Raw genomic sequence first — 144,179 nt, 5'->3', positions numbered from 1 at the left:
CCCTGGAACCTTTTTTATAAATGGGTATTACGTTGGCCATTCTCTGGTACTGAGGCTGATCTAAGGGACATGTTACATATCATTGTTAGGAGTTCAGCAATTTCCCATTTGAGTCCTTGAAGAACTCCAGGGTGAATACCGTCTGGCCTCTCCCTCGCCCAGCGTCCAGTCTGCAGAAGTCAAGTCTCCGGTCCAGCAAAGTGCTGCTAAGGGGAAAGGGGGCAGATCTCCAACAAGTAACAGAAAACAGATCTGGGGAGTTTTTTTCTTTTCATAATTGCAAAGTCAGAGGAGGATTGTTGATTTAAACACACAGGCACCGACTGAAAGCCTAACACTAAGCAGGGAACGTAGAGAACAGACCCTGTTACGTGTACCCACACCCTACCAATCCAAAATATACTTTTGCCAGGTATGGAGGTTTCATTTGGAATACTCAGTACCCTGCTCCCTGGCTCCTGGAAGCAAGCCCCTCTCCTCTGGCTTCTGGGATTTACTCAGTCTTGCTTTAAATCCTAAGGGCAGGACACTTGCTTATTTACTAAGTAAAACAGTAAAAATACCCTGAAGACACCATGCCAAAAAACAAACTATGCAAATCTGCATAAGTACAAGTTGTAGAATCCTGCTTTTCATGATACAGAATCCCAATTCTTTAAATAGCATCTTGTATACAGTCTATTTAATGTTCCAATTTTAGGTCACATGTCTTGTATGAAACTGAAGCAAAAATGAGCTTAAAAAAAAGTGTGAAGAGTTAGTGATCAGCATCAGCCAGTTTGCCCAAAATCCCCTTTGACATAGCTACCAAGTGGAGTTTGCTGTCAAATGAAGCCACTGCTGAATGTTTTATTAATGCCTTCAGCTTGGGTCTCTCAGCCAATTTACTTCTTTTCCCTCTTTGGGTATGGCTGTGAAGGTCAGTATCTTTATCAGCTGGGCTCTGGGTCAAAAAAAGAGATCTGACTTTGATTTAAAGAATTGCTTCACTGGCTATTTGCTTCAATGGCTATTGCACAGACTGATCAATTAAATGTACATAAATCTCATCTGCACACCACCTTGTACAAATTTTCTTCCTATTTGATGCAACTGTACTATGAAAGCCAGAATGCAAGCTTTAATTTGCTGCTGACACCCGAGTTCTGCACTGCACCCGCCCAGTCCAATTTGTCATTTTTAATAGACTTTTCCAGACCAGGCCCATCCAAGAGCCTCCAGCTTAGCAGGGCCTCCCCATAAGCCCGACAGAGTGACTGCTGAATCACCACAACAATTAATCACCTTGGCCTTTAGTCAACTCCTAGTTAATGCCTGCAGTGCCGGTGATAAAATGTGTAATGAAAGGAAACTGGTCAGCACTAGAATGTGTTGGGCTCAGTAAGAGGGGGGAAATGAAGGTGTTCTTGTGTGAATGAACGCTTGTCAGTTCTGTCTCTGTGTGTGCAAAGTGCTGTCAAGTTGCAGCTGGCTTATGGTGACCCTGTAGGGTTTTCAATGCAAGAGACTAAAGGCCATTGCTTGCCTCTGTGTAGCAACCCTGGAATTCCTTGGTGGTTTCCCATCCAAGTACTAAGCAGGGTAGACCCTGCTTAGTTTCCAAGATCTATCGAGTCTCATGCCCAGCCTACATTGCTGGAAGTCTGCAGCCAGTAGACCTGGAAACTCACCAAGGGTCTGCGATGCTAGGAAAGGCTGCCCCCTGCAGCCAGCAAGTGAGAAAAACCAGGCCCACAACCACTTTTGCCTGCAGCACTGGGCTTCTTTCACCTTGCCAGGACTTCCCTCCTGCAGTGGCCATGCAGCCACACCTGTGGCAACCAAATGGCCACTGTTTCTTCCTGTGAGAGGGGTGCTGTAATGCGGCTCTCTCCATGTTCCCCCTATGCTGACCATAGAGTGTGGAAAATACCACTTTTGCAAAAGGCCCTCTGCACATTTCCAAGACGAAGGAAAACAGGTAGATCTGCTGTGGCTTCTACCAAAGAATTCTGGGAATGGCAGCTTTGAGAGCCAGCACGGTGCGGTGGTTAAAGAACGGTGGACTCTAATCTGGAGAACAGGGTTTGATTCCCCACTCCTCCACATGCAGCCTGCTGGGTGACCTGGGGCCAGTCACAGTTCTCTTCAAATTCTCTCAGCCCCACCTGCCTAACAAGGTGTTTGTTGTGGGTGGGGGGAACGGAAGGCGATTGTAAGCCGCTCTGAGACTCCTTGCAGTAGAGAAAAGCAGGGTAGAAAAACCAACTCTTCTTCTTCTTTGCACGGAGATTGAGAATTCCTCTCCGACAACCCCCAGCCCCTTTACACCCCCCCAAAGTTCTCATCTGGACGGCCATGGAAGGTACAGGTTTAAAACTGGTTTAAATGTGGAGCCCTAGTAACTGTTTCTGCCCAAGAGGACATCAGTCATCCTTCCCCCCCTGCCCACCCCATACATTACTTGCCATTTTTGAGCACTGATGTTTGGAGATGTATCTTCATTTATTAACAACAACAACTTGGGACGTCGCCCAGTGAAAATTAAGTACCGAAGCCACATTAATTCCAATGAGAAAGATAAGGCCCTCTGCACATTCAGCTGACACAGATAAAACTTATGGCTGGATGGAGCATTTTGCATTTATACAGCACTTCTGGGAGCTCCACGGACTCCTCACAACAGCTCAGCAAAGAAGACTCGTATTCCTGTCCTCCTACTGTAGAAGTGAGTTCAGGACTGACAGAATACACCTAATAAGAGTGTGGCTGGGTACCAGTATGATAAACACACACACCTTATTGCTGGAAGACCAGGATTCAGAAGCCAGGAGAATTATGGCAGGCCCTCTGGGAGGCCCTTGCACCGGGGGGAGACTTGAAACAGGGCGGGCCCCACACACACCTTACCCTCTTGCCAACTGCCACTTGGGTCCACAGCTCTCTCTGCTGCCTCTTATGTCTGCGTCCCCTGGCCAGCTTTCCTCACAGCCTACCATTTTGGAAGATCAGCATTCAGGACCCCAGAAGCACGAGAGGTAAAAACAGAGTTTCACTTACCTGTAACTGTTGTTCATCTGATGGTTCTTCTATGCAGGCACACATTGGGACTGCGCAGGCGCAGGCCAGCCACGGATAAGATTTGTTAGCTTCTAGCAAATTCTAAAGAGAGTGCTCCCCCGCCCCTTGGGGCATGCAATCACCCCACCCCTCGGTCACATGACCCAAGGGGGAGGGGGCACTCTTCCCTCCAGTTCTCCAACCGGCCGCCACGGAACCAACCACCTAGACTAGCGGAACGGTCCCACAGCAGGGAAGGAGGGAGGGAATGTGTTACTGCATAGAAGTTCCATCAGATGAACAACAATTACAGGTAAGTGAAACTCTGTTTTTCATCTGAATGGCTTCTATGCAGTCCCACATTGGGAGAGTAGCGAGCTCGGTTACCAGGACGTTGGGTGTGGGACAATCACCCAAAAATGACCGTAATTCGGCATGTCCCACTACTGCCTCTCTAGATGAATCCACGTCGACCGCATAGTTCTTAATGAAAGTAGAAGGGGTCGATGACGACAGCACTGAGCAGATGTCTCAGAGGTCAATATTAGACAAAAAGACGACGGAGGCAGCGTAAGCTCTTGTGGAGTGCACCAATATCATGTCCAGGCCATCCATGCATGCTCTCCCATAAGACAGTTAAATGGTTGAGGTAATTCACCTGGACAGGGTCTACTGGGAGGCTCAGTGACCCTTACGGTGGTCGTTATAGCAATAACATATTAATGTTTTTCCTGCAAACAAGGTTCTTTGTGATAAGAAGGGAGGGCCCTCCATACATTAAAAGTATAGAGCCCTCTCCGCATCGGAAGAAGAGGTCGGCAATAACACTGTTAAAACGATACCTTGTGTAGAAGAAAGCTCAGGTTTCAACACCACTTAACAGCGTGAAACTTAGTAAACGGTAAGGAACGACAAAGAGCCACTAAATCTCTGACATGACTGGCCGATGTGATTGTGACCAGACAGACAGTCTCATAGGTATAGCAAAGAGAGGCCCAAAGTGGCCAAAGGCTCAACGGTGTTTTGTGAGTCGGGACAACATGAAGGGAACGCTCCACTGAGGAACAGGTGGAGATACCCTGGGATAGAGGTTGATATGTCCTTGTAAAAAAAGTTCTATGAGTCTGGGTGTGAAAAAAGAACACAGTCCAACTCAGCATGAAGGGCCGAATTGTAGTCGAGTTAGCCAAAATTGACAACAGGAAAGAAGTAGCTCTGGACAAACCATTGCCAGTAGCCCACAAAGACAAATGTCTCCGTTAGTCCTCAATAAAAAAAACGCCTCATGGACAACTTAATGGGGTGCAGAAGCACCTGAGTCACCCTATCTGACTATAGATTACATAGAATTCTCCATGCTGCCAGCTTAATTCTGGAAGGAATGTGAGAAAAATCTTGGGGAGGAACAGTACTCCCTTGAGTCAGGGGCATTAGAATCGTGGACTGGGATATCCTGAGCCAGATGGTGCTACCAGGACGTCATTTGTCTTTTCCGACCAGATCTTGATCAGAACCTCGGTCAGCAAGGGAAAAAAAGGGGGGCGGCCGAGTACTTGGAAGCATCCCCCATGGAGCGTAGGCTCACCCCCGCTCGGGAGCACCATGAGGAAACACTGAATTGTGCTGAGTCACAAGAGATACATTTGCGTGGTGCCCCAGATAAGAACTAGATAATGGAGACGAGAGTCTACAATGAGCTTGCGACAATCGTCAGGGTGATAACTTACGAAGTGTACAAGAACGTAACTCGTGCCTGTGAATGGTAATGACAGTGGAGCCGTGTGTTATGGTCAGGCCCAGACTGTAGTGGCTTCTGTGCACAGTAAAAGGACCTCATGCCACCCAGTTATTGCTGGGTGGTGCTGTTCATTGTGACCTGAACACGTCGATACTGGAGGACCCTTGTAAAGGAACAGAGAGTAAGCCTAATAGAATAAGGCTCAAGAAAGTTAATGTACAGGGTAAATTCTAGAGCAGGCCATACACCATGGGCCTTAAGAGCCTACAATAAGCTCTCCATCCTGATAAGGAGGCGTCAGGAACAACGGGCTTGTGGAGAAAGCCCTGATCCTGAAGTAATGAATTTAGTGGTCGTTTGGAACCTTTCCTAGAACAGGTTAATTGACAAATGGAGCATATTTCCTGTATTAGAAGGTAAGCTCTAGCTGTGGCCAAGTGCAGTGTTGTGGTGCACGCGAGGAGAGAGGGCTGTAAGCTGTAAGAGTAGTCTGGGGAACAGTCCAAGGTCATTCACAGTGAAGGCAGAGTCCGAGATATCAATACAGGCAAGGGAAGTCCAAGGTGTTAGTCAGAGCCAGTCCAAGAAGTCAGGATACCAGGAATCCAAAGGATAGCAAGGAAACAAGGCCAGTACAACAGGAGGTTGGTGACAAGTTGCTTGCACAACAGCCAAGCCTAACTGATGGCTTAAATCCCTTCCCCTGCTGCTGTAGCAGAGCCAGCTGATGCTGATGAGGTTGAGTTCACAGGTGGTGCATCAGCCCTGCTCTTCCTCATCACTGCTACCAGGGAGGTTCCTGTGTAAAGCCTTCAGTCTAGCATTCTGCCGTCTCTGCTGCATTGCCAGACGAACCTGTTTTCTTTTCTGCTCCAGTGGCCTTGGCGAGGCCTCTGGAGACACTGCATGTTGCAAGGTGTCAGGTCCAACTGGAGTCCTTGAGCTGGCAGGCTTCAGGCATGGTGAGTCATCTCCTGACTTTGGCTGATCCTCTATTCTGGCCTCTACTTCCTCTTCGTCAGAGGAGGTCTCTGCAGGCTGACTCTCTGCAGGCTGACTCATGACATGCAGGTGGATACCATGAATCTATGACCTTAGAAGAGGTCAACGGAGACTTTTATAGTTGACCAGGAGACCAGGTTGGTTAGGACGGAAAACCTCCGCCTGACAAGCAAAGGCAGGCTCTGAGTAACCGACTATCGACCCATCATATAGGTATGGAAAATGACACATCCCTGCAGGGTCATGTGTGTAAGTCCTACAGATAAGCACAACATGAAGGTGCGAGGTGCCGCTGCATGACCAGGGGCAAAGTGCATATCCATAGTTCCTGCCCTTGCAGAGAAAATGCGACAGAGTCCGCAGTCTTTGAGGATTGCAATGTGCAATATGCATCACGCAAGCCCAACGGCAAATGCGCTCATTTGGGAGTGGCAGGACCTTGGGTATTTAACATATAAGCAACATATGAATTTGTGGAACTTGACTGTGTCGTCCAGTCCCCAGGTCTAGAGAGGGGTACTCCCCCTCTCTTTGTTAACTAGGTAGAAACGGGAATAGTACCCATAGACTCGATCCTCAGAGGGGAACACCCGGATGGCCCTTTTCCGTGGAAGTTCCCGTGGGTAGGAGCCGGCAACATAGAGCAAGCCGGAAAGAGGTAGGGAAGCAGCATCTCAAACTCAATAAAGCATCCGTGCTTATCATTTTGAGAATCCAATTATCATCCGTGATGGACATCATATACTGTAACAATCAGACAACTGGTCTGTGAAACGCACTTGAGCGTCTAGCCACGCCTGCTTGGGCTTGAGAGATGGGCTAGGACTCTTGCTGTGTCTAGGAGTGACCCAAAAAACTCCCTATCGTGCTGGGCAGAAATGAGATTGGGGGTGGAAGGTACCCTGGTACCTGTATAGGCGAGATGTTTGAGACTAGCTGCCAAAGTGTGTTGGCTGTAAGCTGGCACAGTGGGGCAATGCCCAAGGACATAGCGGTTATCCTTCTTGAGATGATCAAGAAAGGCATCGTTTAATCGCTGAAGCGAGGTGCCCTCAAAGGGTGGGTTCCCAACACGCGACGGAGGCGCCCTCAGGGGTGAGGTGCTAGATACACAGCCAATTGTCATACGGAAGGGTGGATTGGTTAAGTCATGTTTGCTTCCAAAGGACTATGGACGAGGCCCTGACCTTGCTGGAAGGGTCTGCAACGTGACGCGCCACAACAAAGTGCTAACTGACGAGGGTCATGTTTATGCTCTGAGCAGTATATTCTGATGGGCGTTGATCCTCCGGTAGGATATTAATTTGGGATGGAATTCCATCCCAGGGGGCATATTAGTATCTGGCCATAATTGCCATGAAATAGAAATGTGAAAACCAGTGGCACTGGAAGTATAAATGTTCCTGTGTAAAGCATCCAGCCTGCGTCCCCCCCGGTTAGGGGCAAGGAATGTGAACATGATCCATATTTGTTCGACAGGGCGTTGACCGCTACAGAATTTGGGACAGGCTACTGGTACGGAAAATAACCATCCTCACAGCGGATCTTGTAAAGGCTGTCAACTCTTCTGGTGAAGAGGGAGGCAAAAATTGGCTTGGTCCAATTAGAAACGACGACCTCCAAATGCTTGTAACCATTTGAAGGGCCACCGAAACCTGCCTCTGAGGACCGCAATGTACCCATGACGGTTGTTGTACAAGACATCAGGGAGAGAATATATATATGAACCTTAGCTAGACGGATCAGTTCTACATATAATCTCACATCCCCCGAAGGGGATGAGATTTAGTATTTCCTGCAATGTCCACAGGTGAGGGTTGCAATGTGTGGACTTCCTTGTCAGAGACCTGAGTAGCCATTGCATCGGACTCAGAATGGACCATATCCTTTAATGTAGAAGGAGACCTTGGTTGGAAGAGTCCCTGGGGGAAGTCTCTGCCTCAGCAACGTACATTGCCGAGAAGGTTCTCGGCGCCGAAGGTCATCAGACTGTCGTTGGAAATGCCGATGCCAATGGTGATGGCGAGAGTCATCGCAGTGCCTAAGTCAGAGGCAGCAAGGCGGCAGTGGGACAGTGTAGAGGACGAGCTGCTACGACAGATCCCTCTACGCCGCCTGAACCCAGAGTAAGAGGTCGACAAGTGACGAACTGGATTGGTGAGAACGTAGGCTCCGAGAGCGTAAACACCGAGAGCGTAGAGGCCGAGGGCGCTGAGAAGCTGTAGGCTCCGAGAAGTCCTGTGCGGCGAGAGGCCGTGGGCGCCGAGAAGGGCGCCGAGAGGCCTTGGGCGCCGAGAAGGTCACCGAGAGACCGTGGGCGCCGTGAGCCATGGGCGCCAAGAGGCCGTCGGCTCTGAGAGGCCGTGGGCGCCGTGAGGCCTTTGGCTCCGAGGGGCTGTGAGCGCCCAGAAGGACGTAGGCGCCGAGAGACCGTGGGGGCCGAGAGCCGTGGGCTCCGAGAGGCTGTCAGCTCCGAGAGGCCGTCGGCTCCGAGAGGCCGTGGGCGCCGAGAGGCCGGCGGCGGCGTGAGGCCTTCGGCTCTGAGGGGCCGTGAGCGCCCAGAAGGACGTCGGCGCCGAGAGACCGTGGGCGCCGAGAGGCAATGGGCGGCGAGAGGCCGTCGGCTCCGAGAGGCCGTCGGCTCTGAGAGGCCGTGGGCACCGTGAGGCCTTCGGCTACGAGGGGCCGTAAGCGGCCAGTAGGCCATCGGCTCCGAGAGGCCGTGGGCGCCGAGAGGCCGTGGGCGCCGAGAGGCCGTCGGCTCCGAGAGGCAGTGAGCGCCGAGAGGCCGTCGGCTCCGAGAACGGTGAGCGCCGAGAGGCAGTCGGCTTCGAGGGGCGGTGGGTGCCGTAAGGCCTTCGGCTCCGAGGGGCCGTGGGCACCGTGAGGCCTTCGGCTCCGAGGGGCTGTAAGCGGGCAGAAGGCTGTCGGCTCCGAGAGGCCGTCGGCTCCGAGGGGTGGTGAGCGCCGAGAGGCCGTCGGCTCCGAGGGGAGGTGGGCGCCGAGAGGCCGTCGGCTCCGAGGGGCCGTGGGCGCTGAGAGGCCGTGGGCGCCGGGAGGCCGTGGGCTCCGAGGGGCCGTGAGCGCCAAGAGGCCGTCGGCTCCGAGGGGCCGTCAGCTCCGAGGGGCCGTGGGCGCCAAGAGGCCGTGGGCTCCGAGGGGCCGTGGGCTCCGAGGGGCTGTGGGGGCCAAGAGGCCGTCGGCTCTGAGAGGCCGTAGACTCCGAGAGGCCATGGGTGCCTAGAGGGTCGCCAAGAGGCCGTGGGCGCCGGAGGCTCCGAATGTCCGGAGTCAGAATAGCAACACCCTTATGCGGCTGCAAAAGGAATTGAGTGCGGAGCTGTTGCTCATCCTGGGACCCGCTCTGAACAGGAGCAGAGGGGCTAACCAGGGCATCCTGGGACCAGCTCTGAACAGGCAGAGGGGTTAACCAGGGAATCATGAGACGTATCCTCAATCTCCGTAGACGTCGTCACTCAGTATCGATGGCTAGTACGGGTAGGCGCCGAGGCGACTCCGCGTTCTGAGTGACGGGAAAAATGGGCTGATTAGCCACTTCGGCGAGTTTCGCCGCTGCAGATCGACATCGAGGAGAGGTCCATGGTGATCGGTGTCGAGAAGACACCTCTGCGGATCGACGTTGAGGAGAGGTCTGATTTTGGGCGGGAAGTTTGGCACGAAGAACCCCGGCCGTGGCCATCTTGGGACAATGGGGCAATGAACTTCGCCGGGCAGCCATCTTGGGACGACGGGGCAATGCACTTCACTGGGCTAAGTATCACCGACGAAGACTTTTGGGAGGGACCCCCCTGTTTGAATTTCTTTGACGGGGGACCCTGATCTGAATGAGTCTTACCCGCAGAAGTACTGGGTTCAGCCAATTGACCTCTTGGTCGAAGAGATTCTTTGTAGAGATGAGACAGCAGACGAGTAGATCTCACCCTCAAGGCATTCTGAGTGAACTTAGAGCAGCTCTTACAGGTTGTGGGAATATGGCCCTCTACCAAGCAAAGGAGACACTCATTCTTTGCCATTTTAGAGCCGCAAGAGATGCAGTTCTTGAATAATGGAATTTTCTTGGATTCCATGGCTAGAGCACTAGCTAACACGTTCTCTCTCCGTGGCGGCAGAAAGAGAACTGGAGGGAAGAGTGCCCCCTCCCCCTTGGGACATGTGACCAAGGGGCGGGGTGATTGCATGCCCCAAGGGGAGGGGGAGCACTCTCTTTAGAATTTGCTAGAAGCTAACAAATCTTATCCCAATGTGGGACTGCATAGAAGCCATTCAGATGAACTTGGGCTTCACTCCAGCCAGGTGCAGGTTGTGTTCTCAACAGGAAGGACAGGGGAAGTCACAGGGGAGAAAGGCCAGACTTTCCCTTCCCACTGCATCTCCACTGCCAGGCTCAGCAGAACAAGGACTGGGGGAAAGGGCATCTAGCTCAGATGCAGCTCCTGGGCACGCTTGAATGCCGGCTCCTTTTCTTCTTCTTTTCTTACAAATTAAGCCCTGGAGAAAACAAGATGGCACTTTTTCCATCCCTCCTAGGTGTCGGAGTTTGGCCTACAGACAAACCGAGACAGGAATATCCTATTAGCGCTAAAGAAACGTCAGTGCCAGATACTGAGAAAGCAGCGCATCAGCCAAAAACCAGGAAAATAATTTGGCGGCAGTTGCGCTTGCCTCTTCCCCCATCTCCTGTAATCCTACCCAGTCAATGAAGAAAGACAAGCTCAACGGGGCAGGGCTTCCAGCAGCCGTTGCTGCAAATATGGAGCCAGCAGATGGGGCAAACGGCTGTGTAAAAAAAAACGATCCTGCGTTCTACAGCCACAGGGTGTTCAAGGTGGAAGGGGGGCCTTGGAGGTCATCCCCCTGAGCTATGCAAGAATATTCAACTACAGTATCCTGGACTCTCACGGATGGCCGTCTGGCTGACGCTTAAAGTCTGACCTCCAATGAATGCAAATCCACCACCTCCTGAGGTTCTCTGTTCTACTGTTCAATAGCTCTTACTATTCACAAGTTTCTCCCAGTGGTTCTCCCAAATCTACTTTCTTATCATTTCCACCCCATAGTTCTAGTCCTGACTCCTGTCCTCTGGAGAAAAACAATTTTTTTTGCTCCACCTCCTACTTGACAGCCCTCTGAAAGATGGCAATCAGGCCCGCCCTTAGTGGAGAGAGACAGGCCCATCAACGGACCCCACTTATTGGAGACGGCATGGCCAGACCACAAGGACATAAAAACTGCTTTGCTGGATGAGGCCGAAAGGATCCAACTAGTTCAGCATTTGGTTTCCTCAAGATTCTTTCATAAACTTGTGAAGATCGTCAGCTGTAACTGCCCCAAACATTGAAGTATGACTGAGATATGTAGGGTGACAAACCTCCCCTTAGGACTGAGTTGGAGAAGTGGTTTTCCTGAAAATTTTCAGCAGTGGTAAAAAGCAATCCTCCCCCTCCCCCTTTGCAATGGCTCTGGAATAAGACAGAACCGCTCACTTATTCAGAGCGAGGGCTGCCTTTTTCTCCATTGCCTTCACGACGTCCTCCCATAGTCAAAGCTTAAAGGTTACTTGACATCACATCCCCTTCCCAGCATGATCCCTGAGTAGGAGGGCCCCTGTGACCCTGGCCTGGGAGAAGACCAACATACACGTGTTTATACTCCCCATGGTACTGAAGCAGCAGATGAGAGGGAAGCGGAGGGAGCTCTGGACCAGCAACGTGGACATCTGAGAAGCTTCCTAAATGTTTTAGCTCTCCCCATAAAGGCACAACGTTTGCTCTGACAAACAAAATGGACGGGCATCCTGCACACCTGTAACCATGAATGTGTCTGAAAGGCTCTCTGAGCTAAAGGTCACTGCCCCACCCTGTGGCTGCAAACTCCACAAGGCAATTGCCCACTGCTCAAAATAACGCTCCCTTGTAGCCATGGCCAGAATGCTCTGCTGACCTGTTTTGTTTGGTGAAGAAAAGGAGGCACATTTCTCTCTCAGTTTTGTAAACCTGTAAGCAAGCAGGCGCTGAGCAAGAGGGCCCGGCTCCATCTGCCGCCACCCAGCCCAATGCCGCCCTCCAGTGCTGCTGTGACAAGTCCTCTGCTCAAGGATTGGCAAGCTGTAACTGAAGAACCCTTTCTGCCTTTAATTATGTGCTGCACATCAGTGTGCTTCCCACCAAGTTTCTCACTACATCCTGCTGCTCTTCTTTATCCCATCTGCTGAACCACACATGGACCGTCTATCTCGCTCCACGTATGGCAGATGGAGTCCCTAGGGCGGCCGACATCCAGGTGGGGCCTGGCGCTCCAACTGCCCCCTGGACTTCAGAGATCAACCCCCCTGGAGAAAATGGCAATTTTAGAGGGTGGATTTTCTCTCCAAACCCTGCCCTCCCCAAGCTCCACCCAATTTCCCAACCTGGAGTTGGCAACCCTCTATTTAGAGGCCTTAGCAAGACAAAGGGTAGAAGGTTCAGTGGCTGAGAAATTAGGAAAGAAAAAACAGACCTACACTTAGAAATTCTCCAGATTCTGAGGCTGAATATTGTCCAGATATTCTCTAGAAAACCAAATATTTGCAGACTACTTGATACTTTTGACAGGCTTACTTGAGTTTGTAAGCTACCACTGATTCTTGCAAAGGTGGGGTCTAAATGTTTTAATAAGGAACAGACTTGATTTCGAATCCATATTTGACAGTACTGGATAGGTGATGTGTGAGGATATTTAAGGTTCTACTGCATTTGCTAATTACCTTATACATCAACTCACCATTCTGGTGTTTATGCAAAATCATATTTGATGCATGGCAAACAATTGAGATATGCCAGTTAGCATAAAGCTTTAAATTTTTCATTTAAAATGCATTTAAGGTTTGAATCCTGCAAAACCAGAGCAATAAAACTGGAAAAATCAGGAGATTTTAAAATATATTTTCAATATATGATAATATTTGTTTCTACTCTGATATAAAGATTGGTCTTTTCTCTGAAAGTCAAATGCTAGGACCTCTTCAGAAGGACTGGGAACCAAGGGTTACTCAGAGTAAAGTAAGATCTTTGTTGTTGTCAAGTCACAACCAATTGATGGTGATCCCATAGGGCTGGGGTGTCAAACTCAATTGTTACAAGGCCCGGATATGTCACAAATGCCACTTGGTCAAGCCAGCCCTGCCTCGCCAGCCTAGATCAAGAGTGGGGTGGCGGCAGCTGCCTCGGCTGGTTCACGGGTCAAATAAGAGCTCTCAAGGGGTTGGATCTGGCCTGCAGGCCTTACGTTTGACACCCCTGCTGTAGTGTTTTCAAGGCAAGAGATTTTCAGAGGTGGTTTGCCATTGCCTGCCTCTGGGTCATGACCCTGGTATTCCGTGGAGGTCTCTCATCCAAATACTTGCCAGGGCCAACCCTGCTTAGCTTCCGAGGTCTGACAAGATTGGGCTATCCGGGTCAGGGCTCATAAGATCTTGCCCAAGGTATAATCAACACACAGGCTTTACTGCCACAAGATGTGAGGATGGCAAGTAGGTCATGTGGCTTTTCAAAACATGGTTAGAGGATAAGCCACTCAATAGCTATTAACCATAATAGATAAATGGAACCTCCCTGTTGAGAGGCAATCTACCTCTGGCAATATTGTGCAGTTCTGTGATTCAGGGCGAGGTCTGTTGAAAGGGCTCCAATCAACCTGTCCCAGCAGAGCAGCTTAAATACATATTTAATTTATTTATTTACTTTGTTTATATCCCAGTTTTCTCCCTGATGGGAACCCCAAGTGGCTTATAGCATTCTCCTTTTCTCCAGTTTATCCTCACAATAACCCTGTGAGGTAGCTTAGGCTGACAGCGACTGAGTGGCCCAAAGTTACTCAGCAAACTTCCCTGGCAGGGTGGGGATTTGAACCCGAGTCTCCCAGATTCTAGCCCAGCATTCTAACCACTACCCTTTGCTGGTTTATATATACAAATGCCAGATCTCTTGGCCATGTCTCCAGCTTAACCAGATGACTCTCCAAGAATGAACGAATGCAGACTTGCCCAGCAGACCGCAGACAGGAATATGAGTTTGATGGTAACCAGGCAGCAGCTTCTGTTAATTTATTTATAACACGTCTAATGAAAAATAATATTTGCACAGATTGTCCAAGGCAATTGTGGAGCTTACTGGCTCCGATACTGAATTTAAATAATCTTTTTTTCCTCTCTGAAAGTTTAATACTAAAGCCCTCTTTGGGAACCAAGGGTTATTTAGAGTTCGTACACAACACATAACAAGATCTTACACAATGCATGATTGACTTACGACCGCAAGACTCGGGGATGGCGAGATCAGGTGGCTTTAAAAAAAAGTGGTTAGAGCAGGGGTGTCAAACATATGGCCCCGGGGCCGCATCAGGCCCGCTGAGGGCTTTTCTCCAGCCCGTGGAGCCGAGGCAGCCACCCCCGCTGCGTGCTCGCCAGCCAACAGGGCCAGATCTTGGTGGGGGCTTAGATATGCAATCGCAAGCCAGAAACTCCCCTCGCTCTTGCTTTCGATTGCTCTTTCCAGCCGCCCTCCCCTCCCTTGCTGTAGCTCGCCTTCTCTTTAGCCTGCCTTTCTTTCCCCTCTCAAAGCTGCCTTTGCACTTGCTTTCCATCTCTCCTTTCAGCCGCCCCTTTCCTCTCCCTTGCTGTAGCCCACCTGCTCTTTCTCTTGCTCAGAGGGGCTTCTCTCCCTTCGCCTTTCCTTTTCACACAGGAACACGCTGAAACAAATAGGTTGTTGCTGTAAGAGAGCCAAGGATTGGAAGGGTACCGGGAAGGAGGAGAAGTGGGTGAAGTATGAGGAGAGATGCAGGCTGGCCACCTCTGCGACTGACATGGGTTTTGCTACTGGCCCTGACTCCCCTAGCCAAGTGAGGGGGAAACATCACCCCGTCCTGCCACTTGTGCGGGTAGAAAGCTGCCACTGCTATTGTTGAGCCAACCTGCCATCTATATTTATAGGACACCCCCTCACCTATTTTTAAAAAATGAATTGCCTATAAATGCCTCATAAGGAGATGGCTTTATAAAGCAAGCTTTTGCTTGTGTATTAAAAACTTTAATACAGGTGTACAGAAAGGGAGGTATGTGCAAACAATTCACTTGAGAGAAATTGAAGTCATTGCTTTTTGGAAGTAAAAATGACTGGAATGCTGTGTGTGTGGAATGCTGAGTTAAATACACACACAAATGGGGTTTTCTAGGAGGCATGATAAATAATACATCTTACAGATGACCTTAATGGGATATGGTAGGTTGGAGCTAGTATTGATCTTTCAAAATAAGGCTTGTTTGAGGGAGGAGTTTTTCAGCTTTTTCTCCATTTTCGGTTAACCAGCCATCTGCAATAAAAATGTTTCTTCAAGTGGCAACAGCACACCAGCCTACTGGGGCAAGACTGATCCCAGCCTAGAGCCTCTCAGATAATATAAAAAGTGTAATTATTCATTAACAGTTCATGGAATTCAGCACTATTTATTCTATTGTTTAAATGAGGGTGATTATATATGTATATTATATATGTATACATAAAGAAAAAGATGTATATAACATACAGGGACATTATGTTGTACTTTTGCCCCACTTCAAAAAATATGTAGATCCATTTCTGCCAGCCAAGGCAGTTACCCTCCAGTCCAGATCAAATTTAATGCCAAGGACCAGAGATATGAACTCTATAGAAGACACAAGCAAAGCCAATTAATTATATTATTTTTTACTTTATTTTTTACTTAAAATACAAACATGCTTAAAACAATGACAAAAATATCATTAATTGACTTTCCCTGTGTCTTCTATTAAGTTCATATCTCCGGTATCTGGCATTACATTTTATGGTATTTATTTGTTTGTTTGTTTCTTTGATTTGGTACACATGGCCCAGCCTGACCAAGTGACATTTACGTCATATCTGGCCCTCATAACAAATGAGATTGACATCCCTGGGTTAGAGGAATTCATGGACAATAAGTCTCTCAATGGCTATTAACCATAATAGCCAAATGGAACCTCCCTGTTAGGAGGCAGTCTACATCTGAATATGAGGTGCTGTTGCCTTCATGGTCACTGTGGGAAAACAGATATTGGATCAGACAGGCTCCTGGTCTTATCTAGAGAGGCGCATATGTCACTCCTGCCGGACTGGGATCTTGGAGGCCTGGTTTCTATAGTCCCCGCTCTGCCATGGAAGCTGGCCAGGCGACCTTGGGGAGAAAGACACAGCATAAATGAACTAACTAAATCGGGGTGTCGAACTCATTTGTTACGACATCAATATCACTTGGTCGGGCCGGACCACCTGTACCATAAAATTAAATGCCAGGGACCAGAGATACAAACTTTATATAATACACAGGCAAAGCCAATTCATTATATTATTTTTTACTTTGTTTTTTATTTAAAACACAAACATGCTTAAAACAATAACACTCCTACAGTATTTTCTTTTATTTAACAGTCTTTGATTATTGGCTTTAACAGTCTCTGGTCACCCCTCAGGACTGGAGGGGCGGCTGCCTCGGCTCGCTCACAGGCGGGATAAAAGCTCAGAAGGGGGCAGGATTCGGTTCCCGGGCCGCTTGTTTGACACCTCTGAACTAAATATTATCTGACAGGATACCATTCTGCTAGGCAAGCTAGTAAAATACGGACTGATGGGGCAACCCTCGTCTTCTCCTTGAAAAGAAGAAAGGTAGACGGTCTGAGCTGACTGCATCTTGTTTTAATCTCTGTGCTGAAAATATATTTACTGGCTTTTTTAGAGTGGGGGGATATTAAACTCCAGCCATGGAATTTAATTCCTTTACTTTCTCCCCCAGGCAATCCAAACACTCATCTATTGCATAAGTATCAGGGAATTATTTCCATATACCAGTCATTAATCCACAACATGCATAAGCTGCCTACGCTCCTTAAAATAAAGACAGGCCTACTTGAGCTTGGGGTTTGGGGGGGTTTCTTATATTTTCTCTGCACCTCATGAGATCACCTAATCACTTCTTGAATTAATCTTAAAATCAGCTGTAGACATTTGCATTAAAAAAGAGTCAGAGAAATGTGGGGTGATCTGTTGCCGGCCTTATCAGCTGCAGAGAAGCTAGCAGAAATTGCTGCTAAAATAGGAAATCAAATCCAGAGGTGGAAATAGATACACATATTTTCTCGTTTCTTTTATTAATCCCATTTGGCCAGGCTAATGGGTACTTTGTCCTGCCTGAATATCAGCCCAACAAAATGCAAAGAACTGAGGGCGGGGAGATGCCCTGTGGGGGTGGGGGGGAACCCATCCCAAACTGGCAGAAAGTAAAGGTTTAATGAGATTCAGTGGTAATTTGCTAACATTTCTCCTGCTTGTTCCTTTTTTGCTAGGCAGTCCGCATCCAGGCAACGCAGGGAGACAGCATTTCAGCTGTCTGCTGGGGCTCTCACACAATGCAATCTGCAGGAGAGCAGGCTAAGAGAATATAAAACCTTAATTATTCAAACGAACTATACCAGGAGAGACTTACAAAAGGGAGAGAGATTGCTTTCCGGCCAGAGCAAGAACTAAAAGCAAACAAACCAACAAACCCCCTGGCACAGCAGGTTAGAAGAAAAACAAAGGGAGGGTAACACCCGAAGTGTCCACGGACCCCCTTCCCTCTGGGGCTCGAGCCCCGGTAGAACTTGGCTGGGTCAGATCCAGGTTCCATCTAGCCCAGGATTCTGTTTCTTCAATGGCCAAACAGATGCTCAACAGATGCCCACAAGCAGGGCATACAGTTCTTCTCCTGTTGTTTGTTCCCAGCACTCAGAGGTACACTGCCTCTGAATATGGAGGTTCCATTCAGCAGCCACAGTTAATAGCTGTCAAAAGACCTCTCTTCCATTAATTCGTACAATTCCTTTAAAAAGTCACAGAGCTTGTGGCCTCCTTCTTTGCATCTTGTGGTAATGGGTCCCATATTTTTTATAACTCTTTATTTTAAGTTTAGTTTATAATAATAACACAACAAATAAAAATACCTCACAAGGTGTCTGTTGTGAGGAGAGGAAGGGGAGGCGATTGTAAGCCGCTTTGAAATTCCTTAAAAGATAAAGTCGGCATATAAAAACAATCCTCCTCCTCCTCCTCCTCCTCCTCCTGGTCTAATAGGTGATTTTTACAGAAAGCATACCTTTTGTTGTATTCACTTAGCAGAACTTAACAAAAATGGGTCCCATGTTTAACCCTACACAGGTTCTGCCTTTGAGAATGAGCAAAAGTGTCATTCATTCCTCAAATTTTTTCAGAGCTTTGCTAAAAAATACACATTTCTGAGAATATGTAGATAACTTACTACTTCAAAGGATCTCTCTAGCGTTTCCAACCTCCAAGTGAGGCCTGGAGATTTCCCAGAGTTACAACTGATTTCCAGACTACAGAGATCAGTTCCCCTGGAGAAAATGACTGCTTTGGAGGGTGGACTGTATGGTATTATACCCCACTGAGGTCACTCCCTTCCCCAAACCCTCCACTCACAAATCTCCAGGGATTTCCCAGCCCGGAGCTGGCAACCCTACTGTGGACTGAACCTGGTAGCCTCCTTAGGGAGGGAGTTCCACAGGGAAATAATTTGCTCTTTCTTAATATATACTCCTGAAAAAACTTTTTTATGGTTTTGTCTCTCTTTAAAAAAAACTATCCCCAATCTCTTCTGCCCTTAAGAGCCTTTTTTTTTTTAACCGTCAAGTCACAGCTGACTTATGGCGACCCCCTAGGCCTAAGGTTTTCAAGGCAAGAGAGCTTTGGAGGTGGTTTGCCATTGCCTGCCTCTGCATCATGACCTTAGTATTCCTTGGAGGTCTCCCATCCAATACAAACTGGGAAATGTAGAAAGTAGCTTCACTTGCACAGCGGCTCTCAAACAACCATAGGAAATGTAGTTCTCCAGTAATACAGAGCCACACACCCCTGAACAGAAGCACAACTCCCCACTTCCTCGGTTAGGAGCCAGCTGCTGCACATCTGTACTACAAATTCAAGATATTGCTACAGAATAGCTGTATATAGAATGGAGATGTATTGTTGTTGGTGCTGCAATCATGCCTCAGAGCCCAAGCTGGGAAAGAAGCCATCTTAGCTGTAACCTCAAGGGACTATCAGTGCATTCCTGAGAGGAATGCCTGCGCCAGGCTTAGGAGGCAACCCAGCGGCGTTGCCTCCTAAGGAGATTTCGACACTGCCGAAACCTCTGCCCGGTGCAAAAAAACCGTGCAGCCCTCTGCAAAAAATAAGGGGCGATCCTGAGCCAAAACGGCTCAGGAGGCCGACTAACGTCGCCCCCCCCCCCTGGCTGGCACTGGTACGCCCCAGGAACGCCTCCCGGGGCACCAGAACACCTCCTGGCTTGCTGCTGTGGCCTGTGCTGGCAGCCGGAGTCCAGTTGCGGCGGTGTCAGGCCCCAGTGCTGTTGCTGGGGCCACTCATGCAGGCGTGCACCTTTTGGGCGCCGGCGTTGTGGGCCTCTGCGCCGGCAGAGGCCTTCATCAGCCTCCTAAGGGCTTTGGGTGCGCCCGCCGGCATGCCTCAGGAATGGGCTGTTAGGTAATCAGCACCCCATTTGTAGCATGCTACACTGGCCTACCTTCCACAGCAGCTGTAAAGACAACCAAGACACTTAATGTGAAATGTACGTAATATTCAAAAATCATTCTCTAAAGGCATTGTAGATGAGGTTGCCAACTCTGAGTTGGAAAATTCCAGGAGATTTTGGGGGTGGAGCCTGGAGATGATGGGGCTATAGACCTCAGAAAAGTGTAATGCCACAGAGACTTCCCTTCAATGCATCCATCTTCTCCAGGGGAACCGATCTCTGTAGCCTGGAGATGAGCTATAATTCCAGGGGAATCCCCACGTCCCACCTGGAGGCTGGCATCCCTGCTACAATGCCATGGAGTCCACCTTCCAAAGCAGCCATTTTTTCTAGGGGAACTGATCTCTGTAGTCTGGAGATCTGTTGTAATTCTGGGTGATCTTCAGGCCCCACTTGGAGGCTGGCAAGACTAATTGTAGGACTGGGGTTTTTAATCCTGCTTGCAAACCAGGTCATTCTGTTCCAGATCCATGTACGTTATACATTACCGAGCAGCTGTGGGCCAGAGGCCATCTTTCCAAGTGAAGTGCTAAGTGAGTGAGAAACAAGGCGTACCCCAACCAGAGGGACTTGCTGCTAATCGTGTTTGCAGAATCTGCTGCCTAAGAATCCATCCCCCATGGAACAGTGCTAAAATGCCTCACCACAGCACAAAATCTCTGGTAACAAACTCTGAGAAGGGTAAACCTTTCCATTAAGACCCTCGCATAGAGATAACGAGAATTCAGGATTTTGGAGTAATCACAAAATCACTCAAGGTTGGAAGAGACCACAAGGGCCATCCAGTCCAACCCCCCACCATGCAGGATCCCACAATAAAAGCGCTCCCGACAGATGGCCATCCAATCTCTGCTTAAAGACCTCCAAAGACAGGGACTCCACCCCCCACCCCGAGGCAGGGTATTCCAGGTAAATTTTATGGCGGGGGGGGGACAGGATGGACGACGACTCTGAAGCCAGCTCTCCCAGGCCTTGGTCCACCACTCTACCCACTACACCACCCTGCTTTAAAAGGTGATCAGACAAATTCATGGAAGATAAATCAAACAAGAGTTATTGGTATCAGTAACTCAATGGAAGCCCCCTATTCACAGGCAGCATAACTCCCCTCCCCCCATGCACCCCACCTGACACTATGGACACATAACAGAGGAAAACTGTTTCTTGTGAACTGAAAAGGCCCTATTCAAACCTTTCTCTCACCCCTAAATTCGCAAGTCACTTTCTCTTCCACCCCCAGTTCCCCACCCGCAACATGACGACAAAAAATGGCAAACTTCTTTTGATTGATCGTTCTGGTTTCCGGGTGCCGGAGGAGTGGATGGAGTAGGCGAGAGAGTCGGGTTTGAATTGTGGGTGGTGGTCTCCCCCCCTCGAACATTCATGTTGACTGATCCAACATGGGAGCGGAGTTGGGTCTGGGACCTGGTTTGGACCGTCAGCGTAGGGAGCACCCCTCTGTGCGCCGGGGAGAAGAGCGACTCAGTGGGGCGGTCTACCTTGGCAGGGTACTGGGGAAGTCGAGATAGGGCATCCACTAGTACATTTTGCTTACCGGGGATATGCTTAAGCACGAAACGAAATTGAGCAAAGAAGTCAGCCCAGCGTAGTTGTTTCGCAGACAGTTTACGGGTCCCAGTGAGCGCCTCTAGGTTTTGTAATCTGTCCAGACCTCAAAGGGGACCTTAAAGCCTTCAAGGAACTGCCTCCAAATAGTGAGGGCATGGTAGACAGCAGCTGCCTCCTTTTCCCAGATGGGCCAGTTTAGTTGTAAGTGCGCGAATTTTTTTGAGAAATAGGCGCAGGGGTGTAATAAACCGTCTGTACCCTGTTGCAAAAGAGCACCTCCCATGGCCACGTCGGAAGCGTCTACCTGTACTATAACGTCTTCAGGATCAGGATGCTTTAGCACAGGTTTGGAGGTGAACAGTTGCTTAAGGGTTTGGAAAGCGGTCTGGCACTGGGGAGTCCATTGGATTTTTGCTGTGGGCAACGTGGCTGAAGTTCCCTTTCCCTTAGTCTTAAGTAGATCAGTGATTGGGAGTGCTACTTGAGCGAAATTGGGAATGAACCCTCGATAGAAGTTGGCAAAACCGAGAAATTGCTGCACCTGTTTGTGGGTAGAGGGTGGATCCCAATCGATTACAGACTGTACCTTTGCAGGATCCATGGTGAGACCTTGGTGCGATATAATGTAACCCAAAAATGTCAATTGTGCTTGGTGGAACTCGCATTTGGATGCTTTAGCATAGAGGTGATTGTCTCTGAGGCGTTGTAATACCTCCCTCACTAGAGCAATATGCTCATCCTTTGATTTGGAAGAGATAAGGATATCGTCCAGATAAACCACCACGCCTCGGTATAACAAGTCATGTAGGATTTCGTTAATAAATTGCATGAAGACCCCCGGAGCCCCCTGTAATCCGAACGGCATTACAAGAAATTCAAACATACCGAAACAGCTGGAAAAGGCAGTGAGGGGCTCGTCTCCGTCACGAATTCTAACTCGACAGTACGCTTCGACTAAGTCCAGTTTAGTGAAAATACGCCCCTCCTTCAGTTGCCCTAAGATGTCCGAAATCAAAGGAATGGGGTAGGCATTGGTTTGAGTAACTGCATTGAGTTTCCGAAAATCGATGCATAGGCGTAAATCACCCGTTTTCTTGCGGACAAAGAAAGCGGGGGCTGAGTTAGGGGCAGACGACGGTCGGATGAACCCACGAGCAATGTTTTTATCTAAAAAGTCCCGCAAGACAGTACGTTCCACAGTGCTCATAGGGTAGATTTTACTCTTTGGAAGCTTACTATCCCCCACTACTTCAATGGTGCAGTCCGTTATGCGGTGGGGGGGGGGTAGCGCATCGCACTCTTTTGCATCAAACACGTCTGCAAAGTCTCGATACTCGACAGGTAGCAAGGGAGGAGGGGGGGCGTCAGAGATCAAGGCTGGGGCTGTCGGAAGGACAACCGCCGTTTCGTGACGGTGCTGGGTGCAGTTGGGGTCGGAAAACGTAATAGTATCGGCCTTCCAGTCTATAGAGGGGCTGTGCCCCTTGATCCAGTTAATTCCCAGAACGACTTCGTATTTAATAGGGGCTATGGTAAAATCGATTTGTTCCCAATGAGAGCCAATACCCATCGTGACGCCGCATGTACGGCGGTCTACTGCCCCCCCCCAAAGTTACTGCCATCCATTTGGGCGAATTGGACGGGATTGGGTAGTGTCACTGATTTGACCTTAAGTGCGTTGAAAGTGGCCTCATTGATCAGGGAGCGCCCACAACCAGAGTCTATGAGTGCCTTGACCTGTAACTGGGGGCCTCCTTTGTAATGTAACACTACGACCACATATACAGTATTTTCAACTTCCCTCACCATAACAGGAGCCTTGGGTTTCGCAGGAGAAGCTGCAGGGGTCTGCGGTGTCGCTCCGCTCACCGCAGACCCTGCCCGTTTTTTGACAGATCGAGAGGAGATTCCAGATTGAGGGCAGGGGGATTCCAGGTGTGATCGTCATCAGAAGAAGGAGAACTGTCCCCCAATGGGGCACTTGTAATCTGAGACCCCGGTGGGCACAGATTTGCTGGGAGGTTCCCCGACGTGAAGCGCAGAGGGCGCGTGTCGTCCTGGAGCTGCGCTACGGGTGGCTGCGGTGCCTCTGCATTGAGGTCGTCCACGGGTCCGGGGTGGTCCGTCCGGTCGGGAAGAGTGAGGTCCGGACGGCGAGGACAGGCAGATGCAAAGTGCCCCATATTGCCGCAAACGAGACAAGCTCCCCTCTCAAATCGGGATTCGCGGTCTTGTGCAGGCCGCGTTGGTCTCCGCGGAGCGGGGTTGAGGCTTTCGAAGGAGGTTTTGGATGATTGCCCCCCTCTCTGGTCCGGCGGCGGACCAGAGATATGAACTGGCAGCCGCTTTCCACTTCCTCAGCCAGTAAGATCCAATCTTCCAGGGTGTCGGGATCCCGTTGCATATACGCCCAGTTCAGAAAGTCAGGGTGAAGCGCTTCCCGGAAATGGTGTATTCGGGTGGCTTCAGGCCAATCCACAATTTTGCTGGCGAGTCGTTGGAACTCATCTGCAAATTACCGGACGGGAGTAGTGCCTTGCCGGAGTTGCAGGAGTTCGGCTTTAGCCCTTTCTCCCAAGAAGGGATCCTCAAATCGTCTCCGCAGAGCAAACATGAAATTGTTAAGAATGCGGATGGATCGGGCCCGAGTGTCAAACTGGAGCACCATCCAGTCGGCCGCTTTCCCTGTCAATAGAGGCAACAAAACGAACTCGGCTGTCCTCGGTGGGGAAGTACTGTCCTTGTTCCCTCATGTAACTGTCTACATGATGTAGGAAACAGGGTAGAGTTTCGATCGAGCCGTCGTAGGTGGTTTTCAACCGAGGTTGCTTCCATTGCACAGGCGGGAGAGCAGGCGGTTGCCCTGGAGGTGGCAGGAAAGGCGCTCCAGGAGCTGGCAATGCAGGTGCCCCGGGAGCCGGTAAACCGGGAGCGCCTGGGGCTGGCACCACCGGCTGAGCTGGTTGGCCCGGTTGGGCTGGTGCTGGTTGGCCGGCAGAGCTGGCGCCGGTTGACCCGGCAGGGCTGGGGCTGGCTGGCCCGGCAGGGCTGGCGCGGGTTGGACCGGGGTAGTTAGAGCTTGTTGCAAATTTTCATGAAACAATCGTTCCATTTGATCCTGTAGAAGGGCCACACGGTCATTTAAGTCCCGATTTTGGTCCCTCAAGAGGTGCAATTCATCCCCAGCTCCCCCCGTGCGTCGGGACTGACTGACCCGAAGATCAGAAGCACAATGAGATCCGTCACTGTACAGGTCTTCCTCATCAGAGTAGTCCGATCCTGGCAGGCGTTCCGCAAGGCGCCGTGCGCGTTGTGTGGTGCGAGACGGGGCAAAGGCCGAGGAAAATGTGGACCCAAACGAGAATCCAATCCTACAGTGTCTTTAGGACGTACGTCCGCGGCCACTCACGCACGATCGGCGGCCAATTGTTGCTCCTTCTCCCATTCGGCCCAAGCCTTGGCCGCCGCCGCGTCCACTGCTCGCAGCTGTTCTTCAGCCTTCTTTTGGTCGGCGAGTGCCTGGGCAGTTTCGAGCTTCAAGGCGGCGGTCGTGGTGACAATCGGGAGGGCTTCTTGCTCTAGAAGAGTGAGGAGTGGGGCAGAGTCCCCACCAAGCAGAGGTTGCACTTGCACGGCTAGTGCGGCCGCACCATCCCCGAACGTCGGGGTCAACAGTTGTGTTAGATTGGCCACCGTGGTTGTCGTCGGGGGCAGTTCCACAAATAATAATGCCGTTTGGACAGCAACCTGTCATGCCTCCGCTTGACACATAGCAGGATCAGGTACTAGCGACAGCGGGGATTCCCCCGCCGGTGTTCCCGCCATGACCCGGGGCGGATAGGGGCCGCTGTCGAGGTCTGTTGAGTCTCTTGCAAAGTCAATCTCGCCAACAAGCGAGTTAAGGTTACTAAGTCCTCCTGTGCGGCACGCACTTCATCCAATAGTCCGTCCAGGACCAAGAGTTCGTGACAGGCATCCCGATCCAAGTCCTCGAATGTCCAAGGCTTTGCGTCGGCAAGGGAGCGCCACTGAACTCGAATAAGTTCCACTAGGCGGTTGATTTCCGCATCAGTTCGTACAGCTTCGAGGAGCACATCGCGCAGCAGAGTAGGGTCGTCAGGGCAGGCCGACGTTCCCAACAGCAGGGCCCAGTGGCCCAAGTCCTCCAGGATTCCACACAAGGAACTTGAAGCTGAGACGTAGGCGAACCCTCCAGGGCTCTAGCCAGGCAGGTAAAGGAAGAGAGCCATTCCTACCTTAATGTGAGCACTTGTTCCCGATGCACCCCCACAAGCAACACTCGCAGACAGGTAATCCAAAGAAGAGTTGACTTTAATGGAGAACATACAGGTCTTCAGAGCTTGCAACAATAAAAAGGCAGGAATGGGGCAAAGGGGTCATACAGCAGACTATATGGAGAAACAGGTCATATCAGATAGCACAGGTTGGCATGGTAACCCCTCAGTCCGACGGGCAAGGCTCTCACGAGCTTCAAAGCCTGAGAGGAATGCAGTCGTTAGGAAAACAGTCCTTGAGCAAAGCAGAGCATCTGTGAGAAACCAAAACTATCCCTGAACGCAGAGAGCAGGCCTGACACATATCCTCATTGTGAACTACGGGCTGCATATCCTAAAGAACATGCAGTGAATTGTCTGTGCAGTATTGTCTATGATGACACATGTACTCTTTGAGAGACTTTGAGAATTCATTGTATTTGTCTGGTTTGTTTGTTTCACTTGTTGTAATAGTGTGTTTCACCTCTCAGTGATATTCTTACCTTGTACAGTTGTTTTGATGTTGTATAGATGTAGTAGCCTTCTAGATAAACGTTTTGCACTTTGTTAAGATTTTTTCGCTCCTGTACTGATTTTCTGAACCTCCAGGTAATAGCAGAAGATCTCCTGCTATTACAACTGATCTCCAGCCGATAGAGATCAGTTCACCTGGAGAAAATGGCTGCTTTGGCAACTGGACTCTATGGCATTGAAGTCCCTCCCCTTCCCAAACCCCACCCTCCTTAAGCTCCGCACAAAAAAAAACTCCCGTCAATGGCGAAGAGGGACCTGGCAACCCTAATGCTGTGGAAGGAAAATGCTCTCTGAGTTCAGGGCTAGGAGATGAGATTGGCACTAAATGAGCACTCGGAGCTATATCTACAAAGCTGACGCTCCCGAAGCCTCTTCCCTCCGCTCTAGAATCATGGGAGGAGGTGGGCCTTTATTTATTGATGTATTTAAAACATCTGTCAGCCGCCTTTCTCCCTTGCGGAACTCAAGGTGGCTTACAATATAAATAAAACATTATGAAAACACAATAAAACAACAATTATAAAACCCATAAAAGTCACCGTTTAAAACCTCCAATTAGGACTGCCAATAATAAAAGCCAAATAAATAAAAATGCAGTCCTGAATAAAACCATCTTCCACTGCCTCCGGAAGATTGAAAGTGAGGGGGCCAGGTGCACCTCCTTGGGGAGGTTGTTCCATAATTGTGGGGCTGCATGGTGTAGTGGTTAAGAGCAGTGGTTTGGAGAGGTGGAGTCTGATCTAGAGAACCGGGTTTGATTCCCCACTCCTCCACATGAGCGACTGGCTAATCTGGTGAACTGGATTTGTTTCCCCACTCCTACACATGAAGCCAGCTGGGTGACCTTGGGCAAGTCGCATTCTCTCAGCCTCACCTACCTCACAGGGTGTCTGTTGTGGGGAGGGGAAGGGAAGGAGATTGTAAGCTGGCTTGATTCTGCCTTAAGTGGTAGAGAAAGTCGGCATATAAAAACCAACTCTTCTTCTTCTTCTGCCATGGAAAAGGCTGTCTCTCATGCACCCACCAAACAAGCATGTTTAACTGGTGGGCCAGCTAGTTGGATTCCCAGCCCTAGTCTGATGTTCAAAGCACTGGCACACATAAACTGTTAGACACCAGAATACCAACTTCAGGGCTCCGCAATGTGGTGCCCGCTGACACCTTTCCTGGTGTCCACCAAGTATTTGTAGGAAGTAGGAGGTGGGACCAGGTGGGGCTTTTGCCCAGCAAGGCTTCTGATTGGCCTTTGAAGATTTGATTGGCTGTGTAGATTTTTAGAAATGTTTCCTTGGCAGCAGCTGCCACCACAGCACAAGGATCTGCACAGTGTGACTGGAGGTAAGCCGCAACAGCCGTTATATGGCTGGCTCCACCTCCTGCAACAGCCATTTTGTGGCAGCCTTTTTGTGGCTGTGCCCACCACACCGTGTCAGAACTCCACAGGTGCCTACAGGCGCAAAAAGGTTCTGGACCCTGACCGACTTATTATATGGTTGCCTGCTCAACCATTAGTACTACTAATGAGTAACTAAACTAGTGTTGCTGCCTTCACCAAGATCTTCCCTCCTCTCCCTCCATCGCTGCCTCCTCTATTAGTATTCAGATTGTAAACTGCATGAGGCAGGAACCTCCCTTTCTTGTTATTCTACTCTGTAAAGCGCCAGGCTTATTGATGGGACTATACAAATAACATTATTTAGCTCCATCAGAAGGTTAGTGCTGCAGAGTACAAACATCACACATCCCAGAAATGCATTTGGTACAGCCGCAGGAGATGCTCTCACCTGCCTGTAAAAAAGCAGGTGATGCTAGGAAGAAATGTTCTAGTCTAGCTGCTTCCTCACAGACTACTTTCTTATGTGGAGGGAAGGTTTTTGTTTCCTTTCTTTCTTTTTTAATGTGGAAAGGACTTCAAACATGTATTTCCCCTCTTCCACAGTGATAATCACCTGAGAGGAGCTGAGTTTTTATTGAAGGTGCAGATTGGCCCAGAATCCTTAAAGAGAGGGCTTAGGATCAGGGGGGGAGGGGGGAGAAGAGATCAGGACCTGGGACATGAGTGATGAGAACAGAGGAGGAAAGAGACGGGAGGCCACAGAAGTAGAGGGAAGCTGAGTCCAGAATAAGCAAGAATAAGTTCAGAAGACCTTCCTTGCTAGGGTACCACCAAATGTTTAAAGACACAGGTAGCCCCAATATTCTTTTTCTGGAAGTTTGCCCTGCCATTTTTAATTGACCTTCACTATGCAAATCATGCAGTGAACATGATGTTATCGTGCCACACAGCCAATGAGATGTGACTAAATGGTGCTGTCACAGAGTCATTACTCTCTGTGTAAGACAGGATTATTTTAGTGCCCTCTCATGCAAATACTGCTGAAATAGAGGCACTAATCTTTCAGAACAACCTCCCCAGGGAGGTGCGCTTGCCCCCCCCCCCCCCACTTTTGATCTTCAGAAGGAAGATCAAGAAAGTTTTATTTAGGACTGCATTTGACTAATTTAGTTTTTACTCATTGGCAGTCTTAATTAAAATTTTAAATGTTGGTGTTTTGGGGGGGTTATAGTAATTTCATTTACACTGTAAGCCACCTTGAGTTCCTCAGGGTAGAAAGGTGGCTAATAAAAGTTTTAAATAAATAAATAAATAAATAACACACACTTTCAACATAACCTTAATTCAGCTTTTAAGTCCTCAAAAGTTTCCCGACAAATTGTATTCCAGGCGTTTGGTGGCAATCCACAACTGTAGCCGTGAGTCTGCCATTGCCCAGTTTCCCTCTTTTCTACCCTTAGTCGTGAAGATGGCTTGGGCTGGCTGTGGGTGAGAACATCACCAAGGATCCTGAAGCATGAACATCACCAAGGATCCTGAAGCATGGAAATAAGCCCCTTTCCCAGGCTCCGCAGAGCTATTGTCAGCAAGTCAAATACCCCGGCTTATTCTTTCCACAGCTGCTTCTTGCTAATACCTGAGTAATGACATTTAAAAAAAAAGAAATCAGAAAAGAAAAGCTTTTTTTTCAGCTGTCAGTTATATAACTCATTCTGAAGTATTATACTCCATCCCAAAGAGCAGATCACCAGCAGGCTATAAAACCCCCGCAAATAAAAATTGTACAGCCTTTTGTTAGAACAAGAAGCCCCAAGAAAGCAGTCATTATTGCCTTCACTGGATCTTTTGTCTAACTCTGAACAGAGACACCTCAAAGCTGACTTTAATCACTGCTCAGGATGTGGCTCCATTTTTCTCCCTCCCCTTTTGCGTTTGCTATTCCAACCAAAGGGCCAACTAACTGCAAATCTCTGTGCTATTAATGTTTTAAACTTCCAGGACACATTTTTAAAAGTTCTTTCCAAACCAAATTATTCTCCTGTTGAGGCTTTGCTCCCAGCATAAATGTAAAGCCTGCCAGGAGGGGCATCAAGATCAGCCAATGAAATAGTAAGAAATGAAACTGACTTACTAAATCAAAGAAATTGAGATTTAACTTCCCCCTCCCCATTCTGATTTCCACAACCTCTTTTAAAACCACATTTAAAATTTGCTGCCATAATGTGCTGTGGAAACTGGTTAGGTGGTATTTTAAAACAATCAGATACATTCATACAGGACTCATCATGTCTATTATCCATGGTGTCTAGAAAGACCCTCAGAAGTCGGGAGAAAAAATGGGCATGGTCGTCATTCTGATACCCTGCTTGTGATGCGACACTTATCAGGTGCCGTCCTTATGCACAGCTGCCATGACACACCAACACAACTTGTGTATAGGACTGCTTGGCTGTTCTTTCCTGGTGAACATGCCAGAATTCTCCTTCTAGTGCTGCGTGAGGCAAAGGCTAAAACTGCTGGCCTGGTCCTCCAGCTTCGTTCTCATAAATGAACATACACACATTAAGCTGCTTTGTACTGAATCAGACCACTGGCCCATCAACTGTCTACTCAGAATGGCGGCAGCTCTCCGGGGTCTCACCTACTGCCTGGTCCTTTTCACTGGAGACGTTGGGGACTGAACCTGGGACCACCTGCAAGCCAAGCAGACACTCTGCCACTGAGCCATGGCCCCTCCCCTGTCTTGTACTTTATCCCCAGGTATATCCATGCTTCCCTTATTTCCCATAGAAGATTTCTTAGCCATATGAAGGTGGTTTCTAGAAGATCAATAACGTACTTGAATTTTTCGATCCCTTCAGGCAAAAAACCTGAAGAATTTCCAGGGATTTCAAATGGGTTTTCATAAGACTACTGGAACATATCCTGAAAGGAATTATTAAGCAAATTTAGGTAAAATGTCTGAAGAATTTTAAGGCACTCCAAACAAGGTGTCATTTTTTAAAAAAAAAAATTTCTCTGGGTTTTTTTTTGTGAGTGTGCATATCTGTTTAAGAGTGAAAGAAAGAAAATCCCCAACACCAAAACAGCAAGAAGTTTCCATAGATACGGCTGAAGCTATTTGGAAAGAGAGAACTCTGGTTCACCCTGTTTAGTGGCAAACAAGATACATTCTGATGATGATGATGATGATTCCCTCTTCCCAACAGAGTGAATTTGACTGAAATATTCAGGACAAAATAGAGAGAAGGCAGGGAGCAACTGTTTGGAAACACACATAAATGCCCAGCAGACCTCCATTATCTAACCAGATTTTGGGGAGGGGAGGATACAGCACTTATTGTCTAAGCAAAGTAGGAACTTTGGCTTAAATTGCCCATTTAATATTTCCTTTGTTTGCAACACAGTCTGTCACTTGAACTTGAGGTTAATGGAGGTTCTAGCAGGGGAGCGCAGTTATCATATACCCTTGACTGAAGAACGGTACACTCCTTCTATCTGGGATGGTCGTCCTCTTCCACTGAGCGCACAGCTTCGGGAGGGACGCACATGGAGTGGTGAGGGAGGTAGGGGACACCCGCCTAGCCAGCCAGATCAGCTGATCAACCCTGGCTATCAATGGGATGACAGATGTCGCAGCCAGATCACCCTCACATCCACTTGAGGTTAATGGGTTCAATCCTACCAGTTTTTCCACTATGGAGAGATTGTCAGCTTCTAACCATCATAAAGGCTGCACCAGGGACCATATGAATCAGGCGGACAAAAGCCACGGGGGATGGATGCTTTGGGATGTGGAGGGCGTCAAGAGGGTATCCATCTTGAAGGGATTTCCAGCCTGAACTAGTTTCTGCCTCTTGTAGGTGCAGAATGCACTCCCCCATAGCAGTCTCGCTCAAGGACATGTTCCCAGGCAGGCTTAACTGGAACATGTGCTTCAGTTGAAGAATTTCACTTGGGAGGGAAGCAGTTTGCTCATTCCCTGGAAGCTTCCATGAAGAAAGCCCTATGATTGGTTGAGGGCTGGTGTTAAACTAAGGATGTTAACTAGTGTTAAAAGATCAGTATATCAGGATGAAGGCGGGTGTTAAACTGAAGATATATTTTCAAAGGGGAGGGGAAGGAAAATGTAATGCCATATATGTACTGGAGATTTATATTGCACAACAGAAAATAATGAGCACATTCAGAACATGTTGTGAATGTCATGTCCACTCTCACCCTAATCAACCAGGAGGAGCAAGTAAATGTTGATAAAAAGCTGCCATTGTCTTGACTTATCAATGACTTATCAAGGGTCATCCATCCAATGCTAGAGGAAGAATAACTACACAGACTCCTCCTAACGGCCGCAATGCCTCACTGGATTTTTACACAGAACACTTTCCCACCGTGCCCAGCCTGAAGTGATCAGCAAATCGCTTTACTTATGATACAGTCTCAATGGTGCAAAAAGGAGTGGTGTAAATAGCCTCAGGAACAATTCTGACATCTGAACAAGGAAGTTGATGAAGAAATGGCAGCTGTCATCATGACCAAGTTGTTGCACTACATACAGAAGGCTGAGAGACAGGCTCTTCAGCAACACTTTTTACAAACCACTGTTGTCAGACACCAGAAAGGAATACAGTAAAGAAATAAAAGATTGAAGGAATTACCTGCACATGTACAGGGACAAAGCTACATAGATACATCTCAGTAACCTTGATCCAGGCACCTTCTGTCTACTACCTAAAATACTGGCATCCTGGGGTGCCCCATTATTTCATGCATTGACACAATCACTGTAGGAATGTCAGGCTATATGAACTCTATGCTGGGCCCTATGCCATCAACACCCCAGTTACTTTAGATGTTATTGGCTTCCTGAGGAAACTACAATCCACTGACAGTCTCCAAGGAAATACCATCTCAGCCACTATGGATGTTGAATCTCTGTATACTAACATTCCCTACAGAGACAGACTACAGTCCCACAAGAATATTATCCAGAACAATATCACAGCAGACCTGGCTACCAAGCTCTCCCACATTGTCCACACCTGCAGCAACTTAAAGATTTGGCAATTGCTCATATCTTTGCATTAATGGCACAGCCATGGGTACCCCGCTTGGCACCACAACATGCAAACATTTGCATGGCTTAGAGTTCTGCTTCCTCAGCTCCTACCCATTAACATTCCTATAACTGAGATTTACTGATATTTTCATCTTCAGGACCCATGGGAAGGAAGGAAATCTCAAGAGATTTCACCTGGACTTCAACAGGTTTCACCTCACGATCAACCTGAGCCAGAACCAGCCAATGCAACAGGAACATTTTCTTGATTCCACTATGCAACTACATGATGGGCACATCACTTTATACCAAAAACTCACCAACTGCCACATATATCTGCATGCTTCCAGCTACCACTCTGAGCACACCAAACAATCCACAGTCAAACACTACATTACAAATGCATTTGTGCCAATCCCTGAGACAGGGATTCTCACCTGAAGGGTTTACAACAGGATTATAGATACCCACCTGAAGAAGTTATAGAAATGGATCACCAGAGTCAGATTGCTGCCCAGAAACAGCCTGGTACAAGACATGTTCAATGGATATAACAACAGAACACAACCAGTTGTCACCTACAGTTCCCAGTTCAAAGCCAGCCTAAGGCATCATCAGTAGCCTGCAACCCATGATGGATAACAAGGCTAGCCCAATCTCATCAGATCTCAGAAGCTAAGCAGGGTCATCTCTGGTGATACTTGGATGGGAGACCACCAAAGAAGTCCAAAGTTGCTATGTGTCAGCGAGGGCACCCAGTCGGGCCCCGGATAAGCAAGCTCTGTGTTCTCCCGCCCCCCTGCCGGTCTCGTGGGAAAGTTCTCTTCAGTTTGGGAAGAAGGGACGAAGGCCGGAGGCAGCAACTTCCACTTCAAAGCCTTCCTATTGTAAATCAACTATCTGTTCTCAAGGTGTCAATTCTGCAAGAACCCTGGCACTTCTAGAAGCTTGAAAGAAACCTGATGTTTTGCATTTCAAAGATTACATGTAATCAATTCTAGTGTGTGTTCTCTATATAGATAGCTTGTATCCTCCCCATCGGATTTTGACCTTAAGTTGTATAGACCTACTGACCCGTTTGCTTTCTTAATAAAACTTTAAACTCTCTGCAACGTCTGGAGCGAAGTTTATTATTGCTGAGATGCAACGAGGTACTGAAGTCTGACACTATGCAAAGGCAGGCAATGGCAAACCATTTCTATTGGTCTCTTGCCTTGAGAACCTCACAGGGTGGCCATATTATAGCTGCAATTTGACAGCACTTTCTACCATCACCAACACCTGGGGATAACAAAGGCAATAGACACTCTGTGTCCAGAGCATAGAGTAAGAAACAGACATGTACAGAGACACCCGCCATGGAGGGCTCATGTTGCATTTAGGAAAATAGCAATAATTTCAGTCCTTGCCCAGCACTGTCTTTTCAAGTGCAGCTGAAATTGGGCCCAGATTCAGCCAATCACTCAGTTTCCCTCTGCACATGAATATGCAGATAAAAAAAAGCTTTGTGTTTGAGGTAAAAGTTCTGTCTAGCTGATGACAAGAAGCAAAGTTTCCAGAAATCTTGAGTCCATGGGCTCCACTCAGTTTATTTACTTCATTTATGGTCTACCTTTCACAGAGAGACTCAAGGAGAATTACAATTTTTTCCAGAAAATGAAATTTGGAGGGAATATTGAAATATATGCAATATTTTCTTACCAAGCCTGAATATATTCATTTTATTTATTTATAACCTGCCTTGGTCACTGAGAGTCAAGGTAGATTGCAACATAGAAAAAAATCCAGTTCACTCAAGATTATAAACTTGGAAAACAATGCAGATAAACATAAAGAAAATCCTGTCTAAGGTATGGTATACCATAATGCAGAAAGTGGGTTACAAGTATATTTTATTGCTTTAAAACAAAAAATGTGTTTTTCTTTGTCTATCTGCAGTGGAAGTGGCCGGAGTGGAGGTCTCCAGCACTGACCATGGGCACTACGGTGCCTGCTGACCCCTTTCCTGATACCTACCAGGTGTTTTTAGAAGGTGGGCAGGGCCAGGTGGGACTTCTGGTTGGCCTTTGAAGATTTGATTGGCTGTGCAGATTTTTTAAAATGTTGTTTCCGCAGCAGCTGCCACCACAGCAAATGGATCCTCATTGTGTGATTGAAGGTAAGCTGCGGCAGCCATTGTATGTCTGGCTCTGCTTCTTGTGGTAGCCAATTTGTAGATGCACCCACCAGGCTGTGTCAGAACTCCAAAGGTGCCTGCAGGTTCAAAAAGGGTAGGAATCTCTAGCCTAGAGACTTACTTTTTTGCAAATGAAAGCTGGGAATTCAGGGAATCTGGTAAACAAACTGATATGCTATTATATTGATGTAACGCTATTCAGTTGCAGGAGAAAGAAACGGCCACTGTGGCAGCCAGGCCTTGCGGGAGTCCAGGAGCTTGCTCACCATTTCCCAGCTGTGGAGGTGGTGCCCTCTGGTACCAGGGGCAGGGAGAAGCCCCCAGCAGGGACGGTGCTGGCACGCTAAGCCTGGGGCCAGTTTGTTGGTTTCCCTTTTTAAATTTAAAGGTCCTATGGGTAGAGGGGTCAGGTCTACATGACCCTCGGCTGTTAGTCCACACCTCTCTTCACTTTAAAGAGAAGAGAGACATGATTAACAGCTTTTTCCTGGGCTGGCTTCCTCTAAAACAGGGGTTCTCAACAAGGGGGGAATTTAGGGTTCGGGGGGGGGAATTTGGACCACTATTCAGCGAAGTGTGATGCCCTGTAGATTATGTGCAATCTGTAAAATTGTAGTGTTTTTTGTTTTGTTTTTTGAGTTAGACTATCTTGGGAAGGGGGAATTATATTCTGAACAATGGTGAAAGGGGGGAATGGAGCGAAAAAGGTTGAGAACCATTGCTCTAAAAGTTCGAAATGCTCCTGAAATTTCAGGATATAAATGTTTGTTACTATCAAAATTTCAGGAGTGTTCGCGGTTATTTTAGGTATTCTGAAGTGACCTGAAACCGTTAATTTCATTTATAATTTCAGCTCGGGTTAATCCCAATGCACACATTGTATTAAAAGCAACCCCAAACAAGCAACATTGCTTAATTTGTTCATAATGACCATTCCAGGTTGTACTCATTTCCCACCACTAGATGGCTACAATTTTTAATAGATCTGAAACAAATGTTACCAAACCACCACCACCTCTTGACCTTATGCATGGATTTTAACAGCTGGTAAAGCAAAGGCATGGTAATCTTGAAGGACTGGAGAACCCGAATCCTGCATCCACGTTTCATGTAGACATAAAAGGTCAAACCTGCGCAGGAACAGAAGGAATTAAGAGTCGTGAAGTTTCTTCCCCCATCCCATCAGGTTCCATGGAAGTACATTTACTTGTCAATTGGATTTCTCTATTCTTTCCAGCCCTCCCTCTGAATCCACGAAAACACACTCATTTTTACAGGGGGCTACTCAGACCAAAGCAGAGGGGTTATCTGTTAAGTTCTGTACTTAAGAGATTCCCAGCTCAAAATCCTCAAGGTAGCAGCAAATATCAGTCCTCTTATTCACTGACAATATGGCTCCGGTCTCCCTTACATGCATAGGCCTAAGAAGGTTGTTGCACAAACTGGGTGATGACTGTAAAGAGGCCTTAAGTATCAACTATGCCAAGACCAAAGTGATGGTTTTTAGGAAAAGGCCTAGATATCTAGGGGTAATGTTCATTTGGCAGTTACCGGAGCCACAGTCTTAAGATCCATAGGGGCTATTCTGAAATTTTATTATACAAAAGGCGGATTTGTAAGCTCTAGTCCAGCGGCAAACCCATAAACAGACATCAGCAGACGGCAAATCCATGAAAGCAGTTTTATTGGGTAGAATTGACAGGTTTCAGAAGCCATATTCAAAAGGACACTAGTAAGGGTCAAAGGCAAGGCACATAGCATATATGGGAGAGCAAAAGAAGATAACCGGTTACCGGTTACATGACCCTCGGTTACAAACCCCCCCCCTCCAACAGGCAGGAAGGAGCACTCGGCGATTCCCACAGTATGGGAATCTATGAAGACTAAACACGGGGCTTAGACTAGCCTTGGACAGAATAGCACAACAGCACCTGGAAGCAGCACAACAGCACTACCACATACCATCCTCATGGCCTGCTCCTGACATTCTGCCCCCCTAAAGACCCTTCACCCTCCCACCATGGGTTTGTGAGGGTAGGCGGCATGGAATTCTTGTACCAAGAGGGGGGCGGAGACATCACAGGCACGCACCCATTCATCCTGGGCGGGACTAAAATATTTCCAGCGGACCAGGTATTGAAGGGTACTGTAGTGAATGCGAGAATCCAGTATTTTAGCTACTTCAAAATGTTCCTCCCCCCCACCACCACCATTTCAGGCACTTCGGGTTGTGGCTCAGGATGCCATTTTTGGGAAGGAATGTACGGTTTTAAAAAACTGACATGGAACACAGGAGGAATTCTCCGTAGAGACTTGGGCAAGGAGAGTTCTACAGTCACTGGATTAATAATCCGGGAAATGGGGAACGGACCCACGTACTTGGCACTGAGTTTATCGCACGGGCGGGTGGATCGTAGGTTCTTAGTGGACAGATAGACGAGATCCCCCACTTTGCATTCCTTACCGGGGGAGCCTGAGCCTTGTAATTTCGTTTGACTCGCTCCAGATTTTTGACCAGCCATGGCCAGGTTGTTTGAATTGAACATACCCACCTGGACACATCGGCTCCCCCCTCCTCCCCAGAAACATCAACATGTCCAGCAGGGCCAAACTCTTTACCATGGACAACCTGGAAAGGGCTGAACCCTGTGGATTGGTGGACCGCATTATTGTAAGCATATTCGGCAAAAGGCAACAGGTCTACCCAATCATCTTGATGGTAATTAACGTAACAGCGTAAATAACATTCTAACACCACATTCACCCATTCAGTTTGACCATCCGTTTGGGGATGGAAGGCACTAGATAGTCCTTGTTCCACTCCAACCAATTTGAGAAAATCCTTCCAGAATTTGGCCACAAAATTTGAACCCGTCTGTAACTATTTTGCACGGAAAGGAATGAAGACAGAAGACATGTGACACAAAGAGGCGGGCCAATTTCAGGGCAGAAGGGATACCTGCGCAGGGTACAAGATGCACCTGTTTCGAAAGATCAGTAATCACCCAAAGAACTCTTTCCCCCACTAGGGGGTAGGTCCGTCATGAAGTCCATTGCAATTACTTCCCAAGGTTTAGAGGGGGTCTCTAACGGTTGTAAAAGTCCGGGTGGTTTGCCCTGGGATAGTTTGGCCGCTGCACATATGGGGCAGCTGCAGATGAAGGAGTCCACATCGAACCACATGCCCGCCCACCAAAACTGTCTCCTTAGCAAATGCAATGTCTTGAGAAATCCGAAATGTCCGGCGGTCTTGGCGCCATGAACCAAACCCAAAACCTCCCCCCGCAACACTTCCGGAACATATAATTTAGAATCCTTGTACCAAAACTCCCCACATTTAATTAGAGTAGCTGGAAGGGTCTGCGAGGAAAGTTCTGCTTGGTAACTGTGTAGAAGAGTCTCCCTAAAGGAATCAGTCAGTCCTTCCACCCCTTCTGGAGTTGTGCCAACAGGCAGCTTGACCGGGGACGGAGTCGACACAGGTGCAGGGGGCGGCTGAACGGGGCGCTCGGGTCCCCGCACCTCAGGAACCGTGGCTGCAAGACACTCAGGAGGAGGAGGAGGGCGGTACTGCTGGCTCAGCTGGGTGTGGGGCTTCCCCTCCCTCCGGAAGCGACGGCGGTGGGGGTCGGGTCTGAGAACTGGTTTGTACAGCCAAAGTGGGCAATAGACCTAGTTGGGCAGGGGTGAAGAGCGACTCTGTGGGCCGATTAACCTTGGTGGGATATTGGAAAAGTCTAGATAAAGCGTCAGCCAGTAGATTTCGCTTCCCTGGTACATGTTTCAGGACGAATCGAAACTGGGCAAAGAAGTCTGCCCAACGCACTTGTTTCACGAACACTTTGAGAGTCCCCGTTAGGGTACAAAAGGTACAAAAGGCACCTTAGAACCTTCTAAAAACTGCCTCCACACTGTCAGGGCATGCTTTACAGCGGCGGCTTCCTTTTCCCAAATAGCCCAATTGAGTTCGGACTGAGTGTACTTTTTAGAAAAATAAGCACATGGACGCAGGTGCCCATCCTCCCCCCGCTGCAGGAGCACACCCCCCATCGCTACGTCAGAAGCATCTATGTGCACTATGAATGGCTGATTGCAGTCTGGGTGCTGCAAGACAGGCTCGGATGTAAACAGCTGCTTAAGACTATCGAAGGCGGCTTGACACTGGGGGGTCCACTCCACCCGGGCGTTGGGTAAGGTGGCCGTATTCCCCTCTCCCTTAGTCTTAAGGAGGTTCGTGATGGGCAGCGCAATCTGAGCGAAATGTGGGAGGAACGCCCTGTAAAAATTTGCGAACCAGAGAAATCTTTGGACTTGTTTACGAGTAGAGGGCGGTTCCCAACCAAGCACCACTTGCACTTTTTCAGGATCCATAGTCAGTCCCTGGTGCGAGATAATATATCCTAGGAAAGTCAATTGCTTTTTATGGAACTCGCATTTAGACACTTTAGCATACAGCTGATTGTCTCTGAGACGTTGCAACACCTCTCGAACCAAGGCAACATGCTCATCCATGGTTTTAGAGTAAATGAGAATATCATCTAAATAGACCACCACTCCTTTGAACAGTAGATCATGGAGGATCTCATTAATGAGTTGCATGAAGACCCCCGGGGCCCCTTTTAATCCAAAAGGCATCACCATAAATTCAAACATCCCAAAGCAACTGGAAAAGGCTGTCAAAGATTCATCCCCCTCCCGGATTCTGACTCTGTAATAAGCCTTGACTAAGTCCAATTTGGTGAAAATGTATCCCTCCTTCAATTGTCCCAAGAGATCAGAAATGAGGGGGATGGGATAGGCATTCGTTTGAGTAACAGCATTGAGTTTTCGAAAGTCAGTACACAAACGCAAATCTCCTGTTTTCTTACGCACAAAGAAAGCCGGTGCCAAACAGGGCGCGGTGGAGGGTCGGATGAAACCGCGAGCCAAGTTCTTGTCTAAGAACTTGCGGAGCACCGTCCGTTCCGTAGGGTTCATTGGGTAGATCTTACTCTTTGGCAGATTTCCATCCCCCACCACCTCAATAGCACAGTTCGTCCGGCGGTGGGGGGGGGGGGGTAACACATCACACTCCTGCACATTAAATGCATCCACAAAGTCCTGATAGTCGGGTGGCAATTGGGTCGGACTGGAGGTGTCCGAGGCCAGGGCAGGAGTTGGTTTGATTACGGTTTTAACGGCCACTTCATATTGGTGTATCTCACATAGCGGGCTATTGAACGTTCAAGTCTCAGCTTCCCAGTCTATGATGGGACTGTGTCCTTTGAGCCAATTTGCTCCTAACACCACAGCATATCGAACATTGGGCACAATAGTAAAGTTGATTTGTTCCCAATGGTGGCCAATTCCCATTGCCACTCCATCAGTGCAACAGTCTACTGCCCCCCCCCCTGAGATCACTGCCATCCATTTGGGCGAATTGAACAGGTGCCGGCAAAGGGACTGACTTCACTTGAAGCGCCTTAAAGGTGGTTTCTTTAATTAACGAGCGGGCACATCCAGAGCCTATTAAAGCTTTAACTTGTAATTGAGGACCTTTTCTATAATGTTGTAATATTACATCTACATACACAGTCTCTTCTACTTCATTCACCATGAAGGGAGCCTCAGGTTTCGCAGGAACTCCTGCGGAGGTCTGCGGTATTGCTCCCTCTACCACAGTCCAAGTCCGTTTTTTGGCTGTTCGAGGGGAGACTCCAAATAAAGGGCTGGGGAGTTCCAGTGGTCACCCTCCTCGGAGGAAGCGGAGCTGATCTCCCCAGGAGTAGTAACTGTAATCCTGGACCCTGACGGGTCCGCTGGCGAAGGGTCCGTCGTCACTTCTCCGGTGTGCAGATTTGGGGGCGCTTTTGGTCTTGGAGCGATGCTTCACTCGACTGCGGTGCCTCTCACTCGAGCGCGTCCTCTCCCGCGAGGAGTCCCCTCTGGCTGGGGAGTGGGACTCGGCAGTCCCTGACGTGATGGGTAGGTGGCTGCAAAGTGACCTATGGCACCGCAAACGAGGCAGGCTCCCCTTTGAAACCACAACGCTCGGTCTTGCAGAGGTAGAGCCGGCCTCCGCGGGGCCTGAGGAGAGGCAGGTTTGGGAGGGTTTCTCTGGCTTCCCCCCTCCCTGGCCTGCCGTTGGGCAAGAGAAATAAACTGGCGGCGGCTTTCCACTTCCTCCGCCAGTAAAATCCACTCTTCCAAGGTGGCTGGGTCCCGCTGCATGTATGCCCAGTTTAGAATCTCAGGATGCAACGCTGCTTGGAAGTAATGCACCCGGGTAGCTTCAGTCCAATCAACTATTTTATTAGAGAGCCTTTGGAACTCATCCGCAAACTGTCTGACTGAGGAGGATCCTTGACGGAGTTGTAGGAGGGCTGCTCTGGCCTTCTCCCCTTGAAATGGATCCTCGAAACATCTCCTTAACACTCACATGAATTCATTAAGCGACCGTATGGAGCGGGCCCGGGTATCAAACTGGAGGACCATCCATTCTGCAGCCTTTCCAGCCAAAAGTGAGGAAACGAATTTTACTCGGCTGTCTTCTGTGGGAAAGGTATGCCCTTTTTCTCTCATGTAACTGTCCACTTGGTGTAGAAAATAGAGCAACGCGTCCGCGGAGCCATTAAAAGTCACTCGCAAACAGGGTTGCTTCCACTGCACAACCGGGACCACAGGCTGGACCGGTCCCACTGGTGGTGGTGCCGGTGGTTGTACCAGGGCCAGCTGCCCCGGAGGCGGTTGCATCGGAGGCTGTTGGCCGGGGGGGGTTGTTGGCCTGGGTCCAGTGCCGGCGCAGGCACCACTTGAGCTCACTGTAGGCAACCGTACTCACACATCAACACGTCCATTTGGTCCTGCATACGGGCCATACGATCCAACAACTCTCGGTTTTGAAACCTCAAGGCATGGATCTCCTTCTCAGTCCACCAGTCCGTCGGGCTTGGCTGACTCGGTAGTTCGTATTCTAGTCGCTCTCCTCTGCATACAAGTACTCCTCCTCCGAATATTCTTGCACATCAGGAGCAAAGGTGAGCCGTTGCCTGCACGCTACTTCCTGGGGCAGGCCAGGTTCAGGGGAGCCCAAAGAAAACGAGGGGAAACACTAGTCCAGTCCCCCGCTAACTTTCGACCGTGCTCCAGTTCCTGCCGTCGCCTGTGCCCGAGTGGCGGTCGCATCCACCAACAGTTGCTCCTCCACCCGCCTCCGGTCAGTGAGCGCTCGGTCCGCCTCGAGTTTGGCGGCGGCGGTAGCCGTCACAATTGGTTCGGCCACTTGCTCCAAGAGCATTTGGATTTCCTTGTGCTGGCCCAACAGTGGTTGGATCTGTTGAGCCAGATCCACAGAGGAAGGACTGAATTCAGGAGTCAGTACCTTCCCGCTGTCGGCCGCTGTCGCTGTGAAGTCCATAAGAACCAGGACTGTCCTGCCGGCAGCGTTCTGTGCTTCCCGGCGGCATAGGGTGGGATCCGGAACAGTTTGCGTAATGTCTCCCCCGAGCCCCCGCCATTGGGAAACGGAACTCGGGCCCCTGGATTGGGGCCGCTGACTCCTGTTGAATACCGCAGAGCGCAAGCTCAGCCAATAACCGAGTTAGGAGAGCAGAGTCCTCTTGCGCCAACCGGGCCTCCTCCAGCAAAGTATCCAGTCCCAAAAGGTCGTTGTGGACACGTAGATCAGCGTCCTGAGTCCTCCAGGGCCGCATACGGCCCCCAGGCCTGAGGTTCCCCATCCCTGCCTTAGAACATGACAAGATCCTACAGAGAACTGCCTTGGGCCACACACTACTGAATGATCCCCCATACAAAGATCCACTGCATTTAGAAAACTAGGAGGAACAGAACACCCTGCCCCGACATACAGATTTATTTTACACATAATTTTATATGGAAGGGCAATAAAATTGTGTGAGCATCCACCTGCCATCCGAACTAAAGCAGCCAAGAGACAGGTATACTACCTCTGTGAAAACTAAACCACAATATTAACCACTTTTTCAGAAATGGAAGGTTCAAAGAGGGAGTTTAACAGGTTGCCACTTTGAATGCCCAATTAGTGCCCATTCATTCTCTTCTCCAGAGATGCTTCTGTTTGTCCAGGGGAGACCACAGAAGGGTATATTTCAGTTAAGGAAAGGAGCATCGCCTCTCATGGGCGAATTCGCCTACATCACCTGGGGAGGCCCTGCTTCATGCACCTCCTGCTGGATGGCTAGAGCTGCTAGGATCCAGGGCAAAGCCACACTGGGGTACCACAGCCCCAGGGAGACCGTTCTGTCAATTACCTTTTGCTATCTGGTCGAAAAGCTTCTCTTTATCTTTCCTGGATTTATTGTCACTTATTGTGATGCATGATGTGGAGATTAAATTTATTACTCTTTAGAAAGTGCCACAGGACTTGCTTGTCAGTAATAAATATGTAACATGTGATAAATGTGTAAACAAACATGCCACAGATTCTGCTTCACTCCATATAAAGGCTCCAGCAAGCAGTCTTCACCAGCCATGGTCTTTATTTAGGGGAGGGGCCATGGCTCAGTGGTAGAGCATCTGCTTGGCATGCAGAAGGTCCCAGGTTCAATCCTTGGCATCTCCAGTTAAAGGGACTAGGCAAGTAGGGGATGTGAAAGACCTCTGCCTGAGACCCTGGAGAGCCACTGCTGGTCTGAGTAGACAATACTGACTCTGATGGACCAAGGGTCTGGTTCTGTATAAGGCAGCTTCATGTGTTCATGTGAAATTCACCCAATCCGAAGACAAGCCAATGGATCTGGATTTTGGAAAGCAAAAACTGGAGAAGCACAAAAATGTGTTTGGGAATGAGACCTCAGCAAGAGAGAGCCTGGAAATCGAAGCAAATTCAACTGCTGTCTGAAGTAAAACAAGGACCCAGAACAGACAACTGTTTCTGAGTCCGTCTGGGGAGAGAGAACATGTTGTCAACTCAGCCTCCATCAGCCAAAAAAAGAGCTCAACAGTCCTAAAATTTAAAAAAAGCAGATGGTGGAGTGTGAAATTAACACATTTAGGAAATAGCAAGTGTTTGGGGCCAAATCCTCTACTTGGTAACTCCCCCAGCAGCTGCCAGACATCAACAGAAATTTTCACATCCCACAATTTCATAGCAGCAATAAAGCTAAGAATATCCCACTGCTTTTGTTTCACTTTCACTGAGATGAGAAACAAGGGTCAGCTTGGACTGATGAGGTCTGGGTTCAAATCCCCAACAGCTATCAGCAAGGCAATTCCACGCAACCTCTCTTACCTACCATGATGGAGGTAGAGAGGAGACAAATGGGATCATTTCTCTTCTCATAGAAATGGCAGCAAAAGGCAAAAAAGGGGAAAGATTTAACCCCCTCCCCCCGGACTGATAATAGGCAGCTGCATCCATCAACACAGCCATCAGCAGCTTAAAGATGGTGACTTTGTCGGCTGGGCCACCTACCTGAGATTAACTAAGATAGACTCATTACCTCGGATCTCACTGAAACTCCAATGCAACTACTCCACTGGTTAGTGTGAAAAGGACCGCAGCCCATTCATGTAGCACCAGTTTAATCCTGGCTACATTTGACAACCCAGAAGTCACCTCAGGTGTCTCTGGTTTGCTATTTTATTTTTTGGCTTTAACTGAAAATGTTTTTAATTCTTATTGTAAGTCATCTTGAACCACAAGGAAAGGTGGGACATAAAAATGTTTTAATTGAAAAATATAAATAAATAAAGGGTCTTCATTGGTTGTTTTCTGGCTCTTTCTGGCATAGGAGACACTTGCTTTCATTCCATTTTAAGCCTGTTGCCTTTATAATTGCTAGGACTTTGTCTAGTCTTTCATCATGTTCTTCCTCAGTACAGCCATATATCAAAATGTCATCCATAAACACAGATGCACCTTCAGAGTGTTGCAACAATCCCATCATTTCCCCTTTTGCAACAACTCTGGGGTACTAGAAATCCCATTAAGGTAACCTGCAGGGGGGGAATCTCCCCAATGGTGTGGCGAATGTGGTTAATTTGGCACTAGTGGCATCCAGCAGTGAAAACACAAGAGCATCTGCTAGACGTGGGAGAAGATCATCCGCAGTGGGAAGTATGTATTTCTCTCTTTTTACTACTTTATTCAGCTGTTTCAAGTCTACACATATATATATAGACAGTACCATCCTTTTTACCATACTGGCACCATTGGGGCACATCAGTCTGTAGGTTCTGTATGACACCACATTTGACCATCCTATCCAGTTCTAGTTTTCCTCTTGGAAGTAAAGGGGTTGATATTGCTCTGGCTGTGCAGATGGAACAGGGTACAGCTTCTTCTTTGGGCCTCATCTGCATTGGTTCAGTCTTAGAGGGTCCAATCCTGTTATGAGACTCCACAGACAGTTCTTCTAGGCACCAAGACCATCGCAATGGCAGTATCACGGCCCAGTAAATTTTTAGTCTAGGCATGAAGCACGTGCACTCTAAACTCATAATCTTTTTCTTTGTATTGGATATGAGCCTGGAAGCACCCTGCGAAGTTTAAATTCCGTTTTCCAGGGTTGGTGAGGATTGCAGATGTCCTTCGGAGACTGAGGAGTTACTGAAATATCCATAGACAGATTCTGGGATTATGTTCACATTGGCTGGCTCCAGTGTCAATTTTGAATTTCACTGAACGTAAGAGCATAAGAAGAGTTCTGCTGGATCAGATCAGTGGTCCCTCTAGTCCAGCATCTTGTCTCACACAGTGGCCAACTAGTTCCACTGGAGGTCCAACAAACAGGGCATAGAGGCCAAGGTCTTCCCTGAAGTTGCCTCCTGGCACTAGAATTGAGGCTGACTGCCTCTGAACATGGAGGTTCCCTTCAGTCATCATGGCTAGTAGCCACTGATAGATGTATCCTCCATGATTCTGTCTAATCCCCTTTTAAAGATGGCCTGTGGCCATCACTACATCCTCTTTCAGCAAATTCTACATTTTAATCATTTGCTGTATAAAGAAGAATTTCCTTTTGTCCACCCCCAAAATCTTCAGGTATTCCCCAATCTGGAGCTGGCAACCCTAGTCAGTAGGACTGTTGAAACATCTAACTGGTACCAGAAAGAACTGGTCATTGGCATTATCTTGTTTTACCACCTCTTGCACCCTTTGAGTGCAGAAGACTATTGCTAACTACCTTTTACCTTCTTACATTTGGGGCACACAGCAGTCTTTGCTGGACATTCTCCCCCCCCTGCGTGCCCTTTTCCACAGCGCATATATCTAGGGCCCTGCTTTTGGGTGTTGAAGTTGGTGGAGGTGTCTCTGGGTGGGCGGTGGCCATCTCCTCATCCCTTGGGAAGGTTTGGATAACAGCGGCTTCTTTTTTTTTGCTACTTCCTGGAGCCCTTTTAAGCCCCCAGTCATGGTCTTGGGCTTTTAAATTAATTCAGATTTTCCTACCGTTTGTATTGCCACTTCTAGAGCAAGCTTTCCACCTGCAATTCCTGTGATAACTCTTTTGTCTAAAATGCCCGCTATGAGACTGTCTCTAACAGTGTCATTCTCGTGGCCTCCAAACTTGCTTTCATCTGCTTTCTCATGCAGCCATCTTATGTGTGCCTCTGCAGATTCCCCTGGTTTCCACTTTCATGGGTGAAAGTGGGCCCTTTCATGGATGAGATTCTTCTGAGGCACAAAATAGTCATCAAGTTTCCCCAGAACTAAGAGACGCAGATGTAACCCATGCCAATATCGTGGACTTCAGGGCCCAGGGAGCTCACTGAGCCTGAGCAGTTAGGTCCTGTTACTAGCCGCAAGGGCCCCACCCTTCAGCCAGCTGGGCCGGCAGGGAAGAGGGAAGCCCCGGGGGTCAACCGTTTCCCCTTTACAGGTCAGACTGGGGAGAGAGAAGGCCTGCAGGAGCCTCGGCAGCAGCAGCAGGATTTATCAAAAACAAAGGGAAGAAACAGCCCTGCATTTTGAATTGCAGTTGTGGACTTTTCTTTGTTTCCCTTTTTATTATTGGGAACCGGCTCAGGTCAGGTTTCATGATCCTAGGCCTCGAGGGCAGCCTACAGGCCCTAGGTAAAGGAAAAGGTCCCCTGTGCAAGCACCGGGTCGTTCCTGACCCATGGGATGACGTCACATCCCGACGTTTCCTAGGCAGGCTTTGTTTATGGGGTGGTTTGCCATTGCCTTCCCCGGTCATCTTCCCTTTACCCCCAGCAAGCTGGGTACTCATTTCACCGACCTCGGAAGGATGGAAGGCTGAGTCGACCTTGAGCCGGCTGCCTGATAGTTTTGTGATAATTCACATTTGTTCATTTTATTGAATTTAGAAAAAAACAACCTTATCCTCTAATAGGGATTTGTGTCACTAGGATTGTGCCGGGTTGCACATACTCTTGCAGACAGACTTAACTGTCCGCTCTGCTTGTGGGCCCATGGCGTAACCTAGGGAGCAGAGCTGAATGCCTTCCGCTTTCAAGTTCAGCTTTGTAGCAACCCTGCACCTGGAGGTGTGTTGTTTCCAGCCAGGCCATCCTGAAGGCCTACTAAAGGCAAAGGCCTCTGAGTTCGGGCTGCCGGCCTCCAGGTGGGGCCTGGGGATCTCCTGTTATTACCATTGATCTCCAGGCGACAGAGATCAGCTCCCCTGGGAAAAGGGCTGCTTCGGAGGGCGGACTCTACGGTATTACACCCCGCTGCGGGCCCTCCCCTCCCCAAACCCTGCCCTCCGCACGGTCTTCTCCACAAATCTCCAGTAATTTCCCAGCCTGGAGTTGGCAGAGAAAACTGGTAGAGAAAACGTTGCCATGCTAGGCCGCCCTAGCCCCCTTTCTTCTGTGTTCTTTGATACAGTAGCGCAAGGGGGCCTCCCTAGGGTCTCTGGGGAGTGGGTCTGACTTCTGACACCACGTCAAATTAACACCAGAGACTCCGTGACTCCTCAGTAACTTTTTATAGCAAACATAAAAGCAGAGCTGCTTTCCTCACCGTGAGATCCTCTCCTGTGTAGCCTCTGCTTCCCCCCCCCCCCACACACACACCCCTTAAGTCTTCTGGGGCCCAGCAGAGGCTCACATTTCACTACAGAAGGGGGAGGTTAGGTTTAGGGAACACATGGCTCATAGTGCCTGCCCCCACCCCCACCCCCCAATTTCTCTCTCCAAGATATGTCAGACTTCTAGGAGCCCGATCAGGCCAATTCCCCTGCCTCACTCCCACCCACCCCAACATTCAGCCTCTGTCTTCAAGTCATTTCAGGGTTTTTTAAATTTTAATTGACATGTTTTTCTATTCCCTGGGAACTCTCCCAAGTATTGTAGGAATCCCCTTTTGTTTGAGGGTGGCCCAGCTTAACTGCTTTGGTGATTTAACACACCAATCTGTGCATTTTCCCTTCAGATGCAATAACATGCCCTGGACCCTCAAGGAATCATATGGCAATTCTCCCCCCCCCACCCCCCACACACATATCAAAAATCCTTCTTCCAGTACCTTATGAGTTCCCAGGTATTTCACCAGGCGAAATTCTCCTCTGACTTTTCTTCCCTATACTCTGAACTACTCTCAACCCTCAGTATTTCAACTCAGTCCTCATCAGTCTATTTTGTTTTGAAAATCTTTTCCTCTCAGGTGTATTATGAAGCCACCTTTTCCTGCACGCCCCTGCACCTTAGCTCATCTGCACACCCCTGCACCTTAGCTTATCATGCGCAAACATAGAGGGACTAGCCACTTCACTATTATGAGGCGTTCACACATCAGTTTAATGCCATCCATGTGCAGAACTTCTTAGAAAAACACCAGAAAGAAAATATTGCTTATCCTCAATGAGTTTACAGGCTACACATCATTCTCACCAAAATCACAACACTATGCATCTAATTGGAAGCTGTCCAATGTATTGAAGAAAGTGAGACTCAAGCATACTGTCATCCATCCAAAACCCCATACCCAAGCAGGGAAACGTTTTCTAACAAATCATCAAACAGTCAGTCCTTGAGCATTTAGAAAAGATGGATTTGATTACTAAGAGCCAGCACGGGTTTCTCAAAAACAAGTCATGTCAGACTAATCTTATCTCCTTTTTTGAGGAAGTTACTACATTGCTGGATCAAGGGAATGCTGTAGACATAGTTTATCTAGATTTCAGTAAAGCTTTTGATAAGGTTCCCCATAATATTCTTGTTGACAAATTGGGAAGATGTAGTTTAGATCCTGTTACTGTTAGGGGGATTTGTAATTGGTCAACAGATAGCACCCAAAGAGTGCTAGTTAATGGTTCCTCATCCACTTGGAGAGGAGTGACTAGTGGAGTGCCTCAGGGATCTGTCCTGGGCCCTGTGTTGTTCAATATCTTTATAAATGATTTGGATGAAGGAATAGAGGTGATACTTATTAAATTTGGAGATGATACTAAATTGGGAGGGGTAGCAAATACAGTAGAAGACAGAGCCAGGATATAGGATGATCTTGACAGGCTGGAGAATTGGGCTAAAACAATAAAATGCATTTCAACAGAGATAAATGTAAAGTTCTGCATTTAGGTAGAAAAAAATCAAATGCATAATTATAGGATGGGGGAGACTTGTCTCAGCAGTAGTGTGTGTGAAAAGGATCTTGGGGTCTTAGTAGACCAAACACTGAACATGAGTCAGCAGTGTGATGCGGTAGCTAACAAGGCAAATGTGATCTTGGGCTGCATCAACAGAAGTATAGTGTCCAGATCACGTGAAGTGATGGTATCACTTTGCTCTGGTTAGACCTCACCTAGAGTATTGTGTTCAGTTTTGGGCACAATTTCAGAAAGATGTAGACAAGCTGGAACGTGTCCAGAGGAGAGCAACAAAGATGGTGAGGGGTCTGGAGACCAAGTCCTATGAGGAAAGGTTGAAGGAGCTGGGTATGTTTAGCCTGCAGAGAAGTCTGAGAGGGGAATTGATAACCATCTTCAGGTACTTGAAGGGCTGTCATATAGAGGAAGGGGCCGAGTAGTTTTCTGTTGTTCCAGAAGGTCGGACCAGAAACAATGGGTTGAAATTAAATCAAAAGAGTTTCCATCTAGACATTAGGAAGAAATTTCTAACAGTTACAGCGGTTCCACAATGGAACAGGCTTCCTCGGGAGGTGGTGAGCGCTCCTTCTCTGGAGGTTTTCAAGCAGAGACTAGATGGCCATTTGTCAGCAATGCTGATTCTATGACCTTAGGCAGTTCATGAGAGGCAGTTCATGAGAGGGAGGGCATCTTGGCCATCTTCTGGGCATGGAGTAGGGGTCCCTGGGTGTGTGTGGGGGAGGTAGTCGTGAAATTCCTGCATTGAGCAGGGGGTTGGACTAGATGACCCTGATGGTCCCTTCCAACTCTGATTCTAGGAAGGAAGGGAACAGCCTGAAGGAGCAGCACTTTTGGTAGGAACGGGTCGGCTCACGCTGTTTTTTCCCATGGTCAGTAGCCTCAGCCTGACAAATCAGACATGGACAAGGCCAATCTGGAGAAGACTTACGTACATCATTATTTTGCATTTACATTTATGAATTTCCTTGCATCTTCAAGGCAGGATATGTAGAGCCCCCCCCCATAACAGAACCTTGTAAGTCAGCACAGGTGGTACTGATAAACCTCTTCAGTGATTTAAGTGCTTTCATGTTTGCAATAAATTCTCAAAATGTTGAGACTTACTGTTCACCAGATGTTCTTGGAACATTTCAATTACCAAAAGTTCAATGTGATATCTAACTATACAGGATTTCAAAATTTGATAGGTGACATGCAACAAGATTTTAATATTTGAATGTGTCTGCTAACTGGCTTGCAATGGTATTTCATATTTGACTGTGTTTCTGGCTTACCATGCAACCGCTGCTTCTCCTTTTACAAAAACATTTTATTTGGGGATTCAGGGCCCCCTCCAAACCAACAATAAACCAGAAAATTATCCTGGTATAAGATGTAAGTATTGAGTGAGAGTTCCATAACAAAACTGCATATTTAACAGCCATTTAACTTATTCACAAATATACAATAGAAACATTTTATTTATGCCCCATTTTTTCACCCAATGGGGACTTAAAATGGCTTACAGCATCACTCTCCTCTCGATTTTATTCTCACAACAACCCTGTGAAGTAGGTTAGGCTGAGACAGAGCATTGGCCCAAGGTCACCCAGCACACTTCAACGGCAGCATATCAAGCAGCAAGCACTATCCCACCAGCAAAAGAAAAAAGGGAACTGCCTCCCCAGTGTCCCTCCCCAAGAGCAGACAACCCCATGTTTTCCTACATGAGAACAGGACAGGGATACTTGTGTGGGGGGGGGGGGCGGGGAATGAATGGCTTAACCCTTTCCATGCAACTGATTCTACCCTATAACAGCACCCAAACCATTCTGAATCCCTCCCCTATCAGCGGACTCCAAAGCTGGAAGTGAGGCTGCCTGAATGACAAAAGGGACCACGGGAAGTACCTGCACGGAAGACACAATGGGTGTGTGTGGGGGGGGGGTATACATTTGCAGTTTTCGCTCTCCACCAGTGCGCCTCCACTCACAGTACCTTAGGAAACATGCATTTGCTGACATGGTATATAGATCTGCCCTAAATTGTATGTATGTAAAGTGAAGAAAGCTGATACGAAGAAAATAGATGCCTTTGAAATGTGGTGTTGGAGGAGAGTGTTACGGATTCTGTGGACTGCCAAAAAAACAAATCAGTGGGTTATAGATCACATCAAGCCTGAACTGACCCTAGAAGCTAAAATGACTAAACTGAGGCTATCGTATTTTGGTCACGTCATGAGACAGTCATGCTACGAAAAGTTGAGGGCAGAAGGAAAAGAGGAAGACCCAACAAGAGGTGGATTGACTCGCTAAAGGAAGCCACAGCCTTCAATTTGCAAGATCTGAGCAAGACTGTCAAAGTTAGGACATTTTGGAGGACTTTCATTCATAGGGTCGCCATGAGTTGATGGCACTTGACACACACAAAGTTCTCTCAGGTGACAGCCAACTTATGGCGACCCCAGCAAAGGGGTTTCAAGACAAGGGAAAAGCAGAGATGGGGTTTGCCATGGCCTTCCTCTGCAGAGTCTTCCTTGGTGGTCTCTTATCCAATTACCGACCCTACTTAGCTTCTGAGATCTGACGAGATCGGGCTATATCATGCCGCCTTCTCTCCTGCCCCAAGTTACATACCTAGTAAAGTTAACATTGATGAATATTTCCATGGAACAAGATATAGCTTCCTGGGTGCGCCAAGATCATCACGGAATGGCAAACAAGTCATTAGGAAGTCCACAGAACTTGTTTCGGTTGCTGCAAATTCTCAGTTTTTTAAAAAGAGTTTTCAAAAAATTATTAATAGCCACAGGATTTTGTTAGCCCTTTTTGTTTTATATTGTAATGGTGTCTTTTTCCAACTACAAACCAACCCAGGGAGGTACACTTGGCCCCCTAACTTATGATCTTTAGGAGGTTTTATTTAGGATTGCATTTGATAAAGCAGTACTAAATTATGATTTTAAATTTTGGTTTTATGTATTTTTATGAACCCTATTTTACATATTTTATTTATATTATAAGCTGCCTTGAGCTCCGTGAGGAAGGAAGGCAGCTAATAAATGTTTTACGCCCCCCAAAGAGCGCTATGTTCAGCTAGACACAACTTACTGGTGGTCCCTGGCCCAAGAAGTATGCAGCTGTCCTTGACCAGAGCCAGAGCCTTCTCGGCCCTGGCCTGCTGGAACTCTCTATATCAAGTGAGACCCGGGCCCTGCTGGACTTGATGCAAATCTGCAGGGCCTGTAAGACCAAGATGTTCTTCCAGGCCTACAGTTGAGGACAGTGACGGTTTCCATCTTAGCTGGCCTCCCTCCCGCCTTCCCTTCCCTTATTTATTATTTTACTCATTGTTATTCCCATCCCTTCCCTTATTTTGGGTATTCTGTTGTTGTCCCTTCCCTTATTCTTTCCCCTCTGATTGGGTCCTGTTATTACTTTAAAGGAGCCTTTAATTTTACACAGACATTGCTGAGTTTTAAATTGAAATGGATGTGTTTTAGTATGCTGTTGGAACTGAGGTAAGCCGCCCAGAGCCTGACTGGGTTGGGAAAGGGCAGCATAGAAATCAAAGGAATAAATAGGTGAATAAATAAAACTATTATATCTATTATTATTATTATTTTATAAACCATTTAACATCTTTTTCTGTGTCATCTCTTAGCCACAAGGCTTTCTAGGTGGTGCAAAAATGTAACATAGAAAACTGTCCCCAAAAGCCCCAGTAAAACCAGCAGAAGGAACACCAGTAAAACTCAGCCAGTATAGAATAGCTGTCAAGTGCTGCACATCAAGGAGACTCAAATTCAGATCCTGACTCAGCCACAAAACTCACTGGGTGACCACGGGCCGGTCACTTTCTTTCTCGGCTGACTCTAACTCAACAAAGATAAAATACTCAAAGACTCTTGCCTACCACTGTCTTGTGACTCTATCCAGTAGTTTCATGGCCTGGAGACAGGATAGAAACCCGTGGTTAGACCCTTGGAAGTGCTGCAGTAGCCCTCCAGCGCCTCTTCCTGGTACTGGACAGCCCCAATATGTGTCCCAGTTGAAGGACTACTAGCTAAGCAGCCATCACACCCGTGAGTTTCAGATTACTCCTTGGATAGCTACCAAGTTAAGAAGATGGTGGTTTTGTATTTGAGAGCAGATGTGCAAACGTTTTCATATCTGATAGTTTATGAGCATTTGTTTTCTGCCTGAAAACCAAAACAAAAGGAAGACATGGCCAACAAGCCTCTAAACCACTCAAATTCTGAAGGAAGAGGCCTACATTAAAAATTCTTATCTGAATTTCAGTTTCAAATTTCACAACTGATCGGTGAGGTTGGAAAGTCTGGTGAATTTCAAATATTCCAGTCCTGCCTGGCTCCAGACCAGCTGTTCCCAATGCCCGTGCATGCGCCCTTGTACTGGCTAGAGGTAACATGGCATGGAAACCGTGCAGAATGAAGGGGGCAGTCACCGTGTCTACCATATGGCTCCAACTGGGGGGTCACCACGGAGGGATTAAGGTCTCCCTGAGCCTCCCGGCAGAAGCCCCCAGCCCCTTATAGAAGTAAAATGTCTCTTCATCTAAAAAAGAGAGAGAGAAACCAAAGAAGGAAGTAGCTATGGACACATGAGGCAGAACACACTGAATTTCAAATTAAAATAAAGACTTTGGAAAAAAATGTGTCGGGGGGGGGGACGGAGAACAATTTGTACCTGAAGCAAGTAAACAAACAGCTCACTGAGTCATCTGTGCCACTCTCATCTTCCTCCAGTCTACGCACCACGGGAAGAGGGACTTGCATTGCCTTGAGAGGAACTTTAAGCATGTTGAAAACCCTGAGAAGCCATGGCAGGTGCTGGGCTCCAGGCACACCACCATGGCTGGATTGATACGTGGACCAAAGCAAGGAAATAAGGCACCTTCTGGTGTGTAGTGACAAAAGCCCCATCTGTCATACACGATGCACTGGCAAAACCTGCTTCATCCATCCCACACTCTCCAAATGTCCCAATTCTTTGGGCAGCTCCCTGTTCTAGTAAAGGCTTTGAGGGATACCTTTTAAAGACACAGGGATACCTTTTAAAGACCATGGCACTGCTGCAAAGGCTGCAGTCCCTTTCCCTGAGCCTCTAAGAACCTGAGCACATGAACACATGAAGCTGCCTTATACAGAATCAGACCATCAGTCCATCGTCTACTCAGACAGGCAGAGGCTCTTTCACATTTCCCCATCCTTTTTAACTGGACATGCTGGGGATTGAACCTGGGACCTCCTCCGTGCCAAGCAGATGCTTTCCCACTGAGCCACAGCCCCTCCCGAAATCTCCAAACAGGAGTACAGGCATAAAAGGCTGTGTGCCCGTGAGAGAGTGAAAGGCTATCCAGCAGTGGCTGAGTCCCAAAGCACCCATCTGCAGAGGGGACTTCCTGCCTGCATTCTGATTCAGTCTGACTTTGCTCTTGGGCAGGTAATTCTGAGACACCTCTGCATTGTGTGTGTTAGATCCTTCAATCTCTCTTGAGACAACAGCCTCAGTAGAACTACCTACCATTGCATCTCCATGTGAGTCACTGCTCTTGGAGGGCCTATTTCCATTCAGGAAGCACATCCAGAACAGTGATTCAACAGCATAGGAGGTGGTCCTTTCTGAGAGTAATTCTCTCTTTCACACTCTTAAGAATAAACTTTTCCAGAGATAAGACTGGAACATGCTCCCAATTTTGATCCCCCCCAAAAAGGATTTGGGAAGCCGTTAATTAAACCATTCCAAAGCTATATGTTCAGTGGCAAAATACTTCAGAATCAAAGCCCTGTTAACAAGCAGCACAACAGTCAGAATCTGAAAGTCTATTTCATCCTTGGGTGGCTAACATTTCTTCAACAAACTGATTGCATAGATTTGTAATCTGTACTCAGCTGTGATAAAACAGGAACTGATAAATACCGTTATCAGCCTCTTGCTTCCTTCCTCATGCATCAAATCATTTTTTCTGAAGTCAGAAAAAATAATCTACAAAACAATAAATCAATGTCAGGAATTCCATAATGGTTATTTAAAAAAGAAAAAGACCTACCAAAACCAGCAAAGCAAATTATTCCAGTCTCTCGCTACCTTTGCAAATCTCTATTCAAACCCCAGCATGCAAAAAACGGCGAAGCTTTAATTACAGCAGCAAGGCCTTAATTTGTTGAACAATCAACAGCACGGGTCCAATCCGCTCGCTGCTCATCAGAGAAAGCCCATTGAAAGCCTTAAAGCAATCATCTCTTTTGGCCACAGAAGCTCCATCCAAGTGTACCCCCCCCCCCGCACGCCTATTTTATGCAGGCTTAACAATAAAGCACCTTGCCAGGAACTGGAGTCAAATTTAATAATCTGCGGGAGAGATCAACAGGCACCCAGGGCCGGTTCTCCCATTCCCTGCAGACGGAACCCCCAAGTGATTCATGTCCTTCCGTAGCGCTTCTCCTGAGACTCCACACTTCCAGGACAACCTTGCTCACACATTCGGCAGCCAGCCCTCAAGACAAGCATGGGAATGTGACAACCAGGCTGTGAATGTACATCATCGGATGGATGCAGCACGGCCCTTTATTTCACAGCCGAGACGTCAATCCAGGGCTGGAAGGAAAGAAGGGCTCCAGAGTCATGAGAGTTGCTTTCCTGAAATCTGTCGAAACCACTGTGGCAAAATGAAGCAATACCTTTGGTCTGGGTGACCCCCAGCCCTCCCAGCACGATTTGATGCACGGTGCCTATCTTGCCAGGTGTGCTTTTTCAGGAAAGCAAGTGAACTCCTGGTTGCAGGAATTTATTTATTTATTAAGACATTTATATCCTGCCTTTCCTCATGGCTCAAGGCAGCTTACAATAATAGTTCAAGCATCCCCAGCCAAAATCAAAGATAAAATAGCGAGCCCCAAATCTCTCCCTCCTTAAAAGATGCCTGCTATCCCCACCCTCTCAAAAGCCCTGGCAAACTGGTAGGCCTTGCAGTCACCCCTTCAGGGAGCCAGAGCTATGGCGGAAAAGGTCCAACCTCCGGTTGATGCCAGACGGGCCGCCTGAAGTGGTGGTGTAGCCAACTGAAGGCAGCCTGATGACCACAGATGTGGTGGGGGCTCTTCCTCTCCAGAATCGCAGAAGCACTGTGTGTCATCTGCCATTCCATGATAAATATTCAAAACAGAAACTTATGTTGGGTAAGAGTTTCATTTCTTTTCTTTTTTAAAAACAGTATGCTTCTAGCGTTTAAGTCACAACTTCCTGTGGCTTGAGTAGCATTGACCAAGAGCAGAATTATGCAAAATAAGCAAACATGTGCAAATATGCTTTTATTTGCAGATGTTTTACAAGGCCACCTAATTCAGATTTTCTTGGGGAAGAACTCTGATTTATTGTTAGCACACAGCATGCAGGGAAAAACTGCAGTCTCTATGGTCGGTATGTTCTCATGTGTACACAAACATGACAAATGCTAAATTGCCCTCCCATGACAACTCTCTAAATGAGGGGTAAACAATTTTGTCAACACTGAAGGCCAGATCAAGAAACACCACCACGAAGGGTGCATATTTTAGTTACATGCCATTGGGATGATCTGCATCTCATTCTGAAGAACCTAGTAAAGGTTCACATACCTGTTCTGTTCTATTCCGATCCTCCCTGAAAGTGGCTGCCAACACTGGACAGTCCTACGAAGGTTTTGATCTCCATGCCTGCAAGAACCTTCTACTTGCCTCCTTTTCCTTATTCCAGTTACTTCTCAGGACATACTAGAACCCTTTTTGGAAGATCTCCCCAAATGAGCCCTGCTGGAAGTGCCAACCACCCAGTCTGACCAGCGAAACTGGTTTCTGCCAGACAAGTCCAGGTTCCCCCCATCATCTCCAAGGTTCAGCTCCTGAGCCGCCAGGTTCTGCCCTGGATCCACCTGCCTGACCCCCAACCACAAGGGCACCACACTGAAGCTGGCAACTACCCCCCCCCTGGCCCGATCCTACCTGTCAAGACAAGTACATGGCAGATCCTAAACCTTGGACCTCAGAGGTATCATGTGCCAGGCAGGGATTCCGGCTGGGTGCCTCCACCAAATTCTTGCCAAGTAATAGAAGCCCGGGAGGCCAGCCAGATCAGGACATGAGGCTCTGGCCAGCCATGGGCCCGAGCAGATCCTGCAGCATCACTTGAACCTGAGAAGAGCGTCCAAGTGAGGCTCTGAGTGGCAAGGAGACTGTCAACGGGGAGCCAGAGGCACTCTGCAGCTGCACAATGGCTGCGTGAAGCCCAAACCTGGCCTGACATGCTGCTTATTCAACTCAAGCTTAACAGGTGAACCCAGAGGAGATGGATGTCCGCTTTCTTTTCAGTTCAAGCTTCAGAAGAGAATATGAAAATCACCTTTCCAGATTAAGTCGCAGCACTCTCTCCAAAAGCAGCCAACCAGAAGAGAAGTTCCTACCCAGGTGTGGGTAACCCTAACCATTGGCATGCAAGGGTAGACTGCCTCCAAACAAGGGGGATCCATTCAGCTATCATGCCTAACAGCCCTCAATCGAGCCATTCCCCATGCACCTTTACAAAGCCCTCACAGCCAGCAGCCATCAACATGTCTTGTGACATTGAGTTCCTCTGGGCCCAGCGCTGGCAGGTGGGGAGGAGAGAGGATGAAATAATATTACCTTCCTGCGCTGCTGGCTCTTCTGCACACTGCTACAAAAGCACAGTTTCTTTCCTATTAAATCTGATGTTTGGAGGCAGGCGCTGACCCGTGCATCCTATAGAACTGGGAGGCTGCATTCTATGAACCTCACTGTGCACCGGGGAGGGGGGGGAGGGAGACTAGAGAGCAACTGAGCTGGTCCCACAAAGTTCTAGGGGGCTTCTTCAGGACACGGGGGTATCAGAGGAAGTTCCAGGTAATGGTGGAAGGATCCTTTAGTCCTGTTGAACTCGGGGGGGGGGGGGAGGCGCTCTGCATGCTCCACAAAAGTGATTTGACAGGGGCCCGACAGCCTCTCAGGGAGCAATCCACAGAGCTTGAGGGGCCCTCAGAACTTTGGGGTCTTGTGAGGTTTTAGGTAGCCCTAATGGCTTCTGGCCGCTTGTGGGAAAAGAGCTGCTTTGTTTTAGCCACCTGGAGGATAAAATCCCAGGTATCTGCCTCAGCCCTTTAAAAAGAAGCACACGGCAAACAGGAATCTATACCCTTTGCGGCAGAATTGGCCAGCTGCCTTCAGACAGAAGGGTCGCACCGAACAAACGCCTGAGATCTGCAGATCCTGTGCAAATATCACAAAGTACCTAGATAAATAAAGCTGCCTTGTCTAGTGTCTTCACATCTTCATTTTTCACTTGCGGCTTGAAGAGGGGGCGAGGCATTTGATGCTGAGGTTGCATACTTGGGGGCCAGCCCTGGACTTAAGGTGAAGAACCAGAGCTTGACGGGGTCATGTGAGGGTCAGGAGGTGCCCCCAAGCTACAGGAGGCCTCTTTCCAGGTTAAGGTACCCAAAGGTCAGGAATCAACGTGAAACATGGGGCTAATTTTGATACAAGTAATCCTGTAAATGATGTATAATAAATTTAATATAAACAAAAACAACCTCTTTCCAGGTTTCCAGGTGGGCCCTCTGTGTGGGAGGTGTGTTCTGGTTTACACTCCAAAAGATGATGGGGAAAATATCTCTTTATGCACAGGTTTAAAGACTACTACTGCCCTGACCTGGACGGCCCAGGCTAGCCTGATCTCTTTATTTCTTGGAAGCTAAGTGGCAACGGCAATGACAAAACCATCTCTGACTGTCTCTTGCCCTGACAACCCTAGGGGGGTCACCGTAAGTTGGCTGCAACTTGACAGCAGTTTCCTCCACTAAAGACAGCTATTAGTCACGGCAGCTAAATTGAACCTGCATGTTCAGAGGCAGTCTATCTCAAGAGTAACACAGACTTGGACTAAAATGAGAAAGGGGTTGGGCGGCCTTCCTGCCTGGCTGCTGTTGGCCACCGGTGTGGGACCGGGTGGACCACCTTGGCCTGCTTTGTCCAGCCAGGCAACAGTGATTGATGCTTTTTGGAGAAATCTTTGGAGGTTCCAGTACCAACCAATGGCATTTTTTCTCTCCTCTCATTTCTTCAACAGACCCCCACCCCCACCAGCCTCTCTTTTCCTTGACACCTGCTGTAAGGCGAGGGGCAACAAGGCAGTTTGGGAAAGCAGAATCCTTCGTGTCATTCCAGGCGAGCAGCCCGGGAAGCGCACCAGCCGCCTTTCAGAGGAGGAAGGATGCTGGGCGGCCGGGCGGGCGCGCCTGCCTCCAAGTCTTAGGAGCTGAAAATGACGCCTGCAAAGAACAAGCACGGTTTGTGGCCATTTCCCAACAACCCCCCCCCCCATCTTACCTTTAAACACTGGAATTGTCTCTGGGGCGCCTCGTGTCTTCTTTCAGGAGAGGTCCCCGTCTTTCAGAGCCTCCCCCGGGGGGGGCATCAATGGGGGAGCGCTTCTTCGCCACGACCGGGGAGGGGGGGTCGTCGTCCTCCTCTCCCCCCTCAAGCCCGGTCTGGGCCGAGATTCGTCGGGGGACTCCGGGCCGCCCCAGCCGAGCCTCTTCGCCAAAGTTCAGGGAGGCGAGAGCGCCGCGGAGGCGGGCGAAGGGCCGGTCCCCGCCAGAGGCACCAGGCACGCACGCACGCAGGGATGCAGGCAGGGATGCAGGCAGGGATGCAGGGATGGAGGCGCCTCCCCGCTGCTGCCGCCGCCGCGCCTCTCCTGTGCGGAGCGGGCTGGGCAGCCGCCGTCCTGGGAGCGCCGCCGGAGCGGGCAGTGCAGGCGCGCGCTGGTCCCTGGGCTGGCGCGCGCCGCTCGGGCCAGTCCCGGGGATTGCAGGCAGGGCGCAGGCGCAGCTCCTCTGACCCCCGCCCGCCCGCTCGCCCCCCCCCCACTGGCTCTGCGGGAGGGGGCGCGCGCAGGCGGTCCCGGTGCGCGCCCCCCCCCCAACCGGGCGCCTCTTAGAGGGGCCCCTCTGCGCCACGTAGGTCCAACCCAAGGGCGGGTGCGGGTCCCGCGTTCTCTTCCCAGCCCAGGGAACGGAGGCGGCGGCCTCTCCCTGCTGTTTGTGGCTAGCGTCTGAAAGGCAGAGGTAGACTGCCTCTGCCTGGAGAGGCTCCCTTTAATCCTTACAGGCATTGGCAGCTGCTGCAGCGATCCGGAGTAGAGGCAGCTTGGAATTGCTCGCCTTCTACCTGACCATTTTCCTCTGAGGCGCCGTGCGCACACCGGAGACCTTTCCCGAACACCTTTTGTTATTTCACAGTGGGTCGCTGTGTTAGTCTGTTTGCAGTAGTCAAAAAGGGCAAGAGTCCAGTAGCACCTTAAAGACTAACAAAAATATTTTCTGGTAGGGTATGAGCTTTCGTGAGCCTGTGGCTCACGAAAGCTCATACCCTACCAGAAAATATTTTTGTTAGTCTTTAAGGTGCTACTGGACTCTTGCCCTTTTTGACCTTTTGTTATGCCCGCAAGAGTGTTGGCCTAGAGCCATGACAGGGAGTCTGTTGATCAAAGGGAGGGCGCGCTTGCCCAGCTTCCTGGTTCCAACTGTACCCCACCCAATGCCCCCCAAAAGCCGGGCAGGGAGCCAATAGCCCCTCCCACCGTCAAGGCAGTCCCAGGCGTTTACTGCTCACTGGTGTACTGCACCTGGCTAGGCAGGTTCCACTCCCTGCAGCCCTACATAATCGCTGATGCTGGTCAATTGTGGTTTGCACGGGTGGCTTCCCATCCTGGCCCCTCTAGGCCTGCTTAATTCCAGCAGCCAAACTTTCCTAGAGCTTTTGGCTTGGGCTGTCCCCAGGAGTGCTAACTAATTATTCCTAATATTTAAGCTTTTTCTGTCTGACGTTCTACTTAATGTAAATGAGACTAATTTATCTCCATCCTCTTTAAGCAGTACATTTACTGAAGAGTATTTAAAATTGTATCACTTACTGCACACTTGCTCTTTAAGCTGCCAAGATGGGAACCATTGCCTGTAATTAATTAATCCCTAAATAAACCAATTACCACCAGTAATTTTGACACATTTTGCACAAGGCAAGAAGAAGTGCTGTTGGGAAAGAAGAGGTCATTTCCTATTGGAAAAATTGGCTCAACTCATCTTTTCTTGCTGGAATCATCAATTAATATCACATTGCCTATCTTACAGTTGTTGCTTTGTTAATTCCAGAGAGTTTGTTGCAGCAAAAACAAAGAGGACTTTCTGTCCTCCTTATATCCTTGCTAGCACCAATGCCAGCTACTAACTGGCTGGTACCAAGACCAGTGGCAGGGGTCGAGTTCCCTGGGGTGGACTTTAAGTGATGCTTTGTGGCTAAGTTGCTCTTGGGTGAGGCAGCAAAGCCTTTTGAGAGAAACAAAAAGTGATAACTGCAGGGGACGGGACACATCTTGGCACGGTGCTTGCAGAGGTCATGAGTGCAGGTGCTGGGTGCCTGGTAATAGGAATTAGGAGTCCCCAGGGGTGGTGCAATAGTGCCAGTCTGGGGTAGAAATGCTTAGCACATACACAGCATTTTGAGGTGAATTTGAAGGCTCCTGCTTGGGTAAAACTGCAGAGGAATTTCTAGAGAAATAAAAGAATATTGAAATTCCCAGAAGTGCTTTCTACATCCCTCCAGCCAAGCCAATGGGTTAGAATGCAAACTGTATCAGTGGAAGAACAGGCACTCATTCCTAGGTCCAGTGAACTCACATTCTAAGGGGGGAAACTACCTGATTCTCCATACCTCAGAATACATGGCCCAGACCTGGATGGCCAAGGCTAGACCAATCTTATCAGACCTAGGAAGCTAAGCAGGGTCAGCCTTTGTTAGTATTTGGAACGCCAGGGTCGTGATGCAGAGGCAGGCAGTGGCAAAACCACCTCTGGACGTCTCTTGCCTTGAAAACCCCACAAGGGGGTCACCATGAGTCAGCTGCTACTTGATGGCCCCCTTCCCATCACCACCACCACAGAATACATTCTGTCTCTCTGCCCGCCTGTCATGTATGTCTTCTACCATGTTGCTAACTAAGTATCATGAGCGGATTAGAATGCCTGTCATGCAGAAGCACTCACAGAAAAGGGGGCTATTGACTTTCCCCCTCTCAAATGAAGAAATTAAGCACGCCAACCTTTCCCGGTCACTTCCTCCCCTTGTCAGGTTCAGCTGCGCCAGCTGAATTTCTACACATCCTATGGCAGCTCAAGGGTGGAGGTAAAAGCTGCCGTTTTTCTCCCTCCCAGACAGAGCTTTTGTGCCTTTGACAGCTTCATCCCAGGCAGGAAAAAAAAGAATTGTCTATTGCTCCATCCCTGTGGTGGTGGTGGTGGGGGTTTACTTTCATCATGCAGTTGTTAAAGGCCTGAGAAGCCCAGGCAAAAAATTAAAATGGCAGCAACCTGAGAGCGAAGGTGGGGTGTGCAACAAAGGAATCCTTCTCTTCAGGGCTTTAATTGCTGTCATAAGGAAAATGCTATGAGCCCAGAATGGGTGCTGAGTTGTGAAATCAGAGCAGCGCCTGACCTTGGAAGGCAATTTAGGGGCTGCCAGGCCACTTCTGGAGTACATTTATCGCAATGGACTCTTATGTTGAATTTGTACGCCCATTTTAACAGCAGTGGGCTGATAATTATTGAGGAAAGGTTTGTTCCGTGTACATGAAGGGGCTGAAGCAACTAGCTTGTTCTGTGAAATTGCCAGCTAATTAGAGACGGAGTCTTTTTCAGAAGGGTTTTTGTAGAGGAGTCTCCGTGTCAGTCTGTTGCAGCCAAAACGACCCCGAGTTTTGTGGCATCTTAAAGTCTAGCTCTTCTTAGTGTGGTAGAAGTCACCCTGCCAGAGGCATGAGGTATTATTCTTCGTAGCTGATAAGCATAATATTTTGCAAATCTGGCAGAAGAAGAAGGTGGGATGAATTTGACCTTAACCAGACCTCCTCTGAAAAGAAGACCTGGGCTCCTAAGTTAAAAAACACACAAAAAAGCCACCGTCCACCAGTTTAGATCCGAGGACATCTCCAACTCAGTGGCATTGTGATGGGTGTACCTACAGGGCTCCATAAAATCACACTACAGGGCCCCATAACATCATCATAACAATAATTCTGAACAGGACACATCTGTGGATACTTAAATGTGGAGACTGGAGACATGAACCAGCAAGGCAGATCTTTCTACAAACCTGAATAAAGCTCCTTGTTTGCAGAAAAATCTGACATCTAAAATGTTATAGCAAAAACCAAGAGCTGGATTTCAGGATTTTAAGGCACCTAGACCCAGGGCCAATATTCTGGATAAACAGGTTTTTATTTTCAGCAGCTGCTGGACCCAAGCTTTGCTCTCAGGAGCATTAAAAATTTAAGCTGGGGGTCTAGGACAAAAGAATGCAAGATGTTTTATAACCTTTAGCAAGCTCATTGTCTGTGTGTGTGTGTAAAGTGCCGTCAAGTCGCAGCCGACTTAAGGCGACCCCTTTTTGGGCTTTTCATGGCAAGAGACTAGCAGAGGTGGTTTGCCAGTGCCTTCCTCTGCACAGCAACCCTGGACTTCCTTGGTGGTCTCCCATCCAAATACTAACCAGGGCTGACCCTGCTTAGCTTCTGAGATCTGATGAGATCAGGCTAGCCTGGGCCATCCAGGTCAGGGCTGCAAGCTCATTACAATACATAATTTATGCATATTTTCTAATAACTTTGTACTGGATACAGAGTTTTGGCTAACAGATTATTGGCTAATGATTATATTCAGTTTATTTTTAATTGGTTACAACATAAAGGAACATCATTGGTCAGCATAAACACAGGAATGATATCATTGGTTTATGTAAATTCTGTTTGAAGTTCATCACTGCACCTGGCATACTATCTGGTTATTATTTATCATGTCCCTTCCTTAAAGTTTTGGTGCCTGTCTCTCTTTTCAGTATTGTTTTTAGTATCTGGTTAGCCTTGAGTCAACTAAGCAACACTCTTGTCTGAACCTCCTCTTTGCCACCTTCTGTCTGTTCCTGAATTTTAAATATATCTTCCTGGGGCCCTCTTTTGGAGTTCAGTGATTTTTTTATTTTTAAAAGTCTTCTATCTCAAAAACTATAAGATGGGGGAGGTTAAAACGGCCTAAAATAATATTAGTAGTGTCTGTAGCTTTAAAAAATGAATGCCTTCAGTGGCCAACCGTAACAGAATTGCCAGCCTTCAAGCCTTGACTCTGTGTGTGTGCGTGTGTGTGTGTGAGAAGTGTCATCACACTCATGGTGACCCCAGCAAGGGGCCTTCAAGGCATGTGAGAAGCAGAAGTGGTTTGACATTGCCTTTCTCTGCGGAACCTTCCTTGGTGGTCCCCATCCAAGTACCGACCCTGATTAGCTTCCGAGATCTGACAAAATCGGGCTATACCATGCTGTCTTCCCTCTGGAAGCCTTAATTACTGTCAGCAAAAGGCTGTTTTGGCCTTTGAGGGAGGGCTCATTGGGGCCAGGCCTGACAGCAACCAATGGCTACTTGGTACCACCTGACTTGCATGATTCACTCGGCCCCAGCTGCTCTTAGGGATGTCAGCCTACAGGTGGGACTTGGGGATCCCCCAGAATTACAGCTCATTCCATACAGAGATCAGTTCCCCTGGAGAAAATGGATGCTTTGGAGGGAGGACTCTATGGCTTTGTACCCCACTGAGGTCCCTGTCCTCTCCAGGCTCCACCCCAAAATCTTCAGGAGTTTCCCAACCTGCATCTGGCAACCCTACCCCCATCCCCCACTAGTGGGCCGGGGGAACCTGGCAACTTTATGCTCACTAATAATTAACATCAGCCATCCCATGAAATCCAGTGTGGTTTAGTGGTTAGAGTTTCACACTAGGGAGACACAGGATTTACTATGGAAATTCACTGGATCATCTTGGACCAGTTAAACATTCTCAGCCTAACCTACCTCAAAGGGTTGTACTGAAGATAAAATGGAGGAGAATGATGTAAGATGCTTTGAGTCCCCATTGTGGGGGAAAGATGGAGTATAAAACAAGTCAATAAATAATAAATATAGTCAAAAATTAGGGAGCAGATAAAAGGTGGGTAGGTGTGAAGGAGAAAGGGAAGCATGGAAAGGTAAGGATGTGGGGGTCGCCAGGAGGAGGAAAAGAGGAGATAGCGTGAAGAGGAGGATACAGGGGAAAGTGAGAAAAGTGTCCCCAACTTCTTGTGGGGTTCCCATTTCATCATCATCATCAACAACTTTTATTTATATCCCGACCTCCCCTGGTAAAGCTGGGCTCAGACTGGCTCAAATCACAAATTCAGTACAATACATAAAACATACTGTAATACAAGAAAATATATAATACAATATAATAAAAATCAATTTTACAATGCTGAAATCTGTTCAATTGTCTACTCATGGCACCAAAATAATTCCCAGCAGGGAGAGACGTTTCTACAACTTCATAACTATCAATCAATCAATCAAGTTTTATTTCGATACAATATCAGCTCTGAATAAAAATCAAAGTTGGGTTTAAAATAATAAAATAATAATAGTTGATGATTCTGGGAAGGATGATTTGAAGAGGAGGAGGAAAGTTCTTCTATTGGGAAGGGTTTTCAATTAGCCGTTTACAATTCCCACTAGACCACAGGCAAAATTTGGCTACTTGAATGGTTATCTCCTGAGAGGAGTCTGCTAAGAGAAGGGAAACTTTAGCTTCTTAACTTCATAGGGAGGGAGGGAGGGATCTCAGTTCAGTTGGCCTGGGACAACTCGACAAGAGTATAACAGACCAATGAGGAACAGGAAGGGGGACAGAGAAAGAAGGGAAAGGAAAAGGGAGGGGGAGGGTAGTGGACAGGGGAAGGGAAATGGGGAAGGCCATTAATCTAGATATTAATGTCGCTGTCCTCAGCCATGGTGGAACATCTCCGTTTTACAGGCCCTGTGGAACCCTGCTAGATCCCGCAGGGCCTGGGTCTAACTGGACAGAGAGTTCCACCAGGCCAGGGCCAAGGCCGAAAAAGCCCTAGCCCTGGTTGAGGACAGCCAGACACACCTTAGGCCAGGGACCTCTAGTAAATTAGTATTTGCCGACTGTAGGGCTCTTGTGGGGAGTTATATCAAGAGGGGCTGTCCCAAAGATACCATGGTCCCAGACCATTTAGTGCTTTAAAGGTTAAAACCAGCATCTTGAACTTGATCTGGAATTCAATCTGGAGCCAGTGCAGCTGGCAGAGCCCTGGTCAAATATGTGCTGTCCGAGATGTTCCTGTTAGGACCCTCGCAGCAGCATTCTGGACCAGTTGCGGTTTCTGGAGCAGTCTCAAGGGCAGCCCCTCGTAGAGCAAATTACAGTAGTATAGCCTAGAGGTGACCATCGCATGGATCACTGTGGCTAGGTCAGTACGAGACAGGCAGGGGGGCAGCTGATGGGCCTGGCGTAGGTGGAAAAATGCTCCCCTTGCCAAGACCACGGTTACACAGGCCGGATAACCTACAAGAACCAATGAACTCTGACCATGAAAGCCTTCGACAATATTTTGCTCCCCTTGCGGTCTGCATGACTTCGGCCTCCATAGATAAGGAGGCATCCAAAGTCACCCCAAACTCTTGACAGAGGCACCCCATTGCAGCTGCACCCTGTCAAGGGTGGGAAGTTGGAATCTCCCATCCATGCCTCCCCGACCCAGCCACAGGACCTCCGTCTTCAGTGGGTTCAACTTCAGGCGACTCTGTCTTAGCCATTTTGCCACAGCCTCCAGACACCTGGCCAGGTTCCCTGTGGCGGCGTCTGGCTGGCCACCCATCAACAGATATAGCTGGGTGTCATCAGCGTACTAATGACACCCAAGCCTGAAACTCCACAGCAGCTGGCCAAGGGGGCACATATAGGGACCGGCCCACCAAAGCAGCTTTCCTAGGGAGAGGCTGCCAGGGGGAGGGAAGGGGAGGAGTGAACGCAGAAGATGGGGGCTGAGAAAGGTAGATTGGCTGGTAGGTCGGAAGGAGAAAAGGAAGCAGGAAAGGGAAGAGGGCTATAGGAGTTTCCAGGGAAGGGAAAGAAGAAACAGTGGGGAAGGGGGAAATGAGATGCTCCCTACAAGAAGGAGGGCATCTTGAAGGAGGGCATCTTGGCCATCTTCTGGTCACTAGGGGTGTGGAGGGGGGAGGTAGTTGTGAATTTCCTGCATTGTGCAGGGGGTTGGACTTGATGGCCCTGGTGGGCCCTTCCAACTCTATGATTCTATGATTCTACAAGTCTTTGCAGGTCCCTTGCATATCAATATATCTAATTCTCAATGTGGCCAGAGATTGGAGCTATGAACAGGAGAGAAAGATATTTCTACAAACCAGAGAAATGCCCCAAATTTGCTTCAGGTAGAAAGGTGGCTAATAAATGTTTTTTTAAAAAATCAATAATAAATGTGTTCATTTTTAAGCTCCACGGGCAAAAGGGCTCGTTTGCACAAAGCCGCAGAAGGTCACAAACTCATTTGAGGAATGCTGCTCATCAACCAATATGCAAAGTGAATGGCAGGCAGAGATTTTTATGGGACTAAATGCCTTTTTGTAGATGCCTTTTTTGCAGAAAGAGAAATGATGGCGGGGAAACATGGTCAGCAAGGCAAATGCAAAATATTCACAGAATTATGCCAGCGCCCTAAAACAATCACATGGAACAGTCCTCCATGTATTTGTGACTTATTGTGAGAGCTCAAGTGTGCCCACTACATAATCAATTACTTACAATGCCCAGTATTTGGGCTGTGGAAACTTCTATAGATTATTAATGAACACATCAATTATCCGTGATCTGAAATCATATATTTTCTCTTTGGCAAAAGGGCTTTCTTATGTGTGTAAGTGGCATCAAATTGCTTCCGACTTATGGCGACCCTATGAATTGATGACCTCCAAAACGTCCTCTCGTTAACAGCCTTGCTCAGGTCTTGAAAACTAAGGGTCGTGGCTTCTTTGACGAAGTCCATCTATCTCATATTGGGTCTTCCTCTCTTTCTGCGGTCTTCAATTTTTCCTAGCATGATTGTCTTTTCCAGTGACTCTTCTCATGATGTGACCAAAGTACAATAGTGTAAGTTTAGTCATTTTAGCTTTTAGGGACTTTCAGGCTTGATTTGATCTAGAACCTGCTTTTTTGTCTTTTTGCTGGCTCATTATTGATCTATTTCTCTAAATGTCTACATGGTTTGACTCTTTAATTATCAAAGGTTGCTGACCCCTGAACTATACTATCTCTGGCTCATTTGCCAGCGTTCAGTATATACCGTGTTGTGTCAGCAATGCCATGCTGCTCTTTGTGCAGGACAAATAGGTCAGTTCTTACACAAAAGAGTAAATGGATGTAGATTTGGCATTAAAAATGCCCACAGGCACAAACCAGGGAGAGAACATTGGTCAACTGATAGCCAGGTCACAATTCACAAGCAAAATAACTTCAGAGGGGGACTCCAGCATGAAAATGCTGGACAGGTTCTGACACGTTTTGCACTGCCAACCCCCCCCCCCCCGACAAAGACCTGAGATTTCTCATACAGTTCAGGTTTTACCCTTAGCAGAGTCCAAGGCCCCCCGCCCAGCCTGCACCACTGCTAAGTAGCTTAGCAAAACCAGTCTTTGCATTTTTCATTATATTTAAGATTTACATAGTTACACATTAGACTGCATTTCCTGGTCCCTTGACCCTGCTGTTTGCTTTCTGTATCTCCTACATAAAATGTCCGCAAAGCGAGGATCCACTCCTTGCATCTGAGGGGGTGGGCTCCAAGCCTTGGCTGGCTCTGCTATCTATACATGTAGCAAAAAATCCACAGGCTCTTCTTACATGATGGCCTCCCTGGGAGACACAGAGCTAACACATGGACTGAACTGCACTGAAAAGAGGCTCCTCTGCTGGGGGATTGTGATCTAGCTATCACAGTCCCAGTAGTGAAATTTATTTGGGGTTTATTTGAATTTAAGAGACACAAGGATAATTTAAATAACATATATACGATTAAATCAATTTTAAAAATTCAGTGTGGTTAGCTCACAGCCTATTGGCTAGGAGTTGCACCATTAAAGGCAAGACAAGAAAGAGGACATGAGAAGAGGTTCCCTTGTTATGGCCCACTCTGGCAACTGCTATTTTAAGGTACACTACCATTGAATATGTAGGTTTCAGTTAGTCAATAACAGCCACTGATAGTTGAATTTCTTAATTGTCTACACACTTTTAAAAAGCTGTGTAAGTTAGCGGCCTGCTCAGCATCTCCTGTGAGTGAACTTTGTGTGCTAATTATGCATTAATAACACATCTGTCGATTGCTCATCAGTCTTGGCCTGGATGGCCCAGGCTAGCTCGATCTTGTCAGACCTTGAAAGCTAAGCAGGGTCAGCAGTAGTTAATACTTGGTTGGGAGACCACCAAGGAAGCCCAGGGTTGCTATGCAGAAGCAGGCAATGGCAAACCAACTCTGAACCTTCTCTTGTCTTGAAAATCCTACGGGGTCACCATAGGTTCACTGCAAGTTGATGGAACTTTCAACGACCACCGTCACTCATCAATTTTGTTGGCTTTAGTTCTAGCATGATAGAAGAAAATCTTTCTACCCTGTACCGTGTATAGGGCTGCTAAGTCCCTCTTCACCACTGGTGACAGGTTTTTGGGGTGAAGCCTGAGGAGGGCGGGGTTTGGGGAGGGGAGGGACTCCAATGCCATAGAGTCCAATTGCTGGGGCAGCCATTTTCTCCAGGTGAATTGATCTCTGTCGGCTGGAGATCAGTTGTAATAGCGGGAGATCTCCAACTGCTACCTGGAGGTTGGCAACCCTAACAATGTAGACTGGAACTGGAGGGTCACATGATTGAATCCGTGTAAAATAATTCCGTGCATATTGAAAACTAGCATGTCATGGAGAAGGCAAGGCTAGATCCCTTCTGCTGGCATTGCCTTTCTTATATGCAGCCTGAGTGTTTGTGGAGCAGCATTCAGCCCCCACCACAGCAGCCTGAAGTGGTACAGTCCAGACAGACTTCTGTCTTTGCCTGCTATTTCTGCAAACAAAGTCTGTCCTTACCTGCTCATACCAGGGGAAGGGCTGTCGGTAATCTGGAGACTTTTTCGGTGAGGTTTTGTTGATGCCAAGGAATCTGAAGTGAAACTGAATAATCAGCAGGCAATTTAGATCAAAGGGCCTCCGAGAGATGGGGATTTGTGCAGTCTTAAAGGATTATTAAACATTTTTAATGCAAATAGGACTGCACAAGTTGACAGCAGAAGATAAAACTGCTTTATATTAATGCTTCACTTGAGGGCTCCATCAAACATGATGACAGCCGGAACAAGAGGAAAAGGAATGGCTTTCAAGGAAGCACCCCCCACCCCAACCAGGGCAGCCAGTAACACAGGTTCCAGTAACATGGGGGCGGGGTGGGGTGGGGGCAGCGGGCAGAGCAGTATTACCAAGATTCCCGCTCCCTGGAATATGGTGGGGGTGGTTGTTTTCTGCGTCTCCAAGAGATCCACGTCAGCTGGCAACCCAGTCTGCATCCATCATAATGACTGACATCTCACAGATGGGGTTTGCCCCCAGCCCGAGCTGCCTCATTCCTGCCTCCCCTCCTCTGTCTGCCAGGCCTCACGTATTGCTGCTTTCACCTTTTGTAAATGTGGCTCTCTTCTTCTCACCCCCCCCCCTCGCTGCTGCCCTCCAGCACGCGTGGTCTGACTCAGGCTCTCTCTAACTAGATCAGCATCCCAGTAAATTTGATCAGGACATTCAGGCGCAGGACACAAACTCGTGTTGAATGTCAGGACGAAGGCCTGAGGCGTGGAAGCCTGTTCTGGCAACGCACAAGTGCCTCTTGCTTTCGCAGAGCAGACGGAGGCCTCCCGCTCTCCCTCCTCTCCCCTTGGCCTCCTCCTCCAATTTAATTTAAATTGTACCCATCATGTCCCCGATTGTCGCTCCGAGGAGCGCTGCCTCCTCGAATCCCTTCTTTCGTGCATCAGGCCGAAGAGACGTGCCAGGCAGGTTTCTCTTGCTGGTTTTTGGTAATGCAGGGGCTACTCAGCTTCGTACCAGCATGAGATGCTTAAAGATTCAGCTTTCTCAAGGTCTCTGGGACAAACGTCTTAGAGAATTGATTTCAGGCCCTCGCAAGAGGAGTCTTATCTCCGACCAAGGCAGCTGGAAACATTTCTCCTTCCACCACAGGAGAACCCCCACACCTTCTCCCCATCACAAGACAATGCTTAGAGCGCATTTCTCAGGCAGAGAGGTTAAAAGCACACCATGCAAGAGTCTTTTTTCATTGTGCTGGTGTATCTTTCAGAACCGTGAGGCAGGCAGAAATTCAGCAGGTGCAGAAGTCTCATGTGTTTTGTCTTCAGATTTAGCTTGAAATGTTGTTTTAAGTTAAATATGGTGGCTACTCTAGCTCTGGAAAGGAAGGAAGGAAGGAAGGAAGGAAGGAAGGAAGGAAGGAAGGAAGGAAGGAAGGAAGGAAGGAAGGAAGGAAGGAAGGAAGGAAGGAAGGAAGGAAGCAACTTACTGCTGTTTTCTGAGACCAGAAACTGATGCTTTAAATGCATTGAGCAGTAAAGTACACAAAATCCCCCAACAGGCCAACGACCCAACCAGTGGGAGAGTCATTAAGGGGAAATTTTCCTATGAAGAAACAGCCTGTTTTCATGTACCTCTTTGAATGAAGGGACTCCAGAGTTCTCTTTCCAGTGGCTTTGGCAAAGTGCATTCTTGTTGTTGTTGGGGGGGGGGGTGTCAAAACAAAAATCCCTGAACCAAGTAGAAAATTTTCCATTTTACTTGCCTTTCCCTGGGGCTGCTGCTGATGTTCACTGGCATGAGAGGCCTTGCAAAGAACCCTGTGGTAATCCTTACCAATTTTATTTGAATGCTAAAAAGCGGTGGGATTCTGGTGTATTTAAAACAGATAGATGTGAACCACAGTGCCAGCTGCTCTGAGACATGTTCCACAGTACAGGTTCAAAAGGGAAATAGAACGAGGGAGGAGTGGGGGTGGAGGAACTGGAAGAGAACGAAGCCCCAGACTTCGACTGATGGGCTTCTGACTTCACAATATCAGAGGCTGGGAGTTGAGAGGGTGTAGGGAGGTGGGTGCCCTGACCTGGGTGGCCCAGGCTAGCCCGATCTCATCAGATCTTGTAAGCTCAAGATCGGCCCTGGTTAGTATTTGGATGGGAGACCACCAAGGAATACCAGGGTTGCTGTGCAGAGGAAGGCACTGTCAAACCTCCTCTGTTAGTCTCTTGCCATGAAAACCCCAAACTGGTCGCCGTAAGTCGGCTACGACTTGATGGCACTTTACACACACACAAAGGCTCCCCTAAACAAAACAGACTTACAAAGTTTGTGGAATATGAGAGCAAAGGTGCTTTTTCTGCAGTGCAGGGCTAACAACCAAAAAAGAAAAAGAAAAGCCCTGGAATGGACTGCTATGGACCAAACCTTGATGTGAGAGCGGAGGGTGAGGAGGAGCTGATGAACATGATCAGAGGGGCAGAGGCAGCACTTTGGGGGTTATTTATTTACTTTATATTCACACTTTCTCCACATTGGGGACCTAAAGCAGCTTATATTGTTCTCCTCTCCTCTGTCTTATCCTCACAACAACCCTGCCAGGCAGGTGAGGCTGAGCATGTGTGACTGGTCCAAGGGGATCTGAAGCCTCGTCTGACACTTGAACCACCACATCACGCTGGAGTCCCTGGCTACACAGGGCTTTACAGGCTCAAACCAGCGCCTGGAATAGTGCATGGAAGCAAAGAGGCACCTGGTGACATTGGTCTACAATGGGTGCCGTGTGCTTCCATCAGGGGGCGCCCAACCAAAGCCATGCTGCCACATTCTGAACCAATTGCAGTTTCCAGATTACAGTCAAAGGCAGCCCCATGTAAAGCACATCACAGTAGTCTAGTACTGAGGTTACAGTAGATCAGTGTGGCTAAACTGGACAAGTCAAGATAAAGGATCAATTTACATTGTTTTTGTGCCGCCAGGTCACACCTGACTTGTGGCAACCCCATAGGGCAGGGGTGTCAAACATGCGGCCCGCAGGCCGGATTTGGCCCCTGGAGGGCTTTTATCCGGCCCGCGGAGGCGAGACACCTGGTCCATGCGTGGCTGGGGAAGGAGTGGGGAAGGCTTATGCCCAGCAGCTGGCGGGGGTGGGAGTTTTGCCGCAGCCGCGATGGGCTGCGGGGCAGCTGGTGCAGCCAGGGGTGGGGAGGGAGGCTTTGCCGCGGCCGTGCTGGACCGCAGGGCAGCTGGCGGGGGGGGGGGAGTTTTGCTGCAGCCGCGCTGGGCTGCGGGGCAGCTGGCAAGGCCATGTGTGTGTGTGTGGGGGGGGGGGGAGGCTTTTCTCTTTTCTTCCTCGTTTTCTGTCACTCTCTCCCTTTCTTTCTTTCTTTCTTTCTTTCTTTCTTTCTTTCTTTCTTTCTTTCCCTCTCTCCCTCCCTCCCTTTCTTTCTTTCTTTCTTTCTTTCTTTCTTTCTTTCTTTCTTTCTTTCTTTCTTTCTTTCTTTCTTTCTCTCTTTCTCTCGTATTTATTTATTTATTTATTTATGTGCACATGGCCCGGCCCAACCAAGTGACATTTATGTCATATCCATCCCTCCTTACAAATGAGTTTGACAGCCCTGCCATAGGGTTTTCAAGACAAGAGACGTTCGGAAGTGGTTTGCCATTGCCATTCTTCTGTTTGTCTCTGGCAGCTCCTGTGATTCTCTTGAGCAGTGGGAATTAAATCGGCCAACCTGGATCCGTTTCATATTCTGGGAAGTTGATGCCAGCAGTTCAGTTCAGCAGCTTGCATTACCTTCAGAGCCTGCAGCGCCTTGCAGCTAGAAAGCACAGCTGTAAGAAATTCACTGTGTTTCCTGTGCCTCCTGTTGTCTCTTCCCACTTTTAGTATTTGTACTGAAATCTCTTTGGGGCAGAGACCTGACTCCACCACTTGGCTTATGTTTTTCTAATTTATATCTGCTCAGGAGGGAAATCTCTTTGGGGCCCATGGAAAGGCTTCTCAGGAGCGAGCGGCAGCTTCTTCTGCACATCCAGGAAAGGGGCTGGAGGGCCTCTGTCCTCTTGGGCAGTCCAGGCTGGCTGGCAAGAACGGCTGGCAAGAGGCAGTGCTGCCAGATGATCAATCTGAATTCATCCCCATGTCAGAGACTGTGTTTTTTAAACCTTCCTTTGCAGATCACAGGATTTTGGCGGCAGACACATTCTGCAGCAACCCCAGACATAGCCACTGCCCCATATCTAGTTTTAGGGGTGCCAAAACAACCCAGCCTTCCCCCTTCCACTCCCCCAGTGATCCTGCCAGTGGGAAAGAGCCCACAATCTCCCTAGCCCAGGGGTCCCCAACGTAGTGCCTGAGGGTCTATGCATGTGGCTCACTGCCACCTTTCCTGGTGCCCTTCAAGTGTTTTTAGAATGTGAGGGGACCAGGGGGGGGGGCTTTTGCCCAGCAGTGCTTCTTCTTCTTATTTTTTTTATTAGAAAAAACCAATGACAATAACAACAACTAAAAAAAAGCAGAATTACTGCCAGTCTTGGTAATTTAAAATACTATCTGTCTATCTATCTATCTATCTATCTATCTATCTATCTATCTATCCACACACACACACACACATAATAAAATAAGATCAAGTCTACCATGCTACAGCTTATTTCTATGTCTTCATATTCATCATTACGTCCTGACTGAGCGCAACACATTCCTCTTTCCCGCCCTTATTTATGAAATTCTCTATTTTACTTATTGTATGTGACCATACCGCATCCAATCTTATTGTATCTCTGTTTTTCTGATATGCTGTTAGCTTAATTAAAACATATATTTCTTTAACTTTAACCAGCCATTCCTCTATCTTTGGAATTGATTTTTGTTTCCAGTGACTGGCAAAGGTTGTTCTAGCCACAGTTATCATATGTAACACCATACAAAGTTGATCTTTAGCTAGATTAGGTACCAGATTTAACAAGAATATCTCAGGTTTACATGGAATATCAACATCCATTCCAACCATTAGACATTTCACTATTTCAGGCCAAAATGATATAGCTCTTTCACATTTCAACCACATGTGTATAAAATCTGCTTGTTTTCTATCACAGTACCAACAGCTGTCATTTTCTGATTTATGGATTTTACTTAGTCTAAGTGGGGTTATATACCACATATATACCATCTTTATTAGATTTTCTCTCATTTGCGTATTGACTGTAAAATCTAATCCCTTTGTGAAAATATGTTCCCATTCTTGGTCACTTAACGCTCTGTCTAAGTAAGTGTTCCATTTATCCCGTTATCCCGTTGTTTGATTTAATTTATCTTTAAGTATAATTGTATATATTTTTGAAGGTGGAGTTTTGTCTTGTAACATCAGCTTCTCTAACTCTGATTTATCTCTAATTTCGGATATGTCATTTTCTTTTAGGTTATTACAATATTTTTTTAATTTGTAAATATTCTAAAAATGTAATATTAATTTCTTTTTTATCCATAATTTTACATAAAGGTTCTAAATTATTATTTCTAATCCAATAATTACATTCATTCTGTTTATCTATCTTTATTCTATGTGGTAATTGGAATTCTGGGTTCTCAGCTAAGATATTCCATAAAAAGGAAGACATTGGGAAAATATCTGGAGCTAGTTTCTCTTAGCGCATCCCATTGCTTTAGAATGGTATTAATGCAATAACATCTTTGTTGTAGAAATTTTTCCTATAAGTTTTTTTAACCCAAAGCCATCTATTTAGCAGGAATTTAACAAAGTCCTGCTCAATTATGATATATGGTTCCTTTTCATCATTTACTACCCATGATTTTAACCACTTTATCCTAGCCACCTGATAATACGTTAATAAATTTGGCATACCTATTGCTCGTTTGCTTTTAATCTCATATAGGTTATTGTTTCTAAATCTATTCTTTTTATTTTGCCAGATGAATCTATTACAGATCTTTTGCCATTCTTCAATCATTTTTTCCGGTATGTCTACAAATAAGTTATTAAAAATAAAATAAAATTTTGGCAAGATAATCATTTTAATTAGGTTGACTCGGCCTAAGAGAGAAAAATCCAAAGGGAGCCATTTCTGAAAACAATCCTTCAGTTCTTTCGCCCAGCAGTGCTTCTGATTGGCTGTTGGAGGTTTGATTTAGCAGCGTTTTAAACACGTTGCTTTGCCAGCAGCTGCCATAACAGCACAAGGACCTTCACTGTGTGAATGAAGGAAAGCTGCAGAAGCTATTCTGTGGTTGCCTCTGCCTCCTGAAGCAGCCATTTTGTGCCAGCCCTGCACGCCCCCCTCTGTGTCAGAATGCCATAGGTGACTGCAGGCTCCAAAAGGTTGGGGACCCCGCCCTGCCCTAGCCAGACGCAAGGGGAAGGAGGAATCTCCAGGCCCCACATTCTGCTTCTTTACTGTGGTAGGTGGGGCTGCTGCTGCATGGGAGGAGATGCGACACCAGGGACCATTTTGCACAGAAAACTCCCTCTCCCCATGGGAGTGACGACCCAGAAAGTCTCCCTTCCCCCTCCGCCTAGGTTTTCCTGTCTGGCACAGGTTCCCTTGATTCTTGCACGCCTGGCAACGCTGCTGTGCTCCAGACACCCTCTGCCCCCTGCCCTGCCTGCTCCTGGCTAGCTCTGAGCTCCAGAGAGTACAGAAAGGGCTTCCTTTTGCTGCCTCAGCACTTCTCACACATCTGGCTAAATGAACCAGAAAGGTGACCCAGCCCAGAGCATCAGGTCTCTCAGGCCCAGCAAAAGCTGAACCAAGCGGGGCCCAGGAGCAGCTGTCTCTGACACCCAGTGAACGTCCACTGTCTTGTTTTGGATTGCTTTCTTTAGTTGCCACCCTAAGCTTGGTCAAGGTGCTCCAACTAGACCAAAAATGTCTGCTCACTACGGTTGCCGAAAAACCTGTTGCCTGGTATGTGGAACATCTATATCTGACCCTGTTCCTGAATAGGTGAAAGTGTCATTGTTGGACAGTTGCTGGAAGGATCTTTTTTTCCTGCCAGAACATCCCTAGTAGTTTATGCACCGTGTATTTCCTGGGCTGGACTCCTCCTGTCCTGCACACTCTGGCGCTCTTCCCTAGGAGCACTTCATCCATTTATTTATTTAGCGAATTATCTGCTGCCTCTCCAGAGACCTGCCTGAGTTGGCTCACAAGTAAAAACAATATCATAAATCATAAAAACAGCATGAATTATCAATATTAAAACAAGCCATTAAGGACACAGCTCAAAAGAAACACAGAGGAGCCTAAAACCTATCCAGCAAACAGACCATAAAACAGCTAAGAGACAAAAACCTGTTCGTTAAAAGCATGGGTAAAAAGAGATGTTTTGGCCTGGTGCCTAAGAAAGAGCAGGGGAGGTGCCAGGTGAGCCTCAAGGGGAAGGGCATTCCATAAGTGAGGCCACCACTGAAAAGGCCCTGTCTCTAGTTGCCACCTGACCTCACCTCTGAAGGGAGGTGCACAGAGAACAGGGCGAGGATTTTAACTGGTGGACTTGACAGTGCAGGAGAAGGCAGTCCTTTGAGTACCCAGCCCCAAAGCTGTGCAGGGCCTTAAATGTAAAAACCCAGGGCTTTGAATTATGCCCAGAAACAGACAAGCAGCCAGTGCAAATCTTTCAGCGCAGATCTTTCTCCAGCTGCCAGTTCAATATAGGCTTTACTTTCTCCGGTTTTTTATAGTTTCTGCTGCTCGGGGGCTCCGGGACTGACAGTCTCTTGGTTTCCACCCCTGAAGTACAGCTCCACGGTCCAGGTCCATCAGCTGGCTTATCCACCTTCACCCCCCAGAACTCCTCAGCTGCCCCCAACTGGTTCCTCTGCCACAGGTTTTGGCATCAGCCATACCTCCTATACCAGCAGAAGAATGGCAAGTCTGGCCCCGCTGCATCGAGGCTTCCTTTGGTGCTACAAATCTCCCTTCACTGTGAACCCTTGCTTCCAAGCTGGTCATCAAAATCCCAATTTGGCTGCTACCGGAACAGCTGCTGCATTTGTTCCTAGGGTTGCCAACTCTGGATTGGAAAGCGGCTGGAGATTCGGGATGTGGATAAGGTAGCCAGCTCCAGGTTGGGAAATACCTGGAGATTTTGGGGGTGGAGCCTGAGAAGGGCAAGGTTTGAAGAGGGTCTTCCAATGGGGTATATAATGCCATAGAGTCTCAGTCGCCTGGAAATCAGTTATAATAGTGGGAGATCTCCTGCCATCTCCAGTTGGCAACCCTACTACTGACTCATGGGCGGTTGGGAAATACCTGGAGATTTTGGGGGTGGAGCCCAAGAAGGGTGGGGTTTGGGAGGGGGGACTTTAAGGGGGTGTAATGCTATAGAGTCCATCTTCCAATGCCACCATTTTCTCCAATGTACTGATCCCTGTCGCCTGGAGATCAGTTGTAATCCCAGGAGATCTCCAGCCACCTCTTGGTGTTTGGCAACCCTAGATGTGGAGCCTAGGGAGGGTGGGGTTTAGGAAGGGGTTTAGGAAGCATGATACAGTGCCATAGAGTCCACCCTCCAAAGTATCCATTTCCTCCAGGAGAACTGATCTCTGTAGTCTGGAGATCAGTTGCAATTCTAGGAGATCTCCAGGCCCCTCTTGGGAGGTGGCCAACCCTAGCACCACAGTCCCTGTAGGAATCAGGCCTGCATGCATCTGGAAATTTAGCTGGGGTCGCCACATGACCTTCCCTCTTTTCTTCTCTTTGTGTACAAGCTGGTCTTGGCAAATCAAGAACAGGCTCCCCATCCTCACATGCCACATTCTTGGGACCCCCAGACTCTGTCGGGGACCAGATCCAAGGGGCTAGGACATAAATAGGTGAAAGGTCACCACCTGCTACTTATCCCTCCGTCCCAGGAGCCATGGCTGTAATGGTCACTAAGCAGCAATCAGATTACAGTAAGCAGATTGCTTGCATGACACCAGCTGGGAGCCTTTCCTCTCCACACCCTTAATGCCGAGACAAGCCTCAGACCCTTCAGGGTCTAAATTCGCCTGAGAAAAGGCCAGGTTGCTGTGATGGCTCAAACACCACTTGCTGCACTATGACATCAGTTCATTTGCCTAATTTCCTTCTTCTACATCAGTGGCACCCAGCCTGGGGGTACGGTTGCCAAACTCCAAGTGGTGGCTGAAGATCTCCTGCTATTACAACTGATTTCCAGGCGACAGAGATCAGTTCACCTGGAGAAAATGGCCGCTTTGGAAAGGGGACTCTATGGCATTATACCCTATTGGAGTCCCTCCCCTCCCTAAACCCCTCCCTCCTCAGGCTCCACCCCCCAAAATATCCAGGTATTTCCCAACCTGGAGCTGCAACCCTACCTGGGGGCAGGGACCCCTGGGGGGCTGCGGAGTTACTGCAAGGGGTTCACGAACCCATGTGCGCTCTAAGCATTGCCCTTTTGATCTTTTTGGCTTATGAATTTTCCTAATTGCCTTGACCTGGATGGCCCAGGCTAGCCTGGTCTCATCATATCTGGGAAGCTAATCAGGGTTGGCCCTCCTTAGCACTTGGATGGGAGACCACCAAGGAAGTCCAGGCTTGCCACACAGAGGCAGGCAATGGCAAACCACTTCTGAACATCTCACTTGACCTGGATGGCCCAGGCTAACCTGATCTGTTCAGATGTCGGAAGCTAAGCAGGGTCAGCCCTGGTCAGTACTTGGATGGGAGACATCCAAGGAATCCCAGGGTCGCTACACAGAGGCAGGCAATGGCAAACCTCCTCTGAACATCTGCTGCCCTGAAAACCCTGCAGGGTCCTCATAAGTCGGCTGTGACTCGATGGCACTTTCCACCACTGTTTTCTCCATCAATGAATACTAATAGCGCAACCACTATAATGCGGGGTGGGTGGAGTCTGTTTTGATATCAAAAAGGGATCCTCATCTCCAAAATGGTTGGGAACTTCTGCGCTACATGACTGGTGTACATGTGCGCTTTGATAAAATGCGATGTAAAAAGCCATCTTCTCCCTATGGCTGAATCAGCATTCTTTTCACTTTGTCTTTTAGTAACATGTATAGCAGTGACGTAAGACACAAAAGTACCGATACTAGATACAATGATAGCTACAATCTCACCAAGACTGCTTTTTTGTCAATCTCTTATACATGCCCATCAGTAATGTAGAAGGAGGGAAATTATGCAAAAGAACAAAAAAGCTGTAGCAAAAAACTGCGATTCAGTAATTATTTTAGACATTTTTCATATTGAGTAGAAAAGAAGAAGAAGAGTTGGTTTTTACATGCCGACCTTCTTTACCTTTTAAGGAGAACCAGACCAGCTTATAATCACCTTCCCTTCCCCTCCCTGCAACAGACACCTTGTGAGGTAGGTGAGGCTGAGAGAGTTCGGAGATAGGAGCAGACAATAAGAATGATGGTAGAAGATCCAGCATGGTGTAGTGGTTAAGAGACGTGGTTTGGAGCGGTGGACTCTGATCTGGAGAACCGGGTTTGATTCCCCACTCCTCCACATGAGAGGTGGAGGCTAATCTGGTGAACTGGATTTGTTTCCCCACTCCTACACACGAAGCCAGCTGGGTGACCTTGGGCAAGTCACAGTTCTATTAAGAGTTCTCTCAGCCCCACCTACCTCACAGGGTGTCTGTTGTGGGGAAGGGAAGGGAAGGTGATTGTAAACCGGTTTGAGTCTCCCTTAAGTGGTAGAGAAAGTCGGCATATAAAACCAACTCTTCTTCTTAATTATCAAGCCTGGGTAAAGGGAAGTGGTTTAGCCTGGCGTTTAAAAGAGAGTAGATAGGCCTCAAGGAAAAGGGCACCCCACAGGCAAGGTACCACCACCAAAAGAATCCCACCTCCCCTCTGATGGTGGGGCACAGAGTGCAGGGCTTGGGAGGAAGCTCTTGGTTGGTGGGCTGGACAGTATTGGAGGGGGTGGTCGTTTGAGCATCCTGACCCCAAGCTACTTAGCACTTTGAACTGTGCATGGAAACAGACAATCAGTGCAGATCTTTCAGCACACGAGTGAAATGCAGGGGGAAAGGGAGGCGACCTCTGACAGTCGGAAACGGCATGCATAATCAACACAAAGGCCCAAAGTAATCGGAGGGGTGACAGCAAGGGAAGCAGCCATGCATAAAAGACCTATGTGTTTTGCTGATGGTTGAAAAGCAACAACCCTCAGTCTTACTTTTCGTAGGTTCACATGGACAATCACCTGTCTCCATCCAAAGGATGGACCAACCCTTCACAAGTGTTTGGATTGGCATTCCCCCACCCCACCCCTAGGCATTTCTTCTTGTTGCAATTGGCTGTCTTTATGCTCTCTCTTTATACAACAAAATACATAAAAACCACTATTTATTTGAATATTGAGATTCTTTTGACTCTAGTATAAGTTGCCTGGAGAAGCATCTTGGAGAGCTTTTAGTGATGGCAATTTATGTTTTTAAAATAAAGTTTTAGGAAACGGTCTGGGAATGTAGGGGAAAGTCCCTGGGAACTGTACAAAATTCCTCCCTCCTCATTTCCACTGCAGGGAAACTGGGGTTGCCAACTCCAGGTGGGGCCTGGAGATCTGCTGGAATTACAACAGTTCTCTAGACAACACAGGTCAGTATCCTAAGAGAAAATGGCTGCTTTGGAGGGTGTGGCACTATATCTCATTGAGGTCCCTCCCCTACCCAAATTCTGCCCTCCACAATGCTTCACCCACAAATCTCCAGAAATTTCCCAACCTGGAGCTGGCAACCCTAACCTGGAAATCCAGTCGCCCTTCGTGCTGCTTCTTGCTGCCTGTGTGCTTAACCTTTCCCTCCACTTGCTGCTTTCCCACCACAACTTTCTCTTCCCGCTATTCTTCTCCCCCGGCCAAGGTTCCAGATGTCTGTCTGCCGTGCCACACAGGGAGAAGAAACATTGGAGGGGGTGTTGCAAGAGCAAAATGGCCCACGCGGGAAGACTGAATCTGGCTCTAGCCAGACCTGCCACTTCTCTGCCACAAATCGCTTTGCAGTGGAGGAGAAGGACTGGGAGTTCCGAGGAAAGCGTGGGCCACCGAACAAATATTTCCAGCCGAAATGTCAGCCTAGCCTTTTATGGGTAAAGATGGTAAACAAAGATGGCACGTCTGCCATTTTCATCAGCTGCTGAGTCGGCTCTTGGAGGCTGCGTCTTCTCAGGAGCCTTGAACCCTGGCACATCTCGAAGGAGCGATCGATGGGATGGCTGGTGGAGAAGGCCCTCCCCAGCTTCCTGATGTGAGGAGGGGGGGAGCAACACAGGACAGGCGCACAACACTTTGCAGGTAAACAGCCTCCTTTCTGGCCTGCTGCTCTCCAGAAACATTACGAGGGCATTAAAAAAATCCATCCAGTCCAGTTCAATTCCCATTGATAATGTACATGGACAATTAGAGCCAATTAAGGAGAGGCAGAGAGCGACAAGTGTTTGCATTAGGGAAGGGGAGGAGGGGCCAGAGGGAGGGTCAATGCAGCAATCCAATTTCCCAGCCACTAAATGTAATTAAAGGGTATTACTTACCCAGTTTGCCCAGGAGGGCCAGCATATAAATGGGGGAAGCCAAGAGCTTTCTATTTCAAGGATGCAAACCATAGGGAGGCGGCAGTGGCCGAGGCCTTCCTGTCCACCTTTCAAGCTCCGAGAAGTGGCGTCCGTGTATATCACCATGCTTTCAGTCTTCCTGGTCATCTTGGTTGTTGCCCTGCAAGGCACGGTTCCCCAAGAGAACAACTTCCCATACAGAGTGCCCCTGGATCCGCAAGGCATTGTCGAGCTCTCCTGGAACATCAGCTACCACCAGGAAGAGGTGCATTTCCAGATCTTGCTCAAAGAGTTGAAGTTTGGGCTCCTGTTCGGCATGTCAGACCGAGGTGACTTCGAGAACGCGGACCTGGCTGTCCTCTGGAGTGACGGATCCCAATCCTATTTTGCTGTAAGTAAGTTGTCACGTCTTTAATCCTTGGGGTGAATTGGCCTCTAATTTGAACACGTCCTGGAGGCTATTTGGCTGGGAGCACCCAGGAAATGTGATATAAAGAATAATTTAGCATTTGATATCAACTGTGAAGGAAGGTTCCTTTTAAAGGGCTGGATACTCTAGGGTTTTGGCCAAATCATATCCACATTGAAAAATTCAGTGGGTGTAAAATGTACTGTCTCTGGGGTCCTACAGTGAGCTCCCACATACTAGAGTCTATGGGTGTTGGGCAGAATTGGGACCCAGAACCATTTTTTTTTAATGAGGTAAAAATTTACCAAGATGTGTGGTATTGTCCAATTGACTGAAGCTGCACTGAAAATTGCTTCTGCTAGTGTAAGGTGGTGCCACTCCTGTTTCAAACATGGAATTTATTTGAAAGATTTCGATATATGTAGACTGCCACCATCCCTAATTTTAAAAATTGCTTTAACCTCCCTCAAAATGTTGATGGGCTCCCCATCTTAAGTTTACATTGATGAGGCAATGCTAGCTAAGATGCAAAAGGATATAGAGCAGGGGTGAGCGGCTAGAGACCCCTGGGCCAAATCTGGCTCCTCCTGCCAGTCTGCAGCCCAGGAGTGTCTGGAGGGAGGGAAGGCTGCGGCCGTGGGATTCCCTGGAGTCAGGACAGGGGTGGCCCACAGCCTCCATCTCCACCTCTAAATGGCCCCTATAAAAATAGTGCTGAGCCTGGATATGAAGCAGCTCCTTACAGAGGAAACACCACTCCCCCGGATCCTCTGCCCAAGTCCTGCTGAGAGCCAGTCTCTGGAGTGGCAGAGGCCAAGAAACATCTTTGGGCTTTATTTTAGTTAGTGACAAGGATGACAAAGGAGGTAGATTTTGAGGAGTTCCACAAGCAAAACGAAATTGGTTCTGAGGGATAATTTAAAAAACAACAGCCGTCAAACTTGTTTATGAATGTTAGGACTAAAATAGTGACTTTTAGACCATTGATCTACTCAGTTCAGTATTTTATCCCACTCTCCTTGCCATCCTTAGCATGGGGGGGGGGGGACATTCGAATAAGGAGAAAATGCATGGGAACTTTTGTAAGCAAAACTGAGAGAGGCTTTCTCCTGACAAATTCATCTGCTGAGGAGAATGCTCAAGAGAAAAGGGCAACAAATACTCTGCCCAGCTTCAATGTGAGCCCAGTTCCAGTGGCAGATGCTTTTGTGGGCCAGCACTAGGGTTGCCAGGTCCCTCTTTGCCACTGGCGGGAGGTTTTTGGGGCGGAGCCTGAGGAGGGTGGGGTTTGGGAAGGGGAGGGACTTCAATGCCATAGAGTCCAATTGCCAAAGTGGCCATTTTCTCCAGGGGAACTGATCTTTATCGGCTGGAGATCAGTTGAAATAGCAGGAGATCTTCTGCTACTACCTGGAGGTTGGCAACCCTAGCCAGCACGCCCTTTGCTAGGGGGCACAGTGGAGGCTGGTCCTCAAAAACTGTTCTCCAGTTAATATGAAACGTTGTCCCAGTGACAATCCAGATGAGCTGGGCAGACTCCCTGCAACACAGGCTACGTTGTCACCATATGGCAATATTGTGCATATGGCACCATATTGTGCATTCACACATGCATGTAACTGCTTAATGCTGCATTACTTGCATGCGTGTAAGGCCACTTTTTTGTGGGATGTGCCCTCCGGATCACACTGATCTTGTGAGTATGTATATATGGAGAGGAGAAATTTCAGAATTCTCGCTCCAGGCACTGCTAACAGTGCAACCCTCTGAAGAGTTATGACCTTCGGAGGCCATTGACATCAGTGGGTTTAGAAGGGTGTAACTCTGTTTGGGATTGCACTGTAAGACAGTCGCTGGACTGGGGGTGGGGATCAGGGAGTTTACCGTGTCCTGGTGGGGCCCTGCCTCCTTCGATAGCTGATCATACCTTTCCTTGTGAAGGTATCCATCTGCTCCATGTTGAGCACCGGAGGCCCAGCAATTTTCCATTGTGATTTTAAAAAAAAGAAGAAAAAGAAGAGAGATAAATTTAAAACAGTTAATAATTAAATATCATCCCTCTTGGGATGAGATATCTCCAGGCCAGAAGGCTGAGCTTGGCTTAGAGTTGTTAAAATGTAAGATGGAGAGAAAGACACCCAATTATAGCCTCTCCCTCTGTCACCTTGTCCAGACACCCTGTCACAATTCCCACTTTGGCATAATTAAAAGATGGATAAAGAGGCTTTGTAAAAAACTGTGCTCTGGGATGACTTTTCCAATTAATTACCTGCTAATCGCTAGCATGGGGGACCTGAATGTTGGTCTTTCTGAAAAAGCAATGATTTGAAAAGAAGCAGGTCTCCAGGAATGTTTCTAGTCCAGATCCCTCTGTCTCCCTCCCTCCCTCTTTCTGGGGATGGATATCACAGAATGAAAAGGCTTGACCTGGATTCCCATGTATGTCTAGGGGCGGAGAGTTCCATAGGCCTTGTCACTTCAAGCTTCCTAGCGCTACAGTCAGACTGAAGTCCTACTTAATTCACTTCTAGCTATCAATTTTTTATCCTGTTCTTCCTCCAGTGAGCTCAAGCAAGCTACATATCTCTCCCTCGCCCTTCATATCCAGGGGCAAAACCAGGGGTGGGGGGAGCGGGGCCTGCCCAGTCAGCGTGGTGTAATGGTTAAGAGCCGTGGACTGTAATCTGGAGTGGGGTTTGATTCCCCACTCTTCCACATGAGCAGCAGACTCTAATCTGATGAACTGGGTTGGTTTCTCCACTCCTCCACATGAAGCCACCTTGGGCCAGTCACAGTTCTCTCCGAACTCTCTCATCCTCACCTACCTCATGAGGTGTCTGTTGTAGGGAGAGGAAGGGAAGGAGATTGTAAGACGGTTTGATTCTCCTTAAAAGGTAGAGAAAATTGGTATATAAAAACCAACTCTTCTTCTCAAGCCCCCTCCAGGATTACCCGGTGGAGATAATGTCCCTCCCCCACCCCCCAGGCTGCCAGGTAGCATCACGCAGCTGCTCAGGTTGTCCAGTTCAGTCAGTCCTGTTTGTCTTTTTAGCAATTTAGCAAGTTTAGCAACTCAACAAGTCTAAAAAGGCACATGACTGGTTTGCTTGTTTGTTTATGTAAAGATAAGAGGGAGAAGAGGCCTTCAGTGGATAATACTTAGGGTTGCCAGCTCTGGGTTGGGAAATAAAAAGATAAAGGTAAAAGTCCCCTGTGCAAGCACTGGGTCATTCCTGACCCATGGGGAGACGTCACATCCCGACGTTTTCTAGGCAGACTTTGTTTGCGGGGTGGTTTGCCAGTGCCTTCCCCAGTCATCTTCCCTTTACCCACAGCAAGCTGGGTACTCATTTGACCGACCTCGGAAGGATGCAAGGCTGAGTCAACCTTGAGCCGGCTGCCTGAAACTGACTTCTGTCAAGATCGAACTCAGGTCATGAGCAGAGCTTTTGACTGCAGTACTGCAGCTTAACACTCTGCGCCACGGGGCTCCTGGGTTGGGAAATACCTGGAGGTTTTTGAGGCGGAGCCTGAGGAGGGTCGATTTGGGGAGGGGAGGGACTTCAATGCCATAGAGCCCAATTGCCAAAACAGCTGTTTTCTCCAGAGGAACTGATCTCTATTCCCTGGAGATCAATTGTAATAGCGGGAGATCTCCAGCCACCACGTGGAGGTTGGCAACCCTAATAATACTGTCTGTGGTGAAACAATAGCAGGGAAGAAAGAGCCTGAAGGGGAGGGAAAGGCCATCCAGCAATCAGGAGGCCGCAGTTGCCTGCAATACACACTCTGATGTAAGTAGGGTTACCAACCTCCAGGTACTATCTGGAGATCTCCTGTTATTACAACTGATCTCCAGCTGATAGAGATGAGTTTACCTGGACAAAATGGCCGCTTTGGCAATTGGACTCTATGGCAATGAAGTCCCTCCCTTCCCCAAACCCCGCCCTCCTCAGGCTTTGCCCCAAAAACCTCCCGCTGGTGACGAAGAGGGACCTGGCAACCCTAGATGTAGGTAATGGATCAAGAGAATGATGGCTGGCCTTTGCAGATTGGATAGTAATAATTGCAATATTACTGTGTCCCAATGGGCCACAGTAATATTGCAATTATTACTATGGTCCCACCTCCCTTTTGTCTTTACTTATGGGTGGAGGGTGAAAAACTGGTTGCCTAAAGATGGCACAGTTATTCTATCACGTAGGCCCTTCTTTTAGTAAAGAAATAGTCACATTCTATTTTATATTTAGCCTGATGTGTTTGGGAGGTGCAAAAGATATTGGAAATTGTGTGTGGGGGGTGGGTGGGGAGGTGAGCAGAGGACTGTGGCCCAAATGGTGGAAGTTTACTTGATTTTGGTATCCTGGGACCTGTGTAAGAGAAAAAGAAGTTGAGATGGGAATATTTCTCTCTTTTCTCTTTAGCCAAGTTTGTTTCTCTCTGAGAGCCAACGTGGTATAGTGGTTAAGAGCGGCAGACTATAATCTGGAGAAACAGGTTCGATTCCCCAGTGCTCCACATGAAACCTGCTGGGTGACGTTGGGCCAGTCACAGTTCTCTCTAAACCCTCTCAGCCCCACCTACCTCACAAGGGGTCTGTTGTGGGGAGAGGAACGGAAGGTGATTGTAAGCCGGTTTGAGACTTCTTACGGTAGAGAAAAGCAGGGTATAAAAACCAACTCTTCTTTCTCTTCTGTGCATCTGTACATTGGCAGGGGGGGCGGGGGGCGGGGAGACAAACCTGATTGTGAGGGTCTCTGTGTCTCTGACTCTGTGTCTCTGCTTTCCATCACCTGCTTTGTTATCAGTGAACTCATAAAAGCAGTTCACACCTTCTGGTCCCAGGCGCCCGGCCTGATTGCCCCAAGTATCTCCCCCCCGCTGTTCTTCCTGTCAGTACTCCCTCAGGCCGATGCGGCCTTGGAAGTGTGATAGCTTCAGCAGACTTCCTGGGACTCGTTTGATGTTTTGTATTATGCCAAGCTTGTAACTTCCCATAACAATAAGTGTGAACCCCAGTGCCCCAGTGCCCTGGAGTCAATATATTCTGTAAACCCGATAAGCCCCTCACTTGCAACTTTCTACCTGTGCCTGTCTCATCTCCTGATGTCTTCAATAAATCCTTTGTTTCTGTATCAACGCCTGAGCAATTGATTTGGAGAATTGGACTCAGAGAGGGGGAACTCTCACATTAAGTTGCAAGTCCTGCCTCTCGGACTGCAGCTGTACCTGTTGGGACAGAATGTCAGCCGACGAGGAAACCACCCCTACCCCAGAGGTACCGGAGGAACCAGAGGTGCCGGAGAAACCGGACCCCAAGGAGGAGGGCGCCAAGCCAAAGATACCTAGGGGTCCCATCCCCGACCAGGGCCGGGAAGGACGCCCTCGGGGATTCTTCAACAACTGGCTGGACTCTCCCAAAGGTTGGTCTCTCTCACGGACTGCGGCGAAGGAGCGCCGGTTGGCCTTCCCCAGTACGGGACTCGAAGGGGATCCGGCACGCAAGGAGGCCGTAATGGAGGAGGAACGGCGGCAGTGGCAGGAGGACCGCCAAGCTATGCAGGAGCAGATGGAGACCATGCAGCGTGTGATGGGTGAGATGGCAGCGGCCCTCGATGCACTGAAAGTGCAACCGCCCGCCGGCAATCCCCCGGACGGGGCGCCGGCAGCTCCTCCCGCACCTCCCAGCCTCCCGTCCCGTCGGGACCTGAAAGTCACGTATGACGGTTCAGGGGACCAGTTGACCTTTTTTATGGTCCAAGTGGACATTTTTATGCGAGAACAAGGTCGGACCTTCACCTCCGAGGAGTCCCGGGTGCAGTACGTGGCTTCCTTACTGCAAGGGGAGGCGGCCGCCTGGATGGTGTTGCAGTATGAACTCCGCTCGCCGGTGCTGCGAACCCTGGACGAGTTTATGGTAGCACTCCGAAACCGCTTTGAGGACCCGACTCTGGGTGAGCGGGCTAAAGCCTCCCTGATGCAACTGCGCCAAGGGACCAAGTCGGTGGCGCAGTATGCAAGTGAGTTCCAGTCACTGGCTAGCCGAATTCTGGACTGGAGTGAGGCCACTCTGGTACAGTGTTTCAGGGAGAGTCTCAACCCGGACCTCCAACATTGGGCCTTCATGCAAGGGAACCCCCCGGATGTGGAAGGTTGGGTTCGCCACGCCGCGGACATTGAGAATCGTAAACAACTCCTGAATTTGTCTAAGCAGCGCATCGGACGAGACCCGAGACCCCGGAGTGACCGGGGCCGAGACTTCCGACTGGGAGGGAGCGGGGGTCCCTCGGCCGCTGAACGTCGCAAGCGTTTTGAGACCGGTGTCTGCCTGACCTGCGGGGGAAAGGGACACTTTGCGTCGCAATGCCCCTCTCGTTCGGGTCGTCCCAACCCCCCTCGCCAAGCCCCGACCGAACCGCAGAAGGCGGCTGCCGAGGACCAGCCCCGCCGCAGAAGTGGACCACCGGGCCGACGTTCCGGCGCACCCTCCGCTCTCCATGCGCGCCCCCAGGATGTGGTCTCCACCTCTACAGGCCCAACGGGGTCCCGGATTACAAGTACTACTTTTGATTCGGACGGATCCCCGAACGCCACCACTCCATCCCCCTCTTCCAGCGAAGAGGAAGAGTGGGAACAGCCGGCAAAAAACGCCGTCGGTCTGCTGTAGAGGGGGCTCCGCAGCAGACCGCCCCTGTCGTTGTGCAAGGAGCTCCACCGATGGTAAGCGCCCAAGAGGACAATGTGTATGTGCGTGTTCACCTGTCCCTACCCAAAGGGGGTCCCAGTTTAGAATTCCCCGCTTTGGTTGACTCGGGGTGTGCCCGCACCATGATTAGTGAGGAAGCTGCCAAGAAACTGGGAGTCAGGCGCAAGCGGCTCCCGGGACCCCTCCGCTTTTCCCAAATGGACGGGAGCGATTTTAAACGGGGCCCGGTGACCCACAGAACTGCAGCCGTGATTATGTCTGTGGGGGAACATTGGGAACGCTTGTATTTTACCATCGCCCCTATTGTAACCCCTGTGGTGTTAGGGATGAACTGGCTACGGGGACACAACCCCTCCATCGACTGGGTTAAACGGGTACTCTCGTTTCCCGAAAACCCCTGTGGGTTACATGACAAGGAACGGGTACTCAGGACTCCGGCCGCCGCATTGGTAGGGTCCCCCACCCCAGCCTCCGTTCCTCCTCAACTGCCCACCGAATACTCGCAGTTTGCGGATGTCTTTGATGTTAGAGAATGTGACGAACTACCTCCCCACAGAGAAACGGACTGTGCCATCGAAATTGTGGGGGAAGGCAAGCTGTCTAAAGGGAAGGTCTATCCCATGAGCCCTAGTGAGAAGGCGGTGTTACGGGACTATCTGGATGCCAACTTGGCGAGGGGTTTCATACGCCCTTCCAAGGCTCCTTATTCGGCCCCAGCCTTCTTTGTGAAGAAAAAGACGGGAGATCTAAGACTGTGTATTGACTTTCGTAGGCTAAACGCAGTCACCCAGTCTAACGCTTACCCTCTCCCTCTTATTCCCGACCTTCTAGCACAATTAAAGGAGGGCCGAATCTTCACCAAACTGGACTTGGTGGAAGCATACCACCGCATTCGCATTAAAGAAGAAGACGAACCCAAAACGGCCTTTTCCAGCTGTTTTGGAATGTTTGAATACCTAGTCATGCCGTTCGGACTTTCGGGGGCTCCCAGTGTTTTTATGCAATTGATTAATGAAGTTTTACATGATTTGCTGTTTCGGGGGGTGGTGGTATTTCTCGATGACATCCTTATTTACTCTGAAACCATGGAAGAACATGTGCGTCTGGTTCGAGACGTGCTCCAGCGGCTGCGGGAGCACAAACTGTATGCTAAAGTGTCCAAATGTGAATTCCACCAACCTTCCATTACTTTCCTTGGGTACGTGATTTCCCACCAGGGTTTGGAAATGGACCCCGCTAAGGTCCAAGCGGTGCGGGATTGGGAAACCCCCACTACCCGCCGCCAACTTCAGCAGTTTTTGGGGTTCGCCAACTTTTACCGCAACTTCATTCCTAACTTTGCCCAAGTTGCGCTTCCCCTTACTGCCCTGTTGCGTACCAAAGACAAGGGGGCTAGCGCCGCGCTTCCCTCAGCCCGTTTGCAGTGGTCCCCCCAGTGCCAGCAGGCTTTTGAACGTTTAAAGCTACTTTTTTCGTCCGAACCCGTTTTAGCTCACCCTGATTGCACTAAGCCTTTTGTGGTGCAAGTGGATGCCTCGGACGTGGCCATGGGCGGGGCCCTATTGCAAAGGGATGTAGGGGGGCGGTTGCGGCCGTGTGCCTACTTCTCCAAAAAGTTTTCCCAGTCCGAAATCAACTGGGCTATTTGGGAGAAGGAGGCGGCAGCGGTCAAACATGCCCTCACCATATGGAGGCACTTCTTAGAAGGGGCCGAACTGCCATTTGAGGTGTGTACCGATCACAAGAATCTTGAGGCTCTCAAGGGAGCTAGAAAGCTCAACGCCAAACAGATTCGGTGGGCCCAATTTTTCGCCAAATTCCGGTTCACCCTCAAACATGTTCCTGGCAAAGAAAATGCCTTAGCCGATGCTCTGTCACGACTTCCCCAGTATCGCAATGATTTCGATCGCCCGGTCGACTCCCTGTTCACTCCCGAGCAGCGAGGGGAGGTCCCAAGCTTAGCCGTCACAACCCGGTCCCAAACCCATCAACCAGGGACCCCCCCCCTACGCTCAAGGGTATCCCGGAAGCCTTCCAACAGCGGCTCCGGAACGCCTCCTTACAGGAGGAGGAGCACCATCTCCTCCCCACTGGCATGGAACGAACGAACACCTGGTGGGTACAAGGGGGAAAGCTATATGTCCCATCTTCCCTTCGCAAAGAGGTGTTGGGACTTGTACATGGTGCCAGGTTAGCGGGTCATTTCGGCTTCATAAAGACCCTTCACCTGGTTAGGAGGCAATTCTGGTGGCCCGGTATGAGGTCCGATGTGGAACTGTATGTGCGCAGCTGCCCCACTTGCGCCACAGCTAAGAAACGGATGGGAAAACCCCCCGGACTTCTCAAACCGCTTGAGAACCCCTCCCGTCCCTGGGAAGTCATAGCCATGGATTTTATCACCGACCTACCTCCCAGTCGGGGAAAGACGGTTCTTTGGGTAATCACGGACCTTTTTTCCAAACAGGTCCATTTCGTTCCATGTGCGGGTCTTCCTTCGGCCCAGGGCTTGGCTAAACTATTTGTCACGCACGTCCTCAGGCTACACTCGATCCCTAGAAAGGTCCTCTCCGACCGGGGGGTCCAGTTTGTAGCCAAATTCTGGCGAGCCTTCTTAAAATTGATGGGGGTGGAGGAACAGGGCCTTTCTACCGCCTATCACCCCCAGACTGATGGTCAAACTGAACGTGTAAACGCGGTGGTAGAATGTTATTTGCGTTGCTATGTGAATTTCCACCAAGACGACTGGGTCGACCTGCTGCCATTTGCCGAATATGCGTACAACAATGCGCCCCATTCCTCTACCGGCTTTAGTCCCTTCCAAGTAGTGTACGGGACGGAATTTGGTCCTTTCGGTTCCGCCCCCGTCACGCCAGATCTCCAGTCCACCCCCGATCTTCAGGAGTGGATTCAGGTAGTTAAATCTACCTGGCCGTGGCTGCTCAAAAACCTTGAGAGGGCAAAAAACAAGTACAAGGAACAGGCGGACAAACACCGGTCTCCGGGATGGGAACTTAAGGTGGGGGAGCAAGTTTATCTGTCCACCAAAAACCTCCGCTCTCTTCGTCCCTGCAAAAAACTCAGCGACCGTTATGTGGGACCTTTCCCCATTACCAGGGTGATCAACGAGGTTACCGTGGAACTAGACCTCCCAAAGACCCTCAAGGGAGTCCATCCCGTCTTTCATATAAGCCTCCTCAAACCCTATGTGGCAGCTCCCCAGTTCCACCCCCCTCCCGAACACGAGATTCCTACCGTGGTGGGAGGGGATACCCATTTGGAAGTATCCAAGGTTTTAGATTCCAAATGGAAGAAGGGAAAACTGTATTACTTTGTTCGTTGGAAAAACCTTGGGTCCGCGCACGACGAGTGGGTGGCCGCACCCCACATGGCGGCCCCTCGCTTGGTCCGAGAATTCCACCTCGCTTATCCCGATAAGCCTCGTCCTCTCGAGGACGCGGGAGGGGGGCCTTAAGGGGGGCAGAATGTGAGGGTCTCTGTGTCTCTGACTCTGTGTCTCTGCTTTCCATCACCTGCTTTGTTATCAGTGAACTCATAAAAGCAGTTCACACCTTCTGGTCCCAGGCGCCCGGCCTGATTGCCCCAAGTATCTCCCCCCCGCTGTTCTTCCTGTCAGTACTCCCTCAGGCCGATGCGGCCTTGGAAGTGTGATAGCTTCAGCAGACTTCCTGGGACTCGTTTGATGTTTTGTATTATGCCAAGCTTGTAACTTCCCATAACAATAAGTGTGAACCCCAGTGCCCCAGTGCCCTGGAGTCAATATATTCTGTAAACCCGATAAGCCCCTCACTTGCAACTTTCTACCTGTGCCTGTCTCATCTCCTGATGTCTTCAATAAATCCTTTGTTTCTGTATCAACGCCTGAGCAATTGATTTGGAGAATTGGACTCAGAGAGGGGGAACTCTCACACCTGATGCTCCAAATATGGAAAATGAAGTGATTCTGCTGGCATGGACTCTACTTCAATCAAACAAATGCTCCCATATTTTTAAGTGACGATATCTGAGAAGCCAGTGTTTAATCTGGATTCTGAGATTCACATGGAGATTCGTACTGCGTATCCAGTATGTGAGTTGCTAGAGTATTGGTCTAAGGTCGCTTATGCATGGGAGCTTTACCTGAGGTCCGATGCTCGCTGGACCCACACTTCCTTCTCGCGAAGCCATACACCAGCAGTCTCCACACTCAAAACAAGAAGCTTGTGAGTCCCCGCCCCTTGAAATGTCACTTTGTAATTGGCTGCAGTGCTTAGAAGTCCCCCCCTCCAGAAACCCAAGGGCCGGGTCACAAAGCATTTTAAAAAACAAAAACAAAATGGAGCTCCCTAAAAGGAATGGGAGAGGGGCAAGGGAGAAACCCAAGCCTCATTTCTAAATGCCTCACTTCGGCTCAGAAAGAACTCCCAGGAAGCAGGAAGCATTTGAATCCCTGCCCCGTGACACACTGCTTTGTAACTGGGTGAAGGTATTTCTGTGAGAGAAACGTCCCTCCCCCAAGCTTGCGTGTCCCTCGCTTTGCCTTCTGCACAGGGATTTCACCTGGGTTGAGCTCAGGGGAGAGGGAAGAATTGGGTTAACAGAGGAACGGGATTTGTGAGGGCTGGCAGCAAGGTCACCTCTAATGGAGAGAAAACTCATGCATAACTCCAAGGAACAACCGAGACAGACTGGGGGCGAACATGAGTGAAAGTACCTATGCATAACCAACCTGAGATTGGGGAGATTGGAATTCTAATTCCCACCTAGCCATGAAGCACTCTGTGTGACCTTGGGCCAGTCACGCAACCTCAGCCTAAGGGATAGTTGTGAGGAAAACAGAGGGGGTATTTCCTTTCATGCCCTGACCTGGATGGGCCAGGCTAGCCTGATCTCGTCAGATCTCAGAAGCTAAGCAGGGTCAGCCCTGGTTAACATTTGGATGGGAGACCACCAAGGAAGTCCAGGGTTGCTGTGCAGAGGAAGGCACTGGCAAACCACCTCTGTTAGTCTCTTGCCAGAAAAACCCCAAAAGGGGTCGCCAGAAGTCGGCTGCGACTTGAAGGCACTTCACACACACACATTTCCTTTCATACACAAATGAAATATTTACTCTAATTGACTCAGTGAAGGAGTTCATGACATCTTTCCTCTCATCTTACAGAGTCCTCTTTCTTTGATTGAGATTCAGACTATTACAAATGAAAAAACCCTATATTTTTACAATTGACTGATTAATCGCTGATGGCAGGTGGTATTTTGAAATATTTCATATTGAAATGATTTCATATAGATTATTAAGTAGGTTCAGTCTATGCCCCTGAGCATATCCTCACTGAGAGAGCGTGTGACTGGACTGGCCAAGGTCTCCCAGCAAACTTCATGGCAGTGTGGGGATTCAAACCTGGGTCTCCCAGATCCTAATCCAACACTCTAACCACTACACTGAGCTAACTCACAGCTATCCTAGCTGGAGGGTCACCTTATACTCAGCTCTACAGAAACAATGTAATCTGCAGGCCTTCAATCAAAAGAGATACAGTTTTGCAAGAACATGCAGCAAACCCGCAGAAATTTGCTCCTCCCTTCTTCAGCCCCCTCCGTCTCCAGACTTGACGGTGTTTATCAGTTGTGAGAAAAGAAGAAAAGGATTTGCTTAACCTTTCTCAAATGATGAGAGCAATACATGCACTAGATTCCCTAGAAATGTCACACTTGTTTCTTTTTCTTTTCCAGTCACCACCAAAGGTGACACGTGTAAAGTATCTCTTTCAGTATTTTGTAGCAACATGCTAGTATTTCATTTGCTTTACTGGCAGAGTTACACCCTTTAGGATGGTGCGGTGGATCCCACAATAGATAGATGAATGACGAAATAGATAACCAAGCAAGCCAGGCTAGGATTCATAGCCTTTAAACCCGTGTGCCATGAGAAAGACATTAAATCACTTGAGCTCTTGGGTGTCCGAAGTGCTCATCCAGCCAAGATGCTACCTGCTGCATCTCTGCACGATTCCCTGCCCTGGCTGTCACTGCATCAGGTGTGATCGGATCAGTGTATGCAGCCAAATTCTTGCCCCCTGAGGAGGGTGCCTGTTGTGTCTTTTGGAAGCATGTCGAGGTCAGTGATTAAGGCAGAAACATATTGGGGGTGGAGGGGTTGTTCCTCTGAAACCCTCTGTGTGAGAGAATTGTGCTTCCGACCTGCCCCTCCCCTCCAAATGTCAGCCACAGCCATGAGAAGTTCAGGAAATGCTGCCCGAGGCCTCCTTTGCCTTTTCAAGCTTCAGCCAGCTCAGCCAGCTTCACTTTAAAAAAAACCAAAAAACCGAACAAACGCTGCAGTTCTGAGGCCTGGTTTCAACAGGACAGCCCAGGGGGGAAGTGAAATTTCATGGGGCAGGGAGAGAAAAGCATTTTTTAACATGGCACAGAGGAAGAAGGGGATGAAAAGGAATAGGAAAAGAAAATATTGATCAGCCCTTCAACGGAACAGCTGACTGCTGCCCAGAGGATCTTTGGAGCATGCTAGGAAATGTAGTCCTACATGTGCCAGAGGCCGAGGCCAAGGGTGGAGTGCGACGTCAAAACAGGGTGCTACTTGTTATGCTGCTTTGGCCCCTCTCTGTTTGTGTCTCTGTCCACCACCACCACCCCCTTTCTGGTTGAGGAGATATGAGGGGGGGAGCCTAAAAGGTAGATGAAGACAGAAGCAAGCAGTAGCGTTGCCAACCACCAGGTACTATCTGGAGATCTCCTGCTATTACAACTGATCTCTAGCCGATAGAGATCAGTTTACCTGGAGAAAGTGGCCACTTTGGCAATTGGACTCTATGGCATTGAAGTCCCTCCCCTACTCAAACTCTGCCCTCCTCAGGCTCCACCCCAAAAATCTCCAGGTATTTCCCAACTCAGAGCTGGCAACCCTAGCAAGCAGTGGAGAAGGAGCAGGGATTCAAAGGGCAGGCCTTAAAAAGCAAGGGAATATGACGATCTGCCCTCTCTCCTATTCCATTAGGGTTGCCAGTGCTGAATTGGGAAACACCTGGAGATCTGGGGGTAGGTGCATGGGTAGAGCCTGGGGAGAGCGGGTTATGGGGAGGGGAATGACCTTAGCAGGGTATACTATCCATCCTCCAAACCAGCCATTTTCTGCAGGGAAACTGACCTCTGTAGTCTGGAGATCAATTGTAATTGTGGGAGATTTCCCAGTGCCACCCGAAGGATGGCAGCCTTGCATGACATCCACATGTGAGGAGAGAAAAACCCTCACCTGGCAACTGTCCAGAAAGGGGGGGGAACCAGTCATGCCAGTGGAAATCTGGCCAGTTAGCAAATTCCTGGAGATGTGGGAGTGGAGCCTGGGGAGGTCAGGGTTTGGGTTCGTCAGAATACAAGATATGGGTGATTAGGTTGGGCAGCAATTCAGTAAAATAGGGAGGGATCCTCATATGTCACAGAGAGACTTGCAGCCCTGATACTGGGGATGCAAAAAATTGACCATGTTGTAATGTATGTATATAGTTAGGCGACATGCAGGGGAAAACCTAGGAGCTTGAGTCCTGGACGAAGGATCCTAAGTCCTGCATGTGCCATTGGTCCAAACCGGCTTGCGCCATTGGCCCTAAGACAGCACGCGCCATTGGTAACCCGGGGTTGTTTCCCACCTATCATGGATCGGGGGGGGGGGGAGTGGTGCGGGCCGGCCAAGGGAGCATATAAGCAGGGCCGTTTGCACTGAGTTCTCCAGTTCTGTTCTGTTCTACAATAAAGCTTTGTTGTTGGAACTCCATCTCAACCTCGTGTGTCCTCCCCACGCGGACTTAACAACGTGGAATTTCATGTGCTCCAGATAACATCAATACTGCATGATATTTTTACAGTTCTGTGCTAGATACCAAGCTCTATACTAGCATAATAAGAGAATTATCCCATCTCCTCTTCATCTTGGACAAGCTGAATGACAAGCGGCAGAGTCTTGGTCAGCTTGGAGTGCCTGAGAAGCAGTTCCACACGTGCCTGAATTTACTTTTTGCAGGACCTACATATAGGGTTGCCAACCACCAGGTAATAGCTGGAGATCTCCTGCTATTACAACTGATCTCCAGCCGATAGAGATCAGTTCCCCTGGAGAAAATGGCCACTTTGGCAATTGGACTCTATGGCATGGAAGTCCCTCCCCTCCCCAAACCCCACTCTCCTCATGCTCCACCCCAAAAACCTCCCTCCAGTGGCAGAGAGGGACCTGGCAACCCTACCTACATAGCAAAGGTTTCTACTCCCTCCAAGGTAACACAGAGTTTTTTCTCACCTGCAGGATGCGTGGAGTGACCAAAAAGGGCAGCTGCACATGGACTCTGAACAGAACTACAAGCTCCTTAGAGCGCAGAAAACCTCCAAGGGACTCTATCTGCTGTTTAAAAGGCCCTTTGGAACTTGCGACCCCAAGGACTATCTCATAGAGGTATCACCCCTCTATGTCCGCCTGCCGGACATTTATGCCCAATTTAAACGTGGTGCTGGCAGGACAGAAGTGTTCACCTGTGCAACCCAGTTAGGGTTGCCAACTCCAGCCTCAGTGGGATATAAGGCCATAGGGTCAACCCTCTGAAGCTGCAATTTCCTCCAGATGAACTGATCTCTGTAATCTGGAGATCAGCTATAATTCCAGGAGCGCTTCAGGCCCCACCTGTGGGATGGCAGCCCGACACATCACATAGTTGGCATCTAATTGAAAATGGGTCCTTAGCCACTATGTGTAGCCTGCAAGAGATCCCTAGTGTGGGCAGGCATTATGCAGGCATTGTGCACAAAACAATGTCACCTGTGTAGACCTATGTCACGCAGGTGAGCTCCTCAATCCCACAGACCCGGTGCTGGGAGTTATGCCCATGGCATTATGGCTTATATTTACAGCAGTCAGCAGGGAAGGAATTTTCTAGATGCTAAAATTTCATAATGTGCATGGTGAATTCAGATTTGAATTTTAAACATGGAATTTTACTGTCTAATTTTTACGTGTTTTAGGGAGCAACCTTAGGGAGATCTAGTCAGAAGTAAGTCTTATTTTATTCAATGGGACTTAATCCCAGAAAAGTGTTTTTTGGGATTGCAGCCTTAAAAGATTTAGGAATTCTTGATATGCCCCCTCCTCCCACAATTATTTTGATTTTGGCAGGGGCTAAACATGAACTCTCACATGTTATAAAGTATGTTTTGTGCATTTTTAACTGTGCATTTTATTTGGTACCACGTTCTGTTGTGTACAAAAATGAGTATGTGTTTCAAACAGAGATCCCATTGGTGTGTCAGATACGAAAATACCAGGAGCAAGACAGATTCAGATTTATTATTAATACAGCATAAGCCAGTGAAACACATGTATCATTTATACAAAAGGTAAAAATCAGGAGCATGTCAAAATTTAAACTAACTTACGCGCCAAAATTTGAAGTTAATTGGGGGGGTGGGGGTGGAATCAAGGATTTAACAACCATTATGCTAAGTACTTTATCAGGGAAGGACAATTCTCTGTTTGGTGGGCAGAAGTCCATCTAGCAGCAAGGCAGGCAGTAAGAAATTATGTAGTTTGGCAGTTCAGAGCTAGATTGTGAGGGGTCTCCTTGAGCAATGAATGAGGACAGGCCTCTGACCTGGGAGCTTTAGGTCGGCCGCTGGATAGATACTCTGGTGTCACCTGATTCCCTAGGATCATCTGCACTGTGGGTACAGAATGTACAGAAGTACTAAAGAGGGCAACCAAGACTTTTCAGTTTAGAAAAGAGACTACGAAGGGGGTACATGAGTATTATAAAATTGTGCATGGGGTGGAGAGAGTAGACAAAGAGAACTTTTTCTGTGTGTGTGTGTGTGTGTGTGTGTTAATACCGTCAAGTCGCTTCCGACTCATGGCGACCCTATGAGTCGGAAGCGACTTGACGGCACTTAACACACACATGCACAGAAAAAGTTCTCTTTGTCTACTCTCTCCACCCCATGCACAATTTTATAATACTCTTTTTCTACCTCTCCCAAAATAGTAGAACTTGAAGGCATCCAATGAAATTGATGGGCAGTAGATTCAGGATGAACAAAAGGAAATACCTCTTTACACAACAAGTGATTAAAATGTGGAATTCACTGCCAGAGGATGTAGTGATGGCCACAGGCATAGAGAGCTTTAGACAGATTCATGGAGACTAAAGGTGACTAAAGGGAACCTCCACATTCAGAGGCAGTAAACCCCTCATTACCAGTGCCAGAAGGCAACATCAGGGGAAGGCCTCCATCTCTAGGCCCTGTTGCTGGCCCTCCAGAGTAACTGGTTGGCCTCTGTGAGAGACAGCATGCGGGACTAGATGGACCCTCATTGGTCTGATCCAGCAGGGCTCTTCTTATGGGTTATGGGCCTGATATGCCAGCAACTCCGCCTCTAGCCAGCAGCTTCAGGGGCCTGGGGACCTAACCCTTGAACCACATGATTGCTAGTTTATGCCTCAGGGGCTGGCCATCCTTCTTGGTGAGGGTTTCCAGTTTGGCAGACTGGCAAATGCACATTCTGCCCTTTCTTCTAGGATGGCACTGTGCACCTGATCTATGGGATTCTGGAGAAACCAGTCTCTTCCCTCCAAGCAATCAATGTTTCAGCGGTACTCCGGAAAGGGTTGCAAAGGGTGCAGCTGCTGAAACCCGAGATCAGCATTCCTAACCTGCCTGCAGATCTGAAGACCATGGAAATAAGAGCCCCTAATGTGGTCATACCCAGCCAGGAGACCACCTACTGGTGCTACATTACCGAGCTTCCTGAAGGCTTTGCAAAGCATCACATTGTCAAGGTAGGTGGCAGAGCGAGCCAGGGTGTCAGGCTTCAGTACCCCATTGCATCTCAGCAATAAACTTTACTCCAGACGTACAGAGAGTTTAAAGATTTATTAAGAAAAGCTAACGAGTCAGTAGGTCTAACGAACTTAAGGTCAGAATGCAGGTATGGGAAATACAGGCTATCTTTATAGGGAACATACAATACATTTGGTTACATCATTGGTAGGACATGAAAGGGTAAGCTACATCAAAGGAAGAGTATTTGTCACCTCGAGAGCAGATAGCAGTTTTACCATTGGAAAGCTTACTTTGAAGTGGAGATCGCTGCCTCCGGTCTTCACACCGATATCTCAACTTCCCATGGGAAAGGAAGTGGCTTTGATACTAAACATATGCTTATCCGGGGTCCGAATGGATGCCCTGGCTGACACTCCGCCTCCCCAAAGACCCTCCCCCGGGACATCCCGGTTTGGCGGGGTAGAGTCGATGAAATTCTGCTACCAGGGTGGGGGCTTTTACGTGCATAGCGGACACCCATTAATCGTGGCTAGAGTTCAGATGTTTCCAATGCACGAGATACTCCAGCTGGCCCCTCCGCACCTGAGAATCTAATACCTTGGAAATATCGAAGTGTTGTTCCCCCTGCACCATGATCGGGGTCGCAGCCATGGGTTCAGGGTGCCATTCAGGTGCTGGTACAAAAGGTTTTAACAGACTTATATGGAATACCGGGTGTACCCCCTGCAAAGTTTTTGGCAGTTCCAACTCCACCGTAACCTCATTGATAACCCGGGAGATTGTGAATGGCCCCACAAACTTCTTTTTTAAAAAATTATTTTTATTATTTTCTACAATTCAACAAAAATAAACATATCTCAACAATATATTCAGTTGTAACTACTTGTAACAAAAAAAGCTCATTGCTATTACTGAGAATATGTTATCTATAGTATTCAATGCAATCTGCTATATATGACTTCCCCGCATCTTCTTCAGTCACTAATTCTACTGGTTAACACTTTTGCATTTCAAATTAATTTCTAATCCTTATTTTCTCTCATACAGACTTGCTTTAAGCTATCTATACTACTTCTATAAGCAATTTCAAGTCCTACCTAGTTATAATATTATCATCATTGTCTCTATATAACATTCTATTATTCTATAATGAAGGGATTAGATCAATACATAAACAAATTTTCCCATTTAAAAATTCATCAAAGTAAATCCACCGTGCCTCCCTTACACCCCAAAAATAAGCATCATCTTAGCCATTATCTTGTTTTGGGAGGGGATCTGCCAGTCCTCCTTTATTTCCCAATCCCCACCCCCCATTTTTCAGTATAGTAGCTGCAATTCTGGCCTCTGAAAATGTAAAAGAAGATCCCAGTGATTGTATCCATTGGCTTCTTGTTAAAATTTCCAACAGCTTCTTAGTAAGATCCTTCGTCATGTCTCCCTCCATCGCTGGCTGCCAGGAAGTGTTTTCTTGGGATAATAATGTTCCTCCTGTCAGCAGTAACTCAGACAAGTAGATTGTAGAGGTATTGAATTCTCTCATGTTGCTCTCTCTCATTGCCAGCTGGTCATTTGCAGCTACCTCTTTAAGAATAAATTGTTCTAATTCATTGTCATTATTTCCAGATTTTATCACCATTTCCACATAGCATTCAATCGTCATCTCCTTAATAGAACCTTTTTTTCTATTGACATAATTGTTGTCGTATCTTGGGTCTTCATATCGTGGATCTCCTCAATAATTGTATCCAGTTTTCTATTAATTGGTTTAAATAGGATATTCATCATCTCAGCTAGTTGAAATACTTGATGTGAGAGCGCTTGTTGTTTTTCAAAGACTAAATCTTGTTGCACTGCAAACATGTCCATTTGTTTGAGTAACATCTCTTCCATCCTCTTGTTTGACATATCTGCTTGTATTCTTATATAGAAGCAGGCTTTGTAATTTTCAAGATATCCTCAATTACGCTTCAAAGCTGCACACATAAAGAAAAGGAAGTAGACAGGAAACTGCAGTATCATAGACCCTGCGTCGTCTCCTCTCGGTGGTTAAGTGGTAGGAACGATTTGATGGTTACACCGGGGAGATTCACTTCAAGTCTTCCAATCTGCCCTGTCTTTTCGATGGTAACAAAGCCCTTCTTATTATCTTCTGGTCTTAAGAGGCGACGTGGCTGGACTGATTGAATCAGAGAGAACCGGAAGTGGGGGGGGGGAGGTTTTCGTCTCCCTCCCTCCCCTCAAAACATTTAATTGGTAGTTGTAAAGTCATTCAAAAGTCCCTTTTATTGCGTCTACTCACTGATCAAGTTGATAAGGTCTTAGTCAGTTCATTTAATAGCATTTGTTTATTTAAAAAGTCTCGTTACGCAGGGCAGGGAGTCGCTGGTTTTCGTAGGTGTTTTTATCGTCATTCAGGTCTTCTCAATCAAGATAAAGGCAAAAAGTGTCTTTTTACTCACTCTGACTTCCAAAGGTGAGGCTTCTTGTTCTTTTCATAGATTCTTTGATGTTAATGTATAGAGGAGGTCAAAGCCTAAATCCAAAGAATCGTCCGTGCAATGGTAGCCCCTATGTGCCGGCGGGGACAGCTTCAAAATCTCCGAGAGGCTTAATAAAAGCTCTCTCAGAGAATATGGGAGTCCAACTGCTCTTGAAGGCTGCAGGGGAATTTCCTGCTTCCCGATCCACTATTTAGGACCGAGTTGGGGTGCTTTTTGCACTCCAAATCTAAACGACTCTTGGTGTCTCCTGGGAGCCCCCAAGAAACAATGGCGCTTGGACCAAACGCTCTACAGGAAGTCTATGGCCCCACAAACTTCTGACTTAGTTTCTTGCACGGACATAAAGATCTGAGATTCTTGGTGGAGAGGTACACCTTCCCTCCGACCTTTAATTCCCATTGGGGTGCCCTGTGCTTGTCTGCCTGCACCTTGTACTTTTCCTTTGCCTGTTCCAAATTTTTTACCAGCCAGGGCCAAGTGTTCCGCACTGTGTTGGCCCATGCTGATACTTCGGGGGGATCGCCGCCCGGCGGGAGGAGTACGGCCCCTAAGGGTCCAAAGTCCATTCCATAGATCGCTTTGAACGGACTTATACCGGTAGCAGAGTGTACCGAGTTATTATAGGCATATTCTGCCAATGGCAGCAGGTTGACCCAATTGTCCTGGTGATAATTCACAAAACAACGCATGTAACATTCCACCACCGTGTTAACCCTTTCGGTTTGCCCATCCATCTGCGGATGATAGGCTGAAGACAAACCCTGTTGTACACCTACAAGTCCTAAAAACGCTTTCCAAAATTTTGACAAAAACACGGACCCCCTGTCACTCATGACCTTCCGTGGAAAGCTGTGCAATCTGAAAATCTGGTGTACAAATAAGCGAGCCAATTTGTTTGCGGAGGGCATCCCCTTGCAGGGGACGAGATGAACTTGCTTCGAGAAGAGATCTGTAACCACCCACAGAACCGTTTTGCCCTGGCTAGATGTGAGGTCAGTTACGAAATCCATCCCGAACACCCGCCAGGGAGCCTCTGGAGACTCTAGGGGCTTGAGTAATCCAGGGGATTTCCCCATTAAACGTTTGCTCGTTGCACACACGGGGCAAGATTTTACGAACACATTGATGTCCTGGCGCATCCCCGGCCACCAGAACTGCCTTCTCACCAGGTGCAAGGTTTTCACAAACCCAAAATGTCCCCCCGTTTTGGAACTGTGGCTCCATCCCAACACCTCCCTTCGCAACTCCGTGGGGACGTAGTGTTTATCCTCGTGGGCGCCTTCTCCTAATAGTACCTGGGATGGGAGTGACTTCTCCCTCCGCTCTCGCTGAAGAGCCTCCCCCCACCTATGCTTGAACGCTTCTGGGAGCTCCTCCGGGATTGCTAAGGAGCGGGGGGTAGTTGCAGGCGGCCCCTGAGGGGGGACCAGGACCGACTCCACTGCCCTGTCTCCTCGCTCTCATTGAGAGGACTCTCTCTCCCCCCCTGCAACCATGACCGGAAGATCCCCTGGGATCGCTGGGGGTGGGGGAGCAGAGGCAGCCCTCTCCTGAGAGGAGTCAGGGACAGACCCTCTCGCTGCTGTGCGGGATTGGGCTCTGGTCAGGACTCCTGTGCTACTCCCCTCCGTAGCCAAGCCCAGGTGTTCCCGGGTGAAAAGGGAACCCACCGGCAGCTTGACTTGACATTCGTATTGCAGCAACCGGGACAGCCCGTTGGCCAGGCAGTTGTCCTTTCCGGGCATGTGTTTAATGGTGAAGTGGAATTTGGAGAAAAAGTCTGCCCAGCACAGCTGTTTGGCCGACAGCTTCCGCTGACCCAATATGGCCTCAAGATTTCGGTGGTCCGTCCAGACCTCAAAGGGTTCCGCCGCCCCCTCCAGGAACTGCTGCCAGACCGTGAGGGCATGTTTGATAGCCATGGCTTCCTTCTCTCCGACTGGCCAGTTTAGCTCCAGTCCGGAGAATTTTTTCAAAAAATAGGCACAGGGTTTAAGCACCCCTTGTTCATCCCTTTGAAGGAGCGCACCTCCCATTGCCTTTTCCGAGGCATCTACTTGAAGGGTAAATGGTCTAGAACAATCTGGGTGAGCCAGGACGGGCTTGGAGGTAAAGCGCTCCTTCAGAGTTTCGAATGCCGCCTGACACCGGTCTTTCCAAGGCACTTGGTAATGCGCCAAGGTGGCCTCCTGCCCCTTCCCCTTGGTTTTGAGTAGATCGGTGATCAGTAAGGCTATTTTGGCAAAGTCCTGAATAAAACCTCTATAAAAATTTGCGAAACCCAAGAACTGTTCTACTTGCTTGCGAGTCCTGGGGGGTTCCCACTCCCATACCACCTGAACTTTTTCAGGATCCATAATCAAACCTTGGGGGGAAATAACATATCTGAGAAAAGACAACTGGTTTTGGTTGAACGCACACTTGGACAGCTTAGCATATAAATGATTATCCCTTAAGCGAAGCAAAACCTCCCACACCAAACCTCCCACACCGGTGTTCCTCGGGGTCCCGGGAGTATATCAGAATATCGTCCAAATAAACAATTACTCCTTTAAACAGTAGATCATGGAGGATCTTATTAATTAATTGCATGAAGCACGACGATGCCCCAGAAAGACCGAACGGCATTACCATAAATTCAAACAATCCGTAACAACAAGAAAAGGCCGTCTTTGCTTCATCCCCCTCTTTGATTCAGACCCAGTAGTAGGCTTCTGCCAGGTCAAGCTTCAAGAACACACAGCCCTCCTGGAGAGCACTCAGGAGGTCCGGGATTAAAGGAATGGGGTAGGCGTTAGACTCTGTAATTGTGTTAAGCCCCCTATAGTCTACACACAGTCTGAGATCAGAGGTCCCCTTTTTTTTCACAAAGAAGCAGGGGGAAGAAAACGCAGCCTTGGACGGCCGTATGAAACCCCGCTTCAAGTTCTTGTCCAGGAATTCCCACAGTACCGCCTTCTCTTGGGGGCTCATGGGATAAACTCGGGCTTTAGAAGGCTTAATGTCCTTAAGTAGTTCTATAGTACAGTCCGTCGTGTGGTGAGGGGGTAACAGGTCACAGTTCGTCCCCTCAAACACATCCGCAAAGTCACTATACTCCGGGGGCAGCGCATGGGTCTCATTCGCAGCGGCATCCCCCCTTCGCCTCCGGGAATGTCATCCCGGCCGTGTCTCTCGCACTGAGGAACCCCAAACACAACCCGCCTCTGTTCCCAATTGATGCTCGGGTTGTGCCCCACCAGCCAGTTGCTGCCGAGAACTACTGGGTAGGAGATCTTAGGTACTACCGTGAAGTGGATCTGTTCCCAGTGGTTTCCCACCCCCAGCAACACTTCCCGAGAGCGCAAATGGACCGCCCCCCCGAAGATCGCTCCCATCCATTTGATGGAAATGCAAGGGTTGGTCCAGTTCTCGGGTTCCAACTTTCAGGCGCTCTACCACAGCCTGATCAATCAAGGTCCGGGAACACCCAGAGTCTAGGATAGCAATGACAGCCACAGGTTCCCCTCCCCGGGGGTTCCGTAACACAACGGGTAGCAGCAGCATGTCTCCCTGGTCACTCACCCTAGACGGAGCTGGTTTGGTTTCTCCCGAGGGTGCCCTCCGTGCTGGCTCACTCACAGAAGGCTGTCCCCATTTTTTGCCAGCGAGGGCTCACTGTAAAGATCCAGGAGATTATGGTCATCTGCCGGTTCTGCTTGCAGAGCCGCCGTCCCGCACCGGCCGGTAGTCCCCTCAGCCGTCTTACGATCCTGGACCCGAGGTGTCGTAAACTCTCGTTCTTGGGTCACCCGGTTGCCAGACCCTTCCGCCGATGTGCCAAGACACTTCGCCGCGAAATGACCCATCTTTCTGCACTGGAGACATGCTCCTTCCCTGAAGCGGCGCGGCCTATCCAGGCTAAAAGTCCCTCGGTTCTTGCTATCCCGCCACAGTTCCACTGTGTTGCCCCCTTTGGTGGGAGTCGCGGGGGTTACCTTTGACGGGCAGTCCTTAGAGAACTGGAGGGTAAGCTTGCGAGTCTCCACCAAGGCCGCCAATTTAATCCAGTTCTCCACCGACTCCGGATCTCCCAGGGTCAAACAGCCGTCCAGCACTTTCCAACGCAGTCCTTCTCGGAAGTGTTGGACTTTAGTGGCCTCGCTCCAGTCCCTTATCTTACAGAATAGGGATTGGAAGTCCTGAGCATACTCACTTACGGAGCGGGTACCTTGCTTCAAACGACGCATGGTAATCTTAGCCTTCTCCCCACTGTGGGGATCCTCAAAACGACAGCACAACGCAGACATAAATTCCGTCAGGGATTTCAAGGTCCCAGGCATAGTTTCGGCCGCCGTTACTGCCCATTCTACCGCTTCCCTCTCCAGAAGGCTGATCATGTACCTGACCCGGACCTCCTCTGAAGGAAAGGTTTCCCCTTGATCCTTCATGAACCCGGACACTTGGAGTAGGAAGTGGGGTAGTTGAGTGCTGGATCCGTCGAAGGACACCTTCAGATCTCTGGCAGTAGGTAGCCTGGGTGCGGGTGCCTCTCTACTGACAGGAGTTTCCGCGGCGGTCAGAGAGCCTGCTGGGGGTTGCTGCGGGGTTTGTCTGAGCTCCCTCACTTCCCCCAGAACAGTACCCAAATCCCTCTGCAGTGCATCCATCCGTGTCTGCAGGTCCCAATTCTGTAGAATCAACATCTGGTTCTGGCCGCGAAGCAGAGCAACTTCCTCCGAGGCGACAACAACCGGGGTGACTGGGGAGCGGGTGAGCGAGGGCTCCTCCAACCGTTCTGTAGGCACGGCCCCTCTGTTTCGTTCCCCCTCTTCACCATATAGGGCGGTTAGTGACCCCCGGTAGAATCCGCTGCCAGGGTCCGACGCCGCCCGTTCATTGGCCCCAATTCTCCGTCGCTGCTCTGCTTGCGTGGGCAAGGAGGTCCACGTTGGCATCCCGGTAAGTCCGGACGGGCACTGCTCAGGACCAAAATCAATCGGGATCTCCTCCCCAGAGAGGAGCGAGTGCATAGGTCGCGTAGACATACTAATACTGACTATTTCCTAAACACAAAAATAAAAAAGAAGGCTTGGAGATTCTGACCTACTGTCAGGCTTCAGTACCCCATTGCGTCTCAGCAATAAACTTTACTCCAGACGTACAGAGAGTTTAAAGATTTATTAAGAAAAGCTAACAGGTCAGTAGGTCTAACAAACTTAAGGTCAGAATGCAGGGAAATCTTTATAGGGAACATACAATACATTTGGTTACATCATTGGTAGGACATGAAAGGGTAAGCTACATCAAAGGAAGAGTATTTGTCACCTCGAGAGCAGATAGCAGTTTTAGCATTGGAAGGCTTACTTTGAAGTGGAGATCGCTGCCTCCGGTCTTCATACCGATACCTCAACTTCCCACGGGAAAGGAAGTGGCTTTGATACTAAACATATGCTTATTGGGGGTCCGAATGGATGCCTTGGCTGACACAGGGCCGGCTCCACGCAGGTCCCCCGCATCATCCCAGGTCTTGGTCACTTCGAGCTCTCACGGTTGCCTTGTGGCTCTATCCTTGCTGACGTGCCCCTTTCTATCCCCTGACAGCAGTCCCACTCTTATTATTTTGCCTGGGAAGGCTCTCCTGCTTGGTCGCCCAACCTCTTTCCTTGCCTGGGCTTCTTCAGCCTGCCTAATCTACTCTGCTTGTTGTTATGACCATGTTTCCACTCTCTACATTTGGCTCCTGTGAATCTTCTTTCAAATGTCATCAGACTCTTGCTCCATTTCATGTTTGCGTGTGCTCCATTGTGGTGTAGTGGTTAAGAGCGGTGGTTTGGAGAGGTGGAGTCTGATCTGGAGAACCGGGTTTGATTCCCCACTCCTCCACAAGAGCAGCAGAGGCTAAATTGGTGAACTGTATGTGTTTCCCCACTCCTACACACAAAGCCAGCTGGATGACCTTGGGCTACTCACAGCTCTCTTAAAACTCTCTCAGCTCCACCTACCTCACAGGGTGTCTATTGTGGAGAGGGGAAGGGAAGGTGATTGTAAACCAGTTTGAGTCTCCCTAAGTGGTAGAGAAAGTTGGCATATAAAAACCAACTCTTCTTCTTCTCTGCCTCTCCTTGCTCTTCTCACTGGTCCTCCTTAAATGCAAAATTATCCCTTCCATCTCCATCTCTACCCTCTTCTCCCTTGCTCCTCTCATCCATTAGACACCCACCCCCCACTCCTGTTGGTGTTCAGTGCCTCACCTTTCTATGCTGGCATCTTCTAAGTGGTCTCATGAGCCTGCCCCCCCATCCCATTTATGTCCTATTGAGATGCTAAGCATGGAATGTTTAGCCTGCTTTTTCAGTACAGTGTCTAATTGCTATAGAAGTCAATCAGTTTCCAATCAATCTCGTTGGGTTATTAAGCCAGCAGATAGGTTTGACTGGGTTTGGAAGAAAATTTCCCGTGGTCAGATTCTCTAGTGATGGGAGGTTTAATCTGTTTGCTGTACTTTGTTCTGTGAAATGATCATCTCTACCTAATAACAAGGGAGTCTGGGTAGAATCGGCCTCTAAGCTTATTGCTCCCCCCCCCCCCTGCATCATTAGCTCATTTCTCAGATATTGCTCCTATATTTTGGATGCTGAAGCAATTCCTGTAATCCCCACAAAACATCTGGGAGCAATGGGCACAGGATCAGAGCTATATGTACTGTCTGGTGTCAGGCAAGCCCCGTAAAACTAGAGAGTTCTTCGATCGGAGAATCTCAGTTTTCATTGTAGTTAACAAGGTTCTAGTCCTCATGGATGCACAGACTGGTTTTACAGTGTGCAGTCAATGCCAAGCAAAACCTCTGAGGGTTGAGGGGAGCTCAGAGGAATTTCTAGTGGTCACGGTACTGACCAAGGAAAGACATTCATTTTGACTTAATTGCTATGGATGGAATAATCCAGCTTTTCTTGGCACATACTTTTTATTTTTAGTGCAGAGTATACACAGGGGGGCCGTGTTTCCACTGTCTAACAGTTGCTTCTCAGCTATTTTAAATCAGCAAGAGGGTAAAAATCTCCTTGGAAATCCTGATCTTTTGAGAGAGAAGAGATAGCGGTTTATTAGGCAAAACACAGAGATGTAAGAAATCCCTGAGAAATCAGGGTGGGAGAAAGTTTTTCCTCTGCATCTGTAATGCAATGGAAACAGACAGACTTACAAAAAGCTCTCTTCAGTTTTAAAAAAGTCTTTCTTCCACTTCCCATCTTGCAATAACACCACTCAGGAGTGCCTAAACCTTGCCTTGCTAGGCAAGACCAGAGCTCCATCTAGCCCAGTGGCAGAGCTGGTGCCCACTGACGTGGGTGGGACGGAGGGCAGAGCAGGGGCAGTCTGTGGCAGTTGGAGCGGAGCTAATGGGGGGTGGAGCAAACCGAATCTGGTTTTGTCCTCATCCTCTTCCCCTTGCGATGATACTAAAAATGTTTAAGCACTGCAGGACAGGTCTTAAACGCTTACCTGATCCCTGTGGAGGTGCCAACCTAATGTGTTTGCAACAGCAGTAGGAACAATGTGGGAAAGAAATCTGGCCACTGGCTCCCACCCTTTTCAGAAAACCACTACAACAGGGTAAGGCTTTGGAGACAAAGAAGGGTATAAACTCTGCAGGGCTTCATTGGGCCCAGAAATAGGGTTCCCAACTCTGGGTTGGGAAATTCCTTTCAGATTTGGGGGTGGAGCCTGTGAATGGCGGGGCTGGGGGAGGGGAGGGACCACAGCAAGGGATAATGCCATACTGTTCACCCTCCCAAGCTCCCGTTTTTCCCCCCAGGGGAACTAGTCTAGAGATGAGTTGCAATTCCAGGAGCTCTCCTGGCTCTACCTGGTGGTTGGCAAGCCTACCCAGAATTCCCAACCACCACCACTACCACCAGTTAAATATCTCATTTTCTGTGTTATAAAATAACACAAAGGTTTTTGGACAGATGTAAAAGTTGAAGGCAGCCCCTCGTCACTGAGCAATTAAGCACATATAACCAGCACAAACCAGTAAGGCATGCAGGTTCCAGAAAGAGATTCTTGGGGGCCCCAGCTGGAGGTAGCACTTTTCAGGAGTTCTGGTAATAAAATTATTGAGAGCATGTGCAGAGTGCTTTTAATTTACAGCTAAAGGTGAAATTCTAGGGGTGTTTAATCAGAAGGAAGTCCTACTGTAGTCAATAGGATTTACTTTCAAGCAGTGGTGTATAGGACTGCAGACAGAAAGAGGTTTGGTTTTCTTTGGGCAATGAAGTTTATATATGGGGAGAGGAAACTCCATCTTTTTGTTTAACAACCGTGTTACTGAAAGAGCTGTCTGCCACCAGTCCACCACCCTTCTCAGACTGAAAAACAATATCCCCCCCCCCACACACATACACTCAGTGAGAAGCTGTTTCTGCAGGTAAAATTTAATTGGGGGGCACACATACACCTTTGAATCTGTTCTCCTAGCTTTCCCTGGTTATTCACAGAAAATGGCTGCCATTTGGAAGGAGGAGGGCTAAAAATCCTGAGTGATATGGGTGTGTTTGGAAAACTAACCAACCAATCTGACTTGGGTTCATTCTGTTGTGTAGGGCCTAGGCCTCATTCTGAAAAAAAAAGGAGGCTTTAAATGTACACTTAGCATATTGGGGTGTTGGTAGTAGGGTTGACAACTCCGGCTTAGGAAATCCCTAGAGATTTGGGGGTGAAGCTAAAGGTCAATGGATTCTTATGGATCTGTTGACCAAACAGGGACTCCAAGGGATCCCTAAGGGCAGCTACCCCTGGTGTGAATACATGCGTGGAGGTATGCCCATCGCCTCTGTCGGAAGAGACTTGTTTGCCTGCAATGCTGAGCTAAACAGAGCTCACTACCTACCCCTCCCTGGCATGTCTGGTGAGGACAGTAAGGAGGTAGGCAGGAGGGAGCTGGGAGAACTGAGTTGGTGGGGGCGCCCACCAACCCACCGGCTCTGAGGGACCGGCCTCCACTGATCTAGTCTTAACATTTGGTTTCCAAAGCAGCAACCATGAAGGTCCGAGGAAGCCCCTAAACAGGGCATAAAGTCAACAGCCTCCCCTTGGGGAGAGTCCACTTAGCTTACATGACTAATAGCTGCTGATAGGCCCAGATGTGCATTTGAAAATTAACTAAACAAACTGACTCTCCTGTGTTCTGGAATGTCTGTAATATAATAACCCAGTCATTTAAAACAGCTCTTGGTAATATCCAGAAATGACCATTATTCTGGCACCTCTCTATCTGCTTTCCACAAGGTGATGGAAGAGAAGCAGGAGGGGAGAGGATGACTCTCAGGTAAGCTCACTGACAAGGGCATGGTCCCGCTGGAAGACTTAGCTGATGTATCAACCAAAGAGGATTGTTGCCCTGGCCACTTCTATGCACAGTGTTTCTACTGCTCTTTCATCATTGCAGAGGGCTTTCTTGATTCTGTCACAGATAAAGAGAAATGGTTGCTATTTGGCAGCAGATCTGTTCTCTGCTCTCTTGGTGCCACACCTGCCTGCCCAGAGCAAATATTTTGCTTGGACTCTCTGAAAGCAGGTACTGCAGACTGGGTGGGTGGAGGACAGGGGAGGGATAATCTCTCTCTACCCCATTTATGATGGGGGGATAGAATCAAATTCTGTCCCCCTCCCACTGAAAGACAGGGCCAGGGCTGATTCAGAAGAGATGCCAGAGATCTCTGATGAGAAAAGGTCTGAGTATCTCCTGCCATGAGAGACCAGCAGTGACCAACTTTGTGGGAAGGTGGCTGTGCCCCCTCCCACTGCAAACTTCTCCCCCTTCCTCAGCTCCTATTTGCTGCCTATTGGGCAAAAAAGACAGGCAGCCTCTTCTTCATGTGTACAGAAAGCAAGGGGGGTGTCCTATTTTTTAAAATATAATGTGGATGAGGGGAGTTAACCCTTGCCACCCACTGTGCCTTACAACAGTGTCCGAAATATTACAAAACCCAACTTTGTGATGGAAGGCTGCTAGGCTGGGAGAAGAACACTGAAATCAATGGTGGGTGGTGGTGTCTGGCAAGGGTGAATAGGGGCAGGGTCTCATTCCTCTCACTTATGTTTCCCTTTTGGCTTTCAAAGAGACTCCCCACTTATCCAGGCAAGTGAGGGAAAATCTTGCATGAGGGCAATTCATGGCTGCCTATGCCCGCTCTGCTAGCGAGAATTTTAAAGGTTCATAAAATGGGGACCCTTTCTTTGTCTGCCTGAAATTTGGCTGGGAGCATCCATAGGGTGCAGGGTATAAACCTGAAGAATTTAATCCCAGTTTGATGGGGGAGTGGGAAAGCTAACAGGCAGAAATGTGTTTCCCACTGAAATCAATGTGATGAAAATCCACTATAATTACGAATTGGACCAGCTGCAACAGCAGTAATGGAGTGGTTTTTTTTTTTAAAGCAAAGCAAAATTTCTGTGCACATACTTTATATCCTCCTTGAATGTATCTAACCATTTTAAAAACCATTCTAAATCAGTGGACTCTAGAAGTTACTTGTTATGTGTGGCATAGAAAAGCCTGTCCTTTGTTGGTCTCAAACCTCCTGCCAGTCAACTTCAAGTGACCCTGAGTTATTGATATCTTTCTTCTCCATGCCATTCATAATTTTGCAAGTTTCTCTCATGTCACAACATTCTCTCAGTAATCCTTAAGGCAAGCGGGCCTCAGCCTTGGCAGGATGTGAGCGAAATGTGAAAAATGAACTAATGACGAGGAAAGTCAGCCAGTAGGGCCGTTCCAGCAAAACGTCCTGAGTCATCAGCTGTGGAGATAGTATTCTAGTTGACAAATTGGGAAAATGTGGGTTAGATCCTATTATTGTTAGATAGATCTGCAACTGGTTGACAGATCGTACCCAAAGAGTGCTAGTTAATGGTTCCTCGTCCACTTGGAGAGAAGTGACTAGTGGAGTTCCTCAGGGATCTGTGCTGGGCCCTGTGTTGTTCAACCTCTTTATAAATGATTTGGATGAAAGAATAGAGGGGATGCTTATTAAATTTGCAGATGATACTAAATTGGGAGGGGTAGCAAATACGGTAGAAGACAGAGCCAAGATGCAGGATGATCTTGACAGGCTGGAGAAATGGGCTAGAACTAATAAAATGCACTTCAACAAAGACAAATGCGAAGTTCTGCATTTAGATAGGAAAAAACAAATGTATAATTTATAGGATGAGGGAGACTTGTTTGAGTAGTAGTGTGTGTAAAAAGGATCTTGGGGTCTTAGTAGACCAAACACTGAACATGAGTCAGCAGTGTGATGCTGTAACTAAAAAGGCAAACACAGTTTTGGGCTGCATCAACAGAAGTATAGTGTCCAGATCACTCGAAGTGATGGTATCACTTTACTCTGCTCTGGTTAGACCTCAACTAGAGTACTGTGTTCAGTTTTGGGCACCACAATTTAAAAAAGATGTAGACAAGCTGGAACGGATCCAGAGAAGGGCAACAAAGATGGTGAGGGTTCTGGAGACCAAGTCCTATGAGGAAAGGTTGAAGGAACTGGGTATGTTTAGCCTGAAGAGGAGAAGACTGAGAGGGGATATGATAACCATGTTCAAGTACTTGAAGGGCTGTCATCTAGAGGAGGGTGCCGAGTTGTTTTCTGTTGCTCAAGAAGGTCGGACCAGAACCAACGGGTTGAAATTAAATCAAAAGAGTTTCCGTCTAGACATTAGGAAGAATTTTCTAACCATTAGAGCGGTTCCTCAATGGAACAGGCTTCCTCGGGAGGTGGTAAGCTCTCCTTCCCTGGAGGTTTTTAAGAAGAGGTTAGATGGCCATCTGTCAGCAATGCTGATTCTGTGACCTTAGGCAGATGATGAGAGGGAGGGCATCTTGGCCATCTTCTGGTCACTAGGGGTGTGGAGGGGGGAGGTAGTTGTGAATTTCCTGTATTGTGCAGGGGGTTGGACTTGATGGCCTTGGTGGTCCCTTCCAACTCTATGATTCTATGATTCTATTCTATGAGAGCTGCATGTCAGACCCTGCCACCGCCTCGCCTGATGGAAGGGAGGCAGAACAAAGTGGTGATGCCGCAGTTCTTTGGAAGTCACAGCTGCCCACGGGACAGCCATTCCCCAAGTGGCTAAAATGCACAGTGCAGAGTGATAGGAGGCAGCACCAGTGGAAGAGAGACGCCTCAGAGCAAGTTCAGCTCCCGGTGGCATTCACTAGGGCTGGCAACTTAGCTCGGCACCTTCACATCATTGGTAATTAGCACTCCTAATGAAGAGTAGTCACATAGGAGCTGTCAGACTCATCTCCTGCGTTGTGGGTGGCAGCTGAGGCAGGCGTCTGGAGCCAGCGGGTGCAGGATCTCCTAGCCGTGAGCAAGCCTGTGCTTTAAGCAGGGCCAGGTCATCTCATCCAGTCGAATCTGGCCAGCTTCTGTGGGGGAGCTTCCTTAGTTGGTCATTGCCCAGAGCTGGGTGGGGCACACAGTCTGAATCCTCATCTGACATTTCTCGTGACAAGTTGGGATGAGCACTGATTGAATAGTGTCCGTGACATCAACAGCACACTTGGAACAGGCTTCCACGGGAGGTGGTAAGCTCTCCTTCCCTGGAGGTTTTTAAGAAGAGGTGTCAGGCCTGCTTTCCACAGCTCTAAGCAGCCTGTCAGACTCTGACTGTTTTAGTTTCGATTCCACCAGGTGCCTCTGAAGGCCAAACTGGCTAACTGCTGAATTCCTATTCCAGTGCTATCTCCCGTGGGAACGGCTCCACAGTAGAGGGGGGGGGGCGCCTTGCCCTGTTGTGACTAATACTTTCCCTTATATGCCTACCCTGTACTCCCAATTGCCATTCGTGCCAATGTACCTGTAAGCTCTGCATACCTGTATGTTTTCCATTAAATCAGCTCATTTTTGGACTCTTTGTCTCTGGATGCTGTTTGTGGGATTACCATGGGACAAGTGCTTACAAGAGATTAGATGGCCATCTGTCAGCAATGCTGATTCTGTGACCTTAGGCAGATGATGAGAGGGAGGGCATCTTGGCCATCTTCTGGTCACTGAGTGTGTGTGTGGGGGGAGGTAGTTGTGAATTTCCTGCATTGTGCAGGTGGTTAAGAACATAAGAGCATAAGAAAGGCCCTGCTGGATCAGACCAAGGCCCATCAAGGCCAGCAGTCTGTTCACACAGTGGCCAACCAGGTGCCTTTAGGAAGCCACTAACAAGACGACTGCAGCAGCACCATCCTGCCTGTGTTCCACCGCACCCAAAATAATAGGCATGCTCCTCTGATACTAGTGAGAATAGGTATGCAACATGACTGGTATCCATTCTAATAGCCATGAATACCCCTTTCCTCCATATGTAGAAAAGGGCAAGAGTCCAGTAGCACCTTAAAGACTAACAAAAATATTTTCTGGTAGGGTATGAGCTTTTGTGAGCCACAGCTCACTTCTTCAGGTATCTACCAGAAAATATTTTTGTTAGTCTTTAAGGTGCTACTGGACTCTTGCCTTTTTCTACTGTCTTTCCTCCATGAATATGTCCACTCCCCTCTTAAAGCCCTCCAAGCTGGCAGCCATCACCACATCCTGGGGCAGGGAGTTCCACAATTTAACTATGCGTTGTGTGAAAAAATACTTCCTTTTATCTGTTTTTAATCTCTCATCCTCCAGCTTCAGCAGATGACCCCGTGTTCTAGTATTATGGGAGAGGGAGAAAAACATCTCCCTGTCCACTCTCTCCAAACCATGCATAATTTTATAGACCTCTATCATGTCTCCCCTCATCCGCCTTCTTTCCAAGCTAAACAGCCCCAAGCGTCTTAACCGCTCCCCATAGGACAGTTGCTCTAGTCCCCTAATCATTTGGACTTGATGACCCTGGTGGTCCCTTCCAACTTCTGTGATTCTAACTCGTCCTTGGAACAGTTGTGGACATGGACACACACACATGAAATTGCCTTATACTGAATCATACCCTTGGTCCATCAAGGTCAGTATTGTCTACTCAGACTGGCAGCAGTTCTCCAGAGTCTCAGGTGGAGGTCTTTCACATCATCTTGCACCTGGTCCTTTAACTGAAGGTGCTGGGAATCAAACTTGGTACCTTCTGCATGCAAAGCAGAGGCTCTTCCATTCAGCCTCAGACCCTCCCCTTTTGCCACTGTCTTGAAAAGTTTGTCTTAAATATGTTGAATGTAGAAGGTATAAACAAGAGAACACAAAAGTATTTTTTTAAGTCACTTGGGGGGATTTGATTTGCTGATATGTACAACTTCTCAGTGCAGGTTGTGAAGCCAACTTCCCCTTGCAGCTAGAGATTCTTGAGAACCTGCCCCCCATCTTCATCCAGAGGCTACTACAGGTTGAGTGAGACTGAGGACCACCAGAGCACAGCCTCTGGTGCTGAAGAACCTCAGAAATAACTGTCGCCATCACACCTTCCTCCTCTTCTTCACCTTTGCAGTATGAAGCAGTTATCACAAAGGGAAACGAAGCTCTTGTCCACCACATGGAGGTCTTCCAGTGCGCCACACAGTTGGACACCTTCCCACATTACAGTGGGCCGTGCGACTCCAAGATGAAGCCGGAGCGTCTGAACTATTGCAGGCATGTGCTGGCAGCCTGGGCCATGGGAGCTCAGGTGCGTCCGGCAGAACTGGCCACAAGGCTCTCATGATTAACAATCCTTTCTGCAACCTCCCGTGCTTCCCCTCCAGTTTTTCCATTTCTCTTTCCTAAATGAAACAAAGGCTTTTTATGCATGGCTGTTTCCCTCGCGGTCACCCCTCTGACAACTTTGGGTCTTTGTGTTGATTATGCGTGCCCTTTCCGACCGCCAGAGGTTGCCTTGCTCTCCCCTTGTGTTTCCCCAGATAGACCGATAGCTTATTTGCAGCCCTTGGCCAGATACCCATGTTTTGCCTGGATTTTCAGGGACCTGTTTTATCTCAAATTTGAAAACATGGGCAAAACGCAGGGAAACGCAGGGGGAGAGCGAGGCAACCACTGACGATCATAAACAGCATGCATAATCAGAACAAAGTCCTCAGAGGGGTGACAGTGAGGGAAACAGCCATGCATAAAAGGCCAAAGTAGTCAATAGCTTTGATTGAGAGGCTCTTCTGGTGACTGGGATTGTCAGAAACCTTGATACTTTTTATTTATTGTTATTTATGTGCTTCATTTGTACCCCGCCCTTCTCCACACTGGGGGTCCAAAGCAACCTAGATTGCTCTCTTCTCCTCCATTTTATCCTTCCAACAACCCTGTGAGGTAGGTTAGGCGGCAGGTGTGCGACTGGCCCCAAGGTTTCCCAGCAAGCTTCCATGGCAGAAAGGGAATGCAGATCTGGATGTCCTGGATCCTAATTTGATACTGTAACTGCTACTCCACACCGTCTCTTTGGTTGTTAAGATTTATGCCTGGTGAGTCCAGCATGGCGACTGCCCTCGCCTCTCCTTTGGCCTTCAGTGGAGCGGTCCACCTGCCCTTGGGATGGACTGCTTCAGAATGCAGGTGTGGGCTCGCATTGGAGTGAATGTTCATTTTTCTAGGGGCAGGGAAATTGTTTTTGCAGTGAAAGCATCACATCCTATCGCCCCTGCCCAAGCACAGAGTGATCACTGCCAGGCCAAACTACAGATGAGTTCAGACTACAGAGATCAGTGGTCACTTGCAGTTTTCAAAAAGGTAATGAGCAGCCTCACGCAGCAGCCTTGAAGACTGGGAAGGGGAGACTGCCGGAAGGGAATGTTTAACACTTTCCTCTCATTCCTCTTCCACAACTTAAGTAGTTCCTCTCCAAGGGCTGTTAGCTCAGCAACAGGAAAAGGTGCAGGTGAGAGAAATGGGCCAGGGTCTTGGCTAAAGTTGGACCATGAACATTTCCAAGATCAACAGACAAGTTGCTCCAGTGATCTGGGGAGCTCAGCTTTGGGTAATGCCTGATGACTGATCCCAACCCCAGTCCCTCAAGAAGCCACATTCCAGTCTGTAGCGCAGGGGTCCCCAACCATTTTGAGCCTGCGGGCACCTTTGGAATTCTGACACAGCGTGGTGGGTGATGCCACCAAATGGCTGCCACCAAATGGTTGCCACAGCTTACCTTCAATCACAAAGTGACAATCTTGTGCCATGGTGGCAGCTGCTGCCAAAGCAACACTTTTAAAAATTTGCACAGCCATCAAATCTGCAATGGCCAATCAAAAGCTTTGCTGGGCAAAAGTCCCAACTGGACCCTTCTCCCAATGTCTAAAAACGAGGGCACCAGGAAAGGTGTCAGCAGCATCATGGTGCCCATGGGTACCACGTTGGGGATCCCATGTAGCCCTATCATCTTCTGGAGGATGTCTCTGGCAAGGTTACACAAAGAGTTAGTGAGTGGATTCCGTGAAGGGCTGCAGCTGTGCACAGTTCGCCTGTGTGGCCTGATTAGTAATGTGGTCTCTTGTGGAGCACAGAAGAGGCAGCAGTGGTGGAGACCAGGAGGTGTCTCTGGGAGGAGAAACTGGCTGTGCTCCAATGCAGAGACTCCCTACTGCTCTCTTCTCAGGGCCTGGATTGGGACTTTTGGGAGCAAGACAGATTTGGCCAACTATTGCATTACCTGTCTTCTTACAGGCATTTTACTATCCAGAAGATGCGGGGCTTGCATTTGGAGGTCCCAGTTCCTCCAGATTTCTCCGCCTGGAGGTTCACTACCACAATCCCCTGGAGCTCAAAGGTAAGCAAGATCTGCCTAAATGACAGCCTTGACATTTTTCTGAGCCAAGACGGAAGGTAAGACATGGCACGGGTACAAGGGATAAGGGGGCAGCAGCTAGGGATGAGAACACGATGGGCATGGGGCAGCCAGGGGCAAGACAGGACTGATTATTACAATGAAGATGCAGCCTGGACTGGTTGGAGTGGGAATGCCCAGGTCTGGCATGAGTCTACACCAGGAGCCCACCATCTTTTTGAGCCTGCGGGCGCCACTGGAATTCTGACACAATGTGGTGGGGACAGCCACAAAATGGCTGCTATGGCTTATCTTCAGTGACACAGTGAAGATTCTTATGCCGTGGTGGCAGCTGCTGCCAAAGGAACATTTTTTAAAATCTTCAATGGCCAATCAGAAGCCTTGCTGGGTAAAACCCCACCTGGCCCTGGCCACTTTCTAAAAGCACTTGGTGGGAGCCAGAAAAGGTGATAGTAAGTGCCATGGTGCCCCTGGTCCCCTGGTCTAGACGTCTTGCTAGACTGTGGAACCGGGGGCTTAGAACTTTCAAGGGCAGGGAGGGCCTGGTGGCTAGGTAGATCTTTGGAGGGATGTAGGAAGGTTGTGTATAAGAGCCCCGTGGCGCAGAGTGGTAAGCTGCAGTACTGCAGTCCAAGCTCTGCTCACGACCTGAGTTTGATCCCGATGGAAGTTGGTTTCAGGTAGCCAGCTCAAGGTTGACTCAGCCTTCCATCCTTCCGAGGTCGGTGAAATAAGTACCCAGCTTGCTGGAGGTAAAGGGAAGATGACTGGGGAAGGCAATGGCAAACCACCCTGTAAACAAAGTCTGCCTAGTAAATGTTGTGATGTGACATCACCCCATGGGTCAGTAATGACCCGGTGCTTGCACAGGGGACCTTTACCTTTAGGAAGGTTGTGTAGTGGCAAAGGAGAGGACTCTCCCTTTGCCTTTCTTATTGGGAAATGAAAGGGTTAGTGCTGGAGGCCGGGTTCACATTAAAGGAAGCAAGGAGAGGTCCATGGTGTGGGGCTCTTCTGAGGGGATTCATGAAGAAAGAAGGCACACGGTGCCAAAATCTGGTGGCCATAATTTCCTCTAGGAAGGCTCCTATACTCATGGAATCCAGGAGGTGAAATTTTCCTGCAGTGGGAAAGGTGTGTATATGTGTGTGGGGGGGTTGAGGCTTCACTGGTTGAATTTCTGACTGACAGGCAGCCATTAAACTGCCAGAGAAGTTTGCAGCCTTTGGACTGAGATAAAATTTCTCTCACCCCCTGCCAGTGGGGTCCTCGGCTGTCTCTGGAGGACTGCATCTCCTACGCATCCCCCAAAGCCCATCTGCCTGCCAGCAGCAGTGCCTGCGTCCTCCCTGATCCTTTGACTGCTGGAGCACAGAAGAGGCAGCAGTGGTGGAGACCAGGAGGCATCTTTCCAAGTAACCAGCCAGGAGCTGGAACTCACCCTTTCGCGGCTTTTTGACAGAGCCAGGTCTTTGAAGAAGAAAAAAAGGAAACATGGAGGAACCGCATTTACATAGATCCGAAACTGCTGGCTCCTTGACTTTCCAAGAATATTTTTAGAACATCGGCACATATGTTGTGCTGCTGTTCAATCATGTCACACACAAAGTGTTGGGAAGCAGCTCAGCTATAAATAAAGGGGCTTGGTGCGTTCGTTTTAACCAATAGCACCTCCCTGGCTATTCTTACCCATTTGATATGCCCAACCTGGAGACAGATTTAAAAATAGTTAGAAAGCCTGACCCACTCTCTAAAGAAACCAGGTTTAGACCACTGGTCCTTCACTGGTTCAGAGCATTCCCAACTGCAGAAACAAGCCAAGGGGTGGGGTGGGGCAATATTATAAGAAGTGCCAAGTGCAATTGGAGGAGGCCATCCCCAGGATGCCTTTTGGTCCAGGACCCTGAGAAAAACTCTCATACTGCACACATTGTTAGCTTGACTGTGTAGAAGAGGACCTGCATTTCAGAATGGAGAGAGACACATGCAGAGAGAACACATGCACATGAGCCCAGGAAGCTGCCTCGCACTGAATCAGACCCTTGGTCCAGCAAGGTCACTACTGTCTGCTCAGCTCTGCAGGGTCTCAAGTTAGAGGACTTTCACATCACCTACTGCTGGGTCCTTTTAACTGGAGATGCTGGGGATTGAACCTGGGACCTTTTGCATGTCAAGCAGATGCTCTGCCACTGAGCCACAGCCTGCACCTAAAGAGAAGCCCCTGGATAGCAGCAGTGAAATTTAAGATGGTGCAGGCCCATAAAGTGTACTGGCTTAAGGGTTAGAAGAGGCACAGGGGTCCCATGAGAGGCAGATGAGAGATTCTACAGGTGCTGCTTCGCTTATCAGTGCAGCTCTGTGGCTAGAAAAGGGCTCTCTTCAGTTCTCAGTCATTTGGCCGGAGCTGTGGAAGAGAACTTCTTCGGATTAGTCATGGTTGTGTGTGTTGGTGTTCTGTAGTGGGAGGAAGGTGCTTCTGACTGTTGCTCGCTTTCAGGTTCCTCTCCTGCCCAGACCCTATCAGTTTGCAGAATATTGGTACCAGAAGGGCCATTATGCTGCAACGACATTTCAGGCTGACTCAGAGTGTGCCCACTAGGCACACTCCACTAGCAGCACCTTCCACTAGGAGCTGCTGCTAATTACAGCCTTGGGCAAAAAAAGATGTTACGTTACTTGGTGAAGTGTGCACACTGCAGAATCCTGAAAACTACAACTTGGTTTGTAACGTGCCTTTCTTTCCTTTTTTCAAACCCAAATCAGATTTTTAAAAAAATCCAATAAGCCCCAGATTCAACTTAAAAACAGGAATGTGCAAAAAATAAAAATTCAGCATCAGTTCTTTAAAAAAAAAACTTGGTTCAGTTGCTGTAATATCAGAATGAAAACACTCAGGCAGCCATTTCCACTGGTTTCAACGGGGAACACTTTTCCACAGGCAACTTCATCCTACCCGGATGTGATGAAATCCTCAGGGATTTCACCCCAAAAAATCCTTTGTGCCACATTTCAAACAGCTAACAGCAAGCATCCAAGTTTTACAGACAATTACAATCATAGAATCATAGAGTTGGAAGGGACCACCAGGGTCATCAAGTCCAACCCCCTGCACAATGCAGGAAATTCACAACTACCTCCCCCCCACACCCCCAGTGACCAAAAGATGGCCAGGATGCCCTCCCTCTCATCATCTGCCTAAGGTCACAGAATCAGCATTGCTGACAGACGGCCATCTAACCTCTTCTTAAAAACCTCTAGGGAAGGAGAGCTCACCACCTCCCAAGGAAGCCTGTTCCACTGAGGAACCGCTCTAACTGTTAGAAAATTCTTCCTAATGTCTAGACTGAAACTCTTTTGATTTAATTTCAACCCATTGGTTCTGGTCCAATCTTCTGGGGCAACAGAAAACAACTCAGCACCAAATGCAGGTCCTCTTCCACACAGTCAAGCTAACAATGTGTGCAGTACTTGAAGATGGTTATCATATCCCCTCTCAGTCTTTTTTTCAGGCTAAACATACCCAGCTCCTTCAACCTTTCTTCATAGGACTTGGTCTCCTGACCCCTCACCATCTTTGTTGCCCTCCTCTGGACACGTTCCAGCTTGTCTACATCCTTTTTAAATTGCGGTGCCCAAAACTAAACACAGTACTCTAGGTGAGGTCGAACCGGAACACAGTAACGTGATACCATTACTTTGCGTGATCTGGACACTATACTTCTGTTGATACAGCCCAAGACAGCATTTGCTTCCTTGTAAAGTGGGCACAGAGAGGCTTGAGTGGGTGTTTTGCCTTTCCCAGGATGCTCCAGTGGTAGAGGGGGGGGGGTTGTCTATTGGTTCCTTAAGGCGTAGCACACAGGTGAGGCACCCCCCTCCCAGCCTTATTTCGGTCCTAGCTGTGCTCTGGTGCTTTCAGCATTTTTCTCCCCGCCCCACTCATGCACCACAATTACTGGGAGGCAAATGCTGCAGTCAGGGCTGGATAGGGTGGGGTTTGGCTTCCCTGAGCTGCCAGCCCTGATGGTGTTCGGTGGCCTTCCTCTTGTCTTTCTTTGGCTGTCATTTTCTCATAGCAGCTGGGGGGGGTGCAATTTGAAGGGGAAATGTGGCCGGTACTTTCAGTGTTCTTCTGTGAAATGAAAGTGATGTGACAGATCTCACAGTGATCCTCCTCATCACTGATCTCTCATATAGAGGGAGAACCTGGACCCTTCTTCATCAGAGGTTTTAGCATTTTGTGTCATTTTGCGGGATGAAGAACTAAAGTTCTTAGTCTTCAGAACAGGCCTAATTTGCCTCGCTTCCCACCCCATTTGGCCTGCCTGTGTGCCTCTCTCTCACATGAATACACAAAGCTGCTTTATATTGGTCTATCAAGGTCAGTATTGTCTACTCAGACTGGCAGCAGCTTTTCCGGGTCTCAGATAGAAGTCTTCCACATTATCTCTTATCTACTCCTTTTAACTGGAGATGCCAAGGATTGAAACTGAGACCTTCTACATGCCAAGCAGATGCTCTGCCAATGAGCCACAGCCCCTCCCCAGCAGGCATCCTGCTGTGCTTATCATCCCCATGATGATAAGGGGTATCTAGTGTGGTTCACCTCTCTCTTTTTCTGAGCACTCCCTTCCAGTGCTCAAGTAGGTAGATTACTATCACATGGGATGTGGTGGGAGACTTTGGTCATTTATGCATGGTCGCTGTAGCCTCCTTTATTCCGTTTCAGACAGTATCAAAGTAACCCGGGTTGGGGGAAACTGTCTGCATTGTCTGGAACGATCAGGGACGAAACTGTGTGCTAATGGAGGCATAAATACAGAAAAGCAGTCTCCCAAGCTCAAATCAAGTCCCACCCCTTTTAATGCTGCTCTGTAATTGGCTTACCTTGCGAGGGAATAAAGGAGGCCACAGCGACCATGCGTAAATGACCTTTGAGTAGCTTTATCTGACTTTCCCCCTCCCAGCTTGCCTCCTTTAGGAGGAGTCTGAATCTCTCCTTCTGTTCCCCCCAGAGCCCTGCCTGCCTGTCAGTGGGTACAAGCAATGCTTTGTGTCTAGCAGGCAAACAGTGCTGCAGCAAATGGAATATCTCATGCAAACAGGACTCCTGGTTATGCCAAGAGATTGGGGGTGGTGGGGGGGAAGGAAACACTGCATATGGAAGTGAGTAGCACAGGCAGAGATTTGCCACAGTTGTGGCAACTGGAAGAGGAGAAAGAGCAAGAGGAATGGCAGAGGCTGGGAGGAAAGGCTGCTGGGCTTTAGAAGTAAAGGGAATGCTGCCTTATGGTTTCCAGTTCCTGGTTTTGAAATTCCTAGAGATTTGGGCTGGAGCCTGAAGAGGAAAGGGGTTTGGGAAGGGAGGGACCCAATGGAACATAATGCCACAGAACCCACCCTCTGGAGCTTCCATTTTCTCCAAAGGAACTGATCTCTGTGGTCTGGAGATCAGTTGTAAATCTGGGAGATCCCCAGGCTGCCCCACCTGGAGGTTGGCAATCCTATTTTGCTTGCATGAATAAGCACCTAGGCCAGGCCTGCATAGCTGCATAAAGCTTCACGGTCCATTAGCCTCAGCTTCTGTTATCACTGGAACTCTGGCAAGGGGAAATGAGCCTGGGAGAACCAGTCTGCCATGGTTTACCTGGACCACTGAATTCTCTGTTTGTTTGCCAGGCCGCCATGACTCTTCAGGGATCCGCCTGTATTACACGGCCTCTCTCCGCCCTCATGATGCCGGAATCATGGAACTGGGCTTAGTGTACACTCCAGTGATGGCGATTCCGCCTGGTGAACACCACTTCTCCTTGACAGGGTACTGCACTGATAAATGCACCCAGGTGGTGAGTATGTATAGCAGAAGGGAAGCTCCTGGTAGAGGCTCTGTCAGCTCCCCACACGGGCATGTTCTCTCTTAGCAGCTGCCACACCACACAGGGATTGGGGGTGGTGGTACGGGGCTCCATTTTGGCAACGGGTGACAGTGGCGAGCAGACAGCCATGAGAAGCCATCTCCCGGGAGCCAGAGAGTGGATGTAAGAGGGGAAGTAAAATGAGTGAGTTTGGCCATTTGGAATGCAATTTATTTTATTTCTTCTGTGCCTGAGCTTTTTTTCCTAGTCCAGTTTATATGCATCTTTTTGACCCCAGTAGGACCTTCAAGGCAGCTCTGAGCCGTTAAAAATAATATTAAGAAAACTAGGATAAATAAATAAAACAGCAGCAATTGGGCTAAGGAAGAATGTCTCTCTGTAAGGGTGAAGTCATAATAGTGTTCTTCACGGTTTGAATCTGGCTTTGCTGTTTACATGACAGACACAACAATGGCCTGAATGTTGCTTCAGCTTCCTGCCTTGCTACCCCCCTGCCCCCATCTTGAGAAAGCCTGCCCACTGTTTTCATGTGTTTCTACATTAATACACACTCCTTTAAGCATAAACACTTAAAGATCATCACAAACTTGATCCGAGAGTGGTGGCACAGACAATAGAGTTGCCAACTCCAAGTTGGGAAATTCCTGGAGATTTGGGGGTGGAGCCCAGGGAGGGAGCTCAGCAGGGTACCGTGCCGTCAGCTCCACCCTCCAACTCTGCCATTTGCTCCAGGGGAACTGATCTCTGAAATCTGGCAATCAATTGTAATTTGGGGAAAACTCCAGCCCCACCTGGGATGGGCAACCCTAGCTGCTAGCTGATACGCACTTTTAACTACTCTTAAAACGTTGCAGAAGAGGTTTTTTTCACAGCTTAATTATAGGCATTAACTGGCTGTGTTGTACCATGAACATTATTTATTTACATTATTTATAGTGTGCCTTTCTCACTGGGACACAAGGCGGGTTACACAGAATGAGTCCATACAATCAACAGGATGGGGCATTCAGTAAACAATGAAATAGGATTTGGGTTGTAGAACCAACCAGAAATCTAAAAAACAGCATTGAAGCAAAGCATAGCTGTTAACATGACACATAAAATGATGTGAGATTACATAGTAGGATCCAATTTACAGCAAACTGTACACGGTGGTATAGACCACAATCCCTGATAATTTGTCCAAGTAACTTTGTGAATCATTTTGTACAGTGTTATCCTATTGTCTTTGTAGAAAAGCCCTCTTGAATAATTCAGTTTTGCATTACATTGATATTCAGACTAACCTTCAGACTAGCCTTTCTCAAGCCCATGCAGAAAAAGATTGTCCTGTTGGGTCACCCAAGGGAGAGAGTTAGTCCTAGCATTTACCCTGCCAAGACAGTCCCCGCCCTGCCCCTCCCCTGGCCCTTTGGCCATCGCCTTGGACCACATGGTGAAAGGAATACAGAGCTTTGCTCAAAAAACAATAACCATCCTATGAGTTCCATATTAATTAATCCAGACTACCAATCATGAACAGGAATCCCTACCATTCAGAGACATGCATTGAAAGAGGAAACCATCTTCTCCTCGTGTCCCATGTCCATATCAGATGGGATCAAGGCATACCTAGTTTGTGTTAAATAATCTTGCATACAAGCCCTGGAGTGCAAGGCCAGCATTAGTATCAGTTCTGTCAGACAGAGGAGAACGTGGACTGAGGCTGGGCAAAGAAGCCTGCCTGGACCAAGGTCATGCCGGGAAGACAGTGGGGGACTGCCTGAGTTCCCAGCCCCTGTTCTTCCTCTCTAGATGCCATCAGACCAGGCAGGGCGCGCCTGGCCCTTCCCCGGCAGTGGGCGGGAGCTGTGCCGTTTCTCTTGGCAGCAGCCTGACAGCTGAGAGTCTGCTAAATACATCTCAACATGCACTGTTCTGACAGCACACAATTCACAGCCTTATTAAACATCCCAGTACACTGGGCTGCTCTATAGAACCCACCAATCAGCCCCCACGGTCAAGGGTTTTTATGACTGAATAATGCTGCGCAAAACAAGGAGCCAGACCCAGATGTTCAGGAATGGCAAGTGGGGGGCCCGCTGGAGTGGAAGGCATTCCCCCTCCGTAGCCATCTGCCACTCAACGGACAGTAGTGTTCCACCCATGCAGTTTCAGCTCATAAGAGGTGGACCTCTGACACCAGCGCCACCAGTGCCAATATCGGCTTCCACGTCTCTCTGAAATGGGCTGGGACTCAAGCACTGAAAGGAAGAAGGGGGTGTGGGGAGAGCAAAGGAAACCAAGGCTTCAGTCTCGATGAGATGGTCCTCACCTCAAAGCCGTGGCCGCTTACCAGAGGAAAGCCGGGGGCCGGGAGGGGCAGGGATGGTACAGTCCCTTCAGTGCAGAGAGGCCATCGCGCTGCCTAATTTAGTGTCTTCTGGACTTGGGGTTCCTGGAGAGAGGGCAGGGGGAGGAAGCAGGGCTTTCCCCCGAATTAAAATGGGAGAGAAGATGTGTTCCTCAGCCCTCCACACTTATTCAGCAGTAGCCAAACAAAAGGGAGGCCTCCTTCGAGCACGGGCAGAAGAGCTCTCTTCGCAGCACCTCCCAGATGGCCCCTTCCTTTCAGTCAGGACTGGGATCCGCTTTCTGGGAAAAGTGGGGAGGGCTCTGGGCTTTCCCTGCCCCTGTTAGCTGCAGCATGGAGTGCAGTGGGGAACCATGGGGGCCACCTCTGGGCACATGTCAGCTGCCCATATATGATATATGGCAATGCTGCATGGGGACTCTACCCCTGCCCCCTCAAGCTCTGAGCACTGGATGCGTCCAAAAGAGGGGCTTAATTTCTTTTTAAACCTAAAAAAATAGTTAACTTTTATTGAAAGGTTCAAATAAGATTGGAGTAATTTGGGAAACATGTACAATGTATCTAATCACTTGAACTAATGAATTTTAACGCTGTTCATTCGTCCAACCCTCTTTGTCATAAGTTATCTTTCAGGCAGCGTGAGGCTACAGTTGTCTCCCTCACTGGGTCAGGGTGTTCAGTCTCGCCACTCTGTCTCTGCACTCTCTCAGCTGTAAGAGGGGTAGGGTTGCCAGGTCCCTCTTCGCTACCGGCGGCAGGTTTTTGGGGCGGTGCCTGAGGAGGGCGGGATTTGGAGAGGGGAGGGAATTCATAGAATCATAGAATTGGAAGGGACCACCAGGGTCATCTAGTCCAACCCCCTGCACAATGCAGAAAATTCACAACTACCTCCCCCCCCACACACACCCAGTGACCAGAAGATGGCCAAGATGCCCTCCCTCTCATCATCTGCCTAAGGTCACAGAATCAGCATTCCTGAAAGATGGCCATCTAACCTCCTCTTTAAAACCTCCAGGGAAGGAGAGCTTACCACCTCCCAAGGAAGCCTGTTCCACTGAGGAATGTTCTTAGAAAATTCTTCCTAATGTCTAGGCGGAGACTCTTTTGATTTAATTTCAACCTGTTGGTTCTGGTCCGACCCTCTGGGGCAACAGAAAACACCCTCCTCTATATGACAGCCCTTCAAGTACTTGAAGATGGTTATCATATCCCCTCTCAGTCTTCTCCTCTTCAGGCTAAACATACCCAGCTCCTTCAACCTTTCCCCATAGGTCTTGGTCTCCAGACCCCCTCACCATTTTTGTTGCCCTTCTCTGGACATGTTCCAGCTTGTCTACATCCTCCCCCATCCTGTAATTATGCATTTGATTTTTCCTACCTAAATACAGAACTTTACATTTGTCTTTGTTGTCTTCAATGCCAAAGTGGCCATTTTCTCCAGGGGAACTGATCTCTATCGGCTGGAAATCAGTTGTAATAGCAGGAGATCTCCAGCTAGAACCTGGAGGTTGGCAACCCTAAACAGGGGCCTAATTTTGAGTGATAGTTCAGCTGCTCTTGTGGCTCCCTGCCCCCCTTCCAGGCACAATGTGGGCTCACAGCCTTAATTCAGTCAATGTGCAAGATGTGAAATTCAGCCTGTGAAGTCTGGAACCTGCTCCTTCAAAGCAGTCCTGGTATGGACGGCTAGCCTGATCCCATCAGTTCTCAGAAGCTAAACATGGTCGGCCCTAGTCTGGACTCGGGAGACCATCAAGGAGGCCCAGGGTTGCTATGCGGAGGCAGGCAATGGTGAACCACCTCTGCTCGCCTCTTCCCTTGAAAGCCTCACGGGGTCTCCATAAGTTGGCCCCACCACCACTGCATTCAAAGCTGGCCCCTGAGATTTGAAACAGGATGAAATTCAAAGGCTGCAGACTGTTGGGGGTTCAGTTTTACCAGGTGGTGACAATCGGACATCGTACGGCGGCAGCAGGTACATTTTTAGACCTAAGTACCACATCTGGATCCCTGCTCACGTCTGAGGCCTCTGAGTTGGTCACTGGCTCCTGCCGGCCTCCTGTGCAGAAGAGCTCCTGAGAGGCGGAGGGTGCTGCTTACGGTCCCTTGCTGGCTTTCCTTTCACAAAACACAACCACAGCAGCAGTGGACACAGCATTCTGTCCTTCCCCCATATTGCCCATTGGTCACACTGTCCTCCAGAGCATTCAATGACCTCTTTTTAAAAAGCCTTCGCTACACATTGTGACTAGGAGTTCCACAAGCTAAAGGAAAAACACACGAGCAGTAGTCTACCTAATTCTTCAGGTGGAACTTAAATCTGTTTCCTGCTGCCTTCCATTTTTTCATTACAGAGGCATCGGGATGCTTGACAAGAGATTGGCACCTGACACTATAAAAAATGAAATTCTATTTAAAATTAAAATTATTTAGGAAAACAACACATATAAGGATAAGTGTTACCATTTTGTGTAAAGTTTGGCTACTGTGACTGAGGTTGAGAGTGATTTGAGAGGTTTTGGGGGGATTCCATGTCCTGGGTTGTGACTATTGGCCACTGTGTTGGTCCCCTTTGCCTGCTCCCTCCCCATGCCAGGCTCTGCCTCCCTCTGGGGTTCATATTTTCGCCTCCCAACTACACACCCACCTGAGTGGCCGGAGCGTGATGACGGTGCTGTCCCGTGAAGGGAGAGAAGAGGAAATCGTGAACATGGATCTGCATTACAGCCCCCACTTCCAGGTAGGTGGCGCTTTTGCATCCAAGGGATTCATCCATTTTTGCATCCATTCAAGATTGTTGTTTTCTCTCTCTAAAGCCCCCAAACTGCCTTTGAATAGAGGAAATGTTTTCATTTTAACATATCTGCATATTACCTAACCCTGCATGCAGATGCCTTTTTGAGATATTGAAACGTAAAATAATATGCAAACCTACCAATACCACTGTAACTTTCATATCAGCAGTAATGTTCTTTGTAGGTGGAGACACCCCAGATTAGTCAGAAGACCTTTCCTGCCCCTTATACTGCTGGTGCACACCCTGCAGAAGACCCTGGGCTGGTGACATTATGGCTGGTGGGGTGTGAGTGTATTGGAAAAATAATGGCTGGAATAATTACTGCATGACCCTGCGCCCTAATGCGGGAAGAACAAAAATATATTTCATGGGCCTCCACCCATCACCCAGCATGTGTCATAGACTCTCAGAACTAAATGAGGGCATCCTTAATGCTCAGCCTCATTAGTACAGTGAGTACACTGCCCCCACAATTCATCAACCAAAACTTTAGTTGATTGATATATTGATTAAAACTCATGGCCTTAATTTTTTGCTGATGTGTGCCTCTCTGCAAGGTAGCGACTGGTCAGGAAAGCACACTTAGGGTTCAGTTCTGTGCATAGCAACTTGGTCCACATTATATGCAATTCTTTACAGAGTCTGCCATGTTCAGAACTCCAAGAATTATGCCATTGTTTCATTATGGTTTTATTTTCAGAAATAAACTTTCTAGCAGTAAGGATTGTAGAGGAACATTGGAAAACAGGCAGTGAACATTTTTGGGTCTCTCCCCTGTAGAAAAATCCCTCTCCTTCTTGCTGCCCCTACTGATTGCCTTCTGGCCTTGGTTTGTTTTAGGAGATCCGCATGTTAAGAAATATCGTGACCGTTTTCCCGGTAAGTGCTCCATTAACTTCCAAGATGTGGTTTGTTTAAGTTGTCACACTGCTTCATTGGGCTGCATCCTAAGCGAAGGCTTTGTTTTCCTTGTTTCATAAATCAGTCTTGTAGAGAAAAGATTTGGAGCCATCAGAATTGAATATGAATTGTTGGCATCCTTCCCCCAAAGCAGGAAACCAGACATTTGACAAGATGTAGACCAGGGGCCAGAAGTAGGGATCCTTGCTTGGCAGGGCCAGCTGACTGCTCTGGCAGCTGCTTCGGTGGCATTATCTGAAGCGTGCACTGCAGTGCTTCTGGGGCATGACAGGCATATGACAGGATATGACAGGCGTATATGGTTCCCAAACCTTTTCGGGCCACCGTCCCCTTGGTACCATAAACTCATCCCCTACCCTACGCTATGAAAAGCATTAGAGGTTGAGTACCCCTTATCCAAAATGCTTGGGACCAGAAGTGTTCCGTATCTCAGATCTTTCCATATTTTGGGATATTTGCTTATACATAGTGAGATATCTTGGTGATGGGACCCAAGTCTAAGCACGGAATTCATTTGTTTTTTATACACATAGCCTGAAGGTAATTTTATACAATATTTTAAATAATTTTGTGCATGTGGGGCATCGTGGGGAACTTGCCGTTGGTACGACCGGCCTGCACATGTGCTGTTTTATTACCCTTTGTGGGCAATCAAAAAGTTTTAGATTTTGGAGTATTTTGGATATTTGCACAAACCACTAAGGAAGATAATGAAGATGCAAAATTTGGGTCACTGAGGGAAAATTTAGGGTACTACTAATAATAAAAATTCTGGTAATCAGATGACATGCTATGCTGTACATATAAGTATTGGGGAAATATCTGAGTATCTTTTCAGAAAATCAAAATTGAAACATTTAAAAATTTTATAAAATCTATTCACCCATAGAATAATGCTTGTCTGGGAACATGTGTCTCTGTGCCTGAAAATACAAAAATACAAAAAACTATTCATGGATATCGATGGATAATGGAGAATATGTTGAAATGTTTTGACAGCGGTAAATTGTATACATAAAAGGTCCTGGTGTTGCGTCCTGCTGAGGCCCCTCCCCTCCCTAAACCTCACCCTTCCCAGGCTCAGTCCTCAAAATCTCCAAGAATTTTCTACCCCAGAGCTGGCAACTCTAATTGCATTGGAGATCAACCTGCTCCCCTCATAGGTAGCACAGGGGATTGAGCGGGTGGGCAAAAGACCTCAAACCAGCTCTGCTGATCAGACCCTCAGATATGTAATGTAATGTTTAGCCTGAAAAGGAGAAGACTAAGAAGGGATATGATAACCATCTTCAAGTTCTTGAAGGGTTGTCATATAGAGGATGGTGCCGAGTTGTTTTCTGTTTCCCCAGAAGGTCAGACCAGAACCAATGGGTTGAAATTAAATCAAAAGAGTTTCCATCTAGACATTAGGAATAATTTTCTAACAGTCAGAGAGGTTCCTCAGTGGAACAGGCTTTCTTGGGAGGTGGTGAGCTCTCCTTCCCTGGAGGTTTTTAAGCAGAGGCTAGATGGCTGTCAGCAGTGCTGATTCTATGACCGTAGGCAGATGATGAAAGGGAGGGCTTCTTGCCATCTTCTGGGCATGGAGTAGGGGTCACTGGGGTGTGTGTGTGGGAGGTAGTTGTGAATTTCCTGCATTGTGCAGGGGTTTGGACTAGATGGCCCTGGTGGTCCCTTCCAACTCTATGATTCTATGAATTGCGAGAAAGATACGAAGTGGGGCTCCTGGGGTGGGAGTTTTTTATGATCTGTTTGGATTCTCTTCAGTGGGCTCTGATTTGTTTGTTACTCTGTTTTTCAGCGGTATTAACAAAACAACATACAGCAGCATTCACACTAATCTGAAAAAATGTGGAGGAACTAGTGTTGTCAATTAGAATGTCTTTTCCAATAAAAAGCAAAAGGCACCCACTTTTCTTGAACCATTATTTTTCTCTAAGTTCATTCATTTCAGCTTTCTAGCTCCTTAATTAACTGCTGGTGTTCATAGGTATCCCTGCCATTTTTAAAAAAATAAGCTCAAAGTACCTTAGCTTTCAGTTGTAAACCCCAGATCAGTGATTTATGACTTCCTTATAATTCAGAAGAATAATTAGTGGCTCCGGTCTTACACTGATACATGCGGTGTCATCAAAACTTTGCTTAACAAATGACCAGCATGGTTGAATTTGGTCACAGTTCCACCAAAGACAAGAAAGGTCAGTGTGATCTTCTGTATACTTCCAGCATTTAAATCTTGCTGTGTTACATATTTTACAAGGGGGAACCTAGGAGGACTCGCAAGGGAAGAAAATCCCATTGGTCTTCCCTCTCTGTGCCCCCCCTTGTCCAGTTGTCCTTCCTCCCCCCCTCTCTGCTCTTCCTGCCTGGTTTGTCCTCCTTGTCCTCTTTATTGGTGGTGGTGGAAAGTGCCATCAAGTCGCAGCTGATTTATAGAGACCTCTCCAGGGGTTTTCATGGCAAGAGACATTTCATGGCAAGAGACATCCAAATGTTGCCTGCTTCTGCATAGTGACCCTGGACTTCCTTGGAGGTATCCTATCCAAATGTTAACCCAGTTCAACCCTGCTGAGCTTCCAAGATCTAATGAAGTCGAGCTAGCCTGGGCTATCCAGGACAGGGTGTCTTTTTTTATTGGGTCACCCTAAGAAAACAACATATATAAAACATGTTGATTAAAATATTAACAGATTAAAAAAAATAGAAAACAGAAGCAGTGCTTAGAAAGTTATTTAAGTGGCAGCAAAGAGGCAGAGAAAGTGCCAAGGAAAGTGTGTGGGGTGACCAACAGGGTGATCCTAAGCAAGGTACACCCTAGAACTCTGCCTCTTCCACACAGAGGTGATTTTCCGTTGCTGCTGTGAAAACAATAGAGCATTTTGGCACAGCAGTTTCTTCTGCCCCTTCTTTGCCTCAGCACGCCTTGGCCATTATTTCCTTTCCCCAAACCAGAGTTGTTTCCAAACTGTTGTTTTCGGCAGACCCAAAGGTACTGCCAGGGTTCTTCTAGCACACTTTCTGCTCCAAGTAAGTGGAGGAGGAAAGTCAGGCTCAGGGAAGATGCAAATGGGCACCAGGAAACACAGTGGTTGGGGGCATGGCACTCCGAGGCAGCATGTCGGGGATCACTGCTGAATAGTCTTCCAGGGCAGCCCCACATAGAGGGCAGGTATATACTTGCTTCTGAAGGGAAAGTGCAACCCTGCCCAAAACAGACTGGCCTTATTATCCACCAACAACCTTATCTGGCCTTGTAGTTTCCCTGCAGCTTCCATAGTTACCAGAGCGTTCTCTGTGAGTGCGAAGCTGTCCTTCTGCTGCTGGGGAAAGTGCCTTTAGCGCTGCTTGCTGCAGGATCCTCTTCACCCTCCCAACTTCAGCCCCTCTTCCAGGCATTTTGTCTTTTTCCATCCCTGTAAGTTCCAGCTCCTAGCTGCCATATAGCATATGAGCACATCTTTTGTCTTTCTATCAACAGGGTGATGTGCTCAGGACCACGTGTACTTACAACACCGAGGACAGAACTCAAGCAACTGTGGTAACTATGTCTGCCTGTGTGCAAATATAGTGTGGATTTTCTGGAGCCACCAGTTTAGGAGTGGAAGTTATCTATTGCCCTAAAATTATCCATTGCAAACTTTGATCTCCTGCATATGCAGAATGTTCAGTGAATATTTGGGCAGATGCCAGATACACATCAATTATTTGCTATGAACATTTGACATCTTTTGGTAATAGATTTCAGTATTTGACATCTATTGGACTGCGTTGGTCAGCCAACATGCACTGGGCTTGGGTATCTGAGAGGTTATGATAGATGGTATGAATAAAGCATGTCACGTTTGATGCTAGATAGCTTGTAGTAATGACACCTGTGAAAAATTAAAACAGAATCACAAGATTAAGTTAAAAACACTCAGAATCTGAAGCAAAATGTCCTCTTAGACAGCCAGCTTTGAGGTAGTGGAGAGGACGAGGGGGTGTCTGAGACTAAAGCCGAGGTCGACGGAGGCACAACAGCCACCTCGTGACAGTGTTGGTCGCAATTAGGATCAGAGAACTTTATAGTCCCAGCCCCCCAGTCAATATATGGGCTGTGCCCCTTGAGCCAGTTAATTCCCAACACCACTTCATATCTGATAGGGGCTATGGTAAAGTCAATTTGCTCCCAATGGTGGCCAATGCCCATTGCCACCCCGCGAGTGTGACGATCTACCGGCCCACCCTTGAAGTCACTGCCATCCATTTGGGCAAACTGGATGGGAGCTGGCAGGGTTCCTGACTTGACTTTGAGCGCTTTGAAAGTGGCTTCATTGATCAGGGAGCGGGCACACCCGGAGTCTATGAGTGCCTTGACTTGTAATTGGGGGCCCCTTTTATGGTGTTGTAACACTACGTCCACATACACAGTATCTTCGATCTCACTCACCTTCATTGGAGCTTTGGGTTTTGCAGGAACAGCTGCGAGGGTCCGTGGTGTCGCTCCACTCACCGCAGACCCCGCCCGTTTTTTGACAGATCCAAAGGAGAGTCAAGATTTAAAGCAGGGGGGTCCCAGCCTCTGTCCTCATCCGAAGATGGTGAGCTGTCCCCTCCCGGGGCACTTGTAATCCGGGACCCCAATGGGTCCACCGGTGCAGGCTCGCTGGGCGCATCTCCAACGTGGAGAGCCGATGGCGCGGTCCGTCCTGGAGCAGCGCTACGGTTGGCCGTGGTGCCTCTTCGCTGAGGTCGCCCCCGATTCCGGGGCGGTCCAGCCAGTCAAGAAGGGACCAACCGGTCCGGTCGAAGCAGGCAGGCTGCAGCAAAGTGGCCCATGGCTCTGCAAACGATACAGGCTCCCCTTTGAAACCGAGACACGCGGTCTTGCGAGGGTAGAGCAGGTCTCCGCAGTATAGGAGTTGCAGCCTTAGGTGGGGGCTTTTGGTTGCCCCCCTCCCTGGCCTAACGCCGGGCCAGCGAAATGAATTGGCGGCGGCTCTCCACCTCTTCTGCTAGTAAAATCCATTCTTCAAGAGTGTCTGGGTCTCGTTGCATGTAAGCCCAGTTCAGTATCTCAGGATGTAAGGCTTCCCAGAAATAATGTATTCGGGTAGCTTTGGTCCAGTCCACTATTTTACTGGCGAGTCTTTGGAATTCGTCCGCGAATTCCCGCACTGGTGTAGAGCCTTGATGAAGTTGCAGGAGGGCTGCCTTGGCCTTCTCTCCCAGGAAGGGGTCCTCAAAACGTCGCCGTAATGCTTGCTTGAAATCATCGAGTGCGCGTATGGATCGGGCCCGAGTGTCAAACTGGAGAACCATCCAGTCGGCGGCTTTTCCAGTCAATAGTGAGGCAACAAACCGTACTCGGCTGTCTTCGGTGGGGAAGTGCTGCCCCTGTTCCCTCATATAACTGTCCACTTGGTGTAGGAAACAGGGCAGAGCCTCAACTGAGCCGTCATAAGTCACCCTTAACCGTGGCTGCTTTCACTGCATGAGAGGGGGCGTGGGGGGTTGCCCTGGGGGCGGCAAAACTGGTTGTCCCAGAGGCGGTAGGACTGGTGCCCCCGGTGTCGGCTGGGCTGGTTGCCCCGGAGGGGGCAGAAGTGGCGGTCTCAGCGGCGGAACCTATGGTGCCCCCGGTGCCGGCTGGGCCGGTTGCCCCGGAGGGGGCAGAGTTGGCGGTCTCAGCGGCGGACCCTGTGGCCGTGGAGCCGGCTGAGTCGGATGCCCTGGCACTGGTTGAACTGGGGGCGTTTGAGAGCGCTGTAAACGTTCGTTTTCACGCATTAGGAGCTAATAAAATGCACTTCAACAAAGACAAATGTAAAGTTCTGCATTTAGGTAGGAACAATCAAATGCATAATTATAGGATGGGGGAGACTTGTCTGAGCAGTAGTGTGTGTGAAAAGGATCTTGGGGTCTTAGTAGACCAAACACTGAACATGAGTCAGCAGTGTGATGCGGTAGCTAAAAAGGCAAATGCGGTCTTGGGCTGCATCAACAGAAGTATAGTGTCCAGATCGCACGAAGTAATGGTATCACTTTACTCTGCTCTGGTTAGACCTCACCTAGAGTACTGTGTTCAGTTTTGGGCACCACAATTTAAGAAAGATATAGACAAGCTGGAATGTGTCCAGAGGAGGGCAACAAAGATGGTGAGGAGTCTGGAGACCAAGTCCTATGAGGAAAGGTTGAAGGAGCTGGGTATGTTTAGCCTGAAGAGGAGAAGACTGAGAGGGGATATTATAACCATCTTCAAGTTCTTGAAGGGCTGTCATATAGAGGATGGTGCCAAGTTGTTTTCTGTTGCCCCAGAAGGTCGGACCAGAACCAATGAGTTGGAATTAAATCAAAAGAGTTTCCGTCTAGACATTAGGAAGAATTTTCAAACAGTTAGAACAGTTCTTCAGTGGAACAGGCTTCCTCGGGAGGTGGTAAGTGCTCCTTCTCTGGAGGTTTTTAAGAAGAGGTTAGATGGCCATCTGTCAGCAATGCTGATTCTGTGACCTTAGGCAGATGATGAGAGGGAAGGCATCTTGGCCATCTTGTGGTCACTAGGTGTGTGCAGGGGGGAGGTAGTTGTACATTTCCTGCATTGTGCAGGGGGTTGGACTAGATGACCCTGGTGGTCCCTTCCAACTCTATGATTCTATGAGGCGGGACTTGATTTGAGCTTGGAGACTGATGGTGCATAGATTCCCAACAAGAAATTATGGGCCCAGCCAGCAACAAGCCTCAGGTAAAACTCCCATGCATAAATGACCAAGAAATAATGTAAATAAATACATCTGAAGAAAAGCAGCGGAGCTGGAAGTGACTTCTGTCACTCATAGTTGCCAGCTCTTGGAAGACACAGAAAAAGGAGGTTAGCCTGCTGAATACAGTAGTTAGAGATCAAATATCAGCCGTAAATCACAAGTGCAACAATGACTGAAAAAGTGAATTTCATTAATCAATTGTGTGCAAAGAACAAGAGTATGATACAATAAGCACAAACAACGTTTCACCAATACGTGGTAAACTACAAGGACCTACAAGGTCCTAAACATAAAAAACAAAGAATACGACAAAATTGTGTCATCAAAAGTCCATATTTCTATGTGCTACTAATGCTTGTAGCTTCTATGTATAAAGTAGCCATGGTTCCTGTGATTTCAATATTGTCTCTATGGGACAATATGTCTCTCCTGTTTTGATTGTAGACAATCTTCCTCAGGAACAACATGGACTGCTATGTAGCCTGTTCACATGTCTTTTGTACAGGAGAATACCGGATCCCTGTAGAGATGATATTGAAATCACAGGAACCACGGCTACTTAATAAATACAAGCTACATAAAAACTACAAGCATTAGTAGCAAATAGAAATATGGACTTTTGATGGCAAAATTTTGTCATGTTCTTTGTTTTCTATGTAGGTCCTTGTAGTTCACCTGTAGGTCCTTGTAGTTTACCACTTATTGGTGAAATGTTGTTTGTGCTTATTGTATCATACTCTTGTTCTTTGCACACAATTGATTAATGAAATTCACACTTTTGCAGTCATTGTTGCACTTGTGATTTAGTGCTGATATTTGATCTCTAGCTCTTGGAAGACACCAGTCTTGCGAGGGACAGGGGCACGTGCCAGGGCTCAAGATCACCACCTGTGTGCCCAGCGCCAGAGGGGAGCCAACTGAAAGTGCTTCATTTGTGTAAGGAGCACAACCATTCTGTCTGTTTTCAGATCCCACCATACACGATTAAGGGCACGCACAGGTAAACCTACAATGGCTCAGATTCCTATTCTGCCGCATGGTCAAAGCAAAAACTAAAAGGATGTATACCTCAAGCATAGTTTAGACATCCACAGTGCAATCCTAAGCAGAGTTACACCCTTCTAAGACCTTTGGCTAAGTCACACAATGAATGCAGCACAGGAATTAATTAAGCATTTAGAACATATTCTGGAAAGCCAATGCATCCATTTTACAGATGGGAAACACTGAGAGTTGAGTACCGGTATATTGATTTTAAAAAATATCACTGAATTTACAGCACAGAATCCCACATATATACAGCAGATCTCTCAAAAAAGTAAGCTGTCCTGCACAAAATCACTGAATCCATTAAAAAAAAAAATATGTTCGGCTAGAGTATTTTCAACCTGCCTCTTTCTGGGACTGGACTCAAGGCACATAACATGATAATATATAACATACCAGTAAAAACTGATATATATTTTTAAAAGCAACTAATCCATGACATTGTAATATGGCGCAATTGCCTGGAGACCAAGCCCTATGAGCAAAGGCCAAGGGACTTGGGAATGTTCAGTCTGTAGAAGAGGAGGCTGAGGGGGGACATGATTGCTCCCTTTAAGTATTCCTGCCACTTAGAGGAGGGCAGAAAGCTGTTCCTGTTGGCAACAGAGGATAGGACTCCCAATAATGGGCAGAAAGGTACCAGCTGGACATTAGGAAATTGCGGGCAGAAAGGTACCAGCTGGACATTAGGAAATGGCTGCCTAGAGAGGTGGTGAGCCCCCCCCCCCCCACTGGCAGTCTTCAAGCAGGGGCTTGGCGAACAATTGTCAGGGATGCTCTAGGCTGATCCTGCATTGAGCAGGGGGTTGGACTCCATGGCCTCCTTCCAAATCTATGGTTCTCTGACTCTATGACTGAGGGAATGGTGAGGATGGAATCTGGTCACAATAGGAGGGTGGGGGAGGAAGGGCTTTGGGCCAGAGGAGTTTGGGCCTGGGACACAATTCATAAAAAGTTGACCTTAGCAGTGGAGCCGGATCCTGTGTGAATATTTTGGCTTTTATGTTCTCCAACCTGCAGGGTGGTTTTGGGATCATGGAAGAAATGTGTGTGAATTATGTCCACTACTACCCACAAAGGGAGCTGGAGTTATGCAAGAGTGCCGTGGATCTGGGCTTCCTCCATCGATATTTTAATCTTGTAAACAGGTGATGTATCCACAGGTCCAAATCCAACTGCAGATTCAAATCCATTTCCAGGGGGCAATATTTTTTTATGTTATTTTGCTTTTAAATTGCTTTAATATTCAACAAAATGGCTTACAATACTTAAAAACCATTAATATAAATAGCTCTTAAAGAGAGCACAATTCCCCCTGTCCAGAGCAAAAGCCAACAAATAAGAACAGACAATTAGTGGAAAGGCTTAAATATATCATTAAACACCCTTATCAAAATCTGAAAGGCAGGACGGATGCTGCCTCCTGGGCTTCCAAGAGAGAGCTTGGAGCGACTGCAGGGAAGGCCCTGCTCCTCGTCCACCAGGGCTAGTGCCTGGGAGTGGGTCTCACTGGCTGATCTTTATGAGCAGAACTGATGGCAATTGGCGTGGCTTGTTCCTCAGCCATTTAAAGAACAGAGAAAGCCTTTCTCTGTGTTCTGGATCCTTGTCAGACCAATGGGTAGAGAGGTTGGCCAGCATCACCCCTCTGGACAGGCTGCACAAGTGTGGAACATGTGCTCTCAAATGGTATGAGATCATTGACTGAGGAACCTACCCGAGAAGCAGATTGCCCAGGGCCTTTCCAGAAAGCTTGTAAGACAGCAGTATGTATATGGCAGATATAGAGACAGACTCACGGCTGCAAATGAGATTGTGGGCAAAGTCCTTGACTGTGTCTTGATTCTACTGTGCCACCAAAGGTTAGATGAAGTTCCTCAGGGGGAAGCAGATCCAGCTGAGGGGTATCACCTGGCCCACCGCTGCCTTAGAGCCTCTCCTTCTCATTATCCTGTTGGGATTTCTATGGTCAGACAATGACAGCCATGCTGGTAGGCTCCCCACAGGCCAAGATCCATCCATGGCTTGGGGGGTCATTCCCTGCTGCTTTTGCTTCATCCAAGTTGGAAGCGGGCCAGGCTTGGGGGCCTGGGCTGGATGTCGCTCACAAGCTTCTAGTTGGGCATTTCCAATGCAAGACATTTCTCCTTCTTGTAGGTTTAATGATGAGGAAGTCTGCACATGCCCAGAGACCTCTGTTACACAGCAGTTTTCTTCTGTCCCTTGGAACTCTTTCAACAGAGATGTCCTGAAGGCCCTTTATGACTTCGCTCCAATTTCTGTGCATTGCAACAAGTCCTCAGCTGTCCGATTTCCGGTACGTATGGTAAACAGAGAGAATGAACAGACTGTGAGCTTTGTTCAGGTTTGGCAGATCACAGAACCCCATACCCTCCATTTTAATAGATAATGCCAAAATACCCTCTCATCCTTACCTTTCCACATGCTGGAATTTGGTGTTTCAATAACTGATCCTCAAAAGCAGATAAGGTGAAAACAATGATGTCCCTGTGGGCAGAGTGCTTGTTACGCAGAGAAGCGGCAGACTCATTGATTAAAGATAAATGTTTATTAGGGAACTACATTTTAGATAGGAAAGCTAAGAGACAGGGTAAAAAAGAGAGGGAGAGGAGGACTTCTGAGAAGGAGAAGAATAAGAGTTGGTTTTTTATACCCCACTATTATTTACCTTTAAGGAGTCTCAAAGTGGCTTACAATCACCTTACAAGAGCCAGCGTGGTGAGGGGTCAAGAGCGGTGAATTCTAATCTGGAGAACCGGGTTTGATTCCACACTCCTCCACATGAACAGCAGATACTAATCTGGTGAATTGGGTTTGATTCCCCACTTATACACATGAAGCCAGCTGGGTGACCTTGGGCTAGTCACAGCTCTCTTAGAGCTCTCTCAGCCCCACCTACCTCACAGGGTGTCTGTTGTAGGTAGGAGAAGGGAAGGTGATTGTAAGCCGGTTTGATTCTTCCTTAAGTGGCAGAGACAGTCCTTCCTTTCTCACCAACAAAAAAACTGGTTGGATCCAAGCAAAGATACATAATGTGGATCCAGATCATTTTGGTTCATTGCATGACAATTATCGCCTGCAATTACCATGAGCTTGTGGATCAGTTGCTACTGATCCAATGATCATATTCTTATACCTGCTACTAATTAAGATCGCTCACCCAAAATAGAAAATATAGGTAGTTTTCACTTTGGAAGTAGAACATTACAGATGATGAAGAAGAAGAGTTGGTTTTTATATGTCGACTTTCTTTGGGGGGTGGGGAGAAGGGTTGAAGGAGCTGGGTATGTTTAGCCTGAAGAGGAGAAGACTGAGAGGGGATATGATAACCATCTTCAAGTACTTGAAGGGCTGTCATATAGAGGATGGTGCCGAGTTGTTTTCTGTGTCCCCAGAAGGACAGGACCAGAACCAACGGGTTGAAATTAAATCAAAAGAGTTTCTGTCTAGACATTAGGAAGAATTTTCTAACAGTTACAGCAGTCAGTGGAACAGGCTTTCTCGGGAAGTGGTAAGCTCTTCTTCCCTGGAGGTTTTTAAGAAGAGGCTAGATGACCACCACAGTGCAATCAAGTAAAAGGGGGCTGGAGGTGGGTGGGAGTGGGCAGGACAGAGAAAACCAACAGAAACATGATGCACGAGGGAAAAGATGACTCAGAATCAGATTTCAGAAAAAGATCAGTGTAGAAATGGTCTCGCCCTGAACTGGATGGACCAGGCTAGCCTGATCTTGTCAGATCTCAGAAGCTAAGCAGGGTTGGCCCTGATCATTATTTGGATGGGAGACTCCCAAGGAAGTCCAGGAGGGGCAGGCAATGGCCAACCACCTCTGAACATCCATTGCCTTGGAAACCCTACGTGGTCACCATAAGTCAGCTGCGACTTAATGGCACTTTACAGACACACAAAGGTTGCCTTAAAAGAACTAGGAAAAAAGTGGGGGAGCAAACAAAGTGAAATGCATGCAGAAGTCAGGAGATAAACCAAAGCAATATGGGGCCAGAACCGATGGGAAAAACTCATGTGGCCACCGTATCACTGTCCTGCCTTTACTGAGACTTCTTTGGTGCATTCAGCGTTCACAAGACCTTACAGCAGAAGGCCCCCGTGTCTGTCTTTTCTCTGCAGGGTGAATGGGAGAAGCAGCCTCTACCGAAGATTACTGAGGTGCTGCCCGATTCAGCCCCACGCTGTGATCACCGCCTCGCCCATCCCCCGACATCTCCCACTCTCGTGAAGCTCGACAGGGAAGAGCCGGGCCTGGTGTGATCAACAAAGAGCGTTTGTTCATCCCAGTGCCAAACTTTGGTTTCTTGGATGTCTGCAGCAGGCTGAGGTCTGGGGTTGTTTTGTGGGAAGGGATTTGGCACGGGAGTCAGAGCCCGGCCAGTTTGGGAGGGAATAGTCCTGGCTTCCTGGGTAAGCAGAATCAGGTCAGGGAGGAGCTTAGCAGCATCCAGAATGATCCGCTGTTTCAGTCCCTGATGCAGGGTTTCTGGCCACTGAAAATTTCCTAATTGATCCAGAAAAAACCCTCTGGGGGCCTTGGTGACAGGAAAGGTTGGCCAGGCAGTTAGTCCGTCAGTCCTCCCAGCCAGCCAGTTATTCATGCCTTAGTGACACCCAGATCAGGCTATGCTTGCACACCCTACATGGGGCTGCTTTGGGGGAATGCCTGACTTGCTCATTTGGCCAGAATATGGCTGTCACAGCTGTTGACTGAGGGAATGCTGGAT

General features: G+C 48.3%; 1 protein-coding gene across 1 annotated transcript; it reads left to right on the top strand.

The window, feature by feature from the left end:
* Nucleotides 1-82,557: 82,557 nt before the first annotated feature.
* On the top strand, nucleotides 82,558-143,712 carry DBH (dopamine beta-hydroxylase). Its single transcript, XM_056860190.1, has 12 exons — nucleotides 82,558-82,908; nucleotides 97,944-98,090; nucleotides 100,201-100,461; nucleotides 117,412-117,588; nucleotides 119,568-119,670; nucleotides 125,368-125,534; nucleotides 130,514-130,657; nucleotides 131,555-131,593; nucleotides 135,114-135,173; nucleotides 140,443-140,570; nucleotides 141,580-141,739; nucleotides 143,572-143,712. The coding sequence occupies exons 1-12, from the start codon at nucleotides 82,558-82,560 to the stop codon at nucleotides 143,710-143,712; spliced, it is 1,878 nt and encodes a 625-aa protein (XP_056716168.1).
* Nucleotides 143,713-144,179: the final 467 nt, after the last annotated feature.

Source organism: Euleptes europaea, chromosome 14, assembly GCF_029931775.1.
Source record: "Euleptes europaea isolate rEulEur1 chromosome 14, rEulEur1.hap1, whole genome shotgun sequence".
Classification (NCBI taxonomy): Eukaryota; Metazoa; Chordata; class Lepidosauria; order Squamata; family Sphaerodactylidae; genus Euleptes; species Euleptes europaea.
This window is presented reverse-complemented; position numbering and strand designations above follow the sequence as displayed.

Bases quoted from the DNA above. Each gene is read 5' to 3' on its own strand.
- DBH (XM_056860190.1), top strand. From the start codon at position 82,558: ATGCAAACCATAGGGAGGCGGCAGTGGCCGAGGCCTTCCTGTCCACCT. The intron at 119,671-125,367 runs GTAAGCAAGATC...TTTGTTTGCCAG, and splicing joins CAATCCCCTGGAGCTCAAAG to GCCGCCATGACTCTTCAGGG. The intron at 135,174-140,442 runs GTAACTATGTCT...TCCAACCTGCAG, and splicing joins ACAGAACTCAAGCAACTGTG to GGTGGTTTTGGGATCATGGA.